This window comes from Suncus etruscus, chromosome 5 (assembly GCF_024139225.1).
Source record: "Suncus etruscus isolate mSunEtr1 chromosome 5, mSunEtr1.pri.cur, whole genome shotgun sequence".
Lineage (NCBI taxonomy): Eukaryota > Metazoa > Chordata > Mammalia > Eulipotyphla > Soricidae > Suncus > Suncus etruscus.
This window is the reverse complement of record NC_064852.1, coordinates 16469390-16610318: the sequence shown is the minus strand read 5'-3', so window position 1 is coordinate 16610318 and position 140929 is coordinate 16469390. Positions and strand designations below refer to the sequence as shown.

At 50.6% G+C, this 140929-nt stretch overlaps 3 protein-coding genes, 1 non-coding gene and 1 pseudogene across 8 annotated transcripts; 2 read left to right on the top strand and 3 right to left on the bottom strand.

Moving 5' to 3' along the window:
- Nucleotides 1-32: 32 nt before the first annotated feature.
- On the bottom strand, nt 33-17856 carry SET (SET nuclear proto-oncogene). 2 transcript variants are annotated; one of them, XM_049774080.1, is made up of 8 exons: nt 17609-17856; nt 8576-8633; nt 7273-7415; nt 6846-6949; nt 6639-6752; nt 3452-3622; nt 3217-3363; nt 33-930 (listed from the first exon to the last, which is right to left on the bottom strand). In XM_049774080.1, the coding sequence occupies exons 1-8, from the start codon at nt 17718-17720 to the stop codon at nt 907-909; spliced, it is 873 nt and encodes a 290-aa protein (XP_049630037.1). In that variant the 5' UTR covers nt 17721-17856; the 3' UTR covers nt 33-906. The 2 variants fall into 2 exon arrangements, with proteins under 2 accessions (XP_049630037.1, XP_049630038.1); XM_049774081.1 differs by lacking the exon at nt 17609-17856 and adding an exon at nt 9873-9995.
- A 19291-nt stretch (nt 17857-37147) lies between these two features.
- On the top strand, nt 37148-53190 carry DYNC2I2 (dynein 2 intermediate chain 2). The gene is given in 11 exon segments (XM_049773817.1): nt 37148-37238; nt 37510-37599; nt 37602-37732; nt 48798-49046; nt 50763-50872; nt 51111-51268; nt 51483-51592; nt 51840-52007; nt 52131-52363; nt 52641-52798; nt 52900-53190. Coding segments are annotated over 11 exon segments (1737 nt in total). The 3' UTR covers nt 53139-53190.
- A 14-nt stretch (nt 53191-53204) lies between these two features.
- On the bottom strand, nt 53205-120194 carry SPTAN1 (spectrin alpha, non-erythrocytic 1). 4 transcript variants are annotated; one of them, XM_049773973.1, is made up of 59 exons: nt 120095-120194; nt 117507-117557; nt 102634-102873; nt 101127-101252; nt 97469-97609; nt 96904-97050; nt 94407-94540; nt 94128-94272; nt 93897-94051; nt 92503-92638; nt 91510-91611; nt 88848-88985; nt 88200-88310; nt 87651-87728; nt 87354-87509; nt 86683-86887; nt 85957-86138; nt 85391-85634; nt 85103-85225; nt 84481-84698; nt 83515-83607; nt 83217-83351; nt 82453-82601; nt 81222-81281; nt 80069-80267; nt 78272-78376; nt 77671-77694; nt 76817-76852; nt 75394-75441; nt 74856-74947; nt 74539-74683; nt 74281-74462; nt 71580-71679; nt 71257-71454; nt 71019-71165; nt 70122-70225; nt 69854-70016; nt 69501-69515; nt 67623-67754; nt 67322-67459; nt 66162-66266; nt 61973-62181; nt 60963-61083; nt 60695-60816; nt 60387-60519; nt 59714-59812; nt 58310-58469; nt 58082-58158; nt 57302-57511; nt 56827-57123; nt 56457-56569; nt 56268-56285; nt 55686-55748; nt 54835-54889; nt 54268-54464; nt 54134-54187; nt 53903-54049; nt 53676-53823; nt 53205-53590 (listed from the first exon to the last, which is right to left on the bottom strand). In XM_049773973.1, exons 2-59 carry the CDS (start codon nt 117537-117539, stop codon nt 53465-53467), a joined length of 7533 nt encoding a protein of 2510 aa, XP_049629930.1. In that variant the 5' UTR covers nt 117540-117557; nt 120095-120194; the 3' UTR covers nt 53205-53464. The 4 variants fall into 4 exon arrangements, with proteins under 4 accessions (XP_049629930.1, XP_049629927.1, XP_049629929.1 ...); XM_049773970.1 differs by lacking the exon at nt 55686-55748; XM_049773972.1 differs by lacking the exons at nt 55686-55748; nt 81222-81281.
- Nucleotides 120195-130283: 10089 nt separating this feature from the next.
- On the bottom strand, nt 130284-130361 carry LOC126010273 (uncharacterized; annotated as a pseudogene).
- A 1980-nt stretch (nt 130362-132341) lies between these two features.
- LOC126010577 (U6 spliceosomal RNA) lies at nt 132342-132448 on the top strand. The gene has a single exon (XR_007496599.1). It is a non-coding gene; the product is annotated as a U6 spliceosomal RNA (small nuclear RNA).
- The last annotated feature ends 8481 nt before the right edge of the window (nt 132449-140929 follow it).

Sequence of the window (140929 nt, the reverse complement as noted above, 5' to 3'; positions counted from 1 at the left end):
TCCAGCTATTTTGAGAGAAAAAAATTCAATCCTTTGTGTACACATTTAGTTTTATTGTAACAAAGCAACTTGTACACTTTTTAACGTTTAAAACTGAGCATCTTTCCTTTCCAGTGAAACAAAAGAAAATTTAAAAATAAACAGGAACAAAATTACAATAGAGAATGTCAATTCCAAATAAGTTCCTACAGGTTTCTGCTGATTCTCCCATCGAGTGGCAGGGCTCAAGTCATCATTAGGAGAGAATTTTATCTTTAAAAGTGTCGTTTTAAACTGCAAGGATGTCCGTTAAACATCACAATTAAACATGCCAAAGGAGAAGCCATGTTGTCAAAATGCCCACTTAACCCACCCAAACATCTCAAACCCACCCTTTTGCTGCCGTTCTATAACCCCCTTTTATTTTTTTTTTTTAGTTTTTTTTTCTTTTTTTAAACAAGAGAAAGTAGACAGATACATGTTGGTAAATGCTAACTGTCCATATTCACATAGAGACACAGTGTGATCTCTGAGCCCGATATACAGAGAAAGGAGGGAAAAAGCTAGAATCTATGCACTACTACACAGGGGCCTAGCACCCTCCGGCTTCCAGCAGAGCGAAGGGAGCAGAGGGTTTTCTTTTTTCCCACAGAGCACGGTGGTGTTGATTCCATAGTTTTTGCAGAGACAAGAAGGGATAAAACAAATTTGGAACAGAAAGCGGTAGAGATCTTTTTCCCCCACTCAATTCTGTTCAAGGTTTCCCCAAATTAAGTTGAGAACCATGGCATAAAGGAGAAAAGAGACCTCGAAAACAGGGAGACTGAGCACAAGAGGGGCCGGGCAGGGAGAAGAAAAGAAAAAGGCTGCAACTTGCTCCCAGGGATTGGAGGAAATGAGAAGAGATCGGAAACCGTCTGTGTTCCTTTAGTCGTCTTCTCCTTCATCCTCCTGTTGGGAAAGAGTAAAGACGGTAAGATTGATGTCATTCCCCCAAATGTCACGGTGGGCCTCACAGAACATAATCCCAACACAAAAAGCCACCTCATCTGACTCCACAAACCTACACATCAACGGTCAACAAATAAATCTATGTAGGTAGGGACCCAATAACCAGTCATAACCCAACTTTTCAGCTCTAACTGCCTCCCAGATCAAATCCTCCAAACCAAAACACCCACTTTATTCCAATATAAGATTTTAATTCTGGGCCCAGATAGCACAGTGGCGTTTGCCTTGCAAGCAGCCGATCCAGGACCAAAGGTGGTTGGTTCGAATCCCGGTGTCCCATATGGTCCCCCGTGCCTGCCAGGAGCTATTTCTGAGCAGACAGCCAGGAGTAACCCCTGAGCACTGCCGGGTGTAGCCCAAAAAAACAAAAACAAGAACAAAAAAAAAGATTTTAATTCTGGTTGGTCTGATGGCAGTGGTTTATCAGAACTTATTATTAACGTTAGTACCACAAAAGTTGGTATATAAATCCCCCACCGCTCAATTTGACTAGCTTAAAATAAAAGATTTAGGGGCCGGATAGCATGGAGCCAGGAGTAACCCCTGAGTGATGCTGAGTGTGACCCCCCCCCCTCAAAGATTTAAATTCTGGGGTCAGAGCGACAGCACAGTGATTAGGGCAAAATTTGCCTTGCACAGAGCCAGGAGTAACCCCTGAGTGATGCTGAGTGTGACCCCCCCCTCAAAGATTTAAATTCTGGGGTCAGAGCGACAGCACAGTGATTAGGGCAAAATTTGCCTTGCACAGAGCCAATCCCCCCGCATACCGAACAGTATGCCAAGTGCAATTTCTTTTTATTCCCCCCCCCTCCTTTTTATGGTTTATGGGCCACACCTGGTGTATTGCTGGCTAAGTGCTCAGAAATCGATCCTGGCTTGGGGGACCATATGGGATGCCAGGGGATCAAACCACAGTCCATTCTAGGTCAGCTGTGTGCAAGGCAAATCCCTACTGCTGCACCACTACTCGGGCCCCACAAGTTCAATTTCTGAGTGCAGTCAGGAATAAAGCATGAGCGCTGCAGGTATGGCCCAAAAGCCAAACAATAACAACAAAAGTTCTGGCTAGAAAATAGCAGGATTGAGGGGCCAAAGGACAGTACAGAGGGTAGGGGTTTTCCTTGCAGTTTGGGTTCAATCCCTGGTAGCTTACATGATCAGCCAGGACTGGCTCCCCAAAGTCTGAGTGGTTCTAAAACTAATTCATTGTCTGAATCATGAGTTTGAGCATATCAAGACCTAATATGGGGGTGGGGGAGGCAGAGAGATAGCATGGAGGTAGGGTGTTTGCTTTGCATGCAGGACAGTGGTTCTAATCCTGGCATTCCATATGGTCCCCCAAGCCTGACAGGAGCAATTTCTGAGCATAGAGCCAGGGATAACCCCTGAGCACTGCCAGGTGTGACCTAAAAACAAGCAAAAAACAAAACTATCTAATACTGGGGGAAGGAGTGCTGGAGCAAATAGCACGGTGTGGAGGAATCATGCTTTGCACTAGGTCAACCCAGGTTTGATCCCTGGAACCGTTTTAAGTAGTTCCAAGCACCTCTGGGAGTGATTCCTGAGTAAAGAGAGCCAGGATGTGGCTGAGCCCTACCAAAACACCCCCCCCAAAAAAAGAAAAGACCAAAATCTAACACAAAATAAACCAGGTCTACTCAAAATTAACCAGAGCATCATCTTGTATGATACACCAAAGCAAAATCAGTAAAAAGCTGACTTTTTTCCACAAACCCAAAGAAATAGTTAAATCTTCACTATTAAATATTTATGCTCCCAAGTAACATGAAATTCTGGTTAAAAATTGCCCCCATTGGGGCCGGGCGGTGGCGCTAAAGGTAAGGTGCCTGCCTTGCCGGCTCTAGCCTTGGACAGACCGAGGTTCGATCTCCCCGGTGTCCCATATGGTCCCCCAAGCCAGGAGCAACTTCTGAGCGCATAGCCAGGAGTAACCCCTGAGCGTTACCGGGTGTGGCCCAAAAAAAAAAAAAATTGCCCCCATTGGGGCCGGAGAGATAGCATGGAGGTAAGGCATTTGTCTTTCATGCAGAAGGACATCAGTTCAAATCCCGGCGTCCCATATGGTCCCCTGTGCCTGCCAGGAGCAATTTCTGAGCATGGAGCCAGGAATAACCCCTGAGCACTGCCAGGTGTAACCCAAAAACCACAAAAAAAAAAAAAAAAAAAAAAGCCCCCATCATGGGAAACTATCCCAATTTTGTTTACCTCTCCTTCCTCCCCCTCATCATCATCTTCATCTTCTTCACCTTCATCTTCATCCCCTTCTTCATCAATATCTTCCAATCCTTCTTCCTCTTCATCATCATCATCATCTTCTTCTCCTTCCCCTTCTTCATCATCCATGTCAGGAACCTTATAAAAGAATAACAATTCAGCATCTTTTAGAACTAATTTCCAGAGAAACACACTAGAACCTTGACTAAAAGAACCATTAGCTCACCAAGTAGTATTGTAAAGGATTTGGCCAAATGTCATCCTTGATAACCTCGCCCAGCTCATCTGCCCCAGCATCAGAGTGGTCAGTGAACCAGGTAAAGAAACTCTCTGGTTCCTCGTGCTGTCTCTTCCTGCTGGCTTTATTCTGCGTTTGACTTGAGCGTTTCGTCAAATCCTAAAGAAAGGAAACAAAAACACTGATAAGATCTCTAGAACACAAAAATTTGAAGGCAGAAATCTGATCACATCACAATTAATTTTCTAGGTTTTTTACAACCAGCTCTGGCCAGAGATATAGCTTATTCCTGCAGTGCTCAGGAGAACCACCAGAAACCAATGTTGGGGAATCAAAATTCAGATCAGGAAACAGGAAAGACAAGCACCTTAATCCCTGTACTCTCTCTGGCTCATTCATTTTGGGGGGAAATAGGGGACCCATAAGCTACAATGCTGGGATCAAACCAGGGTTATCCATGTGCAGTGAAAGCAAGCATATTAACCCCTGTACTATCTTTCTAGCGCCTCCCAGCTATTTTTATTTTTTATTAATATCTTTTTTTTGCTTTTGGGGGGACAACACCTGCTGATGCACAGGCTATGCACTGAGAAATCGCTCTTGGCTTGGGGGGACCATATGGGACACTGGGAAATTGAACCGCGGTCAGTCCTAGGCTAGTGCTCGCAAGGCAGACGCCTTACCTCTAGCACCACAGCTCCGGTCCCCAGTTATTCTTATTTTTATTTTTTTGGGTCAGACCTAGCGGCACTCTGGGGTTACTCATGGCTCTGTCAGAAATCGCTCCTGGCAGGCTTGGGAGACCAAAAATTGAACCATCGTCGTCCTGGGTCAGCCACATGCTGGGGGAGGGGGTCACACCTGGCTCAGAAAGCGCTGCCGGCAGGCATAGGGGACCATATGCAATGCCAAGATTTGAATTATCATCTGTCCTAATATGGCTGCATGCAAGGCAAACACCCTACTGCTAACCTCTCTGGCCCAGTTATTCTTATTTAAATCAGAGTATATGGCAGGGGATTGGCTTGGTGTTAAAATAAGCATAACTTAAATACAGAAGAGTTCTGATTTTATCTTGGGTCCCCCACCCTACAAAGAAAGGTTTAGGGGCTGTGAATAAAACTCAAGAGCAAAGCACATTAAACTCAATTCCTCCCCAAAAAAACGTCAATTCCCTCGCACTACTAGTACTTAAAAAAATGTACATTAAGCAATCCCAAAATTCTTAATTTTGGGAATCCAAAACCAGTCCTACTTTGGGGGGGGGGGGGCATTTAGGCAATAGTCACTTGTTTCAAGGGCTTAACTCCTAGCTCTATGATGAGAAATCACATCTGGTGTAGTCTAAGGGGACAGGATAAATACATGGTCCTAAGGATCAGACTTGATCCTGTACGACTTTTTTCTGCAACAGAACCGAGACACTTTTCCTTTTATTTTTTTGGATAACAACCCAGTTGTACTCAGGAGTGATTACTCCTGGCTCTACTACTCAGGAATCACTCCTGGCGGTGCTCAGGCAAAAGAAACGGAATACCAGGGATAGAAGCCAGGTTGGTCACTTACTACATATGAGGCAAGCACTATACTCTCAGTTTCTGGATCCTACTCAGAGGTGCTCAGGACTTAGTTGTGTTGTGTGCTCAGGGATGACTCCTGGGACCACATGAGGGCTAGGGTTGAACCCAGGTCTGCCATGTGTAATGTCCTCACTGCTCTACTATGGCTCTGGCCACACACACATACTTAAAGTCTGTTTTTTGCCATTGTGACATTAAGAACAGGTTTTACATGGAAATTCTGAGGAAGGAGAGGGAGAGGATAAGCGACTAACTTAATGTAGAGAATGTAGCTTTGTCCAAAGGTGAAGTGCCTCCCCAGTACATAACCCAGCATGAAAAGTAGGAAAGTCCACATTCTCAAGAGGGAAGATGCAGACACATCATGCTTGGGCAAGGAGCACAAGTGCCAGTGCATTTGTTCCCCCCTATTATCCCTTATCGGTCAGTTCTACTTTGGGGGCGAGGGTGTCTGGAACATGGTCACTTGTTTTTTCGGGCCACACCCATTTGATGCTCAGGGGTTACTCCTGGCTAAATGCTCAGAAATTGCCCCTGGCTTGGGGGGACCATATGGGATGCCGGGAGATGGAACCTCGGTTCTTCCTAGGCTAGTGCTTGCAAGGCAGTCAGACACCTTACCTCTAGCGCCACCTCACTGGCCAAACGGGTCACTTGTTTTAAGGGCTTACTCTTAACTGTGTTGAGAATTCACCTCTGGTGTGGTCTAGGTTATGATACTTGGAACACAGTATCAGACCAGGATTAGATGACTCGAACCACCGTCCTTCTGCATGCAAGGCAAATGCCCTCCCCTTCCATGCCACCTCTCCAGCCTCAAGATTAGATTTATTTTAACCACCATAATAAGCCAAGACTGTTCAATTCCTCAGCACACCTTATGTTCTCTAAGACCTGGCAAGAATGATCCCTGAGCCAAGGCATGCTCCCATCCAATAACAAAAACAGAAAACCAAAAAACACACACTAAGAGACAGGAGCTTGACTTGCATATATGGCCCCCAGAGCAAAATCAAAAGTAGTCAACAACAAATACGACCACCGTTGATTTGTGGAGCAGACTCAATGGCGAGTGGGATAATACAGCAGCAGGGTGTTTTTTGTCTTTAACACAACCAACATGGGTATGATCCCAGATACCCCACATATTCCAAATACCAACAGGAGTAATTCCAAAGTGCAGAGCCCAGCAAAAGTAACTCCAAAGCACCATCAGGCATGGCCCAAAAATTCACTCCCATGAAAAAGTCCACGCAATTCGTTTTGGTTCTTGTTTTTTTTTTTTTTTTTTTTTTTTGTGATTTTTGGGTCACACCCGGCAGTGCTCAGGGGTTATTCCTGGCTCCAGGCTCAGAAATTGCTCCTGGCAGGCACGGGGGACCATATGGGACGCTGGGATTCGAACCGATGACCTCCTGCATGAAAGGCAAACGCTTTACCTCCATGCTATCTCTCCGGCCCCCTCGTTTTGGTTCTTGATTACTGCAGATTTTCATATTTTAAAGATTCACAGTAAACATTTGGCCACTGTAAATGGATCAAATACGAAGTAAAAATGTATAATAAATGACATTGTGTCCAACACTAGTTAGTACCTTTCCAGATTTCCATTTGATTTCAGTGGCCTTTGAAGATGGATCACCACTCTCATTCAGATGAAATTCTTTGGAGAGAACTTTATTTTCGAAATAAGGGTTTTCATCAAAATACTGTAACAAATTATTAGAAAAAGAATAAACAATTAATACACCCAAAACTCGGGTTACTTTCCAAAGTAGGAACAAGCTATTGAGGATACTTACAAAATCTATTCTGTAACCTGATTTAATATCTTCAAACTCTGTCACTTCAACTCTTGTCAAATAATGCAGCGCTTCTTCATCCTCCTCCCCAAGCAGCGCAGACACTAAGAGCAACAAAGCACTGGTCAGATAAATAAATATTAAAACAAAACAAAACTCAAGTCAGACCCCTTATAGAAATTTCCCAGACCTAGAATCTGGTTCATAAATTTCATCACTTGACCAAGCATCCAAGGGTTTGAGAGTCGCCTCTATCACCCCCCCCCCAAGGACTTAAAGGAACCAAGGAAGGAGGCTCTCTCCTACACAGGACATAGACCACTAGGGTCCTCCAGTATCCCAATGTCCATCGTGAACTACTATATTCTAACTATTCCTCCGCTGGCAGGCATTTCACACTTTTTCATAAGGATCAACCACAACATACCTTGCGGATGGTTGACAAATGTCGTTACCCAAAAATTGGGGATTTTGGCGATCAATTCCGACCTCTTCTGAAAAAATGGCTGGCGGAGTTTGTTATATTTCTGTTCTACTTTCAAAATCTCCTCACTGGCTTGTTCATTAAGTCTGAAGAAAATGAAAAGAGATTGACTAGGAGGTTTTGGCAAATGCAACAATTACTCTAAGTTTCAAAATGGGATTGTCTAATAATACCACCTAGAATTTGCTGGAGGCATGTTAAAACTAAGATAACAAATTGATGCAATTCATCAAAAGACTGTTGACAAGTCTCTTAAGTACACAAGGGGAACATTTTGGTTACAATTTTGGATTTGTTCTCTTTGGGGAGACCCACACCTGATGGTATGGAGGGGTTACGTAGGACTCCTGGTTCTACACTCAATGTTTCCTACAACTGCTACACTAGCAGTCCAGGGGGTTAAGGGGTCAACACTGGTGGTAGGAACTGCCCTAAATCAGTTACTATGTACCTTAAATGTAACTGAAAGACTTTTAATTTTTATTCCAGGATACCTGGTTCTACAATGTTTCCTGCAACTGCTACACTAGCAGTCCAGGGGGTTAAGGGGTCAACACTGGTGGTAGGAACTGCCCTAAATCACTGTTACTATGTGCCTTAAATGTAACTGAAAGACTTTTTAATTTTTATTCCAGGATAACTTGGGAGATTTGCAAAGCAAAGGCCCCAGCCCCAGGCTGTACCCCTATCTCTCCCAGCCCCATTTCTCCCCTTTTTGTGGGGAGGGAGAACCACAATGAATGATCCTCAGTTTACTAGTGGCTCGGCAATCAGGTATCTATCACTCATGGTGAGGACTCAAGGGAACATATGGGATGCTGAGGATCCAGACCTAGGCTGCCAGCCTCCTCCAAGGAAAAGTGTCCTTCTTATTATACTACTGTGCTGGGTTCGGTTCACAGACCAAGTTTTTTAAAAGACTTCAGACAAAACCACTAGCCAGGAACAAGATCCAGGCAGCGTGGCTGCAGCACAAGACAGGAGTTCAAAATCTCTCACGAGGCCACTTGTGGCCTTTGAAAGCTAACCCGTTTCCAAGGTCAAAGCACGTTCCTCACAATCCTATTAGCACAGCACAAATATTTCACCACAAAAATGAGCACTTATTCTCCTTCATGACAGTTCCAACCGTTACGGCTATTATATCTCTAACTTGCCAGGGTTTACAGAACCACGCCATGGGCCTCAATGATCAGACCCACGAGGGGCCCTCAGGTTCTCCGGAGTAAGGGGGGGGACACGTTACCTGTCTATTTCATTTTGTACTTCGTCGATATGTTCAATCGCTTCCTGTTGCTCTTTTTCTGAAAGGAAAAGCAGTGGAAGGGGCTCAGTACTACTCGCAGGTAGAGCAACCCAGTCAAGTTTCCCTTCATGCCACCAATCGCTGCTTTGAAAAAGCGCTCCCCACGTGCTCGGTCCCCGGGTCCCTTTCTAATTCAAAGACGGCGCTTTTCCGCGAGTTGGACCACGATCGAAGAACAGCCCATTGGGCAAAGTTTCCAGGAGATAAATTTTTTTGGGGGGGGGACGGGACACTATCCTTTACCATGCTGCCTTCTCGGTACTGGGAAGGAGAGCTGAAGCAGTGGATTCCAGCAGCCAAAACACACCCCAGATGAGGAGGAAGAACAAGATCAAAAATCAGGGGACACCCCAAGGCTCAGAGGGGACACTATTCCCTTTTGTTCCAGAAAAAGTTGACCCCAGGGCAGGGCAGGAGAGGGAGCGAGGGAGCGAGGGAACCAAGGCCGATGGCGAGAGGAAACCCTGGGCTTCCATCCTATCCCCCCCCCCTTCTCGGTGTGCACCCCTCGGCCTTCCATGACAGCCCGCGAGAAGCGGCCGAGAGCAAAAGGGGGTGCGTGTGTGTCTATGTAGGGATGTAGCCCTTTTGTCCCGCCGGCGGGGGGTGTTCCGTGGCTCGGTGGGCGTGCGGTGCCACGCGAGGGGTCCCCCCCAATGGCGGGCGGGCGGGCACGCGGGCTTCATTTCCGGTCGGGCCGGGCCCGGGTCCGAGAGCCCTCCAAGGCAGGAGCGCGCCAAGAAGAACGCCGCCGCCGCCGCCGAGCGAGGCCTCGGCCCACGTGGGGCGGGCGCATCCCTCGTCGGGCGCGCGGGGTCGCCCCGAGCCCGGGGGGTGGGGGTTTCGCCTGGGGGGGGCCTGCACCATGTGGTGGCGAAGGCGGCGGCGGCGTTGTGCGGCGGGCGAGCGCGGAGGCATCATGGCGGAGCACAATAAAGAGGCAGCGCGAGAGGGCGGGCGGGCGGGAGGAGGGGAGGCGAGGCGCGGCGCGGCGGGAGGAGGAGGAAGCGGGGGTCCCCGCCCGCGAGCGCGCGCCCACCGCCACACGGCGCCCCCGGGAAAGAGGGCGCCGCCTGAGCGCGCGCGCAAGCGGGCCGGGCCGGGCCGGGAGAGGCGGCGGGCGAGCGAGCGGGCGGGCGGGCAAGCGGCGAAGATGGCGGCGCGGGCCGGCCCCCGCCTGAGCGCGCGCGAGCCGCCTCGCTTCCTCCTTCTTCCTTCCTCAGCCCGCGCGCCTCACCTGAGGTCTCGTCGGCCCCGTCGTGGTTGGAGTTGAGCTCCTTCTTGCTGACTTTGGCCGCCGGCGCCGACATGGTGCCGCTGCTGTGCTCCGCGGGCGGGCGGGCGGGCGGGCGGGGGCGCCGAGGGACGAGGCCGGGGAGCGGGAAGGGGAGGGAAGGAAGGAGGGAGGAAGGGGACAGAGGAAGGGGAGAGGAGGAGGAGGAGAGGAGAGGAAGGGGCCGGCGCAGCCCTCGCGCCTCGCCTCGCCTCGCCTCACGCCACACGCGCGGGCGCTCTGTCTCCCTCTCCCTCTCTCGCTCCCTCCGCGGCGCGCGCGGCCCCGACTCGAGCTCGGCCCGGACACGACGAGGGACGAGGGCGGGGCTGGCTGGCGCGGCGCGGCGCGGCTCTGCCCTGCCGGCCCCGGCACACTGCGACGAGGCGCCTCGGCTGCGGCGGAGGCTGTTAGCGCGGCGCTCGCTCTTCCTCAGCCGCCCGCTCGCTCGCCCGCTCGCTCCCTCACGAGCCGCCTCCTCAGCCTCAGCCTCAGCCTCAGCCTCTCCGCCTCCCCCTCCCCCTCGCGGCGCGGCGCGGCACGGCGAGGGGCGGGCGCATGCGCGGCGCCGCGCATGCGCCCTGAGGGCCACGCGCCGGCCACGCCCCCCGCCGGCGAGGCTCGCGCCGCGCCGCGATTGGCCGAGGAGGACGCGCGGGGGGGCGGGGGGAGCGGCGGGGGCCGCCGCCGCCACCACCAGACAGACGCGCTCCCTCACTCACTCACTCGCACACACGCACGCAAGCGGGGGCCGGCGCTGAGGCGGGAGGAAGCGGCGCCGCGTCGTCGACGGAGACGGAGCCGGAGCCGGAGCCGAGTCCGGCCACGCCCCCCCCGCGCCGTGCCGCGCCCCTCCCCCCCGTGCACGCTAGGCCGGCGCGCGCCAGGGGGCGGGGCCTGAGGCGCCTGACGTCGCGGCACGTCGCGTCACGTCGCGTCACGTGGCGGCGAAGTCGCGGCTCTGTGGGCGCGGGAGGCTCAATGCGCGCGCGCGCGCGTGTGTGTGTGTGTGTTTCTGAGGCGCCGCGAGGCCGCCACACTTGTGGAGGCTTCCCGGGTTCGGTAGACTGGGTCACACCAAACAGCCCGGCCTGAGCTGAGGTGGACTCAAGCTTCCTCTGAAAGCTGGCCCTGTCCTGTCCCCTCAAGGCGGGAAAATTAAGGCCAAGGGGGCCCGGAAGACATAGCATAGTGGTAGGGCATTTGTTTTGCATGCGAAAGGACAGTGGTTCGAATCCCAGCATCCCATATGGTACCCCCATGCCTGATTTCTGAGCGCACAGCCAGGAGGAACCCCTGAGCAATGATGGGTGTAACCCCAAGAACAAAAGAAGGCTGTAGAGCTAGGACTGGACGCCCCCTCCCCCGGCACCCCAGGGTGCTGGCAGTCTCCCCCTGGAAGTTGTGTCCCCCTGGAGGACCACTGTTCCTCTTGCTGGTGCCAACTTCCCCTTTGAAAAATCCTAAAATGCAAAGGCAGATCGAGGGTGCAATAGGGAGCCAGAAATTCAAGGGGAAGTGCTCCCCAGTAGGCAGCGGGATGCCTCACTTCCAGGCCAAGGATGCCTCTGGCCACAGCAGAGGCTAAAGAAAGGGAAGAAGCTGCTCAAGAAGGCGGATTCCCCATGGCCGGCTAGAGTAGTAGGGGGGTCTTGCTGGGGAGGTGGAGACCTTCCTTCTAGTGGAACCAGGACACTGGCCAGGAGGCTGGATAGGTAGGTGTTTGTTTGCCTTACAGGCAGTAAATCTGCCATGCATCCCAAAAGTTCCCGATCCCTGAGCAATGCTGGATGTGGCACACACCAGACAATACTTTGTAGGGACTGCAGTAAGACACTGGCCTTGGACAGGGTTGACCCTAGCTCTCAATCTCAGCACCCCATTATCCTCCCTGGGGCCCTGCCAGAAATAACCAGCAATGCCTGGTGTAACCCAAAAATCAGTAAACAGAAGCTGGAGAGGTGGCTCAAAGCCTGAAGCGATTTCTGAGCGCATAGCCAGGAGTAACCTGAGAGTCACCAGGTATGACCCAAAAACAACAAAAACCAGTAAACATCTATCAGAGGGGAGGCAAGTGTGGGTAGATATGCTCTAAATGCACCCACTGGGGTTGGATTCCTAGAATCCCATATTGTTTCTTGAGCACTAGGAGTGATTCCTAAATGCAGAGCAAGGAGTAAACACCCCCACTAGCATCATCAGATATAACTCAAAAACTAAAAAAAAAAAAAAAAAAAAAACTTTTTTTAGAATATAAAAATGTTTTCCAGGTACTGCTCCTGCTCCTGGTGGTCCCCCCAAAACTGATGAAAATGTTTGTTGAGACCTCTCCCCTGAGGTGTTTGCTGCCCTGGCTCACATTTTACTGCCTCCTACTAAATAGTAAGCTCAGTGTCTTGTGTATTTAAGATGTCAGAGGACACAAATGCATTGGGGTTTCCCACCATCATGAAATCCCTTCCCATCCAAACCTTATTTATCCTCCATGGAACCCAGCTCAATTCATAGCAAACTGGATAGGTGTAAGAAAAAATATAGGGGCCTGAGCAATAGCAAAGCAGTAAGGTATTTGTCTTGTACACAGAGCCTGCTAGGAGCGACTTAAGAGCACAAAGCCAGGAGTAACTCCTGACCCCACTGTGGGATGTGACCCAAAAACCAAAAACTAGCATGGAGCTAAGGCGTTTGCCTTGCATGCAGAAGGTCGTGGTTGGAATCGGGGCATCCCTTATGGTCCCGGAGCCTGCCAGGAGCTATTTCTGAGTGTACAGCCAGGAGTAACCCAGAGCAATGCTGGGTGTGACCCAAAAACCAAAAAAGAGTTCAATGGGTCAGGACCATCTTTGCTTGCCAGAGACCAGGGTTTGAGCCCTAGTCCTTCCTGTTCTGTGGACTTCCCTTTAGGGTTAGCCCCACCCCAGCCCCACCCATTTTCTCCTAAAGTAGCCCCAGAGCATCAAGCTGAGTTTAGCTATAAAAGCACCACTAGGTGGGGCCGGGCGGTGGCGCTGGAGGTAAGGTGCCTGCCTTACCTGCGCTAGCCTAGGAGACGGACCGCGGTTCGATCCCCCGGCGTCCCATATGGTCCCCCAAGCCAGGAGCGACTTCTGAGTGCATAGCCAGGAGTAACCCCTGAGCGTTACCGGGTGTGGCCCAAAAAAAAAAAAAACAAAAAAAACAAAACAAAACAAAACAAAAAAAAGCACCACTAGGTATGGGTCAAAACCCCAAAAAGGGGGCCGGAGAGATAGCATGGAGGTAAGGCGTTTGCCTTTCATGCAGGAGGTCATCGGTTTGAATCCTGGTGCCCCATATGGTCCCCCGTGCCTGCCAGGAGCAATTTCTGAGCCTGGAGCCAGGAATAACCTCTGAGCACTGCCGGGTGTGACCCAAAAACCACAAAAAAAAAAAAAAAAACCAAAAAGGAAAATAGATGGGGGGGGGGGCAAAAGGCAGTACAGCATGGTACTCAGCTAACCTGGATTCAATCCCTGCACCCCCGAAAGTTCCCTTTGTCCACCCGGAGTGATTCCTGTGAGTGCAAAGCCAGGAGTAAGCACAAGGTGTGGCTCACATAGGAAAAAAAGAAAAGAGAAATTAATGAAAACACCAACAAGCCACATCCCTTGGCCTCGCACCCCAGGCTATGATAACTTAACCTCCATCTTCTCCTTTTAATTCTCACAAAACAGGGCCAAAAGATAACAGCAGGTAGGGCATTTGCCTTGCAGAAAGCCAAGCAGTGTTCCATCCCTAACATACCCAAATGGTCACCCAAGCACTTCCTGAGTGCAGAGCCAGAATTAACCCAAGACATCTCCAGGTGTGTCCCCAGCCAAAAAAAAAAAAAAAAAGGGGGCCGGGCAGTGGCGCTAAAAGTAAGGTGCCTGCCTTGCCTGCGCTAGCCTTGGACAGACCGCGGTTAGATCCCCGGTGTCCCATATGGTCCCCCAAGCCAGGAGCAACTTCTGAGCACATAGCCAGGAGTAACCCCTGAGCATTACCGGGTGTGGCCCAAAAACCAAAAAAAAAAAAAAAAAGAAAAAAGAAAAATTTACTAAACACAAGACCAGTAATATTTAATAAAATTGTATAGAGATAAAATCAACTGGGGATGAGAAAGAATCAAGACTTTGTTTTAGGGGCCAGAGAGAGCACAACGGTTTGCCAACCCAGGACAGAACTGGTCCCCTGAGTCTGCCAGGAGCAATATCTGACTCGTAACCCCTGACTGCTGCTGGGTGTGTCCCAAAAACGCAAAACAACACAAACAAAAAACCCACTTTATCTGGAGGGGTCAAAACTGTCAGGATTTAGAGGCCGAAAAGATAGAACAGTGGTAGGGTAAAAAAGTGGTAGGGCCCTGGAAAGACAGTGCAATGGTAGTGCCTTGCATGCAGCCGATCCAGGATAGATCTTGGATAGCCAGCATCCCATATGGTCCCCCAAGCCAGGAGTTATTTCTCAAGCTCATAGCCAGGAATGGTCGCTGAGCAAAGTGTGGCCCAAAAACCACAAAAGAAAAAAAAAAAAGAAAAGTGGGGGCCAGAGCGATATGACAGCAATAAGACATTTGTCTTGCACGCAGCCAACACAGGACAGACCCCAGTTCGAATCCCAGTATCACATATGGTCCCCTGAACCTGCCAGGAGCAACTTCTGAGAGCAGAGTCAGGAGTAACCCCTGAATACTGCCAGGTATGACCCAAAAAGTGTCCTCTCTGCAACCCCAAGATTCTTTTTTATTATTATTAATTTTGGATCACACCCGGCAGTGCTCAGGGGTTACTCCTGGCTCTATGCTCAGAAATGGCTCCTGGCAGGTTTGGGGGACCATATGGGATGCAGGGATTCGAACCACCTACCTCCATGCCATCTCTCCAGCCCCCAAGTTGTTTTCTTAACTGTGCAGGTCACAGTCCATTGATTGAAATGGCCTGAAACAGCCAAAAAGCTGCTCCTCTCACCATCAAAATCCGCTCATGGTCACTTCCATGATCCATAGCCCTTCTGAGTCCCCCTCCCAGGCCCAGTGCTCCCCAGTTTTGGGGGAGTGAGAAGGGCAATCAAGGGGGCCTGATAGTGGACGATGGGGCTCATGGGCCTCTAGATTTCCACTCAAAATAGCTCTAACACAAACCCCTCTGCTCCACAGGCTCAAGAGGAATGCAAAGTGCAGTGACTGGGAAGAGAAAGAGAAAGCAAAAGCGGAAGAGCAAGGATTTCAATCAACAATGGAATGGCATGCCCTCAAGTGATGTCTCACCCAGAGTGAACCCAAATTACTCCCTAAGGCCAAAGTAATAGTACAGCAGGTAAGATGTTTGCCTTGGAAGCAGCCAACCCAGGTTTGATCCCCAAGCATCCTATATGGTACCCCAAGAACTGCCAGGAGTGATTCCTAAATTTAGACCCAGGAGTGACCCCAAAGCATCGCCGCCGGATGTGGCTCAAAAACTTAAAAAAATTCTCCACCTCTCCAATCTCTTGGTTTCTACCCAGATTAGAGACTGGATCAGAGAGTGACTGAGGTACCACATGGTCATCTCTGGCAATAATAAGGTACACATTTGAGCTCCATCTCTAGCCTTACATGTGTTTTTTCTTTCATTGAAGTTTCACAGCCATTCTGCCAGATGTGCCTTCACGTAAGAAAAAGAACACTTTTTGTTGTTGCTGTTGTTTTGGGAGGCCACAACCAGTCGTACTCAAGGGTTACTCCTGGCTCTGCACTCAAAAACTACATGAGATGCAGGGGACGGAACCCAGGTCAGGCCCATGCATGGCAAACAAACTCCCCACTCCCCACTGCGCTATTCCTCTAGCTAGCCCCATAAGAAAAAATATTGAGTCCATTTTATGGAAGAAAGGATACTCCTTCATCCCTGGACCAAAGTCACGCTGCCCACACAAACTCTGGCTGGAGCAATGGTACAGAAGCTTGAATTCTGCAAGGCAGATTCAGGTTTACCCCCTTAGAATCTCATACCTCAAGGTCGCCAAGAGTAACCCCCCAGCGCCACTGAGTGTGGCCCAAGAGAAAAAGAAAAGCAAGAAAGAAAAAAAGAAAAAAGGCAAGTAATGGAAAGGATGGGGCCTGAAAGTTAGCAGTAGGGAGTTTATCTTGCATGCAGCCAATGGATCAGTGGTTCAAATCCTGCCATCCCATATGGTCCCCCCCAATGCCTGTCTGAGCACAGAACCAGGAGGGACAGAAGCCCAGGATATCAAAGGGGCTATGTCACCTGGCTGGTGCAGGGAGCACTTTGGAGTCCTCGTCCCTTCCAAAGAGAATGGGACCTCCTCAGTCCCAGGGAACTCCAGCCCAGTCCAGCCAAACCGGGCTGTACCATGTTTTCCTCAGGTGCTGCTCTCCAGACCTCTCCATGGTCAAGCCATCCTGAGAGGGCCGGGATAAGGAAGCGCCCAGAAACCAGGAATTCCATCTTAACCATGAGCGGGGTGCAGGGGTAGGAGGCACCTAAGTTAGGCCCCACAATTTAGCCCTTGGGGCTTACTAACAAAGTAATAAGCTTGTCAGGATGTGACCAGCTAGGACCAGAGCAATGGGACAGTGGGGAGGGAATGTGCCTTGCACAAAGCGACTCTGGTTCTGTTTCTAGTACCCCATATGATCCCCTGAGCACTGCCAGGTATGGTCCCAGAGCACTTAATCAGTCAGAAGTAAACCCTGAAGGGCTGGAGCAAAAAATAGCACAGTGGTGGGGCGTTTGCCTTGCTTGCTCCTGACCTGGGTTAGATTCCCAGCATCCCATATGATCCCCTGAGCCTGCCAGGAGCCAACAATAACCCCTGAGGCTGCCAGATATAGCCCAAAAAGTAAGCCCTGAGCAACACCAGGTGTGGCACTCAAGCCACAATAACTATACAGTGAGAATCTGCAGAACCACCCGGGCACAAAGCTCCCCAACCTGGAGCGGCAGAAGCAACAATCCTCCAGCGGGGAGGGCGTTTGCCTTACATGTAGTCGACCTGGGTTCGACCCTCAGCATCCCATAGGGTCCTCCCCAGAAGTCACTCCCAACAGGGCCAGCCAAAAAATAAATAAAAGTAACCCTTTCCTGAAACATGCCGGGGGTGGCCCAAACACCAAACCCGAGTCAAAAAGGCAAGCTCGCTTGCCAGTGGGGAATTCGGAGAAGGGTAGCAAGGCAGAGAAGAAGCCACGTGGGGGTCCGCCGGGCAAGCAAGGGTTCGGAGAACCGAGGCCTGCATTCCGGGAGATGGAGGAGCGCGCGGGAAAGAACTTGAACGTGGACGGGGAGGCCAGAAGTCGCGTCTACACCTCGGGGCGAGTTGGGGGGAGACCCTGGGGAAGAGAAGGGGCGAATGGGGGGGTTGGGAGCGAGGAGACCGAGTCACGTGGCCGGCCTGGCGGGGAAAAGGAAGCCGCGAGCTAGTAGGAGAGGCGGAGGCAAGTGGCAGGGCCCGAACCAACCACGGGCCCGGGCCCAGGGAAACAAAGGTAGTCGGAAGGTGGCGGCGGCGGGAGTTCGAGGCCCGGTCCAGGCCCCACTGACGGGAGTCGAGGGGTGGCGGGCAAGGAGATCTGGGGGTGCCCCGTCGCAAAAGGAACAAGCAATTTGCAGAAATTCCTCTCCGAGAAATTCAGGCTCATCGACAGCTCGGAGCCACCCGACCCGACCCGACCCGGCCCGGCCCGGCCCGGCCCGACGTACCTCCCTTCCTCGGGCCCAGCGAGCTGAGCGCCTCCTCGGCCTTGGGGGCGACGGCTGCACCCCGGGGCTTCTTGGCCAGCGGCGGCGGCGCGGGCTGGCGCTTAGGGGCCATGCTGGGGCTGCGGCTGGGCCGGGAGTCCGGGCGCGCGCGGGAGTCGGAGCGGCAGGGCCGGAGCTGGAGCAACGCGCCGGCCCAGGTGACGGCCCTTTAAAAGCCGCCCCGGGCCGCGGGCCGCGGGCATATTTACATGACACTGCGGCGCGCCCCTCCCCGCCCCGCCGCCCCCCACCCTCCAATCACCGCCCGGGGCCCTCCCGCCTTTCGGCTGCGGGGCGCGGTGGGGTGGGTGGGGGCGGGCCGCCTGGGCCTCGAGAGTGCGGGGCAGTCGGTGGGCCCTTCCCCCCAGCCCACCCCCACCCCGGGTCCCAGATCCCAGGGGGTCGACCCACTGGAACTAACTCTCTCGGTCTCTGTCTCCCTCTCTCTGTCTCTCTCATCTATTCTCTCTTTCCCCCCCCCCGCCCCCCCCCCAGTCCCTTACCAAATTCCAAATCTGGTGGGGCCCGACCCACTGGAACTCTGTCTCTTTCTCTTTGTCTCTCTGTGTCTCTGTCTCTCTGTCTCTATCTCTCTTTGTCTCTGTCTCTCTCCCTCCCTCCCTCTCTCTCTCTATCTCCCCTCCCCAAGTCCCAAATCCTATGGTGCCCGACCCACTGGAACTCTCTCCCTCTCTTTTCTAACCTTTTTTTTCCTTTTTCTCTCCTCTCTTCCTCCCCCATTTCCCTTCCCAAATCCTATGGGGTCCGACCCACTGGAACTCTCTCTTCCACACTCTTTTCTCTCTCCCTCCTTTTCTCTAAAACTCTTATTTCTTCTCTATCCTTTCTTTTCCCTCTCCTCTCTCATTCCCTCTCATCTCCCCACCATTTCCCTCCACCCCCCAGTCCCTTCCCAAATCCTGACCCACCAGAACCATCTCCCCCCCTCACACATCTGTGCTCTCCCCTCACACTCCTCTTTTTTTCTCTCCCTCCTCTTTTATTCATATTCAAACTCTTTTTCTTAATAGTTATTTTTGTTTGTTTGTTTTTGGATCACACCCAGCCGCGCTCTGGGATTACTCCTGCCTCTGCACTCAGAAGTCACTTCTGGCAAGCTCCAGGGACCATTCGGGATGCTGGGAATTGAACCCTGGTCCACCCCCTGTAGGGAGCATACAAGGCAAAAGTGCTACCGCTGTGCTGTCCTTCCGGCCCTCCTCTCATACTCTTTATCTCTTTTCTCTCTCTCCTTTCTCTCCCCCACCCATCACTTAAACACACCTTTGCCTCACCTCAGTCTGGAACATTCTTCACTCTCCCTGCCCCCACCCTAGGCCTGCCTCACTCACCAATCTCCAGCATTAAGCTTGGAGGATCCTATGGAAGTGAAGGAAGGAGAGAAAGCTGATTGGCAGGACCCCTGGGGGGGTCACAATCCTTATCTATCCTCAGCATCCTGTATTGTTCCCTGAGCACTGCCTGAGTGCAAAGCCAGGAGTAACCTCAAAACCAAAAAGAAAGAAAGGGCCAGGAGAGATAGCACAGCGGTGTTTGCCTTGCAAGCAGCCGATCCAGGACCAAAGGTGGTTGGTTCGAATCCCGGTGTCCCATATGGTCCCCCGTGCGTGCCAGGAGCTATTTCTGAGCAGACAGCCAGTCTGCTCTCACCCTGAGCACCACTGGGTGTGACCCCAAAAAAAAAAAAAAAAGAAGAAAGAAAGAAATGATGGTAAGTATCAACACTGTCTTGTAACAATAAACCAGAAGTGCCACTCCTGTCCCCTAGAACAGCCCCCCCACTCCCGCCACCAGGTGTGATCCTAAAATAGGAAATAAAACTTCCCACTGCAGATATAGCCCTAGGTGAAGACCTGGTTGTAAGAAATCACTCAAAACTTATTAAGGCTCAAGAGGTGCAATGGATATAGTGCACCTGATAGTTAAGGCTGGTTTGATCCAGGTCATGGTGAACAGTCCCCTGAGCTCTGCCCGGAGTGAACCCTAAGCATTACCGTGTGTGGCCCAAGAACAAATTTAAAGCTCATCCCAGTCCAAAGGGCCCCAGTTCTAGAACCCACCTAGCCATCTATCTACCCCATAATGACCTGGTCACTTGGGCAGACAGCAGAACCAAAACCAGTAAAGAGGGGGCCTGAACGATAGCACAGAGGTAGGGTGTTTGCCTTGCACTTGCATGTGGCTGCCCAGGATGGACCTGGGTGTGATCCACCCCCTCCATCCTATGGTCCCCCAGCCAGGACTGATTTCTTTTCGTTTTGGAGCCACACCCAAGCATGCTCAGGGATTACTTCTGGTAAGTCCTCCTGGCAGGCTCGGGAGGACCATATGGGATGCCGTGAATCGAACACGGGCCTTTCTGAATCAGCTGCGTGCAAGGCAAACACCCTACCACTATGCTATCTTTCTGGCCCCAGGGATTTCTGAACGCATAGCCAGGAGTAACCCCTGAGAGTGACTGGATGTGCCCCCCAAAAAAAACAATAAAGAGAATCAAAGCAGGATCTATCTTTCCAGGGGCTGGAGCTGGCAGATTCCACCCTCACTGCTTGCATAAGGCTCTCAAGTACAAATGGTGGGAGCTCACGAGTATCCCTGAAAAGGGCCCCTCACCATAAATGCAAAACCTAAGTCAGAGATACCTCAGTGTCTAGCACATGGCCCGGCCTGAATTTAATCTCTGGTACCACATTTCTCACCTCACCTCCCCCTGCCCCCCAATGTCGTGCCTGGGAACGAGGGGTATTGCTGTGTCTTGGAGCTCTGTATCAACATCCAATGTGTCAGGCCTGGGGATTTGAGAAATAGTACAGCCGGAAAGATTTTTTTCTTTTCATGAGGCCCAAGTTCAAGCCCCAGCTGCCATTGTTTGGGTCCCAGAAGCCAGGAGTGATCCTTGAGCACAGAGCCAGGAGCAAGGTCTGAGCACTTCTGGGTATAGCCCAGGGGTCTCAAACTCACGACCCTCGGGCCCTCTGCACAACATTTTGTGACCCGCGGCCGGCCTTCAAATATCACAATATTCGCGATTATTCGCTTACAGAATAATCGCAATAAAAATCGCCTTAGTGAGAAAAAAAATCGCATTAAACATTTGCATAACCCGAGCAGTTCCTTTCGGGGTATGCAATTGTTTAATGCGATTTTTTGCGATTTTTTTTCTTACTAATGCGATTTTTTTATTGCGAATATTCGGTAAGAGAAATCCCTTATGCGGCCCTGCCTCACCCCGACTTTGCCTCCTGCAGCCCCTAGGTATATTGAGTTTGAGATCCCTGGTATAGCCCCAAAACAAAAAAAGAAAAAAATCAGGGGCAAGAGCAATAGCACAGCAAGGGGGCCCGAGAGAAAGCCTGGAGGTAAGGCGTTTGCCTTTCTTTTTCTTTTTCAGGCATTTGCTTTTCATGCAGAAGGTCATTGGTTCGAATCCCGGCATCCCATATGGTCCCCTGAGCCTGCCAGGAGTGATTTCTGAGCATAGAGCCAGGAGTAACCCCTGAGCACTGCAGGGTGTGACCCCCCCAAAAAAAAATAGCACAGCAAGGAGGGCTCTCTCAGACCCAGGTTCAAATCCCGGCATCCCATATGGTTCACCCACACACACACACATACACACACAAGCCTGCCAGAAGTGATTTCTGAGCATAGAGCCAGGAGTAGTGACTGACCATTGCAGGATGGCCCAATAACAAACAAACAAAAAAGCAAATTATAAGACCTGCATTACCAGGCAGAGAGAATATAAGCCTTCCTCATTCCCAGAAGTGGAGAGCAGAAGGACAAAGCTGATCTATACCATCAGAAGTCTAGAGTGTGGTGACCTTGACCTAGAAGTGGGACTTCCTCTCAGACGAGAGTACATGGGGCCCTACAGGCCTCTGGGAAGGCCTGGCACGCCTCTGGGACAGGTTACTTAATGTCTTTGCTGTTTAAAGCCTTGCTTAGTCCTTCTTAGATATCTTTGTTTGGTGGGGGTGGCCACACCCAGTGTTCTCAGGGCTTCCTCCTGGCTCTGTGTTCAGGGATGACTCCCAGGCAGAGCGCAGAAGGCCATGTGGATGCCAGAGATTGGGCCCAGCAAGCTATGTGCAAAGAAAGCTCCCTACACATTGTATTATCTTTCCTGCCCCTTCTGCTTGGGCTACACTGCTAAGAGGTGCTTGAAACTATCACCACTCAGTACTCACAGTTGTGCTCGAGGTAAAAGGTAAAGTTCACACATGCTTCAGCCTTTGAGTTTTGATTCCATGATTTTTTGTTTGTTTGTTTGTTTGTTTGCTTTTTGGGTCACACCCAGCAGCGCTCAGGGGCTACTCCTGGCTCTACCTCAGGAATCGCCCCAGGAAGGCAGGATCCGGGGACCATATGGGATGCCGGGATTTGAACCACCGTCCTTCTGCATGCAAGGCATGCTCCATGCTATCTCTTCCGCCCCTGATTCCATGATTTTTTTCCCTTTAATTTTTGGGCCATACCCACAGAGACACTCAAAGATTGTTCCTGGCCCTACACTAGGAATCACACCTGGCAGTCCTGGGGTACCATATGGAGTGCTGGGGATCAAACTTGAGTTAGCCATGTGTGCGGCCCCTTGGCTTCGTGATGAGAAGCCGGGGTATACAGTGTTGCATTATACCCAGCAAAGTTAACAGCAAAGATACGTTACATACAGTTTATGGGAAAGTTGTTTCTCTTTTTAGAAGAGAAAAGAGAAAAGTTGTATCTCTTTTTAGCAAAAGAGAGGAGAAAAGTTGTTTTTCTTTTTAGAAAAGTTGTTTCTATTTTTCTCTTTTTGTTTCATTGCCTGGAGGGCAATAGCTGGCATATCACTTCATTTTGTTCTTTGAGGGACCCAGATGCTAGAGATTGAATATGGGACACTCTCATGCAAAGCAGCACCTGCCTTTTTTTTTTTTTTTTTTTTTTTGGGTTTTTGGGCCACACCCAGCAGTGCCCAGGGGTTACTCCTGGCTGTCTGCTCAGAAATCGCTCCTGGCAGGCACTGGGGACCATATGGGACACCGGGATTCGAACCAACCACCTTAGGTCCTGGATCGGCTGCTTGCAAGGCAAATGCCGCTGTGCTATCTCTCCGGGCCCAGCACCTGCCTTTTGAGTCTCCCCTTAGCCTCACATTCCTTTAGCTATGACATTTTTTTTTTTTTTTTGGTTTTTGGGCCACACCCTGTGACGCTCAGGGGTTACTCCTGGCTATGCGCTCAGAAGTTGCTCCTGGCTTCTTGGGGGACCATATGGGACGCCGGGGGATCGAACCGAGGTCCATCCTAGGTTAGCGCAGGCAAGGCAGGCACCTTACCTCCAGCGCCACCGCCCGGCCCCCTAGCTATGACATTTAGATCCTGGTTCTCTGGGACCCAGATGAGCTCACATGCTTGCCTGCCTGATTGCAGTGCTCACGCTGCAGTGTTTGCCAGAAGTGATGTTCCTGCCCTTGGGGCTGAACTACATGGCTGCCTAGCAACAAAAGAAAAGAGTAGTTTTGGGGATCCTGTTCAGCCCAGGTGGGCTCCTGGGATTTGACCTCTTGACCAGAGCCACAGGTCCTCACTCTTAGTTTGTTGTTGTTGTTGTTTTGGGCCACATCTGGCAGTGTTTAGGGGTTACTTTTGGTTCTGTGCTCAGAAATCGCTCATGGCAGGCTCAAGGCACCATATGGGATTCCAGGGATCGAACCGGGTCTGTCGGGATCGGCTGTGTGCAAGGCAAATGCCCTGTCATTGTGCTACCACTCTGACCCTCTCACTCTCAGGTTTATTTTTGGTTTGGGGCTGCACCCAGAGATGCTCAGGAGTTATTCCTAGTTCTGCACTCAGGAATCACTCCTGGCAGACTGGGGGAACCAAATGGGATACAGGGAATCGAACCCGAGTTGGCCATGTGCAAGACAAACGCCCTACCCCTACCCTTTGTGCTATCACCCCAGCATCTCACCCCATCCCTGATTTTGTGTGTTTCTTTTGGTGGGATCTGAGAGATAATAGAACAACAGGCAGGGCACTTTCTATGCATGCAGTCAATACTGGCTCAAGCTCTAGCCCCATCTGAACATCATTAAGAAGCACTTCTGAGCATTGCCAAATATGCCACACCTTCCCATACCCTCCCCAAAGAAAGAAGGATTTTTTTTTTTTTTTTTTTTGGTTTTTGGGCCACACCCGGCGGTGCTCAGGGGTTACTCTTGGCTGTCTGCTCAGAAATAGCTCCTGGCAGGCACGGGGGACCATATGGGACACCGGGATTTGAACCAACCACCTTTGGTCCTGGATCGGCTGCTTGCAAGGTAAACACTGTGCTATCTCTCCGGGCCCAGGCATTTGTCTTTCATGCAACCAACCCAGGTTCAGTCTATCTCCGGCATCCTATATGGCACTATGGCACCCCCCAAGCCGGCCAGGAATGATTCCTAAGTGCAGAGCCAGGAATAACCTCTGAGCATGGCAGGGTATAACACACACACACACACACACACACACACACACACACACACACACACACTCACACGAGTTTTAATTTAGTTACAGTTTAGTTACTTCTTTTGTTTGTTTTGATTTTGGGTCACACCCAGCAGTGCTCAGGGTGCTCTTGGCTCTGTGCTCAGATTTACTACAGGCAGGCTCAGGGGACCATATGAGATGCAGGAATTTGAATCACTGTCTGTCCTGGATCGGCTGCATGCAAGGCAAACGCCCTTCTACTGTGCTACCTCACTGGCCTCTACAGGACCATCTTTTCTTTTCTTTTTTTCTGGTGTGGTTTTAGGGGTTCACTTCTTTTTTTTTTTTTTTTTTTTGGTTTTTGGGCCACACCCGTTTGACGCTCAGGGGTTACTCCTGGCTATGTGCTCAGAAATCGCCCCTGGCTTGGGGGGACCATATGGGACGCCGGGGGATCGAACCGCGGTCCGTTCCTTGGCTAGCGCTTGTAAGGCAGACACCTTAGCTCTAGCGCCACCTTCCCGGCCCCAGGGGTTCACTTCTGGCAGGGCTCAGAGAACCATGCAGAGGACTTGCTTGCTTTGCAAGCAGACTGCCTTATCCACTGTACCATTTTTCTTTTTTTTTTTTTTTTTTTTTTGGTTTTTGGGCCACACCCAGTAACGCTCAGGGGTTACTCCTGGCTATGTGCTCAGAAGTTGCTCCTGGCTTGGGGGACCATATGGGACACCGGGGGATCGAACCGCGGTCCGTCCAAGGTTAGCGCAGGCAAGGCAGGCACCTTACCTTTAGCGCCACCGCCCGGCCCCCACTGTACCATTTTTCAAAGCTATTTTTTTTAGCCCGAGAAATTTTTTTTTTTGTTTTTGGGCCACACCCTGTGATGCTCAGGGGTTACTCCTGGCTATGCGCTCAGAAGTTGCTCCTGGCTTCTTGGGGGACCATATGGGACGCCGGGGGATCGAACCGCGGTCTGTCCTAGGCTAGCGCAGGCAAGGCAGGCACCTTACCTCCAGAGCCACCGCCCGGCCCCAAGAGAAATTTTTTTGTTTTTGTTTTTGGGCCACACCTGTTGACGCTCAGGGGTTCCTCCTGGCTATGAGCTCAGAAATCGCTCCTGACTTGGGGAACCATATGGGACGCTAGGGGGGATCGAACTGCAGTTCGTCCTAGGCTAGCGCTTGTAAGGCAGACACCTTACTTCTAGCACCAACCACTCCGGCCCAGCCCCAGAAATTTTAATAGCAAGAAATAAAACTTCTGTTTTTGGGTCACACCTGGCAGTGCTCAGGAGTTATTCCGGATTTTATGCTCAGAAATTGCTCTTGGTAGGCTCAGGGGACCATATGGGAGCTGGAATTTCAACCACTGTCCTTCTGCATGCAAGGCAAATACCCTACCTCCATACTCTCTGTCCCCTATTTTAATAAATTTTGGGGGGGGTTGGGTTACATTTGGTAGGTTCAGAGGGCTTATGCATGTCTCTGTATTCAGGGATCATTCATAGTGGACTTGGGGAGCAGTAGATGGTGATGAGAATTAAATCTTGGTCAGTAGGGCCTGGAGAGATAGCACAGCGGTGTTTGCCTTGCAAGCAGCTGATACAGGACCTAAGGTGGTTGGTTCGAATCCCGGTGTCCCATATGGTCCCCCGTGCCTGCCAGGAGCTATTTCTGAGCAGACAACCAGAAGTAACCCCTGAGCACCGCCGGGTGTGATCCAAAAAACCAAAAATAAATAAATAAATAAATAAATCTTGGTCAGCCATGTACACACACACACACACACACACACACACACACACACACACACACACACGACTATCTCTCCAGCCTTCTGAAAACTTCTTTGGATGAAACTGGAAGATAGTTCAAGTCCAAATCACAGTGTTAACTGATTGCAGGAAGAGAAAGCAAATGGTTTCATATATAAGCCTACAGTCTACAGCCCTGAATCCCAAACCTTTTTCTTTCTTTTTATGTTTCTCAGCCACACCTGGTAGTGCTCAGGGCTGACTCCTAGCTTTGTGCTCAGAGATCACTCATAGGGGAAACTGGAGATCCATATGAGATATTGGGGATGGGAACTCAGGTGGACAACATGTAAGCCAGGCATGCGCTTTACCCACTGCACAATCTTTCTGCCCCCTGCCCCCATCTTCTTTGACCTTGTTTCCTTTTTGTGGCTCCTCTGCCCATTGGCTGGCACCCTAGCCTTGTGCTATTCCCCCCACATTTACACAATTTCTACCTGTAGCCCCCTTGGAAAACACCCAGGGGAGGTATGTTGAAAGAGATTGTTCTAGAGAATCAGCAAAGGAAAGGACATTCCTGATGCTGCATTCCAGCCCCTTTCATCCCCGAAGGGACTTCCCAAGACCCACCAATGTAGAATTCTCTGGAGATTCTCTGGTATCTAGTTTCCATCCAGAATTTGGAAACTGCTTCCCAGAGGAGAAGTGCCAATATGGGGTCCCTGAAATGGATCTGGCCCCACCCCTTCACCCTTAGCCATCCCAGTATGGCCCAGAAGTGGAAGCCTGTGTCCTTGACCTGGAGGGGTCTCCATCTAGGAACCACTACTAGAGAGAGACAGCTGGACTGTGGGAGAGACTGAGTAAAAGACATCAAAGTTTGGAAAATAGGGCTAGAGCAACAGCACAGTGGGTGGGGCATTTGCCTTGCAAGTGGCCAACCTGCCAGGTTCGATTCCCGGCATACCACATGGTCCCTTGAGCCTGCTCTGAGATTTATTTTTTGTTTGTTTTTGTTTTTGGGCTACACCTGTGATGCTAAGGAGTTACTCCTGGCTATGAGCTCAGAAATTACTCCTGGCTTAGGGGACCATATGGGATGCCGGGGATCGAACCGCGATCTATCCTAGGTCAGCCAGGTGCAAGGCAAATGCCCTACTGCTGTGCCACCGCTTTGATACTCTGAGATTTCTGAGTGCAGAGCCAGGAGTAACCCCTGAGCACTGTCAGGTATGGCCCAACCCCCCACAAAAAAGCTTAGGAAAATAACTTATTTTTAGGGGGGAGTCACAACCGGGTATTGTTTAGGGGTACTCTTTTTTTGGGGGGGCCACACCCGGCAGTGCCCAGGGGTTACTCCTGGCTGTCTGCTCAGAAATAGCTCCTGGCAGGCACGGGGGACCATATGGGACATCGGGATTCGAACCAACCACCTTTGGTCCTGGATTGGCTGCTTGCAAGGCAAACACCACTGTGCTATCTCTCCGGGCCCGTTTAGGGGTACTCTTGACTCTGACTCAGGAATTACTCTTAGCTGTACGTAGGGAACCATATCGTATGCTGAGGATCAGATTCAGGTCAACTGCGTGCAAAACAAGCCCTTTTATTCGTTGTTCTATCTCTGCACCCTGGAAACAGTTTACTTTTTTGAGAAGATGGGCATACCCCAGCAATGCTCAAGGAGTACTCCTGGCTCTATACTCAGGAATCACACCTGGCAAACTTGAGGGTTCCAGAGATCTAACTTGGGTCAGTCCTGTGCAAGGCAAATGTCCTACCCGCTGTGCTAGTGCTCCAGTCCATTTTGTTGTTTGTTTTGGGGCCACACCTGGCAGCGCTCAAGGGTTACTCCTGGCTCTGCGCTCAGAAATTGACCCTTGCAGGTTCAGGGGACCATATGGGATGCCAGGAATCGAATCCAGGTCTATCCTGTGTTGGCTGTGTGCAAGGCAAAAGCCCTACCGCTATGCTGTCTCTCCTGCCCCATCAGTTTCATTTTTGTTTGTTTGGTTTTTGGTTTGGGGACCACACCTGTCAGTGTTCAGGGTTTACTTTTGTGCTCAGGAATTCCTCTTGACAGGCTCAGAGAACCATCTGAGATACCTGGGCTAGAACCCTGGTCTGCTGAGTGCAAGGAAACGCCCTATTCGCATGTACTATCACTCAAGCTCCTGGAAACAGCTTTTTAAGACTACTGGGAAAGGCCAGGGTGATAGCACAGTAGTAGGGCATTGCCTTGCACGCTGCTGACCCTGGACCGACCCAGGTTTGATCCCCAGCATCCCATATGGTCCCTTGAGCCTGCCAGGAGCGATTTCTGAGTGCAGAGCCAGGAGTAACCCCTGAATGCTGCTGGGTGCCCCCCCAAAAAAAAAAACAAACTCCTGGGAAACATATACTTGGGATGAATAGTTGTAGCAGTTGAAATAGGGAAATGTCTAAACCAAGAAGAGAGCTTGTTGCCATATGTTTAATCTGCATCCTAGCCTGGGAACCTCTTGCACTCCTTGGAAGAATGCCCATGAATTTGGTAGCAGCTGCCAGGAGGGCAGTGAAGAAAGAGGGAGGGTGTATTTGTGGGTGTGGGGGAGAGAGAGAGAGAAAGAGGAGGTGTGGCAGTCTTTACTCAATGCTATTTGAATAGGAAACCTGTATCTATTATATTATCTGAGAGAGAGGACAGAAGGCAAAGCACTTGTCTTGCATTTGGTCCCCCCCAGCACTGCCAAGGATCACTCCTGTGCACAAAATAAGACAGAATGGTAATAATACCCAGAGACAATAGAGATGAGGGCTGGAAGGACCACAAAAGAGTTCAGGGTGAGGTGAGTGCAGTAAGAGAAATAACTACATTAACAACTACCATGACAATGGTAATGAAAGAAATAGAATGTCTGTTTCTTTTTTTTTTTTTTTTTTTTTTTTTATTTTTTTGTGGTTTTTGGGTCACACCCGGCAGTGCTCAGGGGTTACTCCTGGCTCCATGCTCAGAAATTGCTCCTGGCAGGCACAGGGGACCATATGGGATGCTGGGATTCGAACCGATGACCTCTTGCATGAAAGGCAAAAACGCTTTACCTCCATGCTATCTCTCCAGCCCCAGAATGTCTGTTTCTAAGACAGGCAGGGGTTGGGGGAGGAGGTAGATTGGGGGGCATTGGTGAAGGGAGGTTGCTCTGGTGAAGCAACAGAGCCAGGAAATAGCCCCTGAGTACCACCAGTGTGGTCCTAATCCTATCCACCTTCTACATACAGGCTTGAAATTCAAGAAGCCCATGTTTGGTTCCTGCCACTGCATGATCTTTGGGAACCATCAGAAGCAACCCTTGAGCCTCAAGTGGCAATAGGCCCTGAGCACCAGTGGGTGTGACTCCCAAAGGAAGTTAAAAACCGGGGGCTATGGGGCCAGAGTGGTGGCGCATCAGTGGGGCATATGGCTTGCAAGCAGCTGACTTAGGACAGACCATGGTTTGATCCCCAGGAGTCCCATGGGGTCACCCAGGCCAGGCGTGATTTCTGAGTGCATAGGCAGGAGTAACCCCTGAGCATCACCGGGTGTGGCCCCAAAACAAAACAAAAAAACTAGGGACCGAAGTGATAGTATATCAGGTAAGGAGTCAAGGGGTTTGCCTTGCACCCAGACTTGGTTCTCAGAATCCTGTCTGGTCCCCTGAGTGCAGAATCAGGAGTAACTCCACTCCTAAATACCGCCAGGTGTGCCCTAAACACACAGAATGAACATTTTGTTTTTGTTTTTGTTTTTTTCGGTCTTATCTGCCTTTGCTCAGGGGTTACTTCTGGCTCTGCGGTCAGAAACCGCTGCTAGGGGCCAGAGAAACAGCACAGTCAGGTAAGGCGTTTTGCCTTACATACAGCTGATTCAAACAGTGATTCAAATCCCAGCATCCCATATGGTCACCCGAGCCTGCCAGGAGCGAGGAGTAATCCCTGAGCGCTGTCAGGTGTGACCCAAAAACCAAAAACCAAAAAGAAATTACTCCTCCTCCTGGTGCCCGGAGAGATAGCACAGCGGCGTTTGCCTTGCAAGCAGCCGATCCAGGACCAAAGGTGGTTGGTTCGAATCCCGGTGTCCCATATGGTCCCCCATGCCTGCCAGGAGCTATTTCTGAGCAGACAGCCAGGAGTCACCTCTGAGCACCGCTGGGTGTGACCCAAAAACTAAAAAAAAAAAAAAAAAAAAGAAATTACTCCTGGCAGGCTTGAGGGGATCATATGGGATGCTGGGATTCGAACCACCTCCGTCTTGGATCGGCTGAGTGCAAGGCAAATGCCCTACCACTGTGCTATCTCTCTGGCCCAGAATGAAACATTTTTTTAGTTTAGATTGTTTGTTGGTTGGGTTGAACTGTTGTTACTAAATAATTACCAGCCTGGATTACCAAAATAAAAAAAAAGCACGAAGATTTTCAGTCACCCCTTGGATAGATGAGAAAGTTTCTGAGAGAGCCTTTTTTTTTTTTGTTTTTTTTTTTTTGTTTTTTGGGCCACACCCGGTAATGCTCAGGGGTTACTCCTGGCTATGTGCTCAGAAGTCGCTCCTGGCTTGGGGGACCATATGGGACACCGGGGGATCGAACCGCGGTCCGTCCAAGGCTAGCGCAGGCAAGGCAGTCACCTTACCTTTAGCGCCACCGCCCGGCCCCTGAGAGAGCCTTTTTGAGCAGGCCTAAGATTCAAGATTATGGGGCCACAATGATAGTACAGTGGGTAGGACATTTGCCTTGCACGTTATTGACTTGGGTTCAATCTCCAGGATCCCTTATGCCATAAGGTTTATGGTCTCCTGAGCCTGTCAGGAGTAATTTCTGAGAGCAGAGCCTGGCGTAATCCCTGAGCGCTGCTGGGTGTGGCCCCAAAACAAAATAACAAAGAAAAAAAATCGAGATTTGGGGCCGGAGAGATAGCATGGAGGTAGTGCGTTTGCACTGCATGCAGAAGGACAGTGGTTTGAATCCTGGCATCCCATATGGTCCCCCGAGCCTGCCAGAAGCGATTTCTGAGTGTAGAGCCAGGAGTAACCCCTGAGGGCAGCTGGGTGTGACCCAAAAAACAAAACAAAACAAAAAAATTGAGATTAGAAAGCAGGAATAGGGGGCCCAGAGAGATAGCACAGCAGCGTTTGCCTTGCAAGCAGGCGATCCAGGACCAAAGGTGGTTGGTTTGAATACCAGTGTCCCATATGGTCCCCCGTGCCTGCCTGGAGCTATTTCTGAGCAGACAGCCAGGAGTAACCCCTGAGCACCGGTTTGGTTTGACCCAAAAACCAAAAAAAAAAAAAAAAAAAAGAAAAAGAAAGCAGGAATAGGGACCAGGGGCTGGAGAGATAGCATGGAGGCATGGAGGTAAGGCGTTTGCCTTTCATGAAGGACAGTGATTTGAATCCCAGCTTCCCATATGGTCCCCTGTGCCTGCTGGGGGTGATTTTTTTTTCTTTTTTTTGGTTTTCGGGTCACACCCGGCAGTGCTCAGGGGTTACTCCTAAGCTCCACACTCAGAAATCGCTTCTGGCAGGTTCCAGAGACTATATGGGATGCTGGGATTCGAACCACTGTCCTTCTGCATGCAATGCAAACGCACTACCTGCATGCTGTCTCTCTGACCCCCGGGGGTGATTTCTGAATTAGAGCCAGGAGTAACCTGCCAGGTGTGACCCCCCTCAAAAAAAAGAAAGAAAAGAAAATAAACAGGAATAGGGACTGGAGAGGTGGCACAAGTGGTAGGGCATCTGCCTTGCATGCGCTAACCTAGGATGGACCATGGATCATGGTTCGATCCCCCAGTGTCCCATATGGTCTCCCAAGCCAGGAGTAACCCCTGAGAGTCACCGGGTGCCCCCCCCCCCAAAAAAAGAAAGGAATATATGCAAAGTGGAAGATCCACCAGCCAAGTTCCAGGGTGTGGGATGGCATCTCCCAAGCGGCTTCACTGTCAGGGAATGAGGCCTGCGGGGCTCCCGTACCTGGCAGCTGGCCTGGGGGCAAGCATGAACATGACCTTGTCAGGGAATGAGGGAGTTACCAAGTGGAGAACTGCAGAGAAGCAGCTCAGTCCCTAACCCCAGGAAGGGCCACCCCCAAAAGGGCCTGAAATTCTGAGGCCAGAGAGGAGCTTTACTTGTGGAAAGTGGCTTGAGGGTACCGGGCAGGCTGCCAGAGACAGGTGGAGAGGCTGGTATGGCTGCTGGAGGGTGATCGATAATTAGGGTGACGGAGAAGCCTGAGGCCTGCTCTCCCCCACCTCCTCTTTCATCTCCAGCCAACCCTGCTTGCCCTTTCACCTCTTCCATTTTGTCTTAAGACTCAAGATTCCCACCCCTGGAGTGTCTTCCCCCTCACTCCTACCAGCTCCCCAGCAGGGCCAAACTTAAATCTATTCACTCTGGGGCTCTCCCCACCCCCAAGGAAGCCTCAGCCACAAAGAGAGGAGGGACCTTTGTGGGGGTGACATATCCCTGAGGCAGCAACTTCATTGCTAGGCTTTGTCCAAAACACTTTCCCGCATCAGAAAGGACCCACTTAGGGAATAGCACTTCTTGGAGAGAAACTGGTTGCAGGGTCTGGAGAGAGAGCACAGCAGTAAGGAGTTTGCCTTGCAAGCAGAGGGCCCAGGAACAATGGTGGTTCAAATCCCAGCATCACATATGATCCCCAGTGCCTGCCAGGAGCAATTTCTGAGCACAGAGCCAGGAGTAAAACTGAGCATTGCCAGGAGGAACCCTGAGCATTGCTGGGTGTGACCCAAAAACAACAACAACAAAAAATAAAACAACAACAACAAAACTGGTTGCAAACATTTGGCCACGTTTAAACACCTACATGATAATTTTTTGGGGGTGTTGGGCTTTGCTCAGGGTTACTCCTGGCTCTGCACATAGTTGTTAATCACTCCTGGTGAGTCTAGGGGACCATATGGGCTGCCAAAGATCAAACCCGCTGGGGCTTCACGCAATGCAAAAAATGTCCTACCCGCTGTGCCCCACTATGTGATAATTTAAGGTTACAAATAAGCTTGAGTGATGATTTTTTTTGTTTTGGGGAACCATACCCCAAAATACTCTAATGACCATATGCATAATGGGGGCTCAACCCAAAGCCTCCTGCAAGCAAAGTGGGTGCCCAACCCAGAGAGCTCTTGTAGGACCCATATTGAATTTTCTTTTGTGCTAGGACTCAAGGACTCACCCCAATCCCCAGAAGCTCACATATAGAGGGTCTATGATCTGCTAAGCCATACTTGGTCAATATTTTTGGGGTATACTCAAGCTCTATTCCAAAAGTGGTGTGTGTGTGTGTGTGTGTGTGTGTGTGTGTGTGTGTGTGCGCGCGCGCGCGTGTGCACGTGCATGCATGTGTGCTGCTGAATTGAACCCAGGGCCTCGCCAGAGATAAGTATGCATAGGTGTTAAGCTCTTGATTCACAAGTCAGACTTTGGGTTGAATCCTCTCCACCCAAGTCCTCCATATCCAGGAGTGATCCCTGAGCACAGAGACAAGAAGGAATCCTGAGCACTGAGCCGAGGAGTCAGTCATGGGCATCAATGTAAGTGGCCCAACCTTGGTCCCCATCAAAAGAATGAGTCCGGGGCCGGGAGGTGGCGCTAAAGGTAAGGTGCCTGCCTTGCCTGCGCTAGCCTTGGACGGACCGCGGTTCGATCCCCCGGTGTCCCATATGGTCCCCCAAGCCAGGAGCAACTTCTGAGCGCATAGCCAGGAGTAACCCCTGAGCGTTACTGGGTGTGGCCCAAAAACCAAAAAAAAAAAAAAAAAAAAAGAATGAGTCCAGGGCTCAGAGAGATAGCATGGAGATAGGGCATTTGCCTTGCATGCAGAAGGACAGTGGTTCGAATTCCGGCATCCCATATGGTCCCCTGAGCCTGCCAGGAGCGATTTCTGAGCATAGAGCCAGGAGTAACCCCTGAGCACTGCCGGGTGTGACCCAAAAAAAAAAAAAAAAAAAAGGAGTGAGTCTAGGCCTTAGTGATAGCACAGAGGTAGGGTGTTTGCTTTGCATGCAGCCGACCTGGGATGGACCCAGGTTTGATTCCCAGCATCCCATATGGTCCCCCAAGCCTACCAGGAGCAATTTCTGAGTACAGAGCCAGGAGTAACCCTTAAATGCCACTGTGTGTGTCCCCCCCAAATAAACCAAAAAACAAAACAACAAAAAAGAATGCGGGGCCGGAGAGAGAGCATGGAGGTGAGGTGCTTGCCTTGCATGCACAAGGATGGTGTTTCGAATCCCAGTATCCCATATGGTCCCCTGCGCCTGCCAGGAAGATTTCTGAGTGTAGAGCCAGGAGTAACCCCTGAGGGCCACCAGGTGTGACCGAATAAAACCAAAAAAAAAAAAAAAAGAGTCGAGTCCAGAGTCCTAGCTACAAGGAAATAAATGCTCTAGAGATGAGCTACAACCCTGCCCTCCTCTCCCCCATATCATTTTTTCTTTTGGGCAGAAAAAGCAAACAAAGAAGTTTATTTTTAATCTGCTTCATATACAGGTGAGTACTGGTAACACAGTAAGTCACCCTCAGGGGCTCACAGGCTACCTCTCAATTATTTTATTTTATTTTCGTTTTTGGGCCACACCCAGCAGTGCTCAGGGGTTACTCCTGGCTGTCTGCTCAGAAATAGCTCCTGGCAGGCACAGGGGACCATATGGGACACCGGGATTTGAACCAACAACCTTTGGTCCCGGATTGGCTGCTTGCAAGGCAAACACCGCTGTGCTATCTCTCCAGGCCCTACCTCTCAATTATTTATAATTGTATGCCTGAGCCATAGCAAGCGGATAAGGCATTTGCCTTGCATGAACCAATCTGAGTTCGATCCCCAGCATCCACATGGTTCCCCGGACTTACCAGGAGTAATTTCTGAGCACAGAGCCAGAAATAATGCATGAGCACTGCCAGGTATGGCCCCAAAACAAAACCAAAAAATTATTTATAATTTGTTACTTATTTTGGGGGCAGCACCCAGCAATGCTCAGGGGTTACTCCTGCTCTACAATCAGAACTTACTCCTGGTGGTCCTTGGGGGACCATAGGGACACTGTGCAAGACAGGCACCCTTCCTCCTGCAATATCACTCCAGTCCCTTTTAATTTACTTTTTTTGGTTTTTGGGTAACACCAGGTGGCATTCAGGGATTACTCCTGGCTCTACACTCAGAAATCGCTCCTTGCAGGCTTTGGGGATCATATGACCTGGATTCGACCTGGGGTCCACTCTGTGTTGGCTGTGTCCAAGGCAAATGCCCTACCACTATGTTATCGCTTCAGCCTCCCTTTTTATTTTTTTGGTTTTTGGGTCACACTGGTAGTGCTCAGGGGTCATTCATGGCAATGCTTGAGGGACCATATGAGATGCAGAGGATTGAACCTGGGTCGACAGAATGCAAGGCAAATGCCCTACGCAATGTGCTATTGCTCTGGCCCCTTATTTAAATTTTTTTTGTTGTTATTGGGTCACACCCACCTGCGCTCAGGCTCCTAGCTCTTCGCTCAGAAATCGCACCTGCCAGGCATGGGGGACCATATGGGATGCTGAGATTTGAAAATGCCCTACCGCTGTGCTCTCTAAATTAAATTTTGGGCTGGGGGTCAAACCTGGTGGTCAGGGTTTACTCTTAGTTCTGTACTCAGAGCTCAGTGCTGGTGACCAAACTCCGGACAGCTGCTTGCAAAGCAAGTGCTTTACTTGCTGTACTATATTTCTCTAGCCCCATTTTTTCTTTTTTCACCTGCCACCTTAACTAGCTCAACTCAGAGGACAGGGCCGTTTTTCAAGGTCACCTGTGAGTCAGAAATATTTATCACCCAAGTCACCCTCGGTCATAAATATACCACCTGCCCTGTGCTTTCTCATGAATGTGGCCACACCAGGTGTATATCACAGCTTTGCAGTGAAGTCAGTCTGGCAAAGGGACAATAGGAACAGAAAGGATGCAAGGCCTAAAATCCATGGGGTGGGGATGGGGGGGATCAGGGTTGTGCAAATCTGGAACTGTTGATTCAGGAAAACTCTCCAGACAGTGGGATTTCCAGATGAAAGAGAGGCAGGCTTGAAGGTAAAATTACCCTCCAATTAGGTTTTACCAACTTACTATCACACCCACTTCCTCTAACATACCCATTACTTTGTTGCCTTCTGTCTTCTCTTCCATCTTGTGTGTTTGTGTGTGGTGCTGGGGATAGAACTTGCAGTCAGAGGGATTCACCCATTTTCTCCTATTCAGCTCCAGTTCTTCTGTCTTCACTGAGCCCTCTGGCTGCCTCTGGTCACCATTGCTTCTCCCCTATTCCTGCTCAGGGCCCCCCAAAACCCCTACTCAGTGGTGCTTTCAGTAGTGGTCCATATACTGGTCTTTATCTTTAGGTGTGTGTGGCCAGTGAATGCCTTGCCCACTTCTTTTTTGGGAGACCCACACCTGGCAATGCTAAGGGGTTACTCCTGGCTCTGCTCTCAAATCATTCTAGGGATCCTATGGGATACCTATGGGGTCAAAATTGGCAAGGCTTGTGTTGTCTTACCCTGTTCTCTTCCATCCATAATATCTATTTTTGGTTTTTGGGTCACACCCGATGGCGCTCAGGGATTACTCCTGGCTCTGTGCTCAGAAATCGCTCCTGGCAGGCACGGGGGACCATATGGGATGCCGGGATTCCAACCACCATCCATCCGTCTGCACGCAAGGCAAACGCCCTACTGCTGTGCTATCTCCCCGGCTCCTCCCTTAATATCTTTGAAAGCAAGTTTCTTTCAGTTAAAAACTATCTCGCTTTGGGGCCAGAATAAGATGCTTGCACTGAATGCAGCCAACCCAGGTTGGATTCCCTTGCCTTCCCTATGATTTCTAAGGCACAGCTAGTGCAGAGCTAGACGTAACTCCTGAGTGTTGCTGTATGTAGCCCCAAAAGAAAAATAAGCAAACAAAAAAAAGCTCCTTAATTAAATAAAAAAAAAAAATCAAGAAACTGCCCTCTGGTCTCTGGTGAGTTTTTTTTTTTTTTTTTTTTTTGGGGGGGTCTTTATCCAGGACTACTGGTATCCATCTCAGGCAGGGTACCAGCTCCTGGAGGGGCTCGGGGCAGTATGGGACGCCGGGGATCGAACCCGCGTGCAAGACTAACGCACTCCCCATTGTGCTATGATGGGACCCCAACAGGCATTTTTCTATAAGCCTTTAGGGGCCTTGCAACTCTTCCACCGCGCTCTGCACGCGCATCTTAAATCAACACTCGATTTGGGCCGGGATGGAACCGCATGGAAAGCCCAACGGCAGCTACGCGGTTCTGGGGCGTCAGGAGGGGACCCGGGGTAGCGGAACCGGCTCAGCACTCCCAGGTGCGACAGGCTCCCGCCTTCGCCGGCCCGCGCGGCGCCATCTTTGAAACTGGCAAACGCGCTTCACTTCCCGCCGCACTTCCATGAGGAGCCACAACTGCCCCCTAAAAGCCTTTGCTGAAGATGAAGAGCCTCAACGTGGTCCTTCTTATTGCAGCAGCCTCAAAAATAACTCGTCATCTCATTATCTTAGGAGCTCGGAAGCGACGCGGTGACCCATTGAAAGATGGCGCCGGCGGCCTCAGGCGCCCCTGAGGGTCGAAGGTCTTAGGGAACCGCGCCTGCGCAGGAGGACGGGGTCGTTTCCAGGGCAACGCGCGCGCGCGGCCCGGGCCTTTCGGCGTGGCGGGAAGCGCGGGAGTTGAGCGCTGGCGACAGGCGGGGCCCCCGAGTCGGAGGGGCCCGGGCGGCCCGCGCCCCTGCAGGATGAGAGCCTGGGCGTGGTATCCGTGCCCTCGCTGTGGAGGGGCGCCCAGGGCACCCGCGGGGAGACGGTGAGGGTGCGGGCCCTGTCGGGGTGACGCTTGTGGGGGGGTCTGCACGACCCTAAGGCCGGGTTTTGGGGTCCCTCCTACATCCCCACTTTAGCTTTGTTCTTGTCATTCGCAGATCATCACACTTGGGGTCTCTCCTTCCACTTCCCGCAGTTTTGAACCACCACCACCAAAGAAAGGACTTGCTTGATTCGATTTGATTTTTGTTTTGGGGTCTCACCTTGGTGGCGCTCAGGGTACCCTATGGGATGCCCATAATCGAACCCAGGTCAGCTGCATGCAAGGCTGACAACGCCCTACCAGGATCCCATATTTCATTTAATTTTTTTTAGCAATGGAAAAGACATGCACAGGGTTGAAGACTTTAAAAATTGAGGGGTTGGAAGGAAACGAGTTTGCAAAAACCATCAGTGAGGTTGCATTGCAGGATCCAGATCCCCCTGGACTCCATGGATGCATGCCTTGCATACATGCAAAACGCACAGGAGGAGGAATTGTGCAGGCAGGCCCGGGGCTGGGTTGGTTTGCATTAAGGTCCAGTTGGCTCCTTGCACGCTGCAGCCTGCCAGGAGTTGGGCCAAGGCCTTTTCTGCCTGGAGCATTGCTGCAGACAAGGCTGCAAAAGGGAGAAACTAGCACCTAAGTATTAGTGTGTGCAGTGGAAGAATGGAAAAGAAGGACGAGGAATGGGTTGGAGAGGTAGAGAGAGACCAGCAGGACAAACCTAGCTTAGCTAAATGGATTTTCTGGTCCCCTCGGGAACAAGGCCCTGGGGTTGCCACTAACCTTAAGTGTTGTTCAGGACTCACCCCTGGCAGGCTGGTGGGTGAGGATACACCCAGGTGATGAGAAGCAGGCCCAGCAAGGTGCTGGGAAGATGTTAATTGCTCTGGTTAAAAAGAAGGCCCCCCCCCCAGAAAAAAAAATAGAAGGGGCTGGCGAGGTGGCGCTAGAGGTAAGGTGTCTGCCTTGCAAGCGCTAGCCAAGGAAGGACCGGGCTTCGATCCCCCGGTGTCCCATATGGTCCCCCCAAGCCAGGGGCAGTTTTTGAGCGCTTAGCCAGGAATAACCCCTGAGCATCAAACGGGTGTGGCCTGAAAAAAACAAAAAAAAAAAAGGAGGTGCATGATGGATGATTGTTGGCCCTGTCAGAAAAAATGGGGCCTTGGCTTGTCCTGCCTGACTAGCCTGCATTCCTCATTAGCCCCGCAGGGGGCGCATCTAGGCTCTTGCGCTCCAGGATGAGTTTCTTTTTTGTGTTTTTTTGTTTGTTTTTGGGTTCCTCCTGGCTCTATGCTCTGAAATCGCTTCTGGCAGGCTCGGGGGACCATATGGGATGCCGGGGTTCGAATCACCATCCTTTTGCATGCAAGGCAAACTCACTACCTCCATGCTATCTCTCTGGTCCCTAGGATGGGTTTCTTTCTTGCCTCACTTAGAAAGCACCTCTCCAGCCAGGTTTTGCACTGACTTCAAAGCCCTCCCAGGTTCCTGTTGCTTAGTTGGAAAGTAAAGGCAGAGGTTAATTTCCTGAACTCTATGGCAGATAATGGTTCACCTCACCAGCTTTTAAGAAAGGACACTCGGAGCTGGAGTGATGGCGCAGTGGTAGGGCATCTGCATTGTACGTGGCTGACCCAGGATGGACCACGGTTGGATCCCCAGCGTCCCATATGGTCCTCTAAGCCAGGAGTGATTTCTGAGTGCATAGCCAGGAGCAACTCCTGAGTGTGACCGGGTGTAGCCCAAAAACCAAAGAATAAAAAAAAAAAAACGACACTCAACTTAGCTCTTGATCGCTGACGATTCAGATGTAGGGCCTAAGCAGTAGTCCACTGTGCTTTGCATACCGATAACCTGGGGCCTGCTCGCACTTGTGGCCTCCTGAGCCCCACCAAGAGTCAGCCCTGAGCACTGCCAGGTGTGGCTCACAACATAAAACATAAATTAGAATTTCAGGATGGTTCTTTGGTCCCTTACACCTTGAAAAGATGAGCTTGTCATTTTTCTAGAACTTTAATCTGGAGGCTTTTTCTTTTGTCTTTGGGCCACACCCAGCAGCAGTCAGAAGTTACTCTTGGCTCAGTGCTCAGAAATTCCTTCTGCAGGCTTGGGGAACCATATTGGGTGCCAGGGATTGAACCTGGGTCAAACATGTGCAAAGTAAATGTTCTCCCCGTTGTGTTGCTCTGCTTCCATGGGTGCTTCTTTTTTATTTTTTTTTTTTTTTTTTGGTTTTTGGGTCACACCCAGCAGCACTCAGGGGTTACTCCTGGCTTCATGCTCAGAAATCGCTCCTGGCAGGCTCGGGGGACCATATGGGACGCCGGGATTCGAACCGATGACCTTCTGCATGAAAGGCAAACGCCTTACCTCCATGCTATCTCTCCGGCCCCCCATGGGTGCTTCTTAACTGAGTCTAACTTTGGTGGGAGGAAGGCCTTCATTTCATTTCATTTTTTTTTTTTTCTTGTTTTTGGGCCACACCTGGTGATGCCCTGGGGTTACTCTTGGCTATATGCTCAGAAATGGCTCCTGGCTTAGGGACCATATGGGAAACTGGGGATCGAACCTTGGTCCATCCTGGATCGGCCACATGCAAGGCAAACGCCCTACCGCTTGTGCCACCGCTCCGGTGCCTTCATTTCTGAGAATGGTTCAGTGGAATGAGTTCCTGTATTTGTGTGTGGGGAATGGTGGTTTGTGCATAGCCAGAGGTGCTCAGGGCTTACTCTTGGCCATTTGTTCAGGGCTCACTTCTGGCAGGCTGGGGGTCCATGTGGGGTGATTTTTACTATCTCTTCAGACTGTTCTGTTCATGTTTTCTTGCAGGGATGCTTAGAGATACAGAAGGCTGGTGCAGTAGTTCATTGGATAGTTCAGTACAGGCTTTGCATGCAGGGGGCCTATGTTGAGCCCCCTTGGCAAGTTTCTCCAGCAATGCTGGCTGTGGTCCAAGTGCATAATTAAACATAAAATAATAAAACTATAAACTTGTTGAAAGGCAGGAGAATGTATTTCTTTCTTTCTTTTTTTCTTTTTTTTTTTTTTTTTTGGCCACATCTGTTTGATGCTCAGGGATTACTCTTGGCTAAGCGCTCAGAAATTGCCCCTGGCTTGGGGGGACCATATGGGACGCCAGGGGATCATACCGTGGTCCTTCCTTGGCTATCGCTTGCAAGGCAGACACCTTACTTCTAGCGCCACCTCGCCGGCCCCAGGAGAATGTATTAATCTGATTTCCAAATGGACGTTCGGGCCAGAGCTATAGCACAGCGGGTACAGCGTTTGCCTTGCATGCAACATAGGTTCCATCCCTGGCATCCCATATGGTTCCTGAGCACCACCAGGAGTGATCCCTGAACATTGTTGGGTATGGCCCCAAACAAACAAAAATAAATAAGTCACAGGTTAGTTTTCTTTCTAAAGTAAAGAAGATATATATTATCTACACATACAAACACATAATCATTTTATTCCTCAACCATTTGCTTTCTAGCTGCCCATTTCTTTTATGTTTTTATTGTTTTTTTGGTGTGTGAGGAATGCACCAGTCCGCTATCAAGCTTTACTTCAGGGGGCCAGAGCGACAGCACAACAGGTAGAGCGTTTGCCTTGCATGTGGCTGACCTGGGTTTGATACCCAGCAACTCTCTTTTTTTTAATTTTGTTTATTTTATTATTATTATTATTATTGTTATTTATTTATTTTTGGTTTTTGGGTCACACCCAGCAGTGTTCAGGGGTTACTCTTAGCTCTATGCTCAGAAATCGCTTCTGGCAGGCTCAGGGGACCAAATGGGATGCTGGGATTCGAACCAATGACCTGCATGAAAGGCAGACGCCTTACCTCCATGCTATCTCTTAAGCCCCTCTTATTTTTGGGGGGGGCACACCTGGTAACACTCAGGTTACTCCTGGCTTTGTGCTCAGAAATTGCTCCTGGTTTGGGGGACCATATGGGATGCCGGGGATTGAACCCAGGTTCGTCCTGGGTCAGCAGTGTAAAATGCAAATGCCCTACTGCTGTGCTATAGCTCCGACCTCCTTTTTCTTTATCTTTCTTTTTTTTTCCCAGCCTCCTTTTTCTTTTCTTTTTTTCCCCCGATATCTCATGGTCCCTAAGCAGGAGAAATTTCTGAGTGCAGAGCCAGGAATAACCCCTGAGTATTGCCCAAAAATTAAAAAAAGAAAAAAGCTGCATTGCTTTTGTTTTTGGGCCACACCCAGTGGCCTTCAGGGGTTACTCCTGGCTCTGTGCTCAGTAGTTGCTCCTGACAGGCTGGGGGAACATTTGGGATGCTAGGAATTGAACCCCAATAATGTCTGTAGCATGCAAGACAAATGTCCTCCCCCTGTGCTATTGCTCTTGTCGTTCTCTCTTTTTTTTGTGTGTGTGGTTTTTGGGTCACACCCGGCAGTGCTCAGGGGTTATTCCTGGCTCCATGCTCAGAAATTGCTCCTGGCAGGCATGGGGGACCATATGGGACGCCGGGATTCGAACCGATGACCTTCTGCATGAAAGGCAAACGCCTTACCTCCATGCTATTTCTCCGGCCCCTCTCTCTTTTTTTTTAACCTTACTTCCTCCTCCTTCCCTCACTATCTCTTTTTATTATCTTTTTATTATTTATTTATTTATTTATTTATTTTGTTTTTTGGGTCACACCTGGCAGTGCTCTGGTGTTACTCCTGGCTCTACGCTCAGAAATCGCTCCTGGCAGGCTCGGGGGACCATATGGGATGCCAGGATTCAAACCATTGTCCTTCTATGTGCAAGGCAAACACCTTACCTCCATGCTATCTCTCCGGCCCAGTATCTTTTTATTATTTAAAAAAATTGGGAAAGGGGGCCGGAGAGATGGCATGGAGGTAAGGCGTTTACCTTTCATGCAGAAGGTCATCGGTTCGAATCCTGGCGTCCCATATGGTCCCCCGTGCCTGTCAGGAGCAGTTTCTGAGCACAGAGCCAGGAAAAACCCCTGAGCACAGCCGGGTGTGACCCAAAAACCACAAAAAAAAAAAAATTGGGAAAGGCTAGTTGAGCCTTCTGTTACTGTTTTTTGTTCATTTAGTTTAATAAGCTGAGCTAAACTTAGCTCTGTTTTGTTTGGTTCTTGAGTCACTCCCAGCAATGCTCAGGGGTTACTTCTGACTCTGCACTCAGGAATTATATATACCCTGGCAGTGCTAGGGGGGACCTATGGGGTGCTGGGATCAAACCTGAGAAGGCTGCATGCAAGGCAAGTTGCCCTACTTGCTGTGCTATCACCCCAGCCACTTAGTGGCCTTCTGTGCTACCTTCCCATCTAGTTTATTGTGGAATTTGGAGGTGTTTCGGCTACATATGTGGCCCTGAACTCCAAGAGCTGTAAAACTGGACCATGCATTTCAGTGGCTTAGCTTGTGTCTCTTCAAAATTCCTGGGGAAGCTGTGAGGTCGGGCCATCACTTACATGGTGGTGGCGGCTGAGAACTCTGGCAGTACTGGGGTGTGGTGGGGGAGGCTTGCCGCCCCACTCCTACAAGACCCCTGAATGCTCAGCCCCAGAGCCCATGTGCCTAGACTTTGCTCATCTGCTTGTGGGTCTCTACAGAGCTTGGTTGAGAAGCAGTGAGTGGGCCACTGGTGAGTATGGGTTATGGGTGCAGCTCCCCTGCTTCATGAAGCAAAAGGGAGACTAGGTCTGCCCCCTCTTGCAGGCATTCCATAATTTTCAGCCTGAAGCATGGTGTATCCATGAGTTTAGTGGCTTGGCTAGTATCTCTTTCAAGATTAATGGTAAAGCTGTGAAGCTGGCAGTGGTTGTGGGATCTTGTATTTGTTTGTTTGATTTTTGGGCCTATACCCAGGGATGGTCAGGGGTAACTCCTGCCTCTGCATTCAGGGATCACAGCCGGCTGGGTTTGAGGAACCATATGGGATACTGGGGACTGAGCCTTGGTCAACCGTGTGTAAGGCAAGCACCCTATGTACTGTGCTATATCTCTCCAGACCCGGGATTCTCTTTTATTTTATGTATTTCTTTACTTTTTGGTTTTTGGGCCACACCCAGTGGTGCTCAGGGGTTACTCCTGGCTCTTTGCTCAGAAATTGCTCCTGGCTGGGGAACCATATGGGATGCTGGGGATCGAACCCATCCTGGGTTGGGTCAGCTGTGTGCTAGGCAAACGCCCTACCACTATGCTACCACTCCAGCCTATGTATTTATATTTTGACCACATCTGGTGGTGCTCAGGGGTTACTCCTGGCTCTGAACTCATGGACCATTTCTGATGGTGCTTGGGGAACCATGTGGAATGTAGAGGCTTAACTCAGGCCAGCTGACTTCAAGTCAACAGCCCTACCCACTGTACTATTGTTCCTATTGTGTACTGTTGTTCCCATCTAAAGGAATCCTATTTTGGGGTGGGGGATACCGGCATTGTTCAGGAATTACTCCTGGCTCCGCACTCAGAAATTACTCCTGGCAGGCTCAGGGGACCATATGGGATGCCGGGAATCGAACCTGGGGTGGCTGTGTGCAAGACAAATGCCCTCCACGCTGTGCTAGCACTCTGCTCTCTCCATGGAAATCTTGTTGGGACTGGAGGCACCCTTGGAATGTGTGTGCGTCCACCGGACTGAACCCCACCAGCCAGGGCTGGTTTGATGAGGTGTGAATTTGTTTTGCCTAGAAGCCCCCCCAAGACTATTCACCCTCCTTTTATTGGTCTGGGGCGGTGGGTACATTTGGAGCTGTCTGATCATTGGAAGGTGCAGGTCTGACTGTGTTTTTTTTGTTTTTGTTTTTGTTTTTTGTTTTTGGGCCACACCCGTTTGACGCTCAGGGGTTACTCCTGGCTATGCGCTCAGAAATCGCCCCTGGCTTGGAGGACCATATGGGACACCGGGGATCGAACCTTGGTCCGTCCTACGCTAGCGCTTGCAAGGCAGACACCTTACCTCTAGCGCCACCTTCCCGGCCCCAGGTCGACTGTGGAGTGGTCCACCCTCAGCTCCGGAGAGCAAGATGGGTATCTGGGACTCAGGCCTGTGGAATCCTGGGTCCCTCCCCCAGCCTCTCTCCTGCCTTCAGCTCCCGCTTGCTGGACCTTAATCCTTCTGGCTCCTCCTCCCTGCTGGCATGTTCTGGGGCTTCTGGCACCCTCTGCCGGACATAGCGGTGTTCAGCTGGGCTCAACAATGAAACAGGCTCAGGCTTTTGGAGTTGGCATGGACTTTATTTAGATAATGTTGTTTGTTTTTTTCCTTTTTCTTTTTCTTTTTCTTTCTTTCTTTGTTTTTTTGGGCCACAGCCAGTGGCCCTCAGGAGTTACTCTTGGCTCTGCGCTCAGAAATCACTCCTGGCAGGCTTGGGGGACCATTGGGATGCAGGGGATCCAACCCAGGTCAGCCACATGCAAGGCAAATGCCCTACCTTTGTGCTATCACTCTGGCTCCTCTTTTTCCTTCTTTGCCACTTTAACTTCTACCCTGCCATGCATTGGACCCTGAGCCTCTCAAGTTAGCAGGCCTTCTGCTACTCAACACCCACCGCCCCATCTTCCTGTCTCTTTACTTTTTCCCAATCTTTACCTAAGGCACCGGTGAAGGAGTGAAAAGACAAAATGGGGCCCCTGAAGCAGCTCAGCAGTAGAGATTTTTTAGGTCTGAGGCTCTGATTCCACCACCAGCATCTCAGAAAAGAAGGGCTCACGCCTGGACATGGCTCATGGGCTGCAGCACAGACTAGTTCAGCATGCGTTTTTGGGGCCACATCCAGAAGTGCTCCAACTAGCTAACGGCTCTGCTCTCACAAACCGTGCCTGGACCTCTCCGTGGACCATAGGGGTGCTGAGATCAAACCCATCAGTCACATGCAAGGGCCGTGTTCTCCCCTCCACACACACACTGAACTATAAGGGATGCAATGATCTACATTTGTATGTGAACCCCAGGGCTCCCTAGCTTTGTCCTTTGCAGCTCCCAGGGTGCTCTTACCCCAAATTGATTAGAGAACTCCCAGAAGAGCAGAGCAATAGCACAGGGGGCAGCCTTTGCCTTGCACACAACTGACCTAGGTTTGATCCCGGACCGCCTGCGACCTGTCAGGAGTGATTCCTTAGCACAGAGCCAGGAGTAAACTCTGAGCACGGCTGAATATGGCCAGCAACACCCAACAAAGTACGACTAGAGTCTTGGCACGTACTACAACTGCCCCTTCCTGAGACTTGGAGCTCCAGAGCACTGTAAGTGGAGGCAGTTCCAGATGCCTAGTGTGTTCCTCTGCTTCTTCTGGGCCCCCTCCTGCCTCACCTGGACCCCACATGCCTCATGATGCTGGGACCCCAGTTCAGAGCCTCCTGTCTACAGGGACACGCTTTACCTCTGAGCCTTCCCTGGTTCCTAGAATGTGTGTGTGCTTGTGGGGGCTACATCCAGAGGTGCTCGGATATGCACGCAAGGTCCAGTGTCCCAGAGCCACTTCCGGACCGTTGACCTCGAGGCACTTTTGTCACATCCTGGAAAGTGTTCTGGTGTTTTGTTTCGTTTTGTTTTTGGGCTACACCCTGTGAAGCTCAGGGGTTACTCCTGGTTATGCGCTCACAAATCGCTCTTGGCTTGGACCATATGGGGTGTGGGGAATCAAACCAAGGTCCATCCTAGGTTAGCGTATGCAAGGCAAACGCTCTACTGCTTGTACCACCGCTCCAGCCCCTTTATTTAAAGTTTTAAAGTTATTGTTGCTAGTTTACAGTTTTTCTTTAGCAATAAATATTTTAGAACATTTAACCCACTGATTCCTCAATTATTGTAATTGTTTTGGATATGTATATATATATATTTTGTGTGTGTGTGTATATGTGTGTGTGTGTGGTTTGGGTCACATGCGGTGAAACTCAGGGCTTACTCCTGGCTCTGCGCTCAGAAATCGCTCCTGGCTTGGGGGATCATATAGGATGCTTGGGGATCGAAACTTGGTCTGTCATAGGTCAGACTCATGCAAGGCAAACGCCTTACTACCGGGCCACTGCTCCAGCCACTGGAGAGCGTTCTGGGGTCAGCTTGCATCTGACTGGAGCCAGCGCCAGTGCAGGGGTCTCTGGGTGCTTTGTGGGGTTCATAGGTGTCAATGGGAGGGATCGTGCTTAGGGAGGAGTCATGGTTGGGGGCGTGGTCAAACAGGAACGTGGTCGTCCAGGGCTGGGGCTGACAAACAACTGTCTGGTGGTAGCTGTCTGCTGTGTGTTTTTTTATTTTTTATTTTTTTTTTGATTTTTTGTTTTTGTTTTTGGGCCACACCCGGTGATGCTCAGGGGTTACTCCTGGCTATGCGCTCATAAGTCGCTCCTGGCTTGGGGGACCATATGGGACGCCGGGGGATCGAACCTTGGTCCATCCAAGGCTAGCGCAGGCAAGGCAGGCACCTTACCTCTAGCGCCACCGCCGGCCCCTGTTTTGTTTTTTTGGGTCACACCCTGTAGTGCTCAGGGGTGACTCCTGGCTGTCTGCTCAGAAATAGCTCCTGGCAGGCACGGGGGACCATATGGGATACTGGGATTCGAACCAACCACCTTTGGTCCTGGATCGGCTGCTTGCAAGGCAAACGCCGCTGTGCTATCTCTCCGGGCCCTGTTGTGTGTTGTTGAGGGGGAACACCTGGATCTAAATTCAGAAATTTTCCTGCCTGCCTAAGGCAATCCTGGGACACTAAGGATTGAACCTGACTTGTCTGCATTAAAGGCAAATACCAGGACTGGAGCAATAGCACAGGGTGTTTGTTTTGCACATGGTCGACCCGGGTTTGATTTCCAGCATTTCATATGATCCTCTGAGCCTGCCAGGAGTGACTTCTATATCCAGGAGTAATCCCTGAACATTACCGGGTGTGGCCCCAAAAACCAAAAGAAAAGAAAAAGGAAAATGCTTTTTTATCACTCTGACCCTGAGATTTTTTTCCCGTTATATGTAAATATACATTTTGGTTTTGGGGCCACACTCGGTAGTGCTCAGGACTCCTGGCTTTGTGCTCAGAAATTACTCCTGAGGGCTGGCATGATAGGGTGTCCCATATGGTCCCCCAAGCCAGGAGCCATTTCTAATGGCATAGCCAGGAGTAACCCCTGAGCGCCACTGGGTATGGCCCAAAAACCAAAAAAAAAAAAAAAAAAAAAAAAAAAAAAGAAAGAAAGAAAAGAAATTGCTCCTGGCAGGCTCAGGGGACCTTATGGGATGCCAGGAATTGAACCCGGATTCATCCTAGTTTGGCCATGTGCAAAGCAAACACCCTGCTGCTGTGCTATCTCTCTGGCCCCTCTCTATATTTTTGACCATAGCCTCTGGTGCTTTCGGACTACTACTGGCACAGTGTTTGGTGTCACTCCTAGGGGTACTGGGGGAACGGGCAAAGCATGCCCACCAGACTTTGAGTTAGGGTTTTCTTTCTTTCTACCCATCCTTCCTTTATTTTATTTGCTTATTTTTAGTGGCCTAAAAGTTTGGGTCTCTTTTGTTTTGGGGCCATACTCAGCGATGTTTAGGGCTTATGCCTGGCTCTATACTTAGACATCACTCCTAGAGGGCTCACAGAACCTTATGGGATGACCCGGATCAAACCCAAGTTGGCCTTCCCTGCTGGACTATCTCTTGGGCCCCAACAAGTTTAGGTCTTACTGGAAGCTTCTGTCTGCCAATGTGAACCGCAGATGCAGTGGAGAGCAGTGGGACTCTGTGCACAGTGCTCAGACGATCAGCTATATGAAGCGTCAGAGTACATCTACTGACCATCCCCTGTCCCCCTACCCTCCGTGAGGCGTGTTTTGGGACCAGAGCACTGTTTTGGAAGCTCACCATGATGTAGTGCTAGGAGTTTCCAGGGCTTCTCAGGAAGCTGTGTGGGCCTGGGTTGGTGCTCCTTGACACCAGCTTCCCGCCACTCCCTGCAATTTTCCTGGTAGCTCTTCTGAGTCTGGCCTGGCCCGTGTGCTTGCACCCTCGGCAGCTCTGCTCTACTCTGGGACTGGAAACTTGGGGTCTTCTACTCCTAACCCCTTCCCGGCTGCCATTTCTGTCTGTCCTCAGAAAAGCTGCCAGACTGCCAGTATTGCCACAGCCGAGGCTGCAGCGCAGACCCGGAGGCAGGCAGATGCGGCCGCGCAGACTGAGCCCCCCGCACCTCCCAGCATGCCGACCGGGTCCCGGCACGAAGGCCCCCGGCTGGCCGCCTTCCTGCGCAGGGTGGAGCCTCTGATGACCCGGGAGCTGAACCGCAACTGGCAGAGCCATGCCTTTGACGGCTACGAGGTGAACTGGACCGAGCCGCACCAGACGGTAGGGACCTGGTAGGGGTGTGATGGTCACCCCCACTTCTCTGCCGAACTGCTCCCTGAGCCTTAGAAAGCGTCCCGGACCAGAGAGACGATGCAGAGGGTAGGGCTTTGCCTTGCATGGAGCTGGCCCAGATTCCATCTACGGCACCATACAAGGTCCCTTCCCTGGTCCCCGACACCATCCATGGTCCCACCCATCCTTATGGCCTGGTACTGCTGGGTGTGGCCTGGGCAGCACCTCACCCTTGGGCACTAAACTGTGTGGCTTGGAGGCTGAAAATAAATCTTCTGAGCACCGCTTGGTAGGCCCCTGCCCCCTATAAAGAAAGGCAGCCCCTAAATTGTCCCTGTTGGCTCCGCTTGGGGTAGCTGTTGCCATCTCAGAATTAGGGGGAAGGCTGGAAATCAGGGCAGGTGTGCAGCTGGAGCATATTCTGTCCTCACCCTCCTCCACTCCTAGCTTCTTGGAATTGTTTGGGCAGTGCTAGTAAATTGGGCCCAGTTGGGCCTGCCCAGCTTCATGGTGCATCAGTGCTTTTGCCAGCTGCCAGCTCCAGCCCATCCAAGGTAGACAGAACAAGCTGGTTTGTTGCAGACCTGCTGTTACCATTGCCTTACTTTTTTTGGGGTGTGTGTGTCTCCCAAGCAATGTTTAGAAGGACATCCAGGCACACTGCTGGTCAGCCAGTCAGAGGTTCCCTGCTGGAGACTGGTGCTGGGGGTCATGTTTGGGGTGGGGGGGTCAGTGTACACTCTGACCCCTGAGTTTCTAGGCCCTCCTTTTATGGTGAGGGTTGTAGGCCACACTCTGGTGCTCTGGGACAAAGTGGTGCCCTGGTTGGACCTGCCTCTGGCCAATTTCCCTTGGTTCTACCCTTAGCCTATTGCTATGGTGACCTTGGTCTGGGCACTTGTTGGCTGGTGGCTGCTGTCCTCTGCTCTGGTGTCCAAGGGCAGGTGGTGTGTTGACTGATCAGCTTCAGGGTCTCACACTCATGATGAGGGAGCTTGCCCCCCGAATCTTTGGTGTGTGCTGCTGCCCCTTGGACCCCATGTGTCAGCTTCTCATGGAAGATGATGCCAGGAAACATTCGAACTGCTTGTACTCGACACCTGTGAGCAGAGCATGGGGAACTTGCCATGGACCTGCATACGTGTGCTCAGGACTCCATCTCACGGCCCTTCCAGCTTTCTGGGAACAGGCTCATGTACATGTGTGACACTTTCTTTTTATTTTTTTCTTCTGCTTTTGAGGCCACATCCATGGTGCTCAGGGCTCACTCCTGACCCTGCTCTGGGATTACTCCTGGCGGGGTTTGATGTACCATATGGGATGTCAGGGATCAAAGCCACAAGGCCAAGCGCCTCCCTACTGTTTCTCTCTGCAATCCTCTGCCAGTTGCTTTTTGTTTCTGCGTCTCCCCAGTGGCCCTGAGCAACTGGCTGACAGAGCAGTACTGGAACCCAGGGTGCAGGGCTGTAGACCACTAGGGCTACCCTTGGTTTCAGAGTTCCAGTTGGCCACGCTGGGGCGTCATGCAGAATGGGGAATGAACTGGGTCATCAGAACCCGCATCCATGGTATCTCTCCTGTGGTCTTGACTTCCAGGAGGAAGGTTCTGGCTGCCCTGGGGACGAGGTGGGTGGCCATGGGGAGTCCTGGTACTTTGGTGTGTGCTGTGGCACGGGGCTCAGGGTTGTACATGGTGCGTTGCAGGTTACCTGCCTGCATACTCTAGGCTACCCCCCAGCCCAGGCCCAGAGTCTGCATGTCACCAGTGTCTCCTGGAACAGCACCGGCTCCGTGGTGGCCTGTGCCTATGGCCGGTGAGTGTCGGGTAGGGAGGTGACCCGGGGTTGGCATTGGCTGGCAGGGAAAGGACAGGGAAGGCCTTAGGCCCTCTGTTCCACCCGACCCCATGGCTTCAACCCTCCAGTCAACCCTTTTCCAGATGCCAGAGCGTGTAAAAAATGAAGGGGACGCAGCTCACAGCTTGTGCTGTCAGGCGGGTGGGGCTGGCACCCCAGCAACGAGGACAGGGAGGCTCAGGTGCACCCCTTGCAGGCTGGACGATGGGGACTGGAGCACCCTGAAGTCTTTCGTGTGTGCCTGGAACCTGGACCGTCGTAGCCTGAATCCCCGGCAGCCGTCCTCTGTGGTGGAGGTGCCCAGCGCTGTCATGTGTCTGGCCTTTCACCCCACGCAGCCCGCCCACATCGCAGGTGCCTGTGGCTGCTGTGGGAATGGAGCCTGTTTTGGGGCTGGGTCTACTGCTGAGGGTTGGGGAGAAGGGGCAGGGTGGAGTCTGTGTGTAGGGCATATGCTGGGCAGGCCCTGATGCGGGTGGGGGGGGGTTTGAGAAATGCCTGTGAGATCCTTGAGTTTGGCTGCTTTTAGGCCATGGCAGCAGGTTCTTTTTTTGGGGGGTGTCTGCAGGGGGCCTGTACAATGGCGAGGTGCTGGTGTGGGACATGAGTCGCCCAGAGGACCCGCTCTTGTGGCGCACAGGCCTGACGGATGACACGCACACGGACCCTGTGTACCAGGTGAGCAGGGGTAGTCGAGGGCCTGGGCCGAGTCATATCAGGTACCATGTGGCCTGACCATGGGGGAGGGTCCTGGGCCAGAAACTGGGCACTTAAGATTGAGGGTCTGAGGCTTAGGCCTAAGACGGGTGTGTTCACCCAAAAAACAGGTCCCCAGGCACCCCACTGGCCTGGAAGGAGTGAGGGTCCCGGCTCTCCTCCAGATCCGCCTGTGAGGCTGCCCCTGGCCAGCTCTCCCCTCTTGCAGGTGCTCTGGCTTCCGGAGCCTCGGCACAGTCACCGATTCCAGGTGCTGAGCGTGGCCACTGACGGCAAAGTGCTGCTGTGGCAGGCCGTGGCTCCAGGGCAGCTGCAGCTCTCGGCTGGCTTTGCACTGGTGGTACAGCAGCTGCCGCGCAACACCAAGCTCAAGAAGGTAGGGGAGGTGGCTGGAGCGGTGGCGCAAGCTATAGGGTGTCTGTCTTGCATGTGCTAACTTAGGACAAACTGCCTCCCACTGTCTATGGTCCCTCACATCCTGCCACCTGTCCCTCACTAGCCTCACCGCGGAGAGACCGAGGTGGGCGCCACGTCGGCGGCCTTCTCCAGCTTTGACCCCAGCCTCTTTGTGCTGGGCACAGAGGGCGGCTTCCCGCTCAAGTGCTCGCTGGCGGCCCAGGAGGCGGCGCTCACACGCCTACCCAGCTCCGTGCCCCTGCGCGCACCCGCCCAGTTCACCTTCTCGCCCCATGGTGGCCCTGTCTACTCAGTGAGCTGCTCCCCGTTTCACAGGTAGGTGGCCCGGATTCGGGGCCCAGCTGCCCGCACCCTAGCTCCCCTCATGGGACTCTTGTCTTTTTTTTTTTTTTTTGGTTTTTGGGCCACACCCGGCAGTGCTCAGGGGTCACTCCTGGCTGTCTGCTCAGAAATAGCTCCTGGCGGGCATGGGGGACCATATGGGACTCTGGGGATTCGAACCAACCACCTTAGGTCCTGGGTTGGCTGCTTGCAAGGCAAACGGTGCTGTGCTATCTCTCAGGCACCGGACTCTTGTCTTCTGCTTCTCCAGGAATCTCTTCCTGAGCGCGGGCACCGACGGCCACGTGCACCTCTACTCCATGCTGCAGGCCCAGCCCCTGACCTCCCTCCAGCTGGCTCACAAGTACCTGTTTGCTGTGCGCTGGTCCCCTGTGCGGCCCCTGGTGTTTGTGGCCGCCTCCGGGGAAGGTAGGGCTGGTGTTGGCTGCTTGTAGCCACGATCCTCCTTATCTCTTCCTTATTGAGGGCTCAGAGACACCCCCTCTGAATTCTCCTTTTCCCCCATCAAGGTGAGGTACAGTTGTTTGATCTCCAGAAAAGCTCCCAGAAGCCCACTGTTTGCATCAAGCAGACATCAGATGGAAGCCCAGTGTACTGTCTAGAATTCAACCGTCAGCAGATCCAGCTCCTGGCTGCGGGCGACGCTCAGGGCGCAGTGAAGGTCTGGAGGCTGAGCAGCGAGTTCACGGAGCAGGGGCCCCGGGAGACTGAGGAGCTGGACCAGCTGGCAGTGGAGGTGGCCACCTGAGGGCCCGGGGACTGGCTGAGCCTGTGTGTGTCTCAAATGAAACCATGACAAGCTCTGGGGGAAGAGTTGTTTATTGGTCGTTTACATGAAAACAGAATCTGGGGGTGGGAGAACAAGAGGGCGGGAAGGAGCCAGCAGCTGGGCGCCAGGTCGGGGTGCTGGCTTCAGGAGCCGGGGACTCACAGACAGGGGGAGCAGATTGGTGAAGCACCGTGTTGCACTACATTAGCCCAGGTGGAGCAGGTCAGGGTGACCAGTGAAGTGACATGGCGGGAAGATGGGAACACGGAGGGGTGGACATGCAGGAGGCGAGCCGCGAGGCAGCCTCAGTTCACGAAGAGCGAGCGGGTGAACTCCACGTAGTCGAAGGCGGTGGGGAGCTCGCGGCCTTTGCCGTCCACATAGGGCTTCATGTGGGAGATGCAGTAGTCGGCCTGCTCCCGTGTCAGGTTCTGGGGGAGAGGGGCGGTGTCAGAAATGGCCAGGGCTAGCCCGCCTGCCTGCCTGCCCACCTGCCCATCCAGTGCTGCTCCGCACCTGGTATAGCTCCTCCTTGGTCACGTAAGGCTTCCCCTCAGAGCTCAGGGCACGGAAGGCGCTCTCAATCTCCTCACTGGATTTGACGTTCTCCGTCTCCCGGCTGATCATGAAGGCCATGTACTCCTGCAGGGACACGTGGCCGTCCCTGGGGGTGGGGGGGTAGGGAGAGTGGCGTGAGAGGCTGCAGGTAGCCAATGGAGTCCCTAGCCTACTCTGACCCTCACCTGTTGGGGTCCACAGTATCCAGGATGGCCTCAAACTCGGGGTCAGGCTCCCCTTCCTCCACCATGGGCAGGTCGTAGCCCAGGGAGCGCAGGCAGGACTTGAACTCCTGGTGGTTCAGGCGGCCCGACTTGTCCTTATCGAAGTGTCTGCACACAGAGGCAAGGGTGGGTGCTCAGCGGCTCTGGCAGCTCCCCCCTATGCCTGACCTCCTGAGCCCCTGGGATACTCACTTGAACATCATGCTGAATTCTTTGAGGGCTTCCTCAGTCACGCCGGTTGTGTTCCTGGAAGAAAAGACCGGGATGAGGGCCCAGCTTCCGCCTGGAGGGGCTGCTGATTCAGTCCCTGCAGACGGTGCTGGTACCTGGCCTGGATCTGCTGCTCCAGGTTGTGCTGCATGCGCATACCCAGCTGGTCGAGCTGGTCCCACTGCTGCGCCAGGCCCACGGTGCTGTGCTCTGTGTACTTGTTGTCCAGGATCAGTGCTTCCTCCATGGCGGCGCCCAGGTCCTCAATCTTCTTGAGCTGGCTCCGCATGGCACGTATCTCCTGGTGTTTGCGCTGTGGGGAGACACAGGGGCTGGGACCAGCACACCCACGCAGCAGGCCCAGGACCTCTGGAAGGGGATAGGACCCCTCTGGGGCAGTAAAGGCCTCAACGCAGCCACCTGGGAATCCCCAGCTGTGTTCCTGAGGTCCTGGGCTGCTTGAAGCAAAGAAAAAGGTGAACCAGGGGCCAGAGAGATAGCACATCGGTAGGGTGTTTGCCAGGGACAATTTCTGAGCAAAGAGCCAGGAGTAACCCCTGAACACTGCCGGGTGTGACCCAACCCCTCCAAAAAAAAAAAAAAAAAAAAAAAGAAGAAAAAGAAAAAGGGGACCAGGTTATGCCTGACTAACCCTGAAGCTGTTGAGCTTGTGGGACACTCACTTTGGTCGCTTCCAGCTGGGATTCCAAGGTCCCGGATTCTTCCACCATGCAGGACCTAGACACAGAAACCCGTGAGGAGAGGCCCGGCCCAGTGGCCCCCACACTCAAAGGGCACTCCCTGCAGTCAAACCACGTGGAGAGACACTCTGCCAGGAGACCAGCCTGTGGGTAGTGGCGGGCATCTAAGTAGCCCAGGAGCCTGGGCACAGCTGCCCACAGCCCTGCAACTCCTGAGACCCCCTCCCTGTCTGCTCGTAGGCCTGGCCTCCAGGGGCACCTCAGGAACATGCTCATCCCCTGGAAATAGGCAGGGTGTGCCCGTCTGTTGCCATGGAGAGGATGACACCACATGGCCCGTTCCTCTGCAGCAGGGTGACTCAGGGAGGAGGCGACTGTGGCTCCAGTGTCCCTGGGAAGGGGCATCCTACAGGTTCCTGAGGCAGAGGCAGCATTGGGGGCTCCTCAGAGTGTAAACCATGGGGGTGCTGAGAACACAGCCAGGTTTGGGAGAGCTCTACTCCCCACTGGACAGCATGAGCCATGGAGACAACACGAGGTGGGGTGACGTGCAGGAGCTGAGTTTCACGGTGCCCTGGCTGGGGGCTCCCAGCCCAGCCTCCCCGAACCCACACTTGCCCCTGCCTGCCCTCTGGGGGCCCCAACAGGCAAGATCAGCTCTGCTATGGCCCCCAGTTCCGGACACTCTAACCGGGCTGGCCCTGGGCAGAGCGCCCACCGGGATGCGGTGCGGGTGGCCGGGGGTGGTGGGTTAGTCAGGAAGTGGAGCGCCTGGGGTTCCGGGGTGCACGGTGCAAGCACAGTGAGGGAAGAAGAGAAATAAGGAGAAGAACCTGCCGGACAGATCATCCCCAACTTCATACTGACAGACGCGAATGACCCGCCGGTAGGCTACGCTAGTCAGAGAAGAGAAACCAAGTGAACACGCGGCGGCAGACAGGATGCGAGGGGGACAGTAGATGGGGCGGGGCGCGAGGAGGGCACCGGGGTGGCTCAGTGCAGGCCGGAAAATGCTCCCACATCCCAGTCCCACTCCGTGCCCTTGTTTCCTGCCAGCACTTGACACTCGGAGGCACTCGCTGAGCTGTTGTGGCCAGCCTTGCCCCCTCCCAAGCCCTGTCCCCATGGCTCAGCTCTATCCCCACTGCCAGGATTGTGGGGTGGCCTGAGCCCCCTAAACGCCATCATCCTGCCTTGGGAAGTGGGGTTCCCGCAGCCATGGGCACAGCTCTGCCTCTGTGAGTGGCCTTGAGGGGAGGGTGTGGAGACAGGCTCGCCCAGGCTGTGCCCTGTCAGGGATGAGGCTGGGGGTTGGAAGCCCCTCTTGGGGTCCTCCACAAGCCAGGCCGAGAGGACAGAGGGCAGAACACACAGGACGGACGCCGTGAGCCGGAGAAGAAAGAGGCGATATTAACCCATCAAGGAGGTACGTCCTGTGGGGAGGCGTCCAGCAGCCGCGGGCGATGGCACGTCCAGACCACGGCGATCACCAGATGGGGCAGAGAGAAGGGTAGAGACAGAATCAGTCAGTGACTATGTTGACCCACCGCACCCAGGACCCCATCGGGGAGGGAGGGAGGGAGGGCAAACAGGCCAGGTAGCACCTGGTCTCCTGGATCCACTGGTGGAAGGCGTTGGCATGCTGCGCAAACTCCTGCCGCAGCTTGTCGTTCTCCTCCTGCCGCCGCTGCTCCTTCTGCAGCTCCAGCTCTCTTTCCTGGAGCAGACAAAAGAGCTCGGGTCATTCCCCCAGGCCTTGGAAGACGCTAGTGGGGGAGGCGCAGGCTTTGCAGGGAGAAGGTCCTGGATTCACTCTCTAGAACTCCATTCCAAGATACCCCACGCAAAGATTCAGGGTGACTGTTTTCCGATGCCCAGTAGCCCACACAATCCCAAGCATGTGTCTGATAGCCGTGGGGTCTCGCCACCTCCTCCCTTGTCTCCAGCCCTGGCTGGTGTGGGGAGGCCTCACACCTTGATGATCTTCTGCAGGTTGCGCCAGGTCTCCTCCAAGGCTTCCATGGTGAACCAGGTGTAGGGGTTGGAGGCCACACGGAAGCTCTTGATCTGGCGGTCAAGCTCGGCCAGCTGGTTAAAGTCGGCCTGGGCCGAGCTGAGCGAGGCACGGAAGGCATCGTGGGCCTCGCGCAGGGCTTTGATCTCCTCCAGGGAGTTGCAGCGCACTGGGTCCGTCAGGTCCTCCTCTGCGTTCTCGAACCAGCTGTTGAAGGCGGACGCCTTCTTGGCAAAGGTCAGGAAGAGGTCCTCCACCTGCAGGCATCGTTGGGCTCATAAGGTGCAGGGATAGGAACTCCCCGGGGTATCAGGAGCATCAGGGTCAGAGAGCGGCTGGCTGGCCTAATCACCTCCTTCCTGATACCCCTTGGCCCGCCTCTTCCTTCTCCTGACCTAGGGGTTCCCAGTGACAGCCTGCACAAGCAGCTCTGACCTTGCGGAAGTGACTCTGGGCCTCTAGCAGCTTCTTCTTGCGGGCTGCCGAGTTGGCGAGCAGCTGGCTCCACCGCTTCATGAGGGCTGCGTGTCGGGCCTCAATGGCCTTGGACTGCACGTGTTTGGCGGCCAGGAGCTGGTCCTTGAGGGCGGTGATGTTGGCGATGCCCTCCTGTTGGAAGGCCTGCAGGCCAGCATCAAAGGTCTCCTGCAAAGGAGAGAGGGGACAGGCCCAGAGCCACAGGGTCACACCACCTTCAGGGCCTTGGCTAGGCCACGCTGTCCACAGGCACCATCTCCAACACTAGGGGCAGCTATGGCTGTTCCCTCTAACTAATCACCTTAAGCACACACCTTTCAACACCCAGAGCACAGACCCTGCTTTTCCTAATCCCCTTACCCTGTCTTCCCGAAACACAGAAGCACAGACCCTGTTGTAATCCCCTCTCACACCCTACCAGATTGGCTGAAACCACACCTAATCCCTCCCTAATATAAGTATCTCTTTCCCACCTAAAATAAATGGAGGTACTCCATTTACTCTCCCAAAATGGCTAGTGGATGTTTCTTTGTGAGCACTCTACTTGCCTGAGATCAGACCTCCCCAGTGGTTCTGATTTCCCTTCCCTAGGGGACCCTCAGAGATCTAACACAGATGATGGTGCCCATGGATGAGCAGGGAAACAGAGGGCCTGCCTGCAGCATGGCTGTGTTTGCTGCTGAACCCCAGTCAAGGCTGAGTTTTTTGCCCACACGGAAGTCTGATCCCACCACCCACCTGCTTGGTGAGGAGGGTCTGCACGGAGGACAGATCCCGGCCGTGGTCATCGGTCTTCAGGCTGTTTTCCTTCTCTCCTAGAAACCAATCGTGAGGCCTCTGAACCTCTTTCTGGAGGAAAGTGAGCTCAAAGAGACAATGGGACCTGGATCCCAGGAGCATGAACAGAAGATTTGGAACCCCATCTAATATTCCAGAGGTACCCTGGGGCCTCATTTCCCAGCTCACCGATCCAGGACTCCACCACGTCCGCCTTCCAGTTGAACTGCAGGAAGGCTGAGTTCTCGTCCAGTTTGGCCTTCCGCTGGGCCGCGGCCCGCTCCAGGTCCGACACCTTCCCATCCAAGCCCTTCATCCGGGACGAGATGTTGTCCTCGTGGTGGTTGTTCTAGGCAGGAGAGAAGTTCTGGTGAGCTCCCACAGGCCCCAAGATGGTGCCAGGGGTTTCTGGGAGCAAGGAGAGTGATGGCTTGAGAGAGAGAGGAGCGCCGTTCCTGAGGAAGCAGGTGTGGTGACCCTATGGATTGAAACGGGCTAAGAAAGTGTGGTGGCTATTGTGTTGTTTTGGGGACACACCAGTGGTGCTCAGGGGATACCATGTGGTGGCAGGGATGGAATTCAGGTTGGACATGTGCAAGACAAACGCCCTGTGAGGTAAATTGAGGCCTTTGAAATAGTTCCCATTTGTATCTTAAAAATTTTCTGTTGGTCTTGCTTTCCCATTGCCTTTCATCTGGCTTTTTCTCCTCCCCCTGGGAAGGACTTTGTTTGGATTCTCAATAAATGGGAGGTAGGAGAGCTTAGGAGCTGGTTGCCATCTAGGCTTATGGTTCCACGTGGTGAACAGCTTGCAGCGTAAGTTTTCCTGCCTGTTATAACCTTCATATCCGTGTGAATTATTTGTTGCACAGAATTATTACTGGACCAGCTTCTCCTAGCCTTCCTGGATAGGGGGGTATGGGATATCCCTTTCTCTTCTGGGAACTGTGGGATAACCAAACTTCAAGCCAACTTCCAAAGAATAACTCTTTTTTTTTTGTTTTTTTTGGGTCACACCCTGCGGTGCTCAGGGGTTACTCCTGGCTGTCTGCTCAGAAATAGCTCCTGGCAGGCACGGGGGACCATATGGGACACCGGGATTCGAACCAACCACCTTTGGTCCTGGATCGGCTGCTTGCAAGGCAAACACCTCTGTGCTATCTTTCCGGGCCCAAGAATAACTCTTTACACCAACTCTATCTCTCTGGCTCCAGTGTTGAGTCAACAGAAACTCTGAAGCATGTGCCAATGTGTCAGTTACAGCATTGGCTTTGGTACTGCTTAGCAAAAATGAGGAAAATTCAGTTAAAGAACACCAGCAAAATACTGTCAAATACAAAATCAGAGTCACAACCATGTAACGGCTAAAACAAATTATTCTGGACACTGAGGATGACTATGATGTGGACTGTTGGTCTGAGCTAAACGCCTGTTGTCAGCGTAACCCACCAAGGCCTCACCTATACCTGTCTCCAGCGGGCTGCACCTGCTGCACACACACCCCCACCCCGTCTGAATGGGAGACAGATGGGAGGTGCTGGTCCTGAGCAGAGCTGAGAGGATTGCTGCACCCCAGGGTGGGGCCTGGCTCACCTTCTTAATGAGGTCCTGCCCGTTGGCACAGACGTCACTCACTCGGTCCTTATGCACTGTAAAGTCTGTCTCGAAGGCCTCATGCTTCTTCAGCAAACCCTGCAAGGGGTCCCCAGCAAGGTCAGCCCTGAGTGCCAGGCCTGTCCCTGCCTCATATACATCCCTATGCTCAGGCCTGGTGGAAGGGACAGCGAAAGCAGGAAGCAGGTCCCAGACCTGGTACCACCCAGTGGAATCCTGATGTCTTGGAACAGGGTCCTAAGTGGTTCCCACCAGCAACCAGGATGGAAGAGGGGTGAAGGGCACAGCAGGGAGCTGGGCCCACGGTGGAACTCAAGGCTGCAGCAGGGAATGGGGCCTGAGGCCCCACATCTCACTTCCAGGGAGCCCAACCCTTGTATCAGGCCAGGGGTCCACCCTTTGGTGCCTGCCAGTATTTTCACAGCTAGGAGATGGACAGGGCACGGAGGTGCTCCCTGCCTGCTATGTGGAAGGTGCCACCATGGGTCTCAGGAGGGAGGGACCCTAAGCGAAAGCAGTGACGGTGCCCATCAACTGAACTCACAGGAAAGACATGGGACTTGGGGTGGGAGGAGGGAGAAGAGGCCCCGCCTGTGGCCATGGGAGACTAGAGTTCAATGACCAGCTGTGGGCTCCAGGTCGAGGCACGGACCTGGATGGCGGCCAGGGTGTCCCCGTAGTCTTCACTGGCCACCAGGGTCATCTTCTCGTTGATCCAGGCCTCCTCCTCCTCCACGTTGGCCACAAACTGCTGATATTCCAAGGACTCCTCCAGCCGCTGGCCCCTGATCCAGAGCAGACACAGTCAGCCAGCTTGGCCTCTGAATTCTCTGAGTTGTCACCCCAAAATATCTTGGACAGGTTGGCCTGTAAACACCCGCTCAGCCAGAAATCTGGGTGGACATGCAGATTTGCAAGGACCAGCTTGGCAGGGGCTGGTCAATGGTGGCCCCTGCTCACCGTGCTGCCGCCAGCTGTTTCAGTTCCTTCCAGTGCTCCATGAACTGTGCCAGGCGCTGCTCAATCTCCTCCTTCCCGATGGTGTTGTCGCCTGACAGCTTCTTGCCCGTGTCCAGCACACCCTGGGCAGCAGGAGGGTCTGGTCAGTAGGGGTCACCTGCATCTAGACAATGCTCCCAGCCACCATGGTCTCATCTCGCTACCCCAGGCCACTTGCGGGGCCTCCATGAGACTGAATGAAGTGCAGGACCGCACAGCAGCGCCTCACCTGAATCGCTGGCTCATGGGCTGCCAGCTCAGCCTCCAGCCGCTTGTGCTTCTTCCTCAGGTTCTGGACACCTGTGAGGTCCCGCCCATAGTCCTCGGAGCTCACCAGCAGCTTCTTCTCCCTGGACAACACAGTAAGTCTGGCACCGCTGCATTTCCAGCTTGGGGGGGGGTCCTACAGCTGGGTTCCCCCCTCCAGGGCCAACCTCCTAGGCTGCTGGAAAGCGCATTTCTGGTGTGTGGGAGGATTCTGAACCCAACTGTGCCCAACCATGTGTGTGCTGGGGTACAAGATGAGGAGGGGACACTGGTGTCATTCTGGCTCTGGTCCCAAGACAAACCCTAATAAACCAACCAACTCAAAAAAAATCCCCGGGGCCGGGAAGGTGGCGCTAGAGATAAGGTGTCTGCCTTGTAAGCGCTACCAAGGAACGGACCCCGCGGTTCGATCCCCCGGCGTCCCATATGGTCCCCCCAAGCCAGGGGCGATTTCTGAGCACATAGCCAGGAGTAACCCCTGAGCGTCAAACAGGTGTGGCCCAAAAACCAAAAAAAAAAAAAAAAAAAAAAAAAATCCCCAAACGAAACAAAAAAAAAAAAAAACACCCCACAACCAAATAAACACGGCCTAGGGAGGGAGGGAGAGGGTTCATGTAGAAGTGTGCACGTGCAAGGCCCCGAGTTTGACTCCTGGCCCTAAGTGTGGAGGATGGGGAAACAAAGCTCGAGTGGTGCTCCTGGGTGAGGTGCATGTGCGTATGTGAACAAAGAGCAAAAGGGGAGAAAACTCTTCTTCCTGGAAGCGAGTCCCAGCTTCTCCAGGAGAAGCATTGTTCAGGTATCTGGGCAATAAGACAGGTCTAGGTAGGGTCCAGTGGGACCCTTGCAGATGGCAGATGATCACCTGCTTGGGGCCATCACCGTCACATAACATTCTCTTTCCTGCCACGCAACGTGCCCAGCAGCCCAGCCCAGGGGGTGTGGAGAAACCAGGCCAAGGGTAACACGTACTTGATCCATGACTCCTCGTCATCCATATCCCGGAAGAACTGGTGCAGCCGGTGGGACTCGTTAAGCTTGGCACGGCGCGCGGTAGCCATGCTCTTGATCTTCTGGAAACGGCCGTTGATGGTGTCGCGCTTGTCCTTCACTTGGGAGGTGTCGAAGGCGCTGCTGGTCATCAGGCTGTCAGCCTGGCTGTTGAGGTCCTTCAGGCGGTCCTGGGCAGGGCACAGAAAATAGGTGTCAGATCGGGGACCCTCCCGCCCCTGGAACAGTTGCTGGCAGATAAAAATGCAGGGCTGGGAAAGAGCTAGGGTGCATTTTGCATGTGGGAGCCCCTTGACTTTGAACCCCACTGCAGAGCACTGGGATGGTGTAGGTGCCGAGCCTAGTGCAGGCCTTCCCCGTGGCACCCCGAAGAGCCAAGTCTAGATGAAGGGTTTTGTTTTGGCCATACCCAACAGCGCTCAGGGCTTACTCTTGGCTCAGTACCCAGGAATAACTATAGGTGGTGCTCAGGGGAATCATATGGGATGCTGAGGATGGAACCCAGGTTGGCGTCATACAAGGTAAGCAGGTAAGTGCCTACTTGCTATGCTATAGATTCAATTCCCCCCTTTTTTTTTTTAAATTTATGTGCCCCAAACATGAAAATGGCTCTAGTCACCACCAGGCATCAAGTTGGTGTAAGAGAATGGGGGGCACACACAGATCCCCTGTCCCTTCCGCCCACTTCCCTGGAACAGATGTCTTGACTCCAGGACATTCTTACAAGGATGCCAACAGCAAAGTGATTTTGAGTGAGTTCAGTTTGCTGTGTCCACACAGACCCTTGCAGCTTTGAGGCTCAGGCCAAACTGGACAGAGGACGGCTAGGAGCAGCACTTAAGAGTACTGCTCGGAAAAAGAACCCACTTAAAATTTGAGGTTAACTTGGGGCCGGAGAGATAGCATGGAGGTAAGGCGTTTGCCTTTCATGCAGGAGGTCATCGGTTCGAATCCCGGCATCCCATATGGTCCTCCGTGCCCGCCAGGATCAATTTCTGAGCCTGGAGCCAGGAATAACCCCTGAGCACTGCCGGGTGTGACCCAAAAACCAAAAAAAAAAAAAAAATTTGAGGTTAACTTAAGCTAATATGCATGTACATGGAAATGTAAAAATATACTATGCCTGTAATGTTTAAGGAGTTACATAAGTTTTATGGCTTTAGATTGCCTTGTGTGCTGTTAAGAAATATTATAATGTGTTACAATCTGGGGACTTGAGGGACAAAGTAATTGTACATGGATTCTGTCTTATTTATCTTAATGTTCTTTGGCTGAAATTTCAAAGTTAAGATATCAGCAAGGGGACTTTGAGAATTATGTTATGGGTGATTGTCCTTCCACTGTAACTTTACCTTGTCCTCTTTCTTTGCATCTTTGTTCTCATAATTAAAAATAAAAATTAAGGACGGTGGCCATGGAAGTCGGAATCCGCTAAGGAGTGTGTAACAACTCACCTGCCGAATCAACTAGCCCTGAAAATGGATGGCGCTGGAGCGTCGGGCCCATAAAAAGATAAAAAAAAAAAATAAATAAAAAAAAATAAAAATTAAAAAAAAAAAAAAAAGAGTACTGCTCGGAGAATAACCCTCCCTCAAAAAAAAAAAAAAAGAAAGAAAGAAAGAAAGAAGGAAGGAAGGAAGGAAGGAAGGAAGGAAGGAGGGAGGGAGGGAGGGAGGGAGGGAGGGAGGGAGGGAGGAAGGAAGGAAGGAAGGAAGGAAGGAAGGAAGGAAGGAAGGAAGGAAGGAAGGAAGGAAGGAAGGAAGGAAGGAAGGAAGAAATCAACAAATGAATAACATGAATAACAACCTAACAGCAGAGACCTTTGTGGAGAGGAATGAATTTAGCCTGCCACTTTAAGGAAAGACTGCTTTTTTTTTTCTATTTTTTTTTTTTTTTGTGGTTTTTTTTTTTTTTTGGGTCACACCCGGCAGTGCTCAGGGGTTATTCCTGGCTCCATGCTCAGAAATTGCTCCTGGGAGGCACCGGGGACCACATGGGACGCCGGGATTCGAACCGATGACCTTCTGCATGAAAGGCAAACGCCTTACCTCCATGCTATCTCTCCGGCCCCAAGACTGCTTTTTTTATTTTTGTATTTTTGGGTCACACCCGGCAGTGCTCAGGGGTTACTCCTGGCTCTATGCTTAGAAATAAACCAAAATCGTCCAAAACCCCAACAACAAAACAATAAGAAGGGGATGGAGAGACAGCACAGCTGTAGGCTGACCCAGGGCCAATGGTGGTTTAAATCCGGGCATCCCACATGGTCCCCCGAGCCTGCCAGGAGTGATTCCTGAGCAGAGAGCCCTGAGTGCTACTGGGTGTGGCTGCTCCAAAAAGAAAAAGAAAAACAAACAAACAAAACAGTAAGAAAAGCACACTAATAAGGTTTTATAATCAACCTGCAACTAGCCTTTCAGAAACAACAGGAAGGCCAGAGCGACTGTGCAGCAGATAAACAAATTGCTTTGTATATGACCAACATGAATTTGTTCCCTAAGCAAAGAACCAGAAGTAAGCCCTAAACACTGAGTAACTTTGGATATGGCCCAAATTCACAAAACAAAACAAAACAAAAGACTCAAACAACACCTGCACTGGCCCTGAGCCTGGCAGGTTGTTAGAATGATCATGCTATCTAGACTAGACCATCCATCCTTCCTTCCTTCCTTGCCCAGGTGAGGCAGTTTACATTGCATGCAAAAAACTTCAAGAGTGAATGGGGAAGCAGCTAAGTGAACCTAACCAACCAACTGCTACAGACATTCATGAAACTATGATCAATGCTACTCTGCTAATGATTGAAGCCTCATCCCCCACCCTTTCTCCCTAGGGTCAGTTTTTTTTTGTTTTTGTTTTTTGGGTCACACCCGACAGTGCTCAGGGGTTACTCCAGGCTCTACGCTTAGAAATTGCTCCTGGCAGGCTCGGGAGACCATATGGGACACCAGGATTCAAACCACTGTCCTTCTGCATGCAAGGCAAATGCTCTACCTCCATGCTATCTCTTCAGCCCCTCATTTCTATTTTAAATTAATCAATGCTTAGGTGGGTTGTCTGAAATATTTTCATGTTTCAGGCTCACAAGAAGTCGCACAGCCAGCTCAGCCCTTCAGCTGGCTTTGCCTCCACAGCCAGTTTCAGGCTGCTAATACACATATATTCTCTTTCTCTTTCTGGCTACGCACACACACACATACATACACACACACACACACACACACACAAAACACACGCACATACACCATTTATGATCCCAGCAATCAATCCATCTCTTTCCCTGGCCCCCTTCCCATGATTGTCTCTGTGGGCATCTGACACCATCTGTGACCTGGAGGGCTCAGCAAACTGTAGTGCGGCTTTGTTAAAGGCCCCGGATTTGCTCCCTGACCCATTTGAAATCCGCTAATAGTGAACCTCAAGCTCCAAGCCTGATGCAGACCCCTGAGCATGGCTAGGTGTGACCCCTCAACTGCACTCCAGACAAAGACAGGCTTCCATTACCACAGAGGAACTTGTAGCCCTGCACAGCCCAAGTCCTGGCCATCACTCATCTGTTCTCAGATCAAGAGAGTGATCTGTGAATGTCACAGAAAGAACCATCCAGAATACAATGCCTGAAGACTGCACTTCACTTTACAACTTCAACAATGCCATACCCAGCGGCCTGAGAGAAAGCATAGAGGTAAGGCATATGCCTTGCATGCAGAAGGACGGTGGTTTGAATCCCAGCATCCCGTATGGTCCCTGAGTCTACCAGGAGCGATTTCTGAGCATAGAGCCAGGAGGAACCCCTGAGGGCTGCCAGGTATGACCCAAAAACAAAAAAGCCACACCCAGCAGTGTTCAGGGCTTACTCCAGACTCTGCACTCAGGAATCACTTATAGGGGTGCTCAGGGGTTCATACAGGATGATAGGGATCAAACCAGGGTCAGCTCACTACAAGGCATGTGTCCTCCTCGCTGTGCTATTGCTCCAGTCCCTGAATGGACTTCTAATACTGGGGAACATTGGTAGTTAAACCCCTAGAGACCTGAGCTACTGAGAACACAAAATACCCCTGGTGCTTCTCAGCTGTAAAGGAGCTCTTCTTCCACTTGTGCTTGGAGCCTGCTCTCCTTCAGGGCCACATGTTCAAACCCTGCTCACCTCGTGGGCCGAGATATCTGCCTCCAGCAGCTGATGCTTCTTCAGTAGGTTGTTGACAGAAGCTAGGTCTTTGCCGTAATCCTCAGAGGCCAGCAATGCTTCCACCTGGCAAAAAAACAGCAAAGGGGTGATGGAACCTTCTGGAAAACCCAGAGGGCCCTGGTAGCTATGCCCTTGTCTGTCGGAGGCAAATGTCACCACCACAAGTTGTATTTGCTAACTCGACTTCTACCAGTTCACATGGATTTCCCTGTTTATCCGAGGCTGACCCAGGGAGGGCTGCTGTATTTAAGGGCCCAAGAGCCTCGACTGACTCCCTGGCACAAGGCAAGAGCACTCAGCTTCCAGGAAACTCCCTCGAGGAAGAAACCAAAGCTCATAAAAAGGATCATTAATTAACACAAAGATGTTCTCTGTAGCAGAACCGACACCACCAAAAGTGGGAGACGCGCATCTCCAACCGTGGGCCGGGGACAAACTGTGCCGGATCTAACAGACTGAAAGGGCTGCTAAACCCTGTAACTTAGGGCTTGGAGACTGCCAGTACACACCTGCTGGTGTGAGCTCCTGAGTTCCATCCCCATCAAATACAGGGCCTGGGCCCAGGATCCTCATTCATCAGGCAGCAGAGCTAAGCCCAGAATTGCTGACTTGGTCTCTGGGTCTCCAGAGCCCAGCTGGCAAGTACCCCGCAGAAGGATCACTTTTCATAACTTCTATCCAGAGGGCCACCCCTCCAGATAAAAACCAACAGAAAATGGGGTTAGAGTGATAGCACAGTGGTTAAGGCATTTGCCTTGCACACAGCCAACCTGGGTTCGATATCTGACATCCCATATGGGATCCCTGAGCACCGCCAGGAGTGGCCCCCAAACAAAGAAAAAAATAACAACAAGAAACTAACAGCTACACATGGAACTAAGACTGGTTGTGGAGGTAGGCAGAGCTGGGAGGTTCCGAGACTCCTCTGGGATCAGGATCTGCTGTGTATGTCTTAGCAAACTCATTTCTCTTTGGACAGAGTCACCCTGTAGCCCATAAATCCCTGTCACATATCAGTCCGCATTAAGAGGCTGACCAAGGGGTGACATAACAAGGGGTCTTTTTGTGGCTCTGGGCTTCACCACCAGTCCCCTGGGCCCCTGGGGGCACACCGTTACCTCTGAGAGCCAGAAATCGAAGTCTTTGATGCCGGTGTTGAAGTTCTGCTGCTTGTTTGCTTCCTTCAGCTTCTGGCTCTTCTCAGCCGATTTCTGCACCAGGAACTGCCACTGGTCAGCTAGTGCAGCCAGGCGGGCCTGGAAAGGGGGGGAGGGGCAGGACGAGGTGGTGAATGCACTGAACTGCCACCACCTTGTCACCAAGCCCACATTGTCCGAGCAGCTGGCAAGTGGGGCCACCTGGCCCCAGTCACATCCAGATCCCGGGATTCAGAGGCGAGAAAGGAGGCAGTGGACTCACCTTGACAGCGTCCTCACTGCCGGCACAGGCCCCGCGCTCGATGAGGGAGTTTCCCATGTCAATGACGCCTCGGATCCGGTCGGCATTGGCGTGCAGTTCGGCCTCAAATGCCTGGTGCTTCTGGTGTTTGCTCTGAAATACCCCAAGACCACCACTCAAAAACAGCTCCTCGGCAGGAGAGAGAGCAGCATGTGGCTGACCCGGGTCCCCGGCATCCCATATGGTCCCTGAACACTGCCAAGAGTAATCCCTGAGTACAGAGCCACTCATTGCCAGGTATGACAAAAATGAAAAAATTACAAAGAGTAATAAGACCACCTCCCAGGTGATTTTTTTTTCAGGAAAAAAGGGGTTCCAGAAGGAACAATGAGGAGCAAATCTAAAGAGACAAGGACATTCTGCATAGAAAAGAGTCACTAGATCTGTGGGGGGCATCCCAGAGACCAGTCCGGAGTAGGGAGGGCAGGAGGCTGCAAGGCCATCAGCTGGTATTGTCTGTTGCCTTAACTTAGCCTAGTCTTTAGGCTGGGCAGCAGCAGACAGGCACTGGGCACCTCCTTTGAAGGTGGCAGGGCTGGGGGTGGGCCACGGGCAGTGGATACCAGATAGTTACTTTCCTTCTGGAAGGGTGGAAACCAAGAGCTTCCCGGAATCCAGACAGAAATACTTTGAGAGATGAGTGCGAGGATGGAGTGGAGGCAGAGCCCAGTGGGGATGGCAGGATGGGGAGGGGGTGAGTATTATTGGAAGGAGGAAACTAGGAGGGCAGCGCAGCAGCAGCAGGATTGCCAAGGAAACAGGGAGGACTTGGCGCCAACTGTTTCATTTCAGGGGCAGCGACTGTCTGAGGACGAAGCCTCTGGCCGGTGCCTCTGTGGCCAGGCCCCTTCTGATCCAAGGGTCCTGGAGACCCAGAGACACTGACAAAGCACCATCTTGCTCTACTTCTTGCCTGTTCCTGTTCCCTGTGCAAATGCAAATACGTCCCTTCTACCACTTGTCTTCTGTTCATTGAGTTCCTCTGAAGCCTTATTTTTTGTTTTCTTTTGTTTTGGGGTCACACACAGAGGTGCTCAGGGCTTATTCCTGGCTCTGTGATCAGAATGATTCCTGGCAGTCTCAGGAGGAGCCATATGTGGTGCTAGGTCTTGAATCTGGGTATGCTACATACAAGGTAAGAGCTCTATCCATGGTACTATATCTAGCTCTTCAGCCCCTGGAGCCACATTTTGCCTGAAAGTGCTATCAGCTGCTCTTTCGGTAATCAGAGATTTTATTTGCTGTTTTTGAATTTATTGCTATACCTTGTGGTGCTCAGGAGGCAGATTAGAAGGAGCTGAGGACTGAACCTGGAGCTCCCAAATAGAAAGCAAGCATCTCAGAATTCTTGAGCCCAAGTAACACTCAGAATCCCAGTCCCGGTTTCCAAGTGGATCTGGGAACAAGACTGTATCTCTCTGCACACTCTGGCTCCAGGGGCCAGCAGGCTGGCAGAGAAAATGGACCCTTGCCTGCCCAGCTGCTCTGCCACAGCCTCCAGGGATCTTAAACCAAAGCAGACCAAGCCCCTCTGCCCTTCGAGCTTAACAAAAGCCCCCCATGAAAAGAAGCAGTCAATTACCGCCCCTCAAATCAAACATCGCCAGAAACTGCCTATGTGCTAAGGGATGGGGTGGGGGTGAAGGGCCGATTCCGCAGCCTGATTATGACAGAGAAAAAGCCACATCCCACAGGGACACTTGGATGGAGTGTGGTAGGTGATGAGATGATGGACGGAGACACCAGCACACGGCGTATGACCACAAGAGCAAGAATCTATACAAGAATACACAGACCGAAGCTCGTCGGATTAGAACTCTTAAAAGAGAAAAAACTTACCAGCAGCTTGGATAGCTACAAAAACAGATTAAAATAACAAGAGTTCAGTACATGGGCGTGAAGACACAGACCTGTTATCAAACAAACTCATTTTTGCACTAAACTTCCCCTGGGAAGCTCAGCATTGGGGGGCAGTGAATAAAGGGAGGGATACTAGAGCTTCCTAGAGCAGACACTGTTTCCAAAGAGAAGAGGAGGAAAGAGTTTTAAAATGACCCTAATGGCTTTCCCTCTGGTCCCGCTACTTAAAAAGGATGCGCCTCGGGTTGAACAAGGGTCCCCCTGCAACAGGTCTGGGGTCTCCCCCACCACCCCACCTATCGGCCAAAGCTCCCTCACAGGCGGTCACTGACCTGGATATTGGTGGGGTCCTTGTACGACTCGTCGCTGGCCGTCTGTAGCTTCTCGCTGATCCAGGCCTCGATCTCATCCACGTCCCTGCTGAACTGCTGCAGTGTTTGCGATTCTCCCAGCTTTGACCTCTTCTCAATCATCTGGGCCTTCAGACGCCGCCACCTGCAGGAGGAGCGAAACCCGAGCAGACGTGAACATCCTCAGGACAAGCCAGGTCAAGGCTCGCGCCCCGACACGTGAGCGCCACCAGTGGGTGCCCATGCTCACCTGTCCAGGACCTCGTTTCGGCGGCTGGAAATGTCCCCCTTGGCATAGTGGCCCGCGGCAATGAGCTGGTCGGCGAAGGCCTGCAGCGCGGCAATCTTCTCCTCCTGGGAGGGGAAGGGCCGGTGGGAGGTCAGCGGGGCCAGTGGCTCTCCTGAGCCCTGCCAGCTGCCTGGAGGGTGGTTATTTGGGGTGACTGAGCCCTAGCTGAGGCGGGATCGGAATACACCGACACTTTAGAAGCAGAAGTGTAAAAAGCCAGAAGAAAGTTTGATTTCAATCATTACTAGAGTTTAGCTCAGGAAGTGGAAATTCCAGGGCAGATCTGGGTGAGGCCGGGTGAGAATGAGCAGATGCCAAAGACAACATTTGGTTTACTCGAAAAGGATCACGGGGCCAGTCACCCTGGGCTCTGCAGCTTCTTCGGCTGCTCATGGATACATATCCCTGTACTTCCCTCGACAGTCATCTTTCTCTAGTGTCATCCCACTGAACCTTAGGGTCTCCAGGCTACACGTTCAGCTTTCAGAACTCAGCTGTCTATCATTTTGTTTTGCTTTGTTTTGGGGGTCACACTTGACAGTGCTCAGGGTTTGCTCCTGGCTCTGCATTGAGGGATCACTCCTATTGGAATCAGGAGACCACATGGGGTGCCAGGGTTCAAACCTTGCTCGGCTGCAGACAAGACAGTGCCCTCCCTGTGCTGTACTTTCACTGTTATCTTTCCCTAATGGGCACAGGGACCCCTGGGGTTCTATTATCTGTTCTCTACTGCTGAAGTGCTTCTGCTGAAGTGGCGAGCACTTGAGCTGAGGTGGCTGACTCAGTAATTGTTTCTCTGGGCTGTTGAGAGGGAAGGAGAGCAAATCCCCAAGGGGGAGGGCTGGGCCCAGGCCTCACCTGGACATTGATGGCCTTGTCAAAGTCCTCGTGCTTCTTGATGAGTGCCTCCACGCTGTCCAGGGAGTCCCCTTTGTCTTCGGTGTTCAGGAAGGCCTCCCGGGCAGCCATCCAGTTCTCGGCCTGCTCGCAGTCTCGGTGGAAGAGCTAAAGGGGAGAGCCGGGGCAATGAACTGAAGTTGAAGTAACGGCTGCTCCCCAGCCAGACGCCTGGCGGCGGCAGGAGGCACACAGGTACCTGCAGCTCCAGGCACTGGTCCAGCATCATTCTGCGCTGAGCCCAGGCCTTCTCCAGATCGGCACGCTCCTGGTCGAGAATATCGAGTTTCTCCTTGATCTCCGGGCTGGCATAGTGCCCATGGGCCAGCAGCTGCTGCCCAAACTGCTCGAATGCCTGGAAAGTGCCAGCTCTGGCATCGATTTCTGTCCGGTGCTCCTGCCAAGGGGAGGAAGGGGATTAGGTAACCAGCTGAGGAGACCTACTGTCAGCCACTTATAAGGGGAAGGTTTTGGGGGGGGCTCATCTCTGTCCCTTCTCCCCCAGCAGGCAGGGCTCCCCACCTGGTGCCGCTCCAGCAGAGCCTCAGCTCCGGTGACATCCTTGGCCAGCTCATCCGAGGAAACCAGCCCTCGGATTCCATTGATCCAAGACATGAGGTCCCTGGAAGCCAGAGGTGCAGAGGCACGATGAGCACGCTGCTTGGCAAGCAGGCCTCATGCCCAGGAAACAGAGCGCCACAACTCCTGCCTCAGAGTCTGAGTAAATCTTTCGAATGGAACAAGACATTGGGGCCAAAATATCTCAAAGCCTCTTAAGACATTAAAAAAGAAAGAAAGAGGGGCCGGAGAGATAGCGTGGAGGTAAGGCATTTGCCTTGCAAGCAGAAGGTCGGTGATTCGAATCCCGGCACCCCATATGGTCCCCTGAGTCTGCCAGGAGCAATTTCTGAGCATCGAGCCAGGAGTGACCCCTGAGCACTGCTGGATGTGACCCAAAAACCAAAAACCAAAAATAAAAAGGAACTAAAAAAAAAAAAAGAAAGAAAGAATTCCTCAGAAGGAAAAGAGCAAGTTTGTAACTCAAACCTTTTTGGGCTATATAATGACAAGTCATCGACAGAGACCGTTGCTCTGGCTGAGTCTGGCAGCTTCAGCTGAGCATGCCTTTTTTGGGGGGAAGTGGGAGATAATGTTCAGGGCTGACTCCTGCTTTGCCTTCAGGAGTCACTCCTGGTAATGCTTAGGAGATCATAAGGGCTGTGGATTAGTTATGTGCAAAGCTAATGGCTCCCCAGCTTGAACACACTTTTTTGTTTTTGTTTTTTTTTTTTGGTCACACCCAGCAGTGCGCAGGGGTTACTGCTGGCTTTGCGTTTAGAAATCGCTCCTGGCAGGTATGGGGACCATATGGGATGCCAGGGTTCGAACCACTATCTGTCCATCCTGGGTTGGCTGTGTGCAAAGCAAATGCCTGACCACTGTGCTATCTCTCCAGCCCCTTGAACATACTTTGTTTCTTGCCACACCCAGCAGCGCTCAGGGGTTATTCCTGGCTCTGCGCTTAGAAATTACTCCTGGTAGGCTCGGGGGACCATATGGGATGCTAGGGATCGAACCAGATCAGTCTTGAGTTGGCAGCATGCAAGGAAAAGACCCTACTACTGAGCTATTGCTTGGGCCCTGTTTACGATTAACTATGCAAAAGTCCTGTATCTGCCAGCACCAGATTCAGGTTTTTTTTGTTTTGGCCACACCTGGTAATGCTCAGGGCTCACTCATGGATCTGCATTTAGTGATCCTTCTATGCTCTCGGGACCATATGAGTGCTATGGGTTGAACCCAGGTGGCCACGTGCATGACAAGTAAGTACCTTACCTGATGTTCTTATCTGTTTACTTTAATTTTTGGGTGACACATGCTGTGCTCTGAGGACAGAACCTGGGCTACTGAATGCAAAGCTGAGCCCTGATCTTAAAGCCATCTCCAGGGCCTTAGACGTCTGTCCAAATGGAAAGGTAGAGGGGTGTGGCCACACTTCATCTAGGTCCCCCTCCGATGTCTTGAACAGACAAGGCAAGCAAAGGAAAGAAGAGTATAGGGTCTGGTCTGCAGGATGCTTCAAAAGGGATAAAAGGCTTTGGAGGTGTGAAAGGAGGCAGTTCTAAGACATATGGATGAACCCAGAGGCTACTAACCTGCAGCAGACAATTTGCATGTCACATGACCCGGGCCTCTAACTGGTCACGACATACTGTGTTCTCTGCCAATAAACACTGGCAGAAGAAAGGTCTGAACAAAACCCACACAGGCCCTGCTGAGCATGTGAGAAAGCCCTGAGGACAGCAAGCAGATGGACTGCCCTGCGGTGGTGGTGGTGCCACTCTAGCAGAGCAGACACTGGACAATGGCAAATTCTCATTGGACCTTGGACTCAACAACACCTGGCTCTGGCTGAGGCACAAGAGAGATAGTACAGCAGGTAAAGCGCTTGCCTGCACATGGTCGAGCCTGGTTCAATCTCTCCCTAGCAACCTAGAGGGTCCCCTGAGCTCCACCAGGAGTGATCCCTCTGCACAGAGCCAAGAGTAATTCCTGACTGAGCACTGCTGGGAATAGCCCAAAAAACAAAACTAAAAACAAATATGTGGGGGCCGGAGAGATAGCACAGTGGTAGGGTGTTTCCCTTGCACACGGCCAATCCCAGACAGAACATGGCATCCCATATGGTCCCTCGAGCCTAACGGGCGATTTCTGAGCGCAGAGGCAGGAGTAATCCCTGAGCACTGCCAGGTGTGATTCCCACCCCCCCAAAAAAAAACCAAATATGTGAGACGACTGGTCCTGGGTGTGATGACAGAGTGCAGAGCTACACAGGGTGTTTGGAGGCACTAGGAGACTATAATAATAAAGAGAAGGCAAATGACAAAAACACCTGAATGGTGTTTCTGGATGGTCCCAGTCAACTTCTCTACAGCCTGGGGCCAGAAATTTCACTCAGGTGGCAGTTGAGCTTACATCCTATGTGTGAGAGGCTGCTTATCCTTGCCTAACACAGGATGGGGTGTGGCCTGGTATTCTCCATCTCTGCCAGCCACGGCTGCTTCCCCAGAGTAGGGCCAGCGTTAGGCCCCCTTGGTCGCAGGGTTCTCATTGCCCAAGTCACCCCAGGTAGGCAGCGAAGAGGCTAGTATAGGGAAGGGCTCTCAGCCCAGTTCCATCATTCTGGCTGATTTCCTCCCAACAAAAAGCAAAGGGTCCATACCGGAAATCGCTAAGGAAGCGCTGCAGGTCATGGGAGTCTCCCAGCTTGGCCTTGCGCTGGTCGGCCCGCTTCCCCAGGCTGCCCCATGCCTGGTTCAACTCAGTGCACTTCTCCTTCAGGTCCTCTGCAGATTCTGGGTGGGACTGAATCAGTCGCTGGGCTGTCTCCCCCAGGGAGTTGACCTGTGAGAAGGACAAGGTGAGAGGCAGGAAACAGGTGCCTGCACCAAAAGTCTCATTGGGCCCAGGAGGGCATCACCTTGTCGCCCAGCGCTGCCAGGTCTCTCTCGAAGCCCTCATGTTTGCGCTGCAGTGCCTGGACACTGGCCAGGTCGTGGCCGTAGTTGTCTGTGTTCAGGGCCTGGTTCTTCTCTTCGATCCATTCCTTGGTTTCATCAGCGTCACTGAGGGAGAGAGACATGGTAGAAGGGACACTGAATTGTTGCTGCGAAATCACAGTACGCACAGGGCCCCAGGATTGGGCTGCCACTCATCACACATCAGCAGCCAAACTCTATACCCCACCAGGCTGACTGTTCCTGTGAGTGCCCAACAGGCACAGGGGCAGGTGCTCACCGATGGAACCGCTGCACTTCGTGGGCGCTGCCCAGAACCTGGCTTCGCTCCTCGGCCAGCTGCTGCAGGGACCGCCACCGCTCGTTCAATTCCTGCAGGGCAACAGCTGTCAGCTCAGACCCAGCCAGCATACCGAGGCCTGTTCCCAAACTGGCCCATAATGACCAACTTCAGCAGATGCATAGGCTAGGCCATGCCTGAGCTCAAAGAGGACATGGCAGGACACCTCCACCACTGCCTGCAGTAATAGCCCAGGTGGCATGTGGCTGGCTCCCTTCACGCTCCTCAGCTCAGCTCTCTCTTCTTCTAGGAAGGCAGACCCGGGGTTCCTGCAGCCCCTGTCCACAGGAGGCCAGGGAACACAACCTCCCTCAGAAGTGCCAAGGCCCTGCCAGGCAGCGCTGACTTCACCCAGGCCTGGAAACCCACTTCCACCTCCACCTGCATTCACACAGCTCATCATGACTAGAGCAGAACTAGGCGCGGAGAGGACAGAGAAGCAAGCGTGAGCACCCCAGGGTGGCTGCCGTGTGCTTACCTTGATGGAATTAAAGGTGGCGACGGTGTGAACCATCAGACGAGCAGACTGGGGGGTGGGGGGAGGAAAGCAGAAGAGCAAAACGAATCACGTGTCTGCCAATTACAGCCAGAAATCGCAGGCGCGAGTGCTATTAGGTCCCAACTGTCCCAGGATGATATGATCTGAGATTGTGTCCCGAATATGAGCAGAGCCATGGGGGGTGGGGGGGGTGGGAGTGAAACCAGGTATTCAGAGGCAGCTTAGCAATAAACGTGCTCAGCTGGGGCCAGAGGTTAACGAGAAGGCAGTTCACAAACTAAGGACAGTACCCAGTTTCCACATCCTGGGACCATCCAGAGGCTCAACTCCATTAAAGAAATGCCAGCTGTTATGAGGCCACATAAGGAAGATGTGGAATACTAAGCATTTCGTGTGCAACGCTGGCCACTGGGCTGCCATTCTTTTCAACAATGTCCCCATAAACAAAGGGCCACAGCACAACTGGATAGAGAGAACCAAGGAATTAAGTGTTCTCATTATTTGCTGAGAACCAAATTCTCCCAGATTGTAGAGCACCCTGGTTTGGAATGGAGCCACACTGCATGTCAGAAGTGCAGAGCCCAGAGGAATGTCTTGAGGGCACAGCAGAGGGTCCTCTGGCCCTGGCATCTCTGGGTTCTCTGTAACTCTGCGCTTTTCAGAGACAGTGCAAGTGCACCGAAGCTGTCTGGGGGTGCTTTTTTATCAAGGAAGACTTTGGTCATCAGAAAGACTGTCAAATGATTCCATAGGTGAGGTCGCTGCCCCATCACCAATGATCAAACCGTGCTTATGAAAAGAATTAAAACAGAAAAGAGAAGAGTAGCAGAATCTAGGGATGAGCGCAGCCCTCCCCCAGGCTGTTCAGTGTCAGTGGAGCTAGGCCCCAAGGGGGTGGGTGGGCAGCAGCTCAGTATCAAATGGGCCAGATGACACTGTTAGGGCGAGCTCCAATCTTGGGGGCTTTGGGGGAGGCCTCCTTCTGCTCTCGGAAGGTGAATTTTCTATGGAAATCTGCTCTTGATTTCATACTTGCAACCAGTTCAGCTGCTTGGTTCCCATGTACCAGATGGGGAAGAGAGGCTAGAAGTGGACAGCCCCAGTTGGAGATCCCTTTCCTAAAAGTCTCCCCTTACTCCCAGCCCAGCACCCTTGGTGCAAAGGAGTGAATGGAAGATTAGGGAGTTCAGGGTGGATATTTTTACAAATGTGGCAGCTAAGGGACAGTACAATCACTGAAGGGCCCAACCCTGTGCCACTTTAAAATATGACATGTTTGTGACCTATCCTGACCTAACCCAGCTTGTCCTAGAAGCCCACAGCTTCAGGATAAGGACTCATATACAATGACAGTTGAAATCCTTTGGGCACCATCATTATAAAATGGCTGACAGCTTCCTACCTTCCATGGGGATGCAGTCTTGGAATCTGCTTCATCCTAGGCAGAGGGGTTTAGAGAGACACAGTTGAGACAGAACCATGAGGCTGTGCCCCTTCCTCGGAGCTGCAAGAACCCCAAACCTCAACCCAACCTGGTGACAAGGGCTCAGGCTCTAGGGAAAGACCACAGACCTGGTTGAACACTATGCAAGAGAATGAGCTTTGTTTGAAACGCCCACTTTTCTTATCTTGCTCCCGGAGCTCTTGGGAGAGGGGTAAGAAACCAAAATTTGGGCAAATTTTGGGCAAAATATGAATGGGAAAGGAGGAGGTAAAAACTGGTCTTCTAGGGGCCGGAGAGATAGCATGGAGGTAAGGCATTTGCCTTTCATGCAGAAGGTCATCGGTTGGAATCCCAGCGTCCCATATGGTCTCCCCGTGCATGCCAGGAGCAATTTCTGAGCATGGAGCCAGGAGTAACCCCTGAGCACTGCCGGGTGTGACTCAAAAAAAAAAAAAAAAAACTGGTCTTCTAGGAAGTGGCAGATAAAAACAAATCACTTCCTACCCTTTTTTGTTTGTTTGTTTTTTTGGCCACACCCAATATAGCTCAGGGGTTACTCCTTGCTCTGCACTAAGAAATCGCTCGTGTCAGGCTTGGGAACCATATGGGATGCCGAGTACATCCCGGGTTGGACATGTACAAGGCAACCACCCTACCACACTGTGCCATCATCCTGGCTCTACCCATTTCTTTTCCACCCAAAATATACCCCTGATGTTTAGAGAACAGAAATAAATCTGGGGGCAGCTCTAAGTCCTGTAACGCTTCCCAAGACTACTCACTCCAATTTCAGGTGTGGCACGAGGACTTACCCTGGGCATCATGCCGTACACCTCCTAAAGGGAGAGAGAGAAACCAGCTTTAGTGCCAGGAACACACACGCTCAGTCGTGTCAACTAAACGAACACATAAGAGTACGGGCCTGGGGGCCGGAGAGATAGCATGGAGGTAAGGCGTTTGCCTTTCATGCAGGAGGTCATCGGTTCGAATCCCGGCGCCCCATATGGTCCCCTGTGCCTGCCAGGAGCAATTTCTGAGCCTGGAGCCAGGAATAACCCCTGAGCACTGCCAGGTGTGACCCAAAAACCAAAAAAAAAAAAAAAAAAAAAAAGAGTACGGGCCTGACAGGCCAGAGAACATCTTTGCTTGAAAGAGCTGCTGTTTACAGACAAGACCGCCTGATTATCTCAGACAGTTGTGCTCACCAAGAGTGGACGGTGACAGACTTGAGATCATACCCTTCTGTTTCTGACCAGCACATAGCTGTGACAGAAAAAAGTGCTGTGTCACTGAGTGGGATAGAATGGTTCAGGTGGCAGCCTGGCCAAGAGGCTATACTGGGCCATGGATGATGCGAAGACATGGGGGGGGGAGGGGAATGAATGGACATGTGTGCTCCTCGGCCACACTCACCTGCTGTGTCACAGCCTGCACCTCCTCAGCCATCAGCCCCTCTGACTCCAGGTCATCAGCCACCTTGTTGATGTCCTTCAGTCGAGACTCGTTGGCCTTCAGGTCCTTGAACACAATCAGAGCCACAGTGCCTTGAGACTCACACGAACACAACACTTCTTTTTTTTTGTTTTGTTTTTGTTTTTGTTTTTGGGCCACACCCGGCAGTGCTCAGGGGGTTACTCCTGGCTATCTGCTCAGAAATAGCTCCTGACAGGCACGGACCATATGGGACGCCGGGAATTCGAAACCACCACCTTAGGTCCTGGATCGGCTGCTTGCAAGGCAAACACCGCTGTGCTACCTCTCTGGCCCCTAACACAACACTTCTTTTTTTTTTTTTTTTTTTTTTTTTTTGGTTTTTGGGCCACACCCTGTGACGCTCAGGGGTTACTCCTGGCTATGCGCTCAGAAGTTGCTCCTGGCTTCTTGGGGGGACCATATGGGATGCCGGGGGATCGAACCGCGGTCCATCCTAGGCTAGCGCAGGCAAGGCAGGCACCTTACCTCCAGCGCCACCGCCCGGCCCCCAAACATTCTTTTTTTTTTTTTTTTTTTTTTGGTTTTTGGGCCACACCCAGTGATGCTCAGGGGTTACTCCTGGCTATGCGCTCAGAAGTCGCTCCTGGCTTGGGGGACCATATGGGACACCGGGGGATCGAACCGCGGTCCGTCCAAGGCTAGCGCTGGCAAGGCAGGCACCTTACCTCTAGCGCCACCGCCCGGCCCCTAACACAACACTTCTTAAAACAATATGTAGTCCTTTTAAAAAACTGCAGAAAGGGGGCCGGCGAGGTGGCGCTAGAGGTAAGGTGTCTGCCTTACAAGCGCTAGCCAAGGAAAGATGGCGACTGTGGTTCGATCCCCCGGTGTCCTATATGGTCCCCCCAAGCCAGGGGAAATTTCTGAACGCTTAGCCAGGAGTAACCCCTGAGCATCAAACAAATGGGTGTGGCCAGAAAAAACAAAAACAAAAACAAAAAACCAAAAACTGCAGGAAGGTGTAATTGTTTAAAAATAGACACAGGACTTTGGATTGGAGAGTAGAGGGTAAGTTGAGAGATAGTACAGCTGAAAGGAGGTTTGCCTCACTTGAATCAAGAGCCAGGCATATGTTTGATCCCTGGTACCACATATAGTCTCCTGAGCACCAAAAGTGATGCCTGAGCTCAAAAGCAAGATTAAATCCAGATGAGGCTGGCTCAAAAACAAGCAAAACAATAAACATAATTAGAGAATAAGGGAAATATCACAGGGAATAAGGTTCTTGACTTGCATGTATTCAACACTATTTTTTTTGTTGTTGTTCTTGGGCCACACACTGACACTCGGGAGTTACTCCTGGTTATGCGCTCAGAAATCACTCCTTGCTTTGGGAAACCATATGGGACACCGGGGATCAAACCCAGATTTGTACTTTGCCAGCTGGCACCAAAGATGAACCCCACATCACCAGCAGTGAGCTCTAAGCACAGCCAGGTGCGGCTCAAAACCATTCCCCCCAATATCAGCTGGGGAAATGGCTTGATCTTTGGTCCTACCTGGTCCCAAGCACTGCTGAGAGTGACCCTAGCCCAGTGCCAGGAGAAGACCCTAAGCAGTGCCCAGTATGGCCCAAAAAAAATCAAGTAAGCCAGAAATGGTGGGAAACAACTTAAACCATTTTTTCCCTATAACCTGAAGTCAAAACTCAAGGTAGGAGGAAAAAGGCAATCAATCACGAGCAGGAGGTGCTGAGATGGCTTTCCAGGGTCTCACCTTCTGGAAGTCATCGAACTTCTTCTGCAGCACCTCCACCTGCTCAAGGTCGGCGCCAACCTCCTCGCTCGTCAGCGCTGCCTCCTTCTCGTTGATCCACTGCTGCAGCTCGTTGGCTTCACGGAACAACATGAACTTCTTACAGCTCTTCTCCAACATGCCTTTGCGCTTCTCACCCAGTTCCAGCAGAGAGTGGTATCTGCGATGGTGGGACAGGGGAACAAGAAGGGACAGGAAGACAGTTAGCTCCCTGAGGCATTCAGAGTCTCGGGGCCATGAGCTGGTTGGTGATGGTGACACCCTGGGGACGAAGTGTTGACTGAGATGAAGATGAAGCTCCTGAGAACCCACACCGCAGCCTCTGGGCCAAGCACCGCCGTCCTGCTTACTAGCGGGCCCCGCTCACAGTACAGTACAGTACAGACAGCGTCAGCCCCATGGAGACTGGCAACCAAGCGCTTAGCACACGGTACATGCGACTACAGCTAAGACAGGACACGAGCTCCCTGGGCCTAATGTAGACGAAGGGTTTGCCGCTGCCCTAAGGCCCCAGAGCAGTCCCAGAGAGGGGGAAGATGGGCGAGCTATGAACAGTCAGGGCACCCTGAGAACAGAAGTGCCTCTACTCAGCAAGTCTGGGCAACCCCGAAGGAAAAGCCAGGAGGCATGGAGGATCTGCACCATTTCATCAGCTGAAAGGAAGGTTTACAACAGCAACATAACCTCAGGGCCTAAAATGCAAAAGGCTGTGCAAGGATGTTCTTTGAAAACACAAAAATGACCAACTGGTTATAATGGGGTCAAACATTAAAATAAAATGGTAAGCTTCCTGAAATGCAGTGAAAAATCAGCAAGTTATCAAAAATTCAAAATACTTGAAAGAGGGGAGTGTGGTTTCCTTCATGCTAGGAAACCCCACTACAGACTTGGGTTTGGGTCGGCTGCGGACAGAGGCGGGGTTGCCCATGCGCCAATAGACAAGATCAGCTATGTAGCCCAGTAGGGCCATAGCCTCACGCACACAACGGCACGTCTGCGGGGCTGCCCCCAACATCTACAGGACAGACTTTGATGTGAGCCTTCCGGAAGCGGCAGGGAGGATGGACAGTTGTAGCATGAATATGGCGCTTAGCGAGGCTTGAGGCCTACTCACAGTTCTTCCACCTGTCTCATACGCAGAGAAACACTGCCGGCCTCCTTAGTTATACGCGTCCTGCACGGGGCAAAGCATGCGTGGATTAGTGGGGTTAGGGCCGGCACTGGTGGTGGCTGCTCCGACTGGCGCCAGGATGGTGGGTGCTAGTAGGGGCTATTAGAGGGATTCAAGGAGCCATTCAACAGCTCTTGGAAGCGGGTAAGGCTAGGGAGAGCAGGAGACTGAGACCAGAGGTGAGTTCACCTGTTTTTTCCTGAGAAACCCTCCAGGAAATCCTGACTGAAAGGGAAACACCAGTGACTGCCCAGAAACAGATCAGGGAGTCAAATGACCCACTGGGGACAAAATGCTCTTAGAGTTATTATACATCCAAAGGCTTTATTGACCAGAGGTCCAGGATCTGGACTGTTCTTTTGCTCTTGTTTGTTTGCATCATATCCAGCAATACTTGGGGTTTTTTACTCTTGGCATTTTGCTCAGCAACTACTTGTCAGGGCACAAACCATACAGGATGTTGAGGACTGAATCCAGTTTAGCTGTGTGCAAGGCAAACACCTGCCCTGCTGTACTATCTATCACTCTGGTCCCTGGATCTGTCCTTAGGGGCCACATAGAAGCATTGAACTCTCAGCATAATAGCAATAAAAGGGTCCAAGAATCTGGCTCACTGGCGTTTCCAGAGTCAGGAAAATGTTCAATTTAGAACTCTGGTAAATATGAACTTTCTAGATCTCTGCCCGGAGTCCAGAGCTTTTGGTTTCATGAGCAAAATAATGTGCCCTTCAGTCAGGACAGAGTACACTATGGGGGCTGAGCTACAGCGTCAAAGGAAGGCACCTGGCTGGGGCAGAGGACAATCTCTTGCACAGGATAGCTCAGAGCTCTCTAAGTGTGGGCAATTTCCAAAGCTCCGACTCAGGGACCGGAGGAAGCAGGTGAAGAGGGTGGTAGTTAGAAACATGCTGGTAAGAAAAGCAATGCTGTGAATGTAGGGCTAGAGTGAAGGAGGCACAAAATAAAGGACCAGGGGCCAGCAGAATGTTGGGGTTAATAGTGGCCTATGGAGAGCGGAAAATTGAGTCCCGGAAGAATACTCGTGCCCACAGTCTCTGGAAGACCCAGAACCAGGGAAATGTTCAATTCGGAACTCTAGTAAAAATAAACTTTTTAGATCTTCACTCGCACTTGGACCCTAGTGGGGTCTGGCCTGCGTGCCCGCCGCCCTTACTGAGTGTCGATCTGCTCCTGCCGTAGTGCAATGCTGCCCTGCTCCTCCAGCAGGTTCTCCCGGGACGCAGACTGGGCAGGGTCTAGCTTCTTCACATACGCGGCTGGCACAAACCCCTGTCGGTCATTCACTTCTACTTTCCACCAGTCCTAAGAAAGGGAGGAGGAAAGTCACTGTGGGCCCTGGGAAAGGGCTTTGACCATGCGTCTACACTCGCCCGAGCACACCAGATGCTGTGACTGTAGTGGTCTCTGTACAAAAGGCCAGAAGTTGTGCCCGGTGGGACAGGTCCACTTGAGACACACAAGCACTCTGCTGAGCATAACTGAGCCTCAACTGGTTTGCGTGAGCATAAAGCACCACCTTCAAGTCAGATGCTCGGTCACAAATCAAGAGTTGGCAGCTGCCAAACACAAATATAATTCACTGTGCCTGGATCTAAGGGAACAGGACTGTTCTGGAGCCAGCAGTCAGGCCCAAGGGCAGGTTCCGGCTTGAAGCAGTCAAAAGTGACAGGGCAGGGGCTAAGGTGTTTGCATGTAGCCAATTCAGGTCCATCCCTAGCATCATACAGGGTTCTCTGAGCACTGACAGGGTTCTCTGCCAGGGTCACTTCTGAGCATTCTTAGTAGGCTCAGGGGACCCATATAAGATGCCAGAGATCAAACCCAGGTCAGCTTCGTGTAAGGCAAACTCTCTCCCCACTGTACTATTGCCCTGGCCCCGAATAGTCCCCGAGTGAATGAGCCACGGCTGTATCTTGCCTTGTTCGTGCTGTTGAGGAGAGTGAGGATGTCGCCTTTTTTCATGGTGACCTCGCGGGGACTCTTCTCCTGGTAGTCGTAGAGGGCTAGCACCAGCTCCTTCCCAGTTTCGTCATCCATGGGGGCCACTTGTTGCTGTGGGTCCAGAGAGAGATGCAGAGAGAGGCTGATGAGTGGCACCATGTGTCATGTGTCAGGGTCAAACCCTGAGAAAGCTGCCAATACCAGCCCCATCCCTCAGCCACATCTCCTGCAAGCTAGCCGAGTTGAGTCCTCACTGCAAGTGCCCTGGACTCACCCGGCAGGACTGTGCCTGCTCCCGAAGAGCCTGGATGCTGCTGCCATAGGCGGCGAGATCCGACATCAAAGCTTCGTGCTTCTTCAGGAGAGCCTGAAAGCCAAGGGCCAGGGTAAACAGGGGCCCTGCTGAGTAGCTGGGGACCCCAGCCTGCTCACTGACACAGAGAGGTCACATTCTGGCTCCATCTAATGTGCAGGCCGCATAGCAGAGCAGTAGGGCAGACATGGAGGTCATAGTATGCACTGCCCTCCCCTTCTCCCTATAGTGCTTTGAAATGCTTCCCGCCCCATCTCTTAGGCAACTGGCAACATTATCCCCACACTCTGAAGTCTAGCAGGTTAGATGGATGGCAGGAGCTGGATGACATGGAAATTGCTAAACACAGTTCGAGGCGTTGGGCTGACTGGTAAACAGAGGTGGAGCATCTCAATCAAGAAGAGCAAAGGGAGGCCAGAGTGACAGTCCAGTTAGCAGGACATGGTCTGGATGCGGCTGACTCGGTAGCCTATATGGTCTCCCAAACCCTACTAGGGGTGATTTTTTTTTTTTTTTTTTTTGAAACCCTGGCGGTGCTCAGGCTCTAAGTTAAAAAAATCACTCCTGGCAGGCTCAAGGGATCATATGGGATGCCGGGATTCAAACCACCATCCATACTAGATCGGCTGCATGCAAAGCAAATGCCCTATCACTGTGCTATCTCTCTGGCCCACAGGGGTGATTTCTAAGTGGAGCCAGGAGTAAGCCCTGAACTGACTGATGTGGACAAAAGACAAAAAGCAACAACCAAAGAGAATGGCTTATAGTCATGGCTGAATGATGAAGATACATTTTCCTTCCCTTTTAATATGACTGAATTAAAGAATTGGGGGATAAAGATCTTAAAACACCTTAAACAAATACTGGACACAGCACCTCACAGCGCCTCACAAGCTCCTAGCCTCAGCCCCGATATTGCCGGCTCACCTCAGCGGAGTCCTCGTCCTTCCCATAGTCGGTGCTGCCCACGATGGGCTCCTTCTCCCGCATCCAGGACTCGGCTTCGTTGGCATCGGCAAAATATTGCTGGGCCTGCAGGGAATCCTCCAGGTCCTGCCGCCGTTGGGAGGCCTTGGACTTCAGGGATTCCCATTTCTGGTTCAGTTCATTAAGCTTGGCTTTTACGTCCTCAGCAGCAAAGTGACCTGCAAGGCAGGTGGGGCAAGGTGGGGCCAATGGTAAACACCCACTGGCCATCTCATGGAGTCAGGCCCTGCCTGCATAACCGAATCTTCTGTGAGGTCCAGCCATGAAACAAAAACTGGACTGTCTTTCTTGCCTCCTTGACCCCAAACCTCTAGGAATCAATGACAGGGAAAGCCTCCAGGGCCAGGGTCTAAAGGCCAGAGCGCCAGGTATATACTTGGAACACCCAGTTCAATACTTAATCCCACATGGTCCTTGGAGCACTACTAGGTGTGGTCACCAAAATAAAATATATCCTAACAGTCTCCATGCTTCCTAGATGCCAAGACTCCCACAAACAGGACGGGGTCAAAGCCTGCTGCAACTCTCAACTCAATGGGGGTTCCTGAGGATAAGCACTCACCTTCTTCCACCATGGCATTCCCCTTCTGGGTAACAGCTTTGATGCGGGGTTCATGCCCTGCAATTTCTGCCTGCAAGGCTTGGTGCTTTTTTAGCAAGTTCTGGACGCCAATCAAATCTTTGCCTGAAAGCAAAAACAAGTGTTATCCAAAGCACCAGAATATCAGCCATTGCTCTGAGGCCACGTCACTCTCAGTCACTGCCACAGGAGCTCTCTCGACCTAGATCCCCTGGGGAAAGGAGGCAGAGTATGGTCCCAGCCTGACTCCTGACTCCCTCTTGGACCCACCTCGGTTGGTGGATGCAGCAACAGGCTCCTTCTCTCGGATCCAGGTCTCCTCATCTTCAACATCCCGGAAGAGTTGCTGCAGGCGCAGAGAATCTGCCAGTTTCTGCTTCCGGGCCACCATGGGGTCCTTAAGTGCCTCATAGCGTGCAACCAGTGCTTCCTGCTTCTTCTTGATGTTCTCAGCATCAAAATGGCCAGCCTCCTGGAACTGGCGGGCTTGGATGGTGATGCCATCGATCCGGTCCTGAACAGGGCAAGGAGAGTCATCAGCACATGGCCATGGTCCCAACTCCCAAGGAACGGCCATTATACATCTCAGCTAGTCTGACTTTAGGGGGTTCGATCATAGACACGTTGACATCAGAGTGATCTGGCCTTGCTCCCTCAATCTGAGAGACCAGAGAGGGAAAGAGGGAGCAACAACTGATTGCTATCTCCCTCCACAGACTGGATCTGAAACAACTTGCCCTTCTCCATATGTCCCACAGTCAAAGAGAAACCCAGTTCTCCCCATGTATCTCCCTCATTGGCCCCCAGTTGCTGGGGCGCCTCCCACCCGCCCCCACCTGGTGAGCAGCCACATCCGCCTCCAGCAGGGCATGTTTCTTCTGGAGGTTCTGCACATTGGTCAGATCTTTGCCATAGTCGTCGGAAGCCAGGTGACCCTCCACTTCATACAACCAGAGCTCAATGTCCTCCACGTTGCGATTGAACTGCTGCTGCTGGTTAGCCTCGCGCAGCTTTATGCCTAGGCAGAGACACAAGTGGGGCTAGTGACATGGCAGCGCTGTTCATAAATGCAGGCATGAGGTTCACGTGAAGGACAGCAGATCACAAGGCAGATCAGAGAACCTTCTCTGAAAGTCCCAGAACACCTTCTCTGAGAGGCCCAGTGTACCTTCTCTCAGAGGCTCCCCTAGACCATCTCTCACTGCAACCTCTGCACCACTTCCTGTGTGTTGAATTGGAAGCTGTTTGAATACCATTTGAATTCCCACAGGATGAGGGCCATGGAGTAACCGGAATCAGTTTATGACAGGACTTTCAATTCTCAGCTATTTGGCCAAATCACTCCCTTCTCATACAGTCTCCCCAACTACAGGTTCAAACACTGACACATTAGCACAGCCACTGAAAACCCAGGGCAGCTAACTCCTTCGCAGGAAGCAGGCTGAAGACCATCAAAGTTACACACTAGCCCTGTCCTAGGATCAGACACTTCTGTCACTGCACCAGGAAGGCCTGTTTGGCTTCCCAAAAGCCCATGGCCTCCAGGGAGCTTCCCTCCTCACCTTTCAGTTCCGTGGCCTCTAGCAGCTTCTTCCACAGACTGATGACCTCATTCATGCGCGTGGCCACTTCCTCCTTGGCGTAGTGGTTGACATCGATCAGCTTCTGACCTGCTTTCTCCAGCGCGTCAATGCGACTCTGGTTTGCTGAGAGCTCTGCCTCAAATGCTTGATGCTTCTGCACCTTTCCTTGCAGGTTGGATGGGTCCTGTGATGAGACAAAGAGCTGCTACCGTGAACCTGCACCTGGCGTGTCTCTTCATGCTACCATCACACTCATTCACAGGGAAGCTATAAAGCAGCTAGCTGACATTTAGTGCGAGTTTTGGAATTGCCTATTAAAAAAAAATTGGGGGAGTCACACCCAGCCGTAATCAGGGGTTACTCCTGGCTGTGTACTCCGGGATCACACCCGGGGATCATTGAGAATGCTGGGCCTAGAACCCTGGCCAGCCACATGTAAGACAGGCGACATATTCACTGTACTATCACTTCAGTGATAATTATTTTTTTGAGGTTGGCTAAGAATCAAAGCCAGACCTCCCCCATATAACACATGTGCTGTAACCTGAACTACATCCCCAACCCCTGGAATTCCCTATTTCCTTTCTGAACCACAGTCCTTACTGAGAAGCTCCCTGCCAAGCACGTGCAGACACCCAGCAACAAATCACCTTATATGCCTCATCGGTGGCAGTTTTCATCTTCTCATTGACCCAACTCTTGAGCTCGTCTGAGTCCCGGAGGAACTGCTGCAAGTGGAAGGAGTCAGCCAGCTGGGCCCGTCGGTACAGGGCGCGTTCGTGGAGGGCATTGCGGCGGCTCAGCAGCTGAAAGACAAGGGCCAGTGTGAGTCGACAGCTCTCACTTCCAGAGTTCCATCTCAGGAAGCCTGATGGGAACCTCCTGATCTAGGACGACCACCTGCTTGCCCATGGGACAGAGCCCCCAAGGAGCCCCAGGGAACTCACAGCGTCTCGGCGAGCAGCCACATCTTCCATAGCATAGTGGTTGTTCTGAATTAGTTTGGTTGCAAATTCATCCAAGGCCTGGGGAGAGAAGGGTCACACTCAGTGGAAAACACAGAGCACAGCCTGCAGCAGTCCCTAGTGTCAAGGCCAGAGAGAGCAGCATGGGCTCCACTGGTTCTACTCTGTCGGGTGGCTACTGAGTTTTGCGTGTGCCAAACAGATGCAGCAACATCATGCTAGCACCCCACTCCCCTTGACCTAGAATTGGGCTGCAGCCACGTCACAACACTATCTGAGGGTGTCCTGATGGGAGGCTGAGTTAAGTTCCTGCTGCCCAGGACTGTGCCTGATTCCAGGTGTCTGTAGCTGCCTTCAGAGAAAGTCAGATTTGTGTGACAGGTTCTGTCCCCTTACACAGTGGGCTGGCTCCAACAAGGAAGCATCAGCATCTATCATGAAGAGGGACCTCCCATAGACCCCTTATGTGCTTGGCTCTGAGGTCTCAGCTTCTTTCAGGGTGTCCTGAGGTAACAACAAGAAGGCGCTCACCGTGATCTTCTCTTCTTGGGCACTGAGGGATTTCTCAAAATCTTCGTGCTTCTTTAGGAGTGCCTCCACGCTGTCCAAGGAATCCCCTAGGTCTTCGTTCAGAAGGAAAGCCTCAAAGGGAAGCAAAGTAAAGTGTTCAGAACAAGGTTCCCAGCCCTGTAGGGCTTACTACTACAAAGCCTAATCCCCAGAAGGAAAACATGATGAGCTTGGCAATTCCACGTCTCTCCCAGGAGGTATGGTCCCCTCAGTCACCCCCACACTTGCCAATGGTAGCCTGAAGCCAGGGGTTCCATTAGCTTTTTTTGTTTATTTCTGGGCCACATCGGGCAGCACTCAGGATTTACTCCTGGTTCTGTGCTCAGAAATCACTCCTGGCAGGCTTGGGAGACCATATGGGATACTGGAACTCGAACCCAGGTTGGTCATGTGTAAGGCAAACGCCCTACCACTGGCTATCACTCTGGCCTCCATTGTCTTTTATTGCTTCTACCAGGTTTAGGTGATGAGTTAAAGCTGAGGTCTAACCAAAGTTTCCTACCAAGAAAAGTTTCCACATTGGTTCACCACCCTTTTTCTCCCTCTTCAAGCAGCAGCAGAAAGGAACATCTCAAGAGAAGCACCCCAGGGGCCCAGCGCCCAAGTCACCTCCTGCTTGCTCATCCAGTTGTCCACCTGCTCGGTGTCACGGTAGAAGAGCTGCAAGTCCATGCACTGCTCGTACTGCTGCCTGCGCAGTTCCCACAGCTCCAGCAGGGCTGTCCGCTCCTCCGACAGGACAGTCAGCTGTGGGCAGAGACCCAGGAACACAGAGATCAGAGCCCGCAGCCCGGAGGGCTCGGGGTGTCGGCTCGTCCAAGGTCAACACATAAATCATGAGAATGACACCCGGCCTGGCAGCTCTGCTAATCACGAGCAGGAGGGTCTGTCACGACTAACCCAAAGGGTCTCAGGATTCTGGGTCAAAATGCAAACCACGGAAATGCCAGTGAAGGGGGAGAGTAGAGCAGCACCAAGTGTGCCGGACCAAGTTCCTGGAGCGGGACTTATGTTTGTTTTATTTAGTTTTTGGATCACAACCAGCAGCACTCAGGGATTCCTCCTGGTTCTACACTCAGAAATCGCTCCTGGCAGGCTCAAGGGACCATATGGGATGCCGGGATTTGAACCACTATCCTTCTGCATGCAAGGCAAATGCCCTACCTCCATGCTATTTCTCCAGCCCTAGAGCAGGACTTATTTAAGAAGCACACAGTTCAAGAAAGCCCAGACATAACTTTGAAGTTCCAGAGTGATTGACAACAAAGTGTACCTTTGACATATAGTGAAGGTATCTAGAGGTCTTGTAATAGTTCTCTTTTGTATCTGTTCTCATTGCCTGCTTTTCCCCCTCCCCTTGGGGGGCAGGGGCAGTTCGAAGCTGAATAAATGGGAGGCAGGTAGCTGAGAGAGGAGCTTTTTTCTTTCTTTTTTTTTTTTGTTTTGTTTTGTTTTTTCTGGGTCACACCCGGCGGTGCTCAGGGGTTACTCCTGGCTGTCTGCTCAGAAATAGCTCCTGGCAGGCACGGGGGACCATATGGGACACCGGAATTCGAACCAACCACCTTTGGTCCTGGATCGGCTGCTTGCAAGGCAAACGCCGCTGTGCTATCTCTCCGGGCCCGAGAGGAGCTTTTCTTCCTGCAGGCTTGTGGGCTCCTTGGATGGAGCAGCTGGCTTGTTGGCTTACTGCTTGAGTACTAGTTTCTTGCCTCCTACTTCCCTCATATCTGTGTGGATTATTTACTGCGGACTAATATAACTGGAACAGCTTCCCCTATCCTCACTGGACAGGAGATCTGCGGTTTCCCTTTCACTTTTGGGAACTCTGGAATAACCAAACCCTAACTCCACCTCAAAGGAACCCAATATTTCAATATATCTTCTCCTAGTCTCCATGATACTAAAAAAAAAGATAATTATCTGATGTTCCTATAGCAACTCTGCATCAAAGAAACTGCCCAACCGGTAATTATATAATATATGTACATATAATTTGGTTAAAAAAAATTGTTCACTCTTGGGTCCCATGGCAGGACTCCAAACTAAGGAGTCCAGGGCTCTTTTAAGCAGGAAACCAGCCCTGCTGGCCCCAGCAAAGCTCAGTCCCCAGGCATTTGCCTTCCTCCTCTGTCCTGCTCCTTTAAATTACAATTTTATTCACTAAAAGAAGAAAAATGGGTGGTACATGTGTAGGCCTGGCTCAGTGCTCCCTGCCATCTGCTCCCCTTCCATAGTGCTGTTGGTGCCTTTGCTTGCCCCGGGTCACCCATGAAAGCTGAGGCCACGGGGCAGAACTGTGGAGCCTGATAGGGGTCACTGTGGCATTCATGCACGGTTTGCCAGGGGTGGCATTTCCCGGCCCTGACATTCGTATGGTGTGAGCTATGGAAATCACTGGGCTCAACCCCTTCGATGGTGCTCACACACCCCTGGCCATGGTACATTCAGAAATGGCTTCTGGAGCCAGTGCTGCTAGGACTAGAGACACATATGAGACAGTCTGGGTTTGAACCTGCAACCTCATGCTTGCAAGGAAAATGCTCTATAAGCTGCTTCACTGTGCCTACAGGTCTTTATCCCTTTTTTAAAGCATAAGGGCCAGTCCAGAACTTGGAAACTGCCAGGACCACACCTGATGGTGCTTGTAGGGGGGCAGGTAGGCAGATCCCAAGATGCTAGGAGCAAACCATCAGGAGCGAGTATGCACATGTGTGATATTCTGGATCTTTTCCAGAGTCTTTATTTGGAGTGGGGATGGAAAGGGGGGGCATGCCAGCAGTGCTCATGGATCACTATTCATGGTGCTCGAGGGGGACCCTATGTAGCACGGGGATAGAACTAGAGTCACAAAGTAGCAAGATCAGTGCTTTACATCCTGTACTACCTCTCTGGCACCCAAGACTGGTTTTTGTTTTTGGGCCACACGTGGCGATGCTCAGAGATTACTCCTGACTCTGTACCCTTGTGGGCTCAGGGAACCATATTCCCATATACTGTGGATCAAACTCAGGTTGGTTGCATGTAAGGCAAGGGCCTTAACCACAGTACTATTGCTCTGAGCTTGGTCTCAAATACTTTTTTTTTTTAATTTTTGGCTACATCCAAAGGTATTGAGAGTCTACTGATTGTTTTGGTAGTATTCAGGGGACCACGCAGAGCTGGGAACTGAGCTTGGGCCTCCTGCATACAAAGTCTGAGCACAGTCCACTGAGCTATCTTCCCAACCCCACAGAGACTTTAGCCAAAAGCCAAGTTTCTCCTCTTGTACCTTCTCCTTCACTTCATCTGAGGCGTAGTGGCCAGCAGTAAGCAAGGCCTGTCCAGATTCATCCGCAGACTTAAAGCTGTCTTCATGAGCATCAATCTCACCCTGAAAAAGGACAGGCATATTTTCTTCAGGTATGGCACATTATGAAAGAAAACCAACTAACTGAATCTCCAGCAGTTATGACTCATGAGAACATGACATTTACTTTTTGTTTTTGGGGTACACTTGGCAGTGATCATGGATCACTCCAGGTGATGCTGAAGAGAGGAACCATGAATGGTGCTGAGGACTGAACATAAGTCAGCCAAATGCAAAGCAGTGCCTTCTCTGCTCTGGTGTCAGGACAGTATTTACTTAAAGAAATGATGAGACAGGGATAAGATCAGCACACTCATCAAATGTTAGTCTGCTGACTTCTAAGACCACCCAGGCAATTCTGGCTTGTTTCCACACTAACAAAGCATCTATGGCACTTCCTTGTAGCAAATGGTCTTGGTTCCTGATCATACGGAATCTGGTATATTAAAGGCTTCTCGGGGCCCTCTTATTCTTCAACATCTCCTCAGCTGTTCCTGAATTTCTTTTCCCTTCAAAATCAAGTTCAGAAATCAGCTCAGCTTGTCTTATTCCAAATACAACGACTCACTGTGCTTTTTAAAGCACTGACTGAATAGCTTAGAAAGAATTTTTGAGGGGGGACTAAGGGGACAATATACAGTATAGCAATACTCAGGAGTTCCATCTTCCTTCCTCTGACCTTATTCCAGTACCCACAGGACTGAGCATTCAGGGGATTCTTGACTTCAGCTTCATGGTCCATTGTAACCTCCCAACATCTACCACTGACCCTTGAGGGGAAGCAAGGGAGCAAGTACATATTCATGGGTCAAGCCCATTATGGGCCCACAGTCAGCGCTCACTGCAGGCACAGTTAATGCCCACTGCTGCTTCCGAAGCTGTCAATTGTGCTCAGGCACGGCCAGGCCGACTCACCTTGTGCTCCTGGTGTCGGTCCAGAAGGGCTTCTGCCCCGGCCACATCATTGGCAAGTTCATCTGCATTGATGAGTGCTTTCATCTCTGTCACCCAGCTGCTGAGGTCCCGAAAGTCAGCCAGGAAGCGCTGCAGCCTACAGAAAACAAGTCAGTCACAGGGGGTGAGGAGTGGCTCCCCAGAATGCTATTTGGGTATTGAAAGTGATTTCCCTAGAGCTCTATATTCTATGTTCTCCAAACTCCCCCAAACCTAAACCACAATCCTATGGAAACAGTTCATTCCTCCAGATTTTGGCTTCTCACTCAGGCCTCCGGTGAGTGAGGAATGACCCCAGGTCATTCCAAAGGGAATCAACAGATAAAAATTATGTCAATGGGGGGGGGGGAATACCATGAAATTAGGGAGTCAACTGGTAGAATAGGGGAGCCATAAGCAGCAGAGCCAGAGCTATAGCACAGCAATAAAGCCTTTGCCTTGCACATGGCAGACCGGGGACTGACCCAAGATTAATCCCAGCATCCCATATGGTCCAGTTTTACAGCTCTTGGAGTTCAGGGCCATATATGTAGCCGCAACACCTCCAAATTCCATAACAAACCAGATGGGAAAGTAGCATAGGAGCCCACTAAGTTGCTGGAGTGATAGCACAGTGGGTAGGGCACTTGCCTTGCATGCATCCTTCTCACGTTTTTTGTTTTTGGGTCACAGCCGGCAGCGCTCAGGGGTTACTCCTAGCTCTACACTCAGAAATCGCTCCTGGCAGGCTTAGGGGACCATATGGGATGCCGGGATTCGAACCACCATCCTTCTGCGTGCAAATGCCTTACCTCCATGCTATCTCTCCAGCTCCTGGATATACTTTTAAATTTAGGTTTAGGTTTTTGTTTCTCATCTCCTCCCGCCAGGTTTTGGGGTCAACCCCAGGGAGCCCTGGCTCTGTGCTCAGGAGTCACTCCAGGAAGGGCTTGAGAACCACAGAGTATCGGGATTGAAGCTGGACTGACCACATGCCAGGCAAGCATCTTACCCATTGTATTGTTTTGCTAGCCTGAAGAGAACACTTTTTATACCTTGTACTATATCTCTCTGGCTCTCAGTACTTCACCTGGTTCTCAGAAGGCAAAAGAAGCCCCAATTCTCTTGGTAATATGCAGGATAGGAGAAATTTATCCAGATACAAATGCCGTATGCACAAACTATAGAGGATGCCAGGCTCAGCAACTTCTTGCAGGGTTTGAGCTGGTCCCTAGCAGGTGTTCTGCAGAGGAAACCAGCCATTCCCAGCCCACTGACTGTCTCTTGAACCAGCCCTCCTGGCACTTCTGAACCCAGCCCACTTCTAGGTTTGCGAGATTAAAAAACAAAAAAAAAACAAAAGCAGCAGCGGCTACCTGTAGGAGTCATTGAGGCGTGCATGTCTCTCAGCTGCCAGGGTGCGGATCTGCTCCCAGTTGGTGATCAGCTCCTCCAGTTTTACCTGGATCTGTGTAGCGCTCAGGGGATGCGACTGCTGCAGGCGGTCAGCCTCGGCACATAGGGCCTTGACCTAGACAAGTACCTGGCATCAGCACTGTGTTCCCCACCCACGGAAAAGCACAGAACCAACAACTTCCCATGCCCACCTTATCCTCCAGTGCAGCCAGATCTCTCTCCAAGCCCTCATGCTTCCGAAGCAGAGCCTGGACGCTGGCCAGGTCCCGGCCAAAGTCATCAGATGCCATGAGTTGCTCTTTTTCCTTGATCCAGCTGATGGTCTCATCCACATCCCTGCAGAATGGAGGCCCCATATGACCCCGTTTTGACAAGAGCCTTAGCTCCAGCATCTGAGGAGCACGAGAGAGCCACTTCTCCCAGCCCCTGGCATGCCTGAGCACCAGTTCCCAGAAGCTCTTGGCTGGTACCTGTTAAAGCGCTGAACCTCAGCAGCCCCAAACAGTTTCCCCTGTCTCTGAAGTGCCAAGCCCTTCAGACGCTGCCAGGCTGCATTCACCTCATCCTGCTTCGTCTTGATCAGTTCCTCCTCTGGGTGCTGCTCCTGAACAAGGAAAATGGAAGGGCTAAATCCGACTGTGACCTCTGGTTCTCATGCCAGTGTGGGTAATTGGAAATAACCAGTGGTGAGGGAGCTGTGATGACAAAGGAGTATCCATAAGAGACCGTGGAGTGTTGTCTGCTTCAGCCTACCTGGGAAACAATACTGACTTTTCTTTCTTTTCTTTCTTTTTTTGGTTTTTGGGCCACACCCGGTGGTGCTCAGGGGTTATTCCTAGCTGTCTGCTCAGAAATAGCTCCTGGCAGGCACAGGGGACCATATGGGACACCGGGATTCCAACCAACCACCCTAGGTCCTGGATCGGCTGCTTGCAAGGCAAACGCCGCTGTGCTATCTCTCCGGGCCTAATACTGACTTTTCTTTTTTTTTTTTTTTTTGGTTTTTGGGCCACACTCGGCAGTGCTCAGGGGTTACTCCTGGCTGTCTGCTCAGAAATAGCTCCTGGCAGGCATGGGGGACCATATGATATGGGACACCAGGATTTGAACCAACCACCTTTGGTCCTGGATCGGCTGCTTGCAAGGCAAACACTGCTGTGCTATCTCTCCGGGCCCATACTGACTTTTCTTAAAAAGGTTAAGAATGAGGTGCTTCTGAGGGGACAAAGCGATAGTGCAGTGAGTAGGGCATTTGCCTTGTATGCATCTAATCTGGATAGCACCATGGTTCAATCCACAGCATTCCATATGGTTTCCTGAGCCTGCCAGGAGCAATTTCTTTTTGTTTTTTTTTTCCCCCCAGGAGCAATTTCTAGGCACAAAGCCTAGAGTACCCCTGAGCACTGGTAGGTGTGGCCCCTCCCCCAAAAAAGAATGGGAGGCCAGAGAGACAATACAGCAAGTAAGGTAACTGCCTTCAGGTGGCCGACCAGGGTTCCATTCCAACAGTGCATGTCGTCCCCCAGCACTTCCAGGAATGATCCGTGAGCACCAGGGCTAGAGAAGAAGCAAATTCTGCGTACTGCCTAGTGTGCTGCCCCTCCACCTCTCCAAAACAAGTTTATTTTCATATGACCTAGAGATTTTACTTCTTAGTATCTATCTTCAAACACACACACAAAAAAACATATTAATTTTTAAAAATGAGTATGTTTAACAACAACCAGGATACAGAAACAACTGTAATGTTCAACAGATCAAGAAATCTTAGATCAGAGAGATAGTGGGTAGGGCTCCTGCCATGCACATGGCTGAACTGAGTTTATCTCCAGCATTCCATATGGTTTCTCCATGCCCACCAGTGTTCCCTGAACATGGAGACAGAGGTAAGCCCTGAGCACATCTCACTGTGGCCCAAAAATTTAAAAAAAGAAGGAAAGAAAAGAAGAAAAAATGAAGTCTTACAGTTCACTGCAACAAGGATAGAATTAGAGGTCATTGGAACTGGAATAATAATACAGTAGGTAGGGCATTTGCCTTGCATGTGGGCAACAAGGGTGTGGTCCGCAGCATCCCATATGGTCCTCAAAGCTTACCAGGAGTGATCCTTGAGCACAGAGCCAGAAGTAACCTCTGAGCATTACAGGGTGTGGTTCAAAACAAAAACAAAACACTCCTCCCAAAAAGAGTGGAGGGCAAAGTAAGTGGGAAGTCAGACCCTAACAAAACCCCCTAAGGTTAAGATATTTTTCCCTAATTAAAATGTTTAGATCATAAAATGCAAAGAGTTTGCAAACATGCACCTAGGAAAGAACAGACTAGATGACAAATCTCTGTCTGTTGCACTGGTACCAGGCAAGCAGAGAATAAGACTGTTCAGAGTCTTTAGCTATAGGGGCAATGTGGGCAAAACAGGAACTGTCAGGACTCTGTATTTATGGGACCTTCTGACTGGCTTTGACATATCCCAGTCTCTGCAGTCATGGACAGTGCTGTCTTTAATATGTCTGCCAACAATAGCTACTACGGGGGCCGAGTGGGGGTGTGAGAGCCATATATTGTGCTGAATAATGGTTGCTTGGGATACCTAAATCTTAGAGAGATCTTGTTTGATAGTTGCTTTTTTGTTTGTTTTTGGTCACACCCAGCAATGCTCAGAGCCTTGGCCAGATTCTTCATTCAGGGATTGCTCCCAGCACATGCCTTGCATGAAGCTGACCCGGGTTTGATCCCTGGCAGCCCAGGTCCTCCAAGCACTGTCAGGACTATATCCTGAGTACAGAGCCAGGAGTAAACCCTGAGCCATCACTGGGTTTGTTACCCAACACCCCCCAAAAAAGAAGGGATGAGCAAGCTGACCTGCCAGTCTTCAGAACACATACCTCAAGCCCAGACACCCTTCACTTCCTGTCTGCAGCACATGATGAAAGTGCTACACACACACACACACACACACACACAATTTACCTGAGTGAGTTTGGCAGCAAATTGGTTCACTTCGTTCACTCTTTCTTCATGCGCAGCCATATCTGTTTGAAACTCTTCAAACTTCTTCTGTAAAACCTCCACATGCTCCAGGTCCTGGCCAAGTTCCTCTGAAGTCACAATCGCTTCCTATCCAGAGATGAGAACAGAATCATCACAGCAGCACCTGCCAGGAGACTGCCTGCAAGCCAGTGGCGGCTCTCCTGGCATCTAAGCTTCTGGGGTACAAAAGGGAGCACCCTGGAGAGCAATCCCACTGCCAGCCCTTGGGCTCTGCTACTCCTATTACACCAGCTCAGGCCACCCAAAGCCTCTGCCTTTCTTTCAGAAGTGGGCAACACAGCCCTCTTTCAAATACCCCTTGTCAGGAAGAGAGACAGTACAGTGGGTTAAGCACTTACAATGCATGGGCCCAGCCTAGATGCCATCCCTGGTACCCCATATGATCCCCTAAGCCCTGACAGGAGTCAGGAGTGATCCCAGAGTACAGAGCCAGGATGAAGCCTGGCTCCTTAAAAAAAAAAACACGCCAAAGCCATCCACCCACCTTGTCATTGATCCAGTCCATCACATCCTCACACTCTCTCAGGTACTGCACCAGCTTCTGGGCCTGCAGCAGCTTCACCCCTTTCTCTCGCATCTTCTCCAGAAGCAGCTCCCACTGGCGGTGCAGTTCCATCAAGCGGGTCTGCAGAAAACATGTGTCAGCTCCCAGCAGCTTTCTCAGGGCCTGGGTCTCTCCAAAGACCAGCAAGCCTAAAACTTCCAGGAGTATGTGGATGGATCATCCCTAAATTGCGAGGCAATGGGAAACCTAACTAAGCAGAGGATGAAGAACATGTTTCAAGAAGTGTCGGAGGTTAGCAAGCAACAAAATACCTCCATAGGCCATGCTCTCCTATGCGGATTTGCTCACTTACTTCAGGGGGAGTTTTCAATGGTCGCTCCTGACATTACCTTGGCCACATTATTTGTAATTACTCTAAGAAGATTATTATTTACTGTCGAAGCAGGACTCCTGAGGGCTATTGGAGAAGCAAGGATGAGGGACTAATGTGTAAATTAAGTAGAGATAACCACCACAGAAGCATTTTGAAATCGTGGAGATAAAAAGGGAGGAAGCAAAATAAGAGACCTATAAGCATCATAAGTGTGAAGAAATAACTCAAGGACAAACGTAAAAACAAAACCAAAATCCAAACACAGGAAGGAAGAAAAATAAATGTAACATAGAAGGAAATAAAAATATGAATCCTAAAAAATCAGCTCTCCAGGTGGGGTCTTGGCAGAAAAACTTAGGGGGATTCAGTGAAACTGAGTGACATCACAGTCAGGTTCACTTTAAAGTGCACCAAGTGGCAACCACAAACCCAAACCAAGTCACGCCCCAGTATCTTTGGGTACTCTGAGCGCATGTGGACTAGTCGAGAATGAGGAGTCTGGTCACCCAATTCAGGGTCAGGGAGGGCTGCCCTGGGACTGTCTGACCCCACCCAGTGGTACCAGGGTGACCCAAGATACTGGGACTTTCTTCATCACACCCACTGACAGGAGCAAAAGGAACAAAGAGTGGCAAGTCTAAGGTCGGGAAGCCAGGCTCCACCCAGGCTGAGCTGCCACACCCAGCGGCCCACGCACTAGAGAGCCAAGGGAGCGGGCGCGTCAACTTAGGGATCCATGCACAAACAGGAGGAGGAAGGTGGCGTGAGCACTCACACAATTCACTTCTGCCCCGATGGCTGCAAGTGGGAGCCACCACAGGCGGAAGGGAAGGAAGCAAAAGGCATTCCCAGGCAAGAGGGGGGAAGGAAGACAGCCCACACACTGCACACTCCACCTACTCGGATGTGGGCCCCAACGTGGGTGGCGGTGACTATGGGGCGCCACGCCGTCCGATACGGTGTGAAAGTCTAGACCAGTGACAGACAGGTTATGTGGGACAAATGCTTAGCTGTGAGCCCCACCCACATCCTCAGCCTGCCAAGGAGGGGAAGGATTGAGAGGGAGGCAGGGCCAGGCAGGCAGAGGCAGACTTGGGAAGAGCCTCAGCCCCAATGGGAAAACCTGCACCCTCACGTCAGTCATTCGCCGCTTACACACTTTTCCACCGTCGGACCAAGTCTGGCAAAGGCTCCATTCCTGGGGTGCCCCATCCTGCCTAGAGTCAGCATTCCAGTCTCACCAGCTTACTCTTTAGGGGTAGATGAGTGGCCGGGCAACAGGTGCACAGGGCACCAGTGCCGCCAACGGAAAGGATTTTGGTTCTGACTCAGTGTAGCAGCTAGGCAAAGGGAAGAAGCCAGCAGGAGGGAAATGCAAGCTAGGAAACGAAGAACGAAGAATTGTGACAAGGGAAAAAGGAGTAGACTGAAATTTCAGGCCCCTTACCCCCAAACTACCCCAGGCTGGATGAATTTGGGCCAGTTACTCAACTTTGAGTTGCAAGCTTATCTCTTCCCTGTGCTGATGAGAGAACGGGGCACCTGGCAGGCTTCTGGGAAGACCAGAGGGAGACACACGGAAAACTACCAGTTTACCACAGGGAAAACTATTTGTGTGTAGACACGGAAATTGCTACTAACAGTTACTCCACCACGAGTTTCTGGCTGCTGCTTTAAGGAGTCTGCCCAGGGAGGAGGCAGGGGATCACAGTATCCTCCCGTGGATGAGCCTTTTTCCAAGTCCTCCACAGCCCCTTACACTAAACAGCCCCATTCGTGCTGAGGAACCAGTTTCAAACTGCGGAACGAAAGTTTCTGTTGTCATTTACTCTGAAGACTGTGCTACAAAAGGGCAAATAAATATCTGTATGGAACTGCAGGTTTTACATGACTCAAACTGGTTTAATGTATTGAAATAAATAGGTGGGCATTTAGATTCAACTTTTTTCCCTCTTCAGAATCATTACTATTGACAGTTCTTTATTAAGAATAAGTTTTAGGGCTAAGTCCTCCCATAGGAGATAGCAAGGCATTTTAGAATCAAGAACCAATAACTAGCATTCATAGGTGAAACTAAGCCTAGATCGCTGAAGAAACCTGCCTGGTGGTTTCAGAACAGGAGAGGCAGCAGCACTGCTGGCCCAAGTTTGGGAATGCCACATTATCTGATGTCTCACATTGCCTTGGCCAACAAAGGGCTGGGAAAGGCTGATCCTCAATGGACTGTAATTTTGGATGACAAGGAAGAAGCACAAGACAGATTTGAGGTGAATGAGACAGAGAAGAGCTTCAGCTGCAGGAAACAGGGAGTACATCTGTCTAATGATAAGGTCTGCTTTCCCTAGGAACTGCTAATGTCAACCCAAGTTAAACTACTGACTGTCCCTAAATCTGGTGTCTGATTGCCTAAACTAGCCAGTTTCATCATGGTCACCATAGCAGGAGCCAACTGGACTCAGGACACTCTCGGAGGACAAGACAGTAAGACACAGACAATGGTGAGCAACTGTCCTATCTTCTCAGGGCATACACAGTGGGAGGACCAGATCAACCACTGACCTAGACCACGCACATGTTCCCCAAGAACGTCCCAGACAGTGTCTGGGGCTCATCGAACTTGATCTCTGTGCTCTAAGTCCCAAGCCCCACAGCTTCACTAATGTGCGACTGGCAACCATGCATCTTGGTGAAGAGTCACATTTACACCATCTTTCCTTCTTGGGTAGTTCTTAAAAAGTTCATCCCTGGGCCGGGCGGTGGCGCAAGAGGTAAGGTGCCTGCCTTGCCTGCGCTAGCCTTGGACGGACCGCGGTTCGATCCCCCGGTGTCCCATATGGTCCCCCAAGCCAGGAGCAACTTCTGAGCGCATAGCCAGGAGTAACCCCTGAGCGTCAATGGGTGTGGCCCAAAAACCAAAAAAAAAAAAAAAAAAAAAAAAAAAAGTTCATCCCTGGTCCAGAGCAATAGTACAACAGCAGGATGCTTGCCTTGCATGCCATTGACCTGAATTTGATCCTTGGCACCCCACAGAGTTGCCCAACTCCAACTCTAGGAGTGATTTCTGAAGCAGAACCAGAAATAAACCCTGAGAACTGCTGAGTCTTGCCTCAAAACAAAAAGCAGGCATGCAAATACAAAAGGTTTAACTCCTCTAGGACTGTTCATGGATTTGTTGAAGAAGGGAGAAAGGTCACTTTAAGACTCAAAGTGGTCTGTGAGCCCTCTGCCTCCCTAGTAGCCACACGATGCACTGCTCCAACTCACCCTTATGGTTTCCGAGGCAAAATGCCCTTCTGAGATCATCAAGTTCCCTGTTTCATCCAGCTTCACAATGGCTCCCGAGTTGGCCTGTACTTCAGCTTCAAAGGCCTGATGTTTCTGCAGCTTGCCCTGTGGGGTGACCATGGAGTGAGCCAGGGGTCAACTTGGCACAACTTACTGTTCTGCCATCCCACCCCACCCTCCTGTTTCCATTACTAACCATTAACCCCAACTGTGGGAAAGTGGCTTCACTACCCCTCAGTGTCTCCAACACCCTACTGGCAGCCATGCTGGGGTCACTCATGCTACTGAGAGCAAGATGCTAAGCAAATAGCCTGATGTTAGCCTCTAGCAGTGGACCCTCCTTTATATGGATGTCCAATCCTGTGTAGGAAAATCCTCTCTAAGCACAGTGACACCTCCCCACAGATATGTTAGCTCTAAATGGCTCATCTAGGGCCGGAGCAATAGCATAGCGGCAGGGCATTTGCTTTGCATGTGGCCAATCCAGGACGGACCTGGGTTTGATTCCTGGCATCCCATATAATCCCCTGAGCCTGCCAGGAGTGATTTCTGGGTGCAGAACCAAGAGTAACCCCTGAGTACTGCTGGATGTGCCCCCCCCAAAAGGCTCATCCATCACTCAGAAAACCTTGGTGCGCTCAGGATGGTTCAGTGAGACATGTGTGGTGTGTGTGTGTGTGTGTGTGTGTGTGTGTGTGTGTGTGTGTGTGTGTGGTTCAGTGAGAGGTGTGTGTGTTTGTGTGTGTGTGTGTACCCTTACTGAGGCATAATGTACATCATAGATTTTAATGTTTATGTGGTTCAAAAACCAAAAAAATGAAACCAAAACCAAGCCACAGTCTAAATCTGCCCTTTAGGAAATATGCTGAATGCTCACCACGGGTATCAAGGGAGTGGTTTGAGGTTATGAACTGGGCAGAGAACAGTTAGCCCTGCCTTATGTCTGATCTACCGTAATTCCTAATGAAATTAATAATGAAACAAATTTCTGGGGTTTTAGACAAGAAACATAGACCCCTTGGGGCAGGAGCGATAGCACAGTAAGTAGGGCATTTGCCTTGCAGAAAGCCAACCCAGGTTCAATTCCTGGCATCCCATATGGACCCCTGAGTCTTTCAGGAGTTATTATTATTTTTTTTTATTTGGGGGCAATACAGGACCATGTTTTTTTTTTTTTTTTTTGTTTTTGGGCCACACCCGGCGGTGCTCAGGAGTTACTCCTGGCTGTCTGCTCAGAAATAGCTCCTGGCAGGCACAGGGGACCATATGGGACACCGGGATTCGAACCAACCACCTTTGGTCCTGGATCGGCTGCTTGCAAGGCAAATGCCGCTGTGCTATCTCTCAGGGCCCTCAGGAGTTATTTTTGAGCACAGAGCCAGGAGTTACCCCTGAGCACCACTGGGTGTGGCCCAGAAACCGAAAAAAGGAGAGAAAAAAAAAGGAAACATAGAGCCCTTGAACCTGCCAGGTAGCTCAGACACACCTGCAAGTTGGTGGGATCTTTATAGTTTTCATCTGATGCAATCTGAAGTTTCTCCTGGATCCATTTCTCCAGCTCCTCTGCATCCCTTTGAAAAAACTGGAACCGGTAGGAATCTTCAAGCTTCTGGCGGCGGAGAGTCGAGAGTTCCTTGAAGCGGTGGTACCTGTCGAGGACCTGCTGCCGCCGCTCCTGGATATCCTCGGCTGTTTCCAGCACTTTGACCCCACTTGGGTCCATTTTCTGCAAAGACAGGAAGTCCTGAGTTCAGCACAAGGCAGCAAACAGAGTCCCATGGCAGCATCAGAAAAGGAACCAGATAGCCTCTTCCCCAGGTTCAATAGTAAAGCCTGGAATTTGGTCCTTAGTCAGGAAAGGGCAGTCCACAGTCCTGAACACTATTCCAGCAGGCCTGCCTGCAACCACTGAAACCAAGTGTGAAACACAGATGAGAATTATGGTTTCCTGATTTCTGGGGTGGGTTTGTTGTTGTTGTTGTTTTGGTGGGGCTACACCCAGTGATTTTCAGGGGATACTCTTGGTTCTGAGTTCAAAAATCATTCCTGGTGGTAGTCAAAAGAACCATATGGGATGTCAGAGATTGAACCTAGATTGGCCACATGCAAGGCAAGTGCCCTCCCCACTGCTACTTAGTGGGAAATGGGTTTAAATAAAAAGGGGCCGGATCAATGGCGTAAGCCGTAAGGCGTCTGACTTGCACATGCTAGCCTAGGACGGACCACGGTTCAATCTCCCCCCGCACACCCCCCCCAAATCCCATAAGGTCCCCCAAGCTAGGAGCGATTTCTGAGTGCATAGCCAGGTAACCCATGAATGTCACCAGGTATGGCCCAAAAACCAAAAATAAATAAAAAAGAAGAAGAAGAGTAAGTCTCTCACTGTACCACCCTGATTGCACCAAGGTTTTCTGAGTGATGGAATGAACCATTTACGGCTAACCCACTACAGTGCTACTCACTGTTGGTATTAATCTCTCTGGTGCCAGAGAGAGCTATGTTTAGCTATCAATTCCTGTAGGGATTGGCTATGATAATTCACACAGCAACTGTGATACTCAGAGAACTATTATGAATTCCATAGCCCCAGAGAGATAATACTGGGGGTAGAGCTTTTTTTTTTTTTTTGGTTTTTGGGCCACACCCGGCGATGCTCAGGGGTTACTCCTGGCTGTCTGCTCAGAAATAGCTCTTGGCAGGCACGGGGGACCATATGGAACACAAGGCAAACGCCACTGTGCTATCTCTCCGGCCCGGGGGTAGGGCTCTTGACCTTGCACACAGACAACCTGTTTCAAACATGTGGTTCCCTGAGCAGCAGCACCAGGAGAGCCAAGGGTAAGCCTAGAGCACTTCCAGGTAAGGCCCCAAAACCAAAACAAAACAAAAGAACTATTATGCAATCTATCCCAAAGCTCCTTCCTCCTCCCCTTTTCTACTTTTCACTTTGTAAAGATGAGAAAGAACTGGTTCTGATTAAAATCAGCTTTTCTCCCTAGCTCTCAGCCTGTTATTCACTGAAGACAAAAGAATGCTAAAAAAGAAAGTGAATCCTTTCACATCAATAACCAACAGAATCCACCTGGTCCCAAAAGCTGATGATGTCTCAGCTTTTCCAAACTGTTGCTCCCACAAATTTTTTTCTGAGCTCCCAGAGTCCCAGAGTCTGGACAATGAGAGGTTCCTCGAAATGCACAGAACTGCAAAATAGTCAACAGCTAGAGAAAGCTCAAAGGGCTGAGCACACGCTTTCCATACTAGGGTGTAGACACTGGAGTCCCCCAAGGACCGGCAGGTGTGACTCCTAAGCACAGAGCCACGAGTAATCCTGGAGCACTGCCAGATGTGACTCAAAAATAAAACAAATCGGGCCCGGAGAGATAGCATAGCGGCGTTTGCCTTGCAAGCAGCCGATCCAGGACCAAAGGTGGTTGGTTCGAATTCCGGTGTCCCATATGGTCCCTTGTGCCTGCCAGGAGCTATTTCTGAGCACACAGCCAGGAGTAACCCTGAGCACCGCTGGGTGTGGCCCCAAAACAAAAACAAATAAATAAAATAAATAAATAAAACAAATCAGCCATAATAAATATACCTTTTTAATTAAAAAAAAGCATGCTAAATGATTTATCTTGTTATTCTGAAAATTAAAACAAAAAATCCAAGAGTAATTTCAAGTCAACCTCAGATGCAAGCTATAATTAGCAAGGTAAGGTGGTGCTGCAGTTAACAAAGTGTCCAATTCATGGGCAGGTCCATTAAAATAATAAATGAAAAAGATCTGTTTTTGAGTTGAATCCTGGGCCTATCCTAGTGTTGGAAATCAAATTAGGATTGGAGAGACAGTACAGCATGAAGGACATTTTTGCCTTGCACACAAGCTAGCATAAATTCAGTCTCTGGTACCCCATATAGTCAGTTCTCTGAGCCCTGCTAGGAGTAATTTCTGAGTTCACAGAGCCAAGAGTAAGCACGGAGCACCACTGTATGTGACCCCAAAGCTAAAACAAACAAAACAATAGACACTCGGTCTACTGAGTTATCTCTCCAGCCCTCTTCAAAGTTTATTTTATTTCATTATTGCAAGGGAGGGAGTGGCCATACCTAACTATGCTCAGGGAACAGTGCAATGACAGGGAGGGACCAGGGTGGTTGCATATAGGGTCTTAGTGTTCTATCATTCTGAATCACCCTCACTGATTGTGTTTTGTTTTGTTTTGTGGCCATCCCAGGATTGTTCAGGGTTTACTCTTGGCTCTGCTCTCAGGAATCAGCCCTGGAAGGCTTGGAGGAATCTATGGGGTGATGAGGATCAAACTGGGTCAACCAGGTGCAAGACAAATACTCTGCTCTACCCACTGTACTATTACTCCAGACAACCCTTCCCAAATGTTAATATCAAAAAGGAAATGAGGGAGACTGAAGTGATAGCACAGCGGTAGGGCACCTGCCTTACATGCGTCCAACCCTAGACGAACCGGTTCAATTTCTGGCATCTCATATGGTCCCCTGAGCCTGTCAATAGCAATTTCTGAGCACAGAGCCAGGAGTAACCCCTGAGCTGGCTGCCAGGTGTCACCCAAAAAAACAACAACAAAAAGGAAATGAGGAGCCAAGGTGATAGCACAGCAGGTAGGAAATTTGCCTTGCACCCAACAGACCTAGGCTTGACCTCCAGTATCCTATATGGTCTCTGGGAGCAGAACCAAGAGTAACCCCTGAGCGACATTGGGTGCAGCCCAATAATAAAAATCAATAAAAATAAGGAGAATGATCTATATAGGGGGCAGGGAGGGGACAGAAAATGCAACCTGCTCTTACCAGGATTAAGTAATTTAATCCACCAAAGGTCCACAGAAGGAAATAAAACAGAAGTATCTAGGAGCTTCTATAATGATCAGGAATTTGCAACCCTGAATCACACAACCTTCCTAGCGCAGGGTCCCAGAGACTAGAAATGGCAAGTATTATGAAACCTTGGCCCAGAAAAAAAATAAACATTATTGCTGACCACTGGTTCTGGAGTTTCTTGGTGGGCCTTCTCTTTGCAGAGACCCTCTCCCCACGAAGCTAGTCTTTTTTTTTTTTTTTTTTTTGATTTTTGGGCCACACCTAGTGGTGCTCAGGGGTAACTCCTGGCTGTCTGCTCAGAAATAGCTCCTGGCAAGCACGGGGGACCACATGGGACACCGGGATTCGAACTAACCACGTTAGGTCCTGGATCGGCTGCTTGCAAAGCAAACGCCGCTGTGCTATTTCTCCGGGTCCACACAGCTAGTCTTAAGTAAACCTGCTCACTCTCTGTGAACAATGGCTTTGTCAATGATTGCTTGCTTTATTGCTGCAAGAGATTAGCTCCTGTCAAGGCTTGCTTGTTTTATTGCAGAAACTCACTTAACTACACTGGTCCAGAGACAGGGACCACCTTCTGAAATTGCAAGAATTTCCTTAATTAGTCAGGTCCAGATATGGGAGCTTCCTTCTGAAAATAACCTTTTGTTGAAGTTTTACTGAGCAGTTGCCGCTTATTGACCTTGGAACTGCAACTCCAGTCCCCATTATTGTGAACCTGCTTATCTACTTGTGCATATCTGCTTTAGGAGGTTGTACCCCACACTCTAGAAGGAAGGAAGAACTGCATTCAGAGCTGCACTTTGGCTTCCTTGGGATGAAGTGCAGTCGCCTTGCGGTTAATCAAGAATTCCAGACTTTGGGGCCGGAGCGGTGGCACAAGCGCAGGACATTTATTTGCCTTGCACATGCTAACTTAGGATGGATCACAGTTCAATCCCCCAGCGTCCTATATGGTGCCCCAAGCCAGAAGCTATTTCTAATCACATAGCCAGGAGTAACCCCTGAGCGTCACTGGGTGTGGCCCCAAAATCAAAAATAAATAAATAAGAATTCCAGATTAAAGCTTGGCCAAGTGCTTCCATCCTTACCAACCTGGAAAGAAAGTGGACAAGGGGACCAACCTGGCACCCACTAAGCAAATGCAGAACTTATCCGTTCCCCAGGAAATTTGCCCAGCTTTTGCAAGGTGCAGGCTGAGGTTTAACATATGGAAGTCAGGGAGGGAACTGGAAAGGGTGAAGCAAGAGCAAGGCAGCCCACAGCACTGCCAGCCCCACAACCTGCCCCCCCAGGCTCTGTGCCCACCCAGAGAACCAGGTGGCTAGTGAACCTCAGCAATCTTCTCCCCCACCGACTCCACAGTGATTCAATGATCCACTGACTTAACTAAACAGTCAGTGCTAGGTCACTGCTGCCTTTCCTTTTCACCTTTTATGGCCCTCAAAGAGAGGAATGAATCCACCTTTTTCCTGTGACCTTGAATCTGGAGGCCTCACCTCCACCAGGTGTCCCCCTTCTGGCACACAATCTCCACCCTGCTCCCCTCTCCCAATACACATGTCCGTCCTTCACCTTGAACATTTTCTCCACTCAGTAACCCCTATTTAGAATCCAACACCCAATAGAAAGGAGGTGGTGGTGGGGCCCAGAGAGATAGCACAGCGTTTGCCTTGCAACAGCCGATCCAGGACCAAAGGTGGTTGGTTCGAATCCCAGTGTCCCATATGGTCCCCCGTGCCTGCCAGGAGCTACTTCTGAGCAGACAGCCAGGAGTAACCCCTGCGCACCGCCGGGTGTGGCCCAAAAACCAAAAAAAAGGAGGTGGTGGAAGTCAGGCCTCCCTGCTCCTTCTCTGCTCCTCCCCTGATCCATGGCTGTTCTAGAGCTTCAGAAAAATCCCTTATCTCCTTCCCACCATGCCTGAGCAGCCCAGCCATCAAGTCTGTCATCACTAGAACACAGTGGACTTTAGAAATATTTGTTCTGAGGCTGGAGCAATAGCACAGCGGGTAGGGCACTTGCCTTGCACACAGATGACCTAACATGATTCCTATTCTCCCGTAAGATCCCTTCCGAGCACCCTCAGTATTAATTACTGAGTGTCTAGAACCAGGAGTAAACCCTGAGTATCACCAGGTGTGACCCAAAAGCCAAAAGAAAAAAAACATTCGTCTGGATCAGGAAGCACAGTGGTTAAGGTGCTTGCCTAGCAAGCAGCTGGAACTAGTTTGATTCCCAGCATTGTTGGGTCTCCCACACCCTCAGGTCCTCAGGGCTACTCCAGCCTCCCTCTCCAGTTGTCAAACTGGAATGCTCATCTGAGCCTGAAGCGCAGATTCCTAACAAGAACTCAGCTCCCCAGTGAGGTGTCAGCCTCATATGTCAGCCTGGATGCCAATGCTCTGTTCCACTGACCACGCGGCAAATAAGAACAAATTGCTGTTGCTCTGCATGCCGTGAACTCCTGTTACAGAGCTCATTTGTTGAATATGTCATTGTAATCTGTTTTCAATTGTAGGTAGTTTACCATTGTACCATAACGCTCAAATTTTAGATTGCTTTTAGGAAAAGAAAGTGAATGCTCAAGACCTGCTAGACAATATTTATGGTATAGACTCCTCTTACAGTGCTCATTACCATTTCGAGACTTGAAAATTATGATTGTTTTTAAGAGTGCTCTATACACAACCTAACCCATGACGCCTTTCTTCAGTAAAGTTTACCCTGGTCAATCATGATTGGCCTAGAAAATAGAAAACATTTCCAGGGCCTGGAGAGATAGCACAGCGGTGTTTGCCTTGCAAGCAACCGATGCAGGACCTAAGGTGGCTGGTTCGAATCCTGGTGTCCCATATGGTCCCCCGTGCCTGCCAGAAGCTATTTCTGAGCAGACAGCCAGGAGTAACCCCTGAGCACCGCCGGGTGTGACCCAAAAGCCAAAAAAAAAAAAAAAAAAAAAAAGAAAACATTTCCATCTAATTTGTCGGTTTTATGTTTCTTTAAGCGTTCTGTCCCATTTCACCTGGGTTAGCTTTTCAACTGTAACCCATGGATAGATTCTCAGTGTCTGTCTATGTGTGGGCATGAGTGTATGTATTGGCCATCTCGATGCTGTCTAATGTCCATCTATAATATATATGTCTATGTTGTATATTGTCCTCCTCCTCCTTCCCCCATGCTTACAAATTCTTTTCTAACCTTTCACTTTCTCACCGCCCATCTGTTATTTCCCCCCATTTGACCCTTTTTACAATCAGTTAACAACTCACGAAGCAGAATATCCCTCCCCCCCCCCACTCCAGCCAGCTGCCAACTAGCTCCCAAAGTGAAAAGATAGATTCTCAGCCTGAGAAGAAGCTGATACTCCGCTGCTGATTTGCTCTCAGTGGCCCCTTTTCCCCCACCTCCCTTCACTGTGGACCTTTGCTTACTGCCAGATATGGTTTCTGAGAAGCCCTTGGTTCAGGGACATTTCCTGATATGTGTCTGCTGGGAGCCATTCTTTAGACTCCACAAGACCAGATCTCCGGCCGAAGCTGTGGTCTGGATTTTACACCCCCCTCAGACTATTTCAAAAGACTTGAAGGGGACATGTATATCTCCTTAGAATATTTCTTTGGATGTATTTTCTTAACCTTATTGAATATCTTTTTTTTTTTTTTGGTTTTTGGGTCACACCCGGGGATCTGTTTAGTAGAGAATTTTAATAGATAAGTTTCTCTAGTGTTCTGAGTTCATGTTCGAACCAGGTTATGGGGATTGTTGGGCTTGTTACCTCTGCCCCATATGCACCAATAATACCTTGTGGCACTGTTCCTTTTTGCATGACCACATTAAAATGGAGGAAATAATATATGTGCAAACAAGTTCTTATCTAAGAGAGATAGGAACACATACGTTTTATACTGCACTGGGGCCTTATACCCTGAACACAAAAAAAGAATAGAAAAACAAGTTGCTGTTGCTCTTTTCATTTTGGCAGAGCTTTTTACCATCCACAGTGTCTGAAGAAAGAAGTTTTCTTAAAAAGCAACCTCCAGGGGCTAGAGCGATATCACAGAGGGTAAGATGTTTGCTTTGCATGTGGCTGACGCTAGGGCTGGAGATAATAAATAAAACAGGGGGGCAAAGCACTGGCCTTGCATCCAGAAGAACCTAATTCTAATCTTTAGCATAGCATACAGTCCCTGAGCACTGCCAGAAATGATCCCTAAGCATGAGCCAGGAATAGGTCCTGCGCACCATCAGCTTTGTGGCCCGAAAACAAAAGAATGATTTATTTAGGACCGGAGATAGCTCAGAGGTCTAGAACATGTACTTTATATGAGGAAGGAGCCAGTTTGATCCCTGGCACCCCATGGTCCTCCTGAACAACAGCAGGACCAGCCCTGAGCACCAGTGGAACAGACCAAACCCAAACGGTTTATTCCTGTACTTCCTTTGTTCTCATTCCCCGGAAAAGGTCACAGAAGACAAACAGCAGGAAATGATGCATCAAATGTGTTTGCTTTTCAAGAAATAAAGAGATGGTTGTATTTGAAACAACCCTATTGCTGAGTTCCTGTGAGATGTGTCTGGTGTTTCTTTGGAGGGACGGAATTTGGGGTTTAAGGCCACACCTGGTAGTGCACATCACCTCCAGTTTAGGAGCTCTTGCCTCTGCAGTCCATGCAGCGACCGAGGAGAGCAAGCAAGCAAGAGTCCCAGATTTGGTCCCCAGCAGTACACGATTCCCTGAGCGGCCAGCTATGAGAATGAGCCCCTGAGCAGTGGCAGGAGGAGCCCCTGGGTACTGCTGCATGTGACCAAAAGCCAAAAGGACACAAAAGAGCCACATCTCTGGGCCTGGAGAGATAGCACAGCAGTGTTTGCCTTGCAAGCAGCCGATCCAGGACCAAAGGTGGTTGGTTCGAATCCTGGTGTCCCATATGGTCCCCCGTGCCTGCCAGGAGTAACCCCTGAGCACTGCCGGGTGTGACCCAAAAACCAAAAAAAAAAAAAAAAAAAGAGCCACATCTCTGATGCTCACTGTGCTGTCTCCATTACCACAAGAGCCAAAGGATAAATTTTCTTGTCTGCTTGTTTGTTTGTTTGTTTGTTTGTTTTGGGGAAGGTCACATCCAGCGGCACTCAGGGGTTACCCCTGGCTCTGTGTTCAGAACTCACTCCTGGAAGGCATAGGGTGGCCGGGGATCGAACCTGAGTCCATGCTAGGTCAGCTACATGCAAGGAAAATGCATGTGCTGGGCCCGGAGAGATAGCACAACGGTGTTTGCCTTGCAAGCAGCCGAACCAGGACCAAAGGTGGTTGGTTCGAATCCCGGTGTCCCATATGGTCCCTCGTGCCTGCCAGGAGCTATTTCTGAGCAGACAGCCAGGAGTAACCCCTGAGCACCGCTGGGTGTGACCCAAAAACCAAACCAAAACAAAACAAAACAAAAAAAAAGAAAAGAAAAAAAAGAAAATGCATGTACTACCAATCAGGACCAGGATACATTTTCTGAGTCATTTTCGACATGCAATGAAATTGCGATTTCTAGCGGATGCAGTCATGGATCCATTCTTCCCCATCACACTAGACAATAATGCTTTCTGATGAGAAAAAGGGGAAAGAGGCCTCTCCTGCGACTGCCAAAGTTCATGGATCTGGTCCACCTTGCTGGTTGCCCCTGCCAATCCCGGGGACAGTCCAGCGAGGCCCTGCTGGAATCCACCACCTAAAAGGCCCTCTTTGTCAACACAGTGAAGTAGAACGAGTCAATTCTATAGCAAGTGCTCCGGTCAGGCAAGAATGGACTTTTCTTTTCCACTGTGGGCCTGCTGACACCGGGAGATGGGAGCCCGGCCAAGCCACAGCCTGGCAGCCTGGGAGGAGCCAGGGCATGCCTACTACTACTGGCACCCAAAAACCTCGATGAGTGAGCAGAGGGGCCTGAGGCGAGGTACCCACAGCACTCCCCACTCCTCACCTGACGGGAGCCAAGTCCATGGTATCTATACAAAGTTCAGTTTCTTTTGTGCTCCTATGTGTTACAGCCACTATAAGTTATATGTGACCAAAATCTAGGGGAGAAGGTCATTGGAATTTCTGGGGCTCTGCCTGCGTGCACCGCATTCCAACCATGACTGAAGGAGGCTGCAGCTGCCAAAAGCCCAGCCCTGGTCAGAAATATGCTGGGAACTGATAAGGCCACACTCCACACTACTCTATGATGCTTTTTGCCTTAAAGGGATTACCACCCTTTGTGAGCTACAAAGGAGAACTTAGAAAATGTGTCATTAACCCTGGTTAATGATCCCAGTACCCTAAATTGTCTCCTGAAAAATCACCAGGACTGAACCCTGAGCAGTCTGGGCTCAGCAGTACCCAAAAACAACCCTCGGGTTTACGGAGACAGCGTGGGAAGTCAGGTGCTTGTCCTGTAATTAGCTGCCCCCAGTTGGATCCCTGCACTGCATGTGATCCCCTAAACCAGGGGTCTCAAACTCAATTTACCTGGGGGCCACAGGAGGCAAAGTTGGGGTGATCCTTCAGTGCAAAGTCAGTAGTAAGCCTTGAACATTGGGGGGTATGATCCAAACAACTAAAACAAAACAGGCAGGGCCACAAAATGTTGTACGGAGGGCCACAAACGGCCCACGGGCCACAAGTTTGAGACCCCTGCCCTAAACCCTGCCAGGAGTGAGCCCTGAGTATAGTCAAGACTTAGGCCTGGAACACCACTGGGTGATACCCACATTCTTCCACATACCCTTAAAAGCCAAAACCCACCTCCAACCTCAGCAGCCTATCTCGGTTCCACCAACTCCTGGCTGCCCCAGAGGCCGCACCCAGCAGAGCTTATCTCCTGCTACCAATCCTCTCTGATTCTGCCCAGCTTGGAAACTAAGATGAGGGAGCTGGGGGCAAATGATTTATCTAGATGATTTAGGGCAACTTTCACATAAGGCTACCAGGAAGAAGGCTAAAGCTTTGCAAATATTCCCAAAGAAGATGAAGATGGGACCTATCCCTAAATGCTGCAATGCAGCAAAATGCTCACCGCATCACTCAGTAAGTGAATTGATCTTGAAAATTATGGCTCTGACCTCTACTGTAAGAAGGAAAAAAACAGCAGTCAGCACTCACACTACCGCCAAGTGCCGGGGAAGAAATAGGGAGACAAAAGATAAAAATCCTGGACCCCAGAGATAGGAGATAGGGCACTAGTCTTGCACACATGGTCAACCCATGTTTGAGCCCTGGCACCCCAAATGGTTTCCCCCCAACCAAGCCCCACCAGGAATGATCCCTGAGTGCAGTCAGGAATAAGACCTGAGCACTGCTGGATATTACCCCTATACCCCCATATATACTGAAGACCAGAGAAATAGTACATAAGTTAAAGGTGCTCACCTCGCACGTAACTGACCCTGGTTTAAACCCTGGCACCAATATAACTCCTGAACACCCCCAAGAGTGACTCTTGAGAACAAAGCCAAATGGAAATCCTAAGTACAATTGGGTGTGAACCAAACCCAAACCCCCCCCCCAAATCTGACTAGAAACTTTATTTTATTTTATTTTGGTTTCTGAGCCACAACCAGTAATGTTGGGTTACTCCTGGATCTGCACTCAAGAATTACTCCTTCCCTAAAAATAAACAAACAAAAAAAGTACTTTGGGGAGGGGGTTAGAGCGATAGCACAGAAGGTAGGGCATTTACCAGGGTTCAATTCCTGGCATCTCATATGGTCCCCGAGCCTGCCAGGAATGATTTCTGAGTGCAGTGCCTTGGAGCACTGGGCCAGGTGTGGCCCCAAAACAAAAACAAGAATTACTTCAGGTGCTGCTTAGGGGACCATATGAGCTACTGGGAATTGCATCCAGGTTGGCATTATGCAAGGCAAGCGTGCTACACACTGTATTATTGTTCTGACCTCCATTTAAGGGTTTGGTTTTGTTTATCTGATTTTTGTTTTTGTTTTTGTTTTTGGGTCACACCCGGCAGCGCTCAGTGGTTACTCCTGGCTCTGTGCTCAGAATTCGCTCCTGGCAGGCTAGGGGGAAAGACATATGGGATGTCAGGATTCGAACCGGGGTCTGTCCTGTGTTGGCCATGTGCTAGGCAAAAGCCTATCGCTGTGCTATCGCTCTGGCCTCTAATTTTTTTTTTGGTTTTGGTTTTTGGATCACACCCAGCTGCGCTCAGGGGTTACTCCTGGCTCTATGCTCAGAAATCGCCCCTGGCAGGCACAGGGGACCATATGGAATGCTGTCCTTCTGCATAAATGCCTTACCTCCACGCTATCTCTCCGGCCCCTAATTTTTTTTTAAATTCTGTGCTCAGGGGATCATGTGATGCTCAGGTTTAACCTGGGCATCCTGCATATAGAAACTTTCACTTTAATCCAAAAATATCACATGCCAGAGAAGGACGTTTTTTGTATCGAACTCAAATTTACACACATTACCAACTAAAAATGATTCCTAGAGTGAGGTCAGATGTTAATGACAATCTTTATCTTCCTGAAGAATGCTCAGATAATGTTGAGGCAATTCTTGTGTTTAAGGGATTTCTTCCGGTCTTCACCTAATCTACACAAGTTTGAGGCCCTGCTAAGCCTCAAACTTAGGGTTAGGGTTAGAGTTAGCATAGAATAGCTATGCCGGGGCCGGGAAGGTGGTGCTAGAGATAAGGTGTCTGCCTTGTAAGCGCTACCAAGGAACGGACCGAGGTTCGATCCCCCGGCGTCCCATATGGTCCCAGCAAGCCAGGGGCGATTTCTGAGCGCATAGCCAGGAGTAACCCCTGAGCGTCAAACGGGTGTGGCCCAAAAACCAAAAAAAAAAAAAAAAAAAAAGAATAGCTATGCCAGGCAGAGACTGTGGAAGAAAACTGCACCGTGGTTTGTTGTGTTGTTTTGGGGGGTCACACATGGTAGTACTTAGGTTTTACTCTTGCCTCTGCACTCAAGGATCACTCTTGGCACTTGGAGCGAAACGTGGTGCTAAGAAGAGGACTCACGATGGTCCTGCAATCAAATTGCCTTATCCACTATATTCTCTCTCCGGACCCCCCAAGAACCACACCATGTTAAGCAACAAAAAAGGCTGCAAATTCTGGGGCTAGAGAGATAGCATGTGGGTAAGGAGCTTGCCTTGCATGCAGCTGATTTGGATTTGATCCCCAACATCTCATAATGTCCTCTGAGCACTACCGGGTGTGGCTATAAGAACAAAACAAACAAACAAAAAAAAAACCCTGCAGAATTCAAACCTATTCAAACCAAAGGTCAAAAGTTTTGGATTCTGCTAACTTGGCATTAGAGTGAAAACTCTGGGCCAATCCCACAGGGATCTGGGAGAGTGGAAGAATCCAGAAATCGCAATTGCTCTCTAGAACCCCAGAAGAGAATAAAATCACAGCGAAGATGAAAGGGGTCACTATTTAAAACAAAGCCTCTGGTGGCTGTCCTTGCTACAGGCTGGACTGGCAGATGGGAGAGGCATTTAGAATTAATTAATTTCTATTTCTGGCAGGACACCGGAAGTACTGTTTTTGTAAGTAACGCAATTGTAGGAACTAACAGGATAAGATCCTTGGTTTGATGGGCCGGCGAGGTGGCGCTAAAGGTAAGGTGTCTGCCTTGCAAGCGCTAGCCAAGGAAAGGACCACGGTTCGATCACCCAGCGTCCCATATGGTCCCCCCAAGCCAGGGGCAATTTCTGAGCACGTAGCCAGGAGTAACCCCTGAGCATCAAACGGGTGTGGCCCAAAAAAAAACAAAAAAAAAAAAAAAAAAGATCGTTGGTTTGGATAAAAAACAATCAAAGCAAAAGGTCACAGATGCAATTCATGTTTGTTTGTTTGTTTTTTCTTTTTTTGTTTTTGTTTTTGGGCCACACCCGGCAGCACTCCTGGGTTACTCCTGGCTCTCTGCTCAGAAATCACTCCTCGCAGGCTTGAGGGACCATATGGGATGCCGGAATTCGAAGCACCGTCCTTCTGCATGCAAGGCAAAATGTCCTACCTCCACACTATCTCTCCAGCCCCTTGTTTGTTCTTTTGATGCTTATTGGTTATTATTGGAGAAGGGTGCTAGTTATATGCAGTAGTGCTAGGGGATCACTACTGGCAGTGCTCAGGGAAGCAGATATGGTGCTAGAGATCAAGCCAGGACTGGCGGCATGCAAGGCAAGCACCTTAGGCCTTACATCCTGGTTTCTGATGTTGAGTCAGATCTTAGCACAATCAGCAATGCCCTCCCCACAGCTCCCTGCCTAGAAAACCAGCTGTCCCAAGTTTTAAACAGAGCTGGCAAGATTCTCCCAAAACAAACTACCAAACCGAGGTTAGCATCCACGAAGTTTCATGCCATTACATCCTCAGATCAAACCAATAAACTCAAATCTAAGCCGTGGATTTTAGTGGCAGGAAAGTAAGCAGAAGGAAATAACGTGTATTTGAATAAAAACAATTATTTCTGCTTAAAACACATTCCAATCAGAATCGTGGAACCACATGGTCAGCCTTCAAGTCGATTAATTTCTTGAACTCGTTAACACTATTCTGTAGTTAAGCAGGGATGTATGTAGCTTGAAGAAAGCAAACGATCCATACTGCATTGCATCAAAATCCAGAAATGCAGAGCAATGGAGAGAGAACTTACTTCTGACTGCTTTCCATACACTATCTTCCTGCTACTTACCTTGTCACCTGTGAAATTCAGATAAGAGGCATTTAAGTGCAAAATATCATCACTGAGAGTCAAAACAGGAAAAGGTTCAAATGCAGCCCATTTTTATAAACCTCAAATAATCTACCAGTCTGGTTTATAAAAGGGCCTGCCTTGGATTTATCACCCATAGTCACTTGAATTTACAAAGCTCATATTTCTTCTTCAGATATATCAAGATATGGATTTGAAGTATCTTTTTTTTAGAGAAGGCCCAATTGAGCAAACTCAGAAAACGACATAAAACATATGCAAATGAGTTTTTCTCTTTTTTTACCAAGAAAAAGTACGTTCCACTTCATTCCAGGGATGTGGCAGAAAAATAACGAAGTAAATGGGAATAGGAAACAAACCCAAGTCTTTATCATTTGTGGAATTTAAAAATGTTCTTTTTATTACATGTTTTCATCCCCTCCCCCAAATATCCCTTGGTTCTTCAGAACCAAGTAATAAAAAAATAAAAGAAGAAAAAGATCAGCAAACACTACATGCAAAAAACACCAGCAGCAGGGTGATGGCAAACCAATATATTCATGCCTTATAGAGAAGAAAGTGTAAACAGGAGTCTTTGGAAATGCTAAAAGAAATTGTACTGAGATTTCTGCTCGTGGAACACCAAATTAAAAAAAACCAAACCCTAACCAGTCGGCTTAACAGAAAGATCATGCAACTAGAGTTCCCCCCCCCCTCGCTTTGGATCATTCAAACCTCTGACACAATTGTGTGTGTCCTCACTGCAAGGCAGGCAAGACCGAAAGGCAACACATTTCCTGCATGCTGGGCAAATACCTGGACTCTGCGTTTACGAAACGATGACAACATGGTGGAGGAATGTGGAGTCTAAAGAGGGAGGGGAGAGCAAGAGAACGAGCTTCTAGAGGCCAACTGAACAAAAATGCAGTCGGCCGGCAGAAGATAGATGGCTTTCACGCGTAGGCAGAACAGGGCCACCTCAGATCTCATGCCACCTAGATGGGGACTCCAAAAAAAAAAAATAATAATAATAATAATAATGGGGCAAAAGCACTGACGTTCAGTGGCCACAGGGCCACGCCCATGCGGTGGGGCGGTGCGTTGGTCGAGTTCCAGCCCCTTCTGGATCGGCTTTGGCACCTTTCAAAATCCAGGCACACTGACTATGCTGAAAATTTTAGCTCAACCTGCGCCCACCCTCCACCTACATTCCAATTTATTCATCCAGAATCCCAGGCCTCCATGATGGTCCCCAATCCCCCCTTCCTCCACTCAGGCACACAAAAGGCATTTCAGGAAACAGAATGCCAGCCCCAAAGCCCTGACCTGGCCCAGTCTACAGGCACAAACTTCCTTTAAGCATGACGACTTTCCTGTTTCCAGCTGGTCCGAAAGGCAAGCCAGGCTCCCTGAAGGGAGAGGCCAGCACAGCTGTGCTGTTCAGGGCTACCCGGGGAGCTTAGGGGCTCGGCCCAGGTCCCTCCTCCTCCTCCGCATTCCAGGCAGCTGAGCATTCCAAAGCCCACAGCTCAGGCTGCAGCAGATCCATGCTAGGGAGATCTGATCTGCAGCCTCCATCCAATCTACAGTGCTCAAGGCCAGGCCAACAATGACAAAGCTGAGGGCATCTTCTGACACCCAGTTCTGAGGGTTTGCGCTGCAACCCACTCTTAGGGCTTCCAAGTAGAGCAGAAAAAAAAGGGGGGGGGGGAGAGACAACTGAACCCGTGGGAACCAAAAGATAAGACTTGGGAAAAAAAATATGTATTTGGCTCTCCGAGAGCTGTGTTCAGGATCACCGGGCATGTGTGTGTCAGAGCTTGGAACTCCCGGGAGCTGCCTGATTCTTAGATTACCACGAATACACGGCCAAGACCACAAGCATTTTCGAGTGCCACCATGAAACATGGGTTTCCAGTACGGAAATTGCTTTCCACCAGTCGGCCTGGATTAGATCTTTAGTGCCAGTCTCAGCTCTCCAGCTGGGTCCCTCAAGAACAGCTAAGGCCTTGGGGGGCCAGCCTGGCTGAGGTTTTGGCCCAGTTACTAAAAAAGGGCTCCCTGTTTAATTTTCTGCAGGCTGGTGCTAACTGCGAGTACTTGGGTCAAACTCTGACTTCAATTTGACCTCTAAACAGCAGCAAAGGAGGGCAAAGTGACTGAAGCTAAAGGAGCCAGCCAGCTCCTTGACTTCAGGCAGTGAGGTGTGCCCAGCGGTACAGGGATTTTTCGATTTCCTGTCATCACCACACCCCCACCCTTCCATCTTTGCAATGTTCCCTTTCACTTAAGTCCAATTGCTATGACTACGCTTTTTTCTCCTAACAAGAAAAACACTTCATCTGTCTCTCCAGTTCTTCCTCTACAGCCATGATGGTTGGGTTTTATTTTTGGGGGTGGGATTTTGTTAATGGCGTTTCTTTCCTTTTCTTTCTTTCTTTCTTTTTTTTTTTTAATAATACCATGATGAAGCAGGAACAAAGAGCATCAATAATGTAGGCCCATTATATAAAAAGAGATCAGAGTTGTTGCAAGCGGTTCAACCGGCAGCTTTCAGGTTCCTAATTTGCAGAAGCAGATGCAACCCTTCCTTTATTTCAAATCTGTCGTTTGGGTTGGGTGGATGGAGGGTATGTGTGTGGGGGGGGGGGAGGGATGCCCATCAAAAGTCACTTTGTAAATAGGCGATTTTTCCAATTGCAAATTCCAATTCCAATTCGCAGGGGCCGGGCGGCCTTGGAACAAAAGGCTCTGACACCTTCCCCAATCGACTGGGCCTTAGAAGAAAGAGGGCGCAAACCCTCTTTCTCGAGTGGGTGCGAGAAAAAAAAAATCAATGGGGTAGGGGGCAGGAGCGATGGTGCAAAGGTAGGGCGTTTGCCTTGCACAAAGCTGACCCAGGACGAACCTGGTTGGATCCCATAGGGTCCCCCCCAAGCCAGGAGCGATTTCTGAGCGCACAGCCAGGAGGAACCCCTGAGTGTCATCGGGTGTGGTCCCCTAAAAGAGAAATCAATGGGCTCCAAGGTGCTGCTAGGAAGGTCTTCGATGCGGGTCGAGCACAAATCCAGTGATTGACACACAGATGACATGGGGGGGGGTTGGGACCCCCAGACACCGCAGACAGGGGGGTGTTTTCTTTTTTTTTTCCCTTTACTTTTTTGGACAGGGAGGTTTTCATGGGGTTCAGGGCGTCCATCGCCGACCCCCAGGGCTGCCCAGGAATGGGGGATGCAATGAGGATGCACCGGTGGCACCTCCAACTCGGCCCGGGCCTCCTTCCACCGAGACCGGCCCGCAGCCTCACCTGTGCCCCGCCGTGGGGTTCCCCCCTCAGCTCCGATTCCCCCCAAATCCTCCAACCGACCCTCTCCAGGCCCGGCCCCCGAACTCCCCAGGCTCACCGGCTCCTCTAGACGGGGCACAAGCGCGCACGGGCTCCGGGCTCTGGGCTGAGGGGTGAGACTTGCCTCCGCGGCCTGCGGGTTCCTCGCGCTTCGCCGCGCTGCGGGTAGTGGCGGCTGCGCACGCGCACCGGCGTTTTTATAGCCGGGCGCGCGCGTGAGGGGCGTGGTCTCGTTGTTGTGGGTGTGGTTATGCACCGAGGGGCGGGGCTTCCGCCCGAGCTCCCGACGGGAAGAGCCGAGCGATTCCGGAAAAAGCCGAAGCGGCGAGGCGGACGGCCCCACCTAGGCCCGCGAGCCTCTGCAGATGGATGGGGAGGGGCTGTTGCCGCGGCCCAGGCAGGCCGGGAGGCTCCGATCGCTCCACCCCGCGATGTGCATCTTTCCAATCCCCCTCCATCCCACCCCGCCCTGCGGAGAATCTGCACCCCACTCCCTCCAACACCCCTGGGAAACCTTCCAGGACTGCAGCGAAGGGCGGGGCAGGCTGGCTAGGGCCAGGGCTGCAGTCTTGTCTGGCTGGTGGATGCTGCGACAGGAAAAACGCCCTGTCCCCAAAGGGTGAGATCACCCCTGTAGGGCTAGGCTCCTTCCTGTCCATTTTCTTTCCTCCCCAAAGGAGAAGGCTGAGGGTGGGGTCCCCCAGTCAGCTTGGGGGGTCTTTGCAAGCTGAAGATGATCTTGAGATCTGAATGTAAGGAGCTGGTTGGAAATGAAAGTATTAATCATATTCATGTTTGCTTATTTGGGGGGCCACACCTGCGTGGGTTCTCAGGGATCACTCCTGGTTCTGTGCTCTGGGAAACTATATGGGGTGCCAGGGATGAAAACGGGGGTTAGGGGCCGGAGAGATAGCATGGAGGTAAGGCGTTTGCCTTTCATGCAGGAGGTCATAGGTTCGAATCCTGGCGTCCCATATGGTCCCCCGTGCCTGCCAGGAGCAATTTCTGAGCCTGGAGCCAGGAATAACCCCTGAGCACTGTTTGTATGACCCAAAAACCACCAAAAAAAAAAAGAAAAGAAAAGAAAACGGGGGTTGACCCTGTGCAAGGTAAGTACCTTTACCAGCTGCACTATCTTTCGGCCTCAATATTAAAAAGGTCAAATTTGATCATTAAAAAAAAGTAGTGGATTCATTTGGAATGCAAACCTGCCATTTCAGAATCTTGAGAGTTAATCATTTCTTGTATTCTCTGAGTGAACAGCTTTCTCTTCAGTCACCCGTGGAGCATGACGCATTAAAAAACAAGACCTTAAAGTTCTTCCATCGTTCATGGAACTTTCCTTATGTACCAGACACCACGCCGACCATTTTATATATTACCTTTTTTATTTTCATATATTACCTTTAAAAAAACTTGGCAAGAATTTCATAAAGAAGCAATTTTCTCCTCTTAGTTGGCACACCTGAAGTGCAGGGTGGGTAGGCCCCAGAAAGGAAGCAGGTCAAAGGCAAAAATCAAGGTTTGGGTCAGACAGATAATACAGTGGTTAGAGCACTTGCTTTGCTTGCGGTTGAACCGAGATTCAGTCTCCAGCAGCACATTAAGATCTTCCAAGCTCTTCTAGGAGTGATTCTGAGCACAGAGCCAGGTATAAGTCCCAGGTACCAATGGGTGTCTGTTGGGTGTGCCTGGAATAAACAAACAGGGGCTGAAGACATAGCATAGAGGTAGGGTATTTGCCTTGCATGCAGAAGGATGGTGGTTCAAATCCTGGCATCCCGTAAGGTCCCCCGAGCCTGCCAGGAGCGATTTCTGAGTGTAGAGCCAGGAGTAACCCGTGAGCACTGCCGGGTGTGACCCAAAGCCAAAAAAAAAACAACCCAAAAACAAAAAAAATCAAATATATAAATGTGGTCCTGCCTTTTTAGGAGGAAAGGGTCACAAACCGATGCTGGATGTAGGAGGCTGTGGAAAGGAAAAGGGGGTTTCTGTGCCTTACAAACTTAGTACTTGAATGGCCTGACCCTGGATCAACCCTCCAGCCCTCTCCACTCAGTCTGGGTCCAGCCAGAGAGAATCACATCCAGGTCATTCACATGAATACAGGCCGCCCCTCCACCCCTGGGCTCAGCAAGGCCTCAGCCTCCCGGTTACCCTGCACCTCCTCTTTCAACAAATACAGGCTGTGCCGCTGCTAGCTATTCCCAAGGCAGCCCTGACTTTCACCAGCACAGTGCAGGAAAATCAACCATGCTGGCAAGGGCAGGAGAAATGGCCACACCCCAGAAGCCATTTGAGAGAAGCCAGAGGGAAACTCAGAAAGGCATTTCCTGAGATGGCCTCTGTACTAACAACAGGACACGGACTCTTCCCTACAATGTGTGTGTCTGGGAGAGCTGATGGCTGAGCTCTCTTCTCTGGGGCTGGAGCAATGGCACAGCGATAGAGCATTTGCCTTGCATACGGCTGAACCAGGACAGACCATGGTTTGATCCCCCCGGCGTCCCATATGGTCCCCCAGGCCAGGAGCAATTTCTGAGTGCATAGCCAGGAGTAACCCCTGAGCATCACCGTGTGTGGCACACACACACATACACACAATCAGACGTGTAGCTCTGACTGCAAAATGGTTTCAAGCACCATCATCACGATTCCTGATTTCCAGGTCCTTCTGCTCCAACAGAGAACAGGTCTCTAGGCCCTGCGCCAGCACTATAATAATAGCAATAATAAGGAGACTTTTTCTCATCTTTCTCTCGCCTCGCCCTGAAATGGGAGTTTGCTTTTTACTAGATGCAAAGCAGATTGGAGGCCTTAGAGGGAGCGGCTGTAGGAGCAGAGAAGTGAACATCTCTGGGACCCTTTGTCTGATTTGAGGTCTGGCCAGAGCCAGAGGCTCAGGCTCGCCCCTGGCCACCTCCCACACACTCACCAGCACTGCACTTGGCACCGGCAAGGAGACGTTTACTCAGCTTTTCTTTGCCTCGCTATTGTCACTCTCCTCCTACGGGTTTCACTTAAGTGAAAGCTTGGCTGCTAGTGGGAGAGATCACCAAGGAGCACCTGAAACTCATTCAGAATAAAAACACCTTGGAGTCAGAGAGATAGTACAGCAGTGGGAGGGCGTTTGCCTTGCACGCAGCCTACCCAGGACAGACTGTGGTTCGAATCCCAGCATCCCATATGGTCCTCTGAGCCTGCCAGGAGTGACTTCTAAGCGCAGAGCCAAGAGTAACCCCTGAGTGCCGCAGGGTTTGAACCAAAAATAAAACAAAACAAAAAGAATAAAAACACCTTGCCCATGTGCAGGTCTGAGTTCAAGCCGAAATTGCAAAAAGGTGGGGGAAGCCAACAAGTAGTGGGCTGGACAGATGGCACAAAGGACTGGAGCACCTGCAGGTGCCCTGGGAATCTATTCCCTCCTCTGATCCATCCCCAGGAGCACTGAAACGGGAGCAGGTAACACTAAACTAGCTAGGTGTGGCCTACAGAATAAAACTTCAAAGGCGGGGCGGTGGCGCTAAAGGTAAGGTGCGCCTGCCTTGCTTGCGCTAGCCTTAGACGGACCGCGGTTCGATCCCCCGGTGTCCCATATGGTCCCCCAAGCCAGGAGCAACTTCTGAGCGCATAGCCAGGAGTAACCCCTGAGCATTACCGGGTGTGGCCCAAAAACCAAAAAAAAAAAAAAACTTCAAAGGCAAGAAAAGGCATATGATGATGGTAGTTGCTCTCTCAGCCACCAATGGCAAGCACAGGAGCAAAGCTGCTTTCTAAGCTCCTTTTCTGATTCCGGAAGCAGTTTGATAGGCATCAAAGCTTGATCTCTCTGGGATCAGAGCGATACCAGAGAGAGGAGGGTATTTGCCTTGTACATAGACAACAGGGTTTGATCTCAGACATCCCATATGGTCTCCAAGCCCACCAGGAATGATTTCGGAGTGCAGAGCCAGGAGTAACCCTGAGTGCCACTGGGTGTGGCCCAAAAACAAAAACAAAACAAAACAACAACAACAACAAAGCTTCCACTCTGGGAAAGCACAATGACCTTGTCAGTGGTTCTTGTCAACCTATAAGAGATACCAATTATAAAATTTGAGCTCTCTCTCTCTCTTGTTCCCTCTCTCCCTCTCCCCCCCTTTATCTTCCATATTCCTCTCTCTCTCCTCCCCCTCTCTCCTCCTTCCTCTCTCTCCAATCAAGAAACCAGGAATCCGTTTCCACTTTTCCCTACACAAAGGGAGTGACAGTGACGCAAGGGTCAAGCTCCAGTGGGCTGTGTGTCCCCCCCTCCCCGTGACATTCTGCAATGTCAGCGCTGGCAAAGGAGAGCTCAGACCTTCCAAACGCAGTGACAGTGTAAACTCTGAGGACACGGCCCAGCTTGATGAAGTGAAACAGGCAGGCAACAAAGGACACTGTGTGACTCCATTTCGAATCCGCAGAGACAGAAAGGAGAGCAGCAGACCAGACCACCTGCCAGGGCTGAAGAAGGGGCAAGGGACAGCTAATGGAGAAAATTATACAGATTTTCCAGAGCAGAAAGCTCTGGAATGGATGGGGTGGTTTATGGGGGTATCTATGTAACAATTAGGGTCTTCTAAATGCCGGAGAATTTTACATGAAAAGGGGTCAGGGTTTTTTTGTTCTGTTTTATTTTGTTTTGTTTTGGGGACATACCCGGCAGTACTCAGGGATTACTCCTGGCTCTGCACTCAGAAATTGTTCCTGGCAAGCTCCTGGTGATATCATATGGGATGCCAGGGATCAAACCCAGGACAGCTGAGTGCAAGGCAAACGCCCTACCACTGTGCTGCCCCAAAAGGGTCAATTTTTGAGCCCAAGAGATAGTACAGCTAGTAAGGTGGTTTGTTTTACCTGCAACTGACCTAGGTCCGATACCCAGCATCCCCTATGATTCCCCCCCCCAGCACCACCAGGAGTGATTAATGAGTACAAAGCCAGGAATAACCCTGGAGCACTGCAAGGTGTGGTCCCAAAACAAAATGAATAAAGGGAGAATTCCTTAAAAAAAAAAAAAAAAGAGTATTTTTTTTTTGCGTGTGGGGGCCACACCCGGTGGTGCTCAGGGGTTACTCCTGGCTGTCTGCTCAGAAATAGCTCCTGGCAGGCATGGGGACCATATGGGACACCGGGATTCGAACCAACCACCTTAGGTCCTGGATCGGCTGCTTGCAAGGCAAACACTGCTGTGCTATCTCTCTGGGCCCAAGAGTCCTTTTTTTTTTTTTTTTTTTTTTTTGGGCCACACCCAGTGATGCTCAGGGGTTACTCCTGGCTATGCGCTCAGAAGTCGCTCCTGGCTTGGGGGACCATATGGGACGCCGGGGGATCAAACCTCAGTCTGTCCTTGGCTAGCGCAGGCAAGGCAGGCACCTTACCTCTAGCACCACCGCCCGGCCCCCCAAGAGTCCATTTTTAAAATGTTATAGGCCACACCCAGGGGGGCCATAGGAAGTGGTAGATGAAACTCAGATCAGTCAGGGGAAGTGGGGATGGGAGGGGTGTCCATAGCCCTGCACCCAGGGCTGCTCCAGACCAGACCATGCCTACTGTGCAAAAAGGCTGCTCACCTGTGTTGGGCATGGTCAGAGCTCTGAGTTTCCACATTTTAATTTAATTATTTTTATTTATTTATTTATTTTTTGCTTTTTGGGTCACACCTGGCAGCGCTCAGGGATTACTCCTGGCTCTATGCTCAGAAATTGCCCCTGGCAGGCACGGGGGACCATATGGGATGCAGAGATTCAAACCACCATCCTTCTGCATGAAAGGCAAACACCTTACCTCCATGCTATCTCTCCCGGTATTTAGATCTTTATACCTGGTCCTGGGCTCAGGAATCATTTCTTTTGGGGCACAGGGAGGATCATATGGGAAGCTGGAGATTGACCTACCCAGATTGGATGCAGGTAAGACAGGTGCCTTGCTATCTGTCTGGTCCCAACATTTTAATTTTTTTTAAACTTTGTATTTATATATTTGTTGATTGATTGGTTTTGGGGCCACACCCAGCGGTGCTCAGAGGTTACTCCCTGGCTCTGCACTCAGAAATTGGGCCTGGCATGCTGGGAGACCACATGGTATGCCATGGATCAAACTCAGGTCCCTTCCCAGTCGACCACATGCAAGGCAAATGTCCTACCACTGTGCTATCTCTCTGGTCCCAGATTTTCGCACCCAGCAGCACTCAGCGGTCACTCCTGGCTCTACACTCAGAAATCGCTCCTGGCAGACTTGAGGGACCATATGGAATGCCGGGATTCGAACCACTGTCCTTCTGCATGCAAGGCAAGTGCCTTACCTTCATGCTATCTCTCCAGCCCCAGGGGTACACTCTTTCTTTTGGGGGGGCCACACCCATTTGACGCTCAGGGGTTACTCCTGGCTATATGCTCAGAAATCGCCCCTGGCTTGGGGGGAACCATATGGGACGCCGGGGGATTGAACCTGAACCAAGGTCCGTCCTACGCTAGTGCTTGCAAGGCAGACACCTTACCTCTAGCGCCACCTTCCCGGCCCCAGGAGTATACTCTTAAGCTATGTCTGTGGGGATCACTGGGGGTTGCTGCGTTTCTCACCAGAGCTCCTTCCTGGCAGTGATGCTCACATAATTTTAGTTGTGAGGTTGCTAGGAGTCCCAGCCTTGGTGGTGCTAGCATGCATCAGCCTTCAGTGCTGCTGGGGGCTGGTTAGAGTGGTGCAGATCACAGAGCTGCCAGGATTGTGCTCAGCATAGAGGGGACATGAGGGACCAGAACTCATATGCATGCAAGGGAGGTGGTCTAAATCCTTGTACTATCCTTCTAGCGTGAACCCTGGATTTCTTCATTTTTCATTCATTTCTTTTTTTTTTTTTTTTTTTTTGGTTTTTGGGCCACACCCTGTGACGCTCAGGGGTTACTCCTGGCTATACGCTCAGAAGTTGCTCCTGGCTTCTTGGGGGAGACCATATGGGGCACCGGGGGATCGAACCGCGGTCCGTCCTAGGCTAGCGCAGGCAAGGCAGGCACCTTACCTCCAGCGCCACCGTTATCCACTGTAATCTCTTTCCCAGCTCCCTCCCGTTTCTACTTTTTTCACTCAAATAGAATATCCTTGTGTTCCAGTTCCTAGCCCTTGTTTCAATGTATCAATGTGCCTCTGAATTTATAGAAATAGAATCGTCGGGCCGGAGAGATAGCACAGCGGCAAGCAGCCGATCCAGGACCAAAGGTGGTTGGTTTGAATCCTGGTGTCGCATATGGTCCCCCGTGCCTGCCAGGAGCTATTTCTGAGCAGACAGCCAGGAGTAACCCCTGAGAACCGCCCGTTGTGACCCAAAAAAAAAAAAAAAGAAATAGAATCTTCTGGAAGTACAAATTGGCAGTATGAAGCAGCAGTATAAACTCAGGGCTGGGAAATAGTTCAAAAGGGCTGGTGTTAGAGACCGGAACAATAGCACCAACACAGGACGAACCTTGGTTCAAATCCCGGCATCCCATATGGTCCCCCAAGCCTGCCAGGAGTGATTTCTGAGCACAGAGCCAGGAGTAACCCCTGAGCGCAGCTGGGTATCACCCAAAAAAAAATAACCAAAACAAAACAAGACAAAAGGGCTAGTGTTGTGGGGGGCAGAGCAGTGGCACAAGCGGTAAGGCATTTACCTTGCATGTGCTAACCTAGGATGACAGACCGTGGTTCAATTCCCTGGCATTCCATATGGTCCCCCAAGCCAGGAGTGAGTTATGAGCTCAAAGTGTCCCAAATGTGGCCCAAAAACAAAAGCAAAAACAAACAAACAAACAAACAAAAAGGGATAGTGTTAGCGCCTAAGCCATAGCATAACGGTACTGCGTTTGCCTTGCATGCGGCCAAACCCGGACGGACTCGGTTTGATTCATGGCATCCCACATGATTCCCCCAAGCCTGCCAGGAGTGACTTCTGAGCACAGAGCCAGGAATAGCCCCTGAGCGCCGCCGGGTGTGACCCCCCCCAAAAAAAAAAGCAAAAATAAAAAATAAGGGCTAGTGTTCATGCTCTGCATAAGGGAGCCCCAAATGGGACGTGGAATTGAACCGGGGTCCTTCTGGGGTTAGCCGCATGCAAGGCAAATGTCCTACCACTGTGCTATTGCTCTGACCCTAAATCCTCATTCTATGCTCAGGGGTGACTCCTGGTGGAGCTTGGGGGACCATACGGTGTCAGGAATTGCTCCAAGGTCAGCAGCTTTGTGAAGCAAGTACCTTGTGTTGAATTAAATAATTAGCGATGGTGCTGGATGGAGAAGGATGGATGGAGGGATTCTTCTCTGCCATCCCAGGCCACATGGCTCCGCAATCCCCATTCAGCTGGCGGGTCCCAGGTTGAGGTGAACGGCGGAATCACTCATCCAGAGACAGGCATCAGGAAGCATCAACTTTATTCATGCTCTATTTACCACATGTGTGTGGCCTATTTCATAACCTTTCAAGCACAGCCTTTCTTAGCTACCCTGCATCTTAACTCCTTTCAGCCATCTTCCCTTTCTTTCACCTCCATGCTGGCCCAAGACCAGAAGCAGGAGAGCCAGCCAAAAGCCCTAATCCCCTCTGGTTCTTACCTTATCTACCTTTTCCAAGACCCCTCCCAGGAATGGGCGGGGTCTTGCAGGTAAGGTCAAGTTACCTAGGGAGAAAGGGTGGGGAATGAGGCTTCATCTTGGCCCCTGTACTATTTTTCAGCCCCTGTGTCTTTTTTTTTTTTTTTTGTACATCAGTGTAATCTGCATTCACGTGGCTAAAGGCTTGTTCACTGCACAGTGGGTACCTGGATAAAAGGCTTTTGAGCTTTTTTTTTTAATAAAAGCCTCACCTCTCAGTGGACTAATAGGACCAAATCTGGTGATCCTAGGGGGCCTCACAAGCAAGACATGAGTCCTACCACTTGAGCTGAATCCCTGACCTTTTCCCAGGTTACTCCTGGCTCTGCTCAGGTGAGCTCGAGGAACCATATGGGATGCTAAGGATTGAACCCTGGTCGACCCTATGCAAGGCAAGCGCCTTACCTGTCTTACTATCTCTCTAGCCCCAACAATTTTAGTTTTGATTTGTTTCCTGGGGCCACTCTAGCTTTGGCTACTCACATCCTTTGGTTTTTTTTTTTATTTGTTTGTTTTATTTTGTTTTGTTTTGTTTTTTGGTGTTTTGGGTCACACCCAGCAGAGCTCAGGGGTTACTCCTGGCTCTATGCTCAGAAATCACTCCTGGCAGGCTCAGGGGATCATATGGGATGCCGGGATTCAAACCACCGTCCTTCTGCATGCGAGGCAAACGCTATCTCTCTGACCCCCTCCTTTTGGTTGGTTTTTTTTTTTTTTTTTGGCTACATGTGGTAGTGCTTTGGGCCTACTCTTGACTCTGTGCTTGGGGACCATATGTGGCATCAGGGATCTAGCTTTGGTTGCCCAGAGCATGCCAGGCAAATACCTTAACCTTTATACTGTCTCTACCCATCATTGCCTTTTGAAATTTTTCTGTTTGTTTGTTTGTTTGAATTTTGGGCCACACCCAGTATTACTCCGGGCAGGTTTAAGGACCATATGCCAGGGCCAGGGCTAGATGCCAGGACTAGAACCCGGGTCAACCATGTGCAAAGTAAATGCCCTACCCTCTGTGCTATCATTCTGGGCCCTCTTTGGAATTTTTTTGGGGTGTCACACCTGGCAACACTCAGGGGCTACTCCCAGCTCTGTGCTCAGAAATCACTCCCGGCAGGCTCAGGGGAGCATATGGGATGCCAGGATTAGATCCACTATCTTTCTTCGTGCAAGACAAACGCCCTACTGCTGTGATTTCTCTCTGGCCCCTCTCTTTGGATTCTTTTTTTTTTTTTTTTTTTTTTTTTGGTTTTTGGGTTACACCTGGCAGTGCTTAGGGGCTACTCCTGGCTCTATGCCAGTGCTTCTCAATTATTTTCTTTTTTTTTTTTTTTCAAAGTCTTGGTTTTTGTCAGTTTTTCACTTTTTTTTTTCCCCTTCGGTTCATGTCAGAAGGGTCATGTGCCAACGTCGTAACAAGATTGAAGGGAGAGGGGCCGGAGAGATAGCATGGAAGTAAGGCGTTTGCCTTTCATGCAGAAGGTCATCGGTTCGAATCCCGGCGTCCCATATGGTCCCCCCGTGCCTGCCAGGAGCAATTTCTGAGCATGGAGCCAGGAGTAACCCCTGAGCACTGCCGAGTGTGACCCAAAAACCACAAAAAAAAAAAAAAAAAGATTGAAGGGAGGTACATATCACACAGACATGTGAAAACCCCATCATCATGCTTATGAACCAGAAAAGGATCAGTTTTTCACTTTTTTTTTTTTTTGGCCACACCCGGCAGTGCTCAGGTGTTACTCCTGGCTATCTGCTCAGAAATAGCTCCTGGCAGGCACGGGGGACCATATGGGACACTGGGATTCGAACCAACCACCTTTGGTCCTGGATCGGCTGCTTGCAAGGCAAACACCGCTGTGCTATCTCTCCGGGCCCTCAATTATTTTCTGTCATGCCCCCCCTAGGAAGAAGAAAATATTTTTCATGTGCTCCACACAACTGTAAATAGTATCTTTATTAAAAAAAAAAAAAAACTTTGGGCCGGGCGGTGGCGCTGGAGGTAAGGTGCCTGCCTTGCCTGCGCTAGCCTAGGACGGACCTCGGTTCGATCCCCCGGCATCCCATATGGTCCCCCAAGAAGCCAGGAGCAACTTCTGAGCGCATAGCCAGGAGTAACCCCTGAGCGTCACAGGGTGTGGCCCAAAAACCAAAAACAAAAAAAAAAAAAAAAAAAAAAACTTTAAGGGCTAGAGCTATAGCACAGTGGTAAGGTGTTTGCCTTGCATGCAACCAACACAGAACAGACGCATTGTGAATTCTGCATCCCATATGGTCCACCGAGCCTGCCAGGGGTGATTTTGAGCACAGAGCCAGGAGAAGAGAAGAAACCCCTGAGTTGAGCGCTGCTGGGTGTGACCCAAAAAAAAAAAAAAAAAAAAAACTTAACCTGCAAAACAAAAATATATAAAATAATTTGAGTTGATTTTTTTTTGTTGTTTTTTTTTTTTTGTTTGTTTTTTGGATCACACCCGGCAGTGCTCAGCGGTTACTCCTGGCTGTCTGCTCAGAAATAGCTCCTGGCAGGCACGGGGGACCATATGGGACACCGGGATTCGAACCAACCACTTTTGGTCCTGGATCGGCTGCTTGCAAGGCAAACGCCGCTATGTTATCTCTCCAGGCCCAATGCATAGCTTTTTGAAGCTGGGTTTGAAACTGGACACAGCAACTCTCAGCTCCAGAGACATACAGAGACATAAACACAGGGATTAGCTTGTTTGCTTATTTTTGTTTTGTTTTGTTTTGTTTTTGGGTCACACCAGGCAGCACACAGGGATTACTCCTGGCTCTATGCTCACCGACCTTCTGAATGCAAGCCTTACCTCCAGGCTATCTCTCTAGCCCCAGAGCTTAGCACCCCCCTTTACGGACCCTAGTGCTCCCCCTGGGGGGTGCGTTCCACTATTTGAGAAGCACTGCTCTATGCTCAGAAATTGCCCCGGCAGGCTCAGGGGACCATATGGGATGCTGGGATTCGAACCACCGTCCCTCTGTATGCAAGGCAAACGCCTTACCTCCATGCTATCTCTCTGGACCCCTCTCTTTGGAATTTTTAAATCAATAGTTTAATTCTTCTGTTTTAAATAGTTCAGTTCCGGGGCCGGAGAGATAGCATGGAGGTAAGGCGTTTGCCTTTCATGCAGGAGGTCATCGGTTTGAATCCCGGCGCCCCATATGGTCCCCCGTGCCTGCCAGGAGCAATTTCTGAGCCTGGAGCCAGGAATAACCCCTGAGCACTGCCGGGTGTGACCCAAAAATCAAAAAAAAAAAAAAATAGTTCAGTTCCATGTGTTTGCATTTTTTTCTCTAGCTAGTGGTAGAGCTGCAATTCTAGAACTGTTCTGTGGCCTGGGAGAGGGAAAAAACAAAAAACAAAAAAAAAAAAACAAAAACAAAAAAAAAACACTTTCTGAAATGCTTTTCTCAGGAGAAAGGAGCCAAGTCATGAAGCAGAAGCCTCATGCCCCAACCCCAGGGAATTGGATGGATGCGGCTTTGAAAGCAAATGCAACACAGGAAATAATCCACATATGGTTAAGGGGATTAAACAGGTTCAGGAACTTCCACACCTAAGAAGCAGGTAGCTCAGTTGTGGAAAAACCGAATTCACACATAGTTTTTTTCCTGAGACCTGGGGTCTTTATTGGGAAGCACAAGACCACACACCTGCTCATTTCTGCAGCACATATACTAAAATTGGAACGATACAGAGAAGATTAGCATGGTCCCTGTGCAAGGATGACATGCAAATTCGTGAAGCATTCCATATTTTTACCCCTCTGGAGGCATTACTTCCAGAATACCCACGGTCTTATTTTTTTTTTTTTGGTTTTTGGGCCACACCCGTTTGACGCTCAGGGGTTACTCCTGGCTATGTGCTCAGAAATCGCCCCTGGCTTGGGGGGACCATATGGGACGCCGGGGGATCGAACCGCGGTCTGTTCCTTGGCTAGCGCTTGTAAGGCAGACACCTTACCTCTAGCGCCACCTTCCTGGCCCCCACGGTCTTATTTTTGTGGTGAATAGCAATGATTGTGAAAGAATTCAGGAAGGAGCAGAAGAGCTCTGGAAAATGCTTCAGGAAGATGAGTTGCAAGATGCAATATGCTTTTTGCAGACAAACAAGATTTGCCAATGCCATGGCCATCAGTGAAATGACAGATAAACTAGGTCTTCAGTCTCTTTGGAACAGAACATAGTATGTTCAAGCCACTTGTGCCACACAAGGAACCAGCCTTTACGAAGGACTGGACTGGCTGTCAAACAAACTTTCAAAACGTTAACCGAGGGAGCCGGAGAAATAGCATGGAGGCAAGGCGTTTGCCTTTCATGCAGAAGGACGATGGTTCAAATCCCTGCATCCCATATGGTCCCCTGTGCCTGCCAGGGGCGACTTCTGAGCATAGAGCCAAGAGTAACCCCTGTGTGACCCCCCCAAAAAAATCCAAAAAACAAAACATTAACCCAAGCTGGAGCTATACCCAAGGACATGTTTGATAGGATTGGTCTAGGCTTGTTACAACAAAATTAATTGCATCTTCGTTATTAAACAGTATCTGGGACAGGTTTGGGCAGAATAACATAGCATCTAAACTTATTTTGTTGCCAATTATTGTTTACCAGGTATGATGCTACTGCTTAGCACTATGCTTGGTTTTAAAGAAATTCTTGGGAAAAAAATAGCCTCTTAATTTACATATCCTTGAACCTAAATGCCTGATCACTAGCTATTGTGATGATTTCAAATCTTTTGAATGTTTTTTGAGCCCACAAAAAAAAAAAAAAAGACCACAATCCAAAGGATGCTTCAATCCAAAGGTGCTTTCGTCCAATGATTGAGAAGCACCAACTAAAAAGAGTTATATTGAGTTAGGTGAAGACCAGTTCTACCAACAAAGTGATAGTTTTGATCCAGAATGGTGAAAACTGCTATTTTCTTCTTCTTCTTCTTCTTCTTCTTCTTCTTCTTCTTCTTCTTCTTCTTCTTCTTCTTCTTCTTCTTCTTCTTCTTCTTCTTCTTCTTCTTCTTCTTCTTCTACTTCTTCTTCTTCCTCCTCCTCCTCCTCCTCCTCCTTCTTCTTCTTCTTCTACTTCTTCTTCTTCTTCCTCCTCCTCCTCCTCCTCCTCCTCCTCCTCCTCCTCCTCCTCCTCCTCCTCCTCCTCCTCCTCCTCCTCCTTCTTCTTCTTCTTCTTCTTCTTCTTCTTCTTCTTCTTCTTCTTCTTCTTCTTCTTCTTCTTCTTCTTCTTCTTCTTCTTCTTCTTCTTGTTTTGGTTTTTGGGCCACACCTGGCAGTGCTCAGGGGTTATTCTTGGCTCTGCACTCAGAAATCGCTCCTGGCAGGCTCAGGGGACCATATGGGATCCCGGGATTTGAACCACCCTCCTTCTGCATGCAAGGTAAATGCCCTACCTCAAAGCTATCTCTCTGGCCCCAAGATTCTTTACTTTTTTTTTTTTTTTTTGGTTTTTGGGCCACACCTGGCGGTGCTCAGGGGTTACTCCTGGTTGTCTGCTCAGAAATAGCTCCTGGCAGGCACGGGGGACCATATGGGACACCGGGATTCGAACCAACCACCTTTGGTTCTGGATCGGCTGCTTGCAAGGCAAACACCGCTGTGCTATCTCTCTGGGTCCTGTTCTTTCCTTTAGAATCCAAGTCTTTCATGAGGCCGGAGCAGTGGCACAGTGGTAGGGCTTTTTTGCCTTGCACGTGGCTGACCTATGATGGATTGTGGTTCAATCCCCCAGCATCCCAAATGGTTCCCCAAGCCAGGAGCAATTTCTGAGCGTATAGCCAGGAGTAACCCCTAAGTGTCACCGGGTGTGCCCCCCCTCAATAAAAGAACCCAAGTCTTTCACAATGGAAGAGTTCAGAGACAAGCCTGCGAAGCAGAATATGCCCCTCAGCCAGTTTAGAAAGCTGTCTTTGGAGCTGGAGATAGTATAATGGGGAGAACACTTGCCTTGAATACCGATGAAGTGGGTTTGACCCCTGGCCTCCCTCTTGGTTTCCCAAGCTCACCAAGAGTGATTCCAAAAGTGTGACCCCAAAACAAAAAGAAAGTTGCCGGGGCCGGAGAGATAGCATGGAGGTAAGGCATTTGCCTTTCATGCAGGAGGTCATCGGTTCGAATCCCGGTGTCCCATATGGTCCCCCGTGCCTGCCAGGAGCAATTTCTGAGCCTGGAGCCAGAAATAATCGCTGAGCACTGCCGGGTGTGAACCAAAAACCACAAAAAAAAAAAAAAAATTGCCACCCGGGAGTCAGAGTAATAATATAGTCGGTTTGCCTTGAACTTTTTTGCCTTTAATGTAACTCACTGGGGCTCTGTCTCCAGCAGTCCATATTATCCTCCAAGTCTACCAGGAGGTGATCCTTTAAAGCCAGGAGTAAACCCAGAGTATCATCTAATGTAGCTCAAATCTCCCCAAAATAATACCCCCCCCAAAAAAATAAGTTGCCATCCTGATACCTTCATTCATTCTTTTGTCAAACCTCTAAACATCTATTTGCTAAACCTTTCCCATTGCTGGGTTCTTTAGGATCCCACAGAAAAACTCCTAAGCAAGATCTCCCCTAAATGTACCTGCATCATATTCTCCAGTGAATACAATTGTACGTCCAGGTTTCTTGTTTCACTTTAAAACTTTTTTTCCCAATTTTTTTTTTGTTGTTGTTCTTTTTGCTTTCTTTTGTTTTTGGGTCATACCGTGTGGTGCTCAGGGTTTATTCTTGGCTCTAGGCCAAGAAATCGCTCTTGGCAGGTTCGGGGGACCATATGGGATGCTGTGATTCAAACCACAATCCTTTTGCATGAAAGACAAACGCCCTACCTCCATGCTATCTCTCCAGTCCCCCTATTTGTTTTTTTTTTTTTTTTTTTTTTTTTTTTATTTTTCGGGCCAAACCTGTTTGATGCTCAGGGGTTACTCCTGGCTAAATGCTCAGAAATTGCCCCTGGCTTGGGGGGACCATATGGGACGCCCGGGGATAGAACCACGGTCCTTACTTGGCTAGCGCTTGCAAGGCAGACACCTTACCTCTAGCACCACCTCACCGGCCCCATACTTTTTTTTTTTTTTTCCCTTTTTGGTTTTTGGGTCACACTCAGCAGCACTCAGGGATTACTCTGAGCTCTGTGCTCAGAAATCGCCCCTGGCAGGCATGGGGGACCATATGGGATGCCAGGATTCGAACCACCATCCTTCTGCATGGAAGGCAAACGCTTTACCTCCATGCTATCTCGCTGAACCCCCCCCCCATTTGTTTTTGAACCACACCTATCTATGCTTTAGGACTTACTATTTCTTTTTTTTGTTTGTTTGTTTTTGTTTTTGGCCACACCCAGCAGCTCTCAGTGGCTACTCCTAATTCTGTATTCAGAAATCGCTCCTGGCATGGTCAGGGGATCATATGGGATTCCCGGATCTGTTCCCAGTCAGTAGTATGCAAGGCAAATGCCCTACCTCTGTGCTATCACTCCAGCCTCCTGGAGCTTACTATTTCTGGCTCTATGCTCAAGCCTAACTCCTGGCAGGTGAAATCGGGCCAGCCATGTATATGGTGAGCACCTTACCCACTGCTTTCTTTCTGGCCCCTCTTGACTCATTTTAAAGAGCATTTGCAGAGCCTGTTTAGTGACAAGTCACCATTTCTGTCCCAGAGGGGTGGCTTGGAGAGAACCTTATTGTGAAATTCCTATAATTGAAAGTATAGGCATTTTACTTGGAGGCGAGTTGGGGAAGAGTGTTTAATTGTGTGAAATTATGAAACTCAGGAGATACTCAGTCTCCTGTTTGACCAGGAAATAATTTCCAATATTTCCAATGCACAGAACACAAGTACAAGAATGATAGAAATCTTGTATACTTTTTTCTTCCTTAATTTCTGGCCTACACAAACTGATGCCAGGATGTAGTTCTGGCCCACTTGTGCTGCTAAGGAATCACTCTGCCATTGTTAGAGGAACTATATGCTGTGCCAGAGATCTCAGTGGGTCAGCTCTAGGCGAGGCAAGTGCCTTGACCTCTGTTCTCTCCGGCCCCAGAACTCTCATATAGTTTACTTAGATTTCCTGGTTTAACTTTGCTTTGTTTATTGGCCACACCTAGCAGTACTGAAGTTATTCCCAGCTGTGCCAGAGATTGAACCTACTCCCCTACATAAAAAGTCTGCTCTCCGGACCCCAATTTAACACTGACCAGTTAGTGTTATATAATATGAACATACTTAGATACATACTCATATACATATATATTCCAAGCACTTCATGTGTATTTCTTTTGCCTTTGGGCAGTGCCAGGGTTAAAACACATGCCAGGCATATGCTTGACCACTAAACACCTGGGTCAAGGCTCAGGGTTTATCCCTGGCTCTGTACTCAGGAATCACTCCTGGAAGGATTTAAGAGACCATACAGGATGCCAGGGATTGAATTTAGGTTAGCTGTGTCCAAGGAAAGAACCCTACTAAATGTATTATTGCTCTAGTCCTGTATGTGTGTGTATTTATTTATTTATTTTAGATAATTTATTTTATTTTTTGGATTTTAAGCCACACCTAGCAGTGCCCAGAGGGGCAGGTTCGGGGGACCATATAGGTATTGAACCCACTGTACTCTAGCCCCAGCTATGTATTTTTTTTTATTACTTTTTTTTTTTGGGCAGCGCTCAAGGGTTATGCCTGGCTCTATGCTCAAAAATCGCTCCTGACAGGCTTGGGGACCATATAGGATGCTGGGATTTGAACCACTGTCTTTCTGCATGAAAGGCAAACACCCTACCTCCATGCTATCTCTCTGGCTACTATAACTTTTTTTTTTTGGGTCACACCCAGCAGCGCTCAGGGGTTCCTCCTAACTCTATGCTCAGAAATCGCTCCTGGGGGCCAGAGAGGTCATCGGTTTGAATCCCAGCGTCCCATATGGTCCCCCGTGCCTACCAGGAACAATTTTTTGTGTGTGTGTGGTTTTTGGATCACACCTGGCAGTGCTCAGGGGTTATTCCTGGCTCCAGGCTCAGAAATTGCTCCTGGCAGGCACAGGGGATCATATGGGATGCTGGGATTCGAACCGATGACTTCCTGCATGAAAAGCAAACACCTTACCTCCATGCTATCTCTCTGGTCCCAGCCTGGAGCCAGGAATAACCCCTGAGCACTGCCGGGTGTAACCCAAAAGCCACACACACACACACACACACACACACACACACACACACACACACACACACACAAATCGCTCCTGGCAGGCTTGGGGCACCATATGGGATGCCAGGATTCGAACCACTGTCCTGCATGCAAGGCAAATGCCCTACCTCCATGCTATCTCTCCAGCCCCATTAAAAAAAATTTTTTTTTTGTTTTGGGGCCACACCCAGCGATGCTCTGGGGTTACTCCTGGCTGTCTGCTCAGAAATAGCTCTTGGCAGGCATGGAGGACCATATGCAACACCAGGATTCGAACCAACCACCTTTGGTCCTGGATCGGCTGCTTACAAGGCAAACACCACTGTGCTATCTCTCCGAGCCCTTTTTTTTTTTTTTTTTTTTTTTTTTTTTGGTTTTTGGGCCACACCCGGCAGTGCTCAGGGGTTACTCCTGGCTGTCTGCTCAGAAATAGCTCCTGGCAGGCACATGGGACCATATGGGACACCGGGATTCGAACCAACCATCTTTGGTCCTGGATCGGCTGCTTGCAAGGCAAAAGCCGCTGTGCTAGCTCTCTGGGCCCCATTTTTTAAATTTTTGAGTTCGATGGTTTTGTTGTTGTTGCTGTTGAGTGGGATGTTTGCCTTGCACGCAGCTGACTTGGGTTCTATCCCTAGCATCCTATATGGGTCCCCCAAGCACTGTCAAGAGTGTTCTCTGAATACAGAGTCAGGAATAACCTCTGAGCACTGCTAGGTATGGCATTTCCAAAACAAAAACAAAAACGAAAAACAAACGCCAAAAACAATTTTGGAGGGACTGGAGTGAGTAGGACGTTTGCCTTGCATGTAACTGACCAAGTTTGATCCCCAGCATCTAATGTTTTCCCAAACCTGCCAAGAGTAATTTCTGAGCACAGAGCTAGGCATAACCCCTGAGCACTACCAGGTATGGCCAAAAAGTCAAAAAAATTTTTTTGTACTTTTTGGCTTATAATACTATTAATAATGCTTACTCATGGCCTAGGGGTATTTCTACTATTTGGGGGGACTACACCCAGCAATGCTCAGGAGTTACTCCTGGATCTGCACCCAGAAATTATTCCTTGACAGTGCTTGAGGACCATATGGAATGCTGGGATCAAACTAGCATTGGCCATGTGCAAGGTAAGCACCTTACTTGCTGTATTATCTCTCCAGTTCCTGCCTCCATGTGTAATTTTTTTGTTTGTTTTGGGGCCACACCTGGATATGCTTAGGGCTGACTTATGGATCTACCATCATTCCTAGTGGGCTCAGGGGACCATAATGGATGCTGGGGACCCTACTTTGTGTTTTTTTTTTTTTTTTGCTTTTGGGGTCACACCAAGTGGTGCTCAGGTGTTTCAGGGCTTACTCCTGGTTCTTCACTCAGAAATTACTCCTGACAGGCTCGGAGTACCATATGAAATGCTAGGGATTGAACCTGAGTCGGCCATGTGTAAGGCAAATGCCCTATCTTCTGTGCTATCCCTGTCCTCACTATGTATATTTCTTTTTTTTTTTTTTTTTTGGTTTTTGGGCCACACCCGGTGACGCTCAGGGGTTACTCCTGGCTATGCGCTCAGAAGTCGCTCCTGGCTTGGGGGACCATATGGGACGCCGGGGGATCGAACCGCGGTCCGTCCTAGGCTAGCGCAGGTAAGGCAGGCACCTTACCTTTAGCGCCACCGCCCGGCCCTATATTTCTTTTTTTTGTTTTAATTTTTGGGGGCCACACTTGGAGGTACTCAGGGGGTACTCCTGGCTCTGCACTCATGAATCACTCCTGGCAGGCTAGGGAACCATATAAGATGCTGGGGATCAAATCAGGGTTCATTTCAAGTCAGTCATATGCAAGGCAAATGTCCCACCTCTGTGCTATCACTCTGGCCCCAGGGCCTACTTCTGACTCTAACCTCAAGGAGTACTTCTGGCAGGTTTGAGGGACCTCGTTGGCCCTGTACAAGGCGAGCAAGCTTCCTAACCACTGTACTCACTCTCTGGCCCCAAAAGTCATTCTTTTGTTTTTTTTTTTTTTTTGGTCTTTTTTTTGGTTTTTGGGTCACACTCAGCAGTGCTCAGGGATTACTCCTGGCTCTACACTCAGAAATCGCTCCTGGCAGGCTCAGAGGACCATATGGGATGCTGGGATTTGAACCACCGTATTGCATGCAAGGCAAACTCCCTACCTCCATGCTAGCTCTCAGGCCCCCAAAAGTCATTCTTTAACTGGGTCATCTTTAAATCTTTTTCAGGGAACAGTGGCCTCCAAAGTAGTATTTAGGAGCTCCTCTGGGGACCTTAGCTGTAATTCTCAGCCACCCTGGCCAGTTCACTATAAGGGCCCAAGATGCGATGCTGCTCAGGCTCTGCAGGGCTGGGGTCATCCTGGTCAGAGTAGGGTCCTCCAGAGCTACCCCTAGTGGTACTTAGAGGGTCATAAGGTGCTGAGTATTCAACCCAGGCTGAGCATATGCTAGGTACGTGCCCTAAACTACTCTATCATTTCCAAAATCTTTCAAAAATTTTTTTTATTTTTGGTTTTTGGGTCACACCTGGCCTCACTCAGGTTACTCCTGTCTTTGCACTCAGAAGTCGCTCCTAGAAGGCTCAGGGGACCATATGGGATGCTGGGATTTGAACCACCATCCTTCTGCATGCAAGGCAAACTCCCTACCTCCATGCTATCTCTCCGGCCCTGATTTTTTTTTTTTTTTGGTTTTTGGGTCACACTCGGCAGCACTCAGGTGGTACTCCTGGCTCTATGCTCAGAAATCGCTCCTGGCAGGCTTGGGGAACCATATGGGATGTTGGGATTCGAACCACTGTCCTTCTGCATCTAAGGCAAATGCCTAACCTTCATGCTATCTCTCTGGCCCCCCCAATTTTTATTTATTTTTTATTTTCAGGGCCACACCCGGAAGCACTCAGGGGTTACTCCTGGCTCTGCTCTCAGAAATTACTTCTGGCAGCCTCGGGGGACCATATGAGATACTAGGAATCAAACCCAGGTTGGCTCTGTGCAAGGCAAACACCCTACCGATGTGCTATTGCTCCAGCCCCCATTTTTTTTTTTTTTTTGGTTT

Bases quoted from the DNA above. Each gene is read 5' to 3' on its own strand.
- SET (XM_049774080.1), bottom strand. From the start codon at position 17,720: ATGGCCCCTAAGCGCCAGCCCGCGCCGCCGCCGCTGGCCAAGAAGCCC. The intron at 8,634-17,608 runs GTACGTCGGGCC...TTTTCCTTTCAG, and splicing joins GCTGGGCCCGAGGAAGGGAG to AAAAAGAGCAACAGGAAGCG. The intron at 6,753-6,845 runs GTAAGTATCCTC...AATTTGTTACAG, and splicing joins CAGGTTACAGAATAGATTTT to TATTTTGATGAAAACCCTTA.
- SPTAN1 (XM_049773973.1), bottom strand. From the start codon at position 117,539: ATGTTGTCATCGTTTCGTAAACGCAGAGTCCAG. The intron at 71,455-71,579 runs GTGGGGAGCCCT...TCCCCTTGGCAG, and splicing joins CTCTGCTGGAGCGGCACCAG to GAGCACCGGACAGAAATCGA. The intron at 54,465-54,834 runs GTGAGTGTCCCA...GTCTCCCCACAG, and splicing joins CCCAGCTGGAAGCGACCAAA to CGCAAACACCAGGAGATACG.